Below are 144,179 nucleotides of genomic sequence, written 5' to 3' on the forward strand. Positions count from 1 at the left end.
AAGCTGTTGTCCAAGCAATATATACAGATGCAAGTATTTTGTTGCATGATCAATAAGGCAATTTGTTTCACCACTTAAAATTCATCCAGCGTGCTCTTTTTAATAGCCAGAACCACCCCTGGCAAAAGCCTTTCTGAACGTACCTATAAGGACTATGCTCTACGTTCAGAGCATTGTGGCTTTTTGGTTTTGCTTTGTTTTCAAAAAAGGGTTGACGAAAACCATTTTCATAAACTGACAGCAACAACCGTAACGCACATACAAAAACAAGAGAGCAGGCTCATACGGGAAATATTTCTGCTTTTGTTTTTATTTTATGAATACATATACAAGAGATGCATAATCTTCCCTTATCCAGGCTTAAAAGTAACAGGTTGTTTTTGGTTTTTTTTTTCCAAAATAGCTTGAAGAGGAAAATAAAGATAAGGATGAAGGAGGTGCAACATATCCAAACAATACAGTTGAAAACCTTGCTAAAACTACTGCTGAAATGTGAACATGTGGAGGGTGTGTCTGTGTGCATGTGTGAATTGTCCTGTATTGTAAAAGCCTCACTCAAGGTGTTTATGCGTATGAATAAAAAAATGCTTTGGCATAAACAGAGATTCCTCCACGTGCACTTTGTTGACATTTCTGAAACACTGAGAGACTAAAGTCTGAAAATGGTATCATATATCATTTTCTCTCCTTGGCAGCAACATCTTTAAACGCAGGGAAATGATGAAGAGTCTGGTGACAAGAGACATTACTTCCATACTAAGATGGTTATACTAGCAGAATGCAGCAGGATGCAAAGAGCTTCAAATAGAAGAGACGGAGATATATATTTATTGACATATATAAAATGTAAAAATGCTTATTTTATATGAGGAAGGAAGATTTGTCAACATAACATAAAATGAACCACTCTAAGACTAGCTTCCAGCAAAACATTTTGCTTTATTGGATCTCTTTTCTAGCTACAAGTCAAGCTGACATCTGTCGAGCTTTTTAACTTCTCATATGGCAGTCTATAAGAAATGCTTCATGCAACGTCTACAGTGCTAAATACAGGGTAAATAACTGGGATTAAACAGGTGAGGAATAACAGATTATTATAATGACCAATAACAGCATATTATGTACATGTAGCCATATTATATTCTCATGTCTTCACAGTAATGTGCAAATGTGACAAATATGGCTTTCATTTTTATTCTAAAGAAAGTAAGACATAATTATACAGAATAATGTTTTAAAACGCTTAGGAGGATTTCACCTTTTTGTGAAACCTGTTCAATCTTCATTGCATTAGGGTTAAGGAGCCACCCCAGCACGGAGGTGTAGTTCAGGTGGATTTCCAGAAGGGGGCACAGATTCCTAAGGCACAATATTAATGTTAAACTTTTTTAATTTAAGTCATGCTATTTTATTTTAGGTTTTTTTTTTTTTTTGGTTATATGAAATAATAGGTTGTTGCTAGTTATATAATAAGCGGTTGATTGTAAAAAATACAATGTTAAAGGCTACACTACATGCCTACCTGTAGCTCCAGAAACATCAGCTAATCTGAAAACACACTATACAGCGCTGCATATTAAACCTTTGTGGGTTTTTTGGTAATATTCTTTTTCATACATGTAGCAGAGAGTTATAAGGCTTCTGCGGAATAATAACATTATAACTGAACAAATATTTTACACTCTTCCGTAATTGTATTTACAGTTACTATAACTCATATTTTTGTCATTTGGTAAATAACATGTATCTTGTATGCATCCTTCTTGCCTATCTAAAGTGCTTGCTTAACTGCATGAGGAAAGAAAATGCATACCTGCCTTAGGTGCAACAAACCCTCAAAAGAAGTAGCTGAAATATCTGTTGTGGATTTGAAATGCATTCTCAGAAGTTGAAATTATTGCTAAATTCAGTGCCCTCACTAGGCAATCATCTATATTATTTGTCATATATAAATATATGCATATATACTAGTATGTATGTACATGCATACACATTCATCTATCATGTAATAGATAGATTTCAATTTTTTGTCCATCAACCTTTTTTATTTTGTGCTATTCAACTCACTTGTGCTATGACTGAAGCCAGATTAAAATCAAAATCTTAACATGCTACCACTAACCCTATGATTCATTAGCACATAATAAAGACAATATGCAAAAGAAAGCTGAGATGATGACAAATCAGGAGGCTTTTGAAATGCACTGAGAATAAGGCAATAGGCTGTACATTACAGCAGAGGAAAAGCTGAAGAAATTCTGGAATTCATAAACGCATCTTGCTGGAGCAGTGACTGCGTTCCCTACTTCGCTGCAGCGTCCTACGCTTTTTTCCCAATATCACTCTCCAGAACACAAGCTCTATAGTTTCTGCACCTACCAACACTTTTAATAGTAGCAAATTCAAAGCTTATTAAAAATGCCCTGATGCCACAACCTGGTAAAATAAGGCACTTCCAGGGCTGTATTCCAGCGGTGCCATGCCAAAAACATCAGCACGGGGAAGAAGCACTCAAGATTTTGCTGAGTTTTCTAGTTTTGTCCCATGAAACGTGCTGTCTCGGAGTGTACTCCCTCCTCTTTCTTTTGAGATGATTTTCTTTAAAGAAGCTGTTTCATCAGTTGAAGTTGAGGAGCTACTTCTTTGTAAGGAAGAGGTAAATCTTCAGTTCCTGACATTCAGTAAGGTGGAAGATCAGAGCGGTACCAGGCAACATCTTCAGTTTATTCGGTATCTCTCTACTCGAGCTGACACGCCAGCTAAGTCAAAAGTGTGTGTGGATTTCATACTAGGCCCGTATTGAAAGCTATGAATGGACATTGGTGCTGGAAAGGTCATTCCTTATAATTTCATTTACTGCAAAGGAAGAAGACAAGAGAAAAGGAATTGATTAGCATCCCACTGCTGCTGGTGGGTCTCTTCAGTACACAGCCCCCCCCAGACTTGTGTCTGTTCCTTGATGGCTGCAGCACAGCTCCGAACAAGAAGCGTAACATCACAAGTTAGCTAGTACAGGCTAATCACAGTGCAAAACAGCAGGATTAACCAAGGTTATTAACATGCTAAATACTGTGTAAAACCAGACATCACATGAACAGCAGCATTCTGGATCCTTGATTGCATCAAACATATTTAACATTTCAAATCAGTTACAGATAAAACATTTCATTTGCTCTAGAACTGGCCTGGAAACATAAAGCAAAGAGAACCATAGGAAATCTTAGAATAATCTACTCCTTCTGTAAAAAGAGCTGTTTGGAAAGTATGTTAGCCATGGTAGGTGCTGATGGCAGAAAGCTGCAAGCCACTGAACCTGGGTACGTGCAGCTGCAATGCCTAGATAAAATATGACTTCATGTGCTGATTTTTTTCCACTGTGGGATGTTATTAGGAAAAAAAATAGAAGAAGAAAAGAAACTGCTGCAGGCTTGACCATTCCCTGGAGCTGGTAACACATTTAAATATATACCCTCCTTTTGTGGTGACCTTTCACTGGGCACACAGTCTTCGCTCCTAACTGCCCAGACACATGGGAGGGATGAGCAAGGTAAAACCCTTGGTAAGAGTCAGAGAAAAGAATAAACAAGGTCTGCTATCTCAGCATCAGCCAGTCAGGCTGCATCTCTACTGATAAAATGTTGTTTTCTTTATCCACGAGTCTTCTTTCATTCTTTTCCCCCTCCCCTGCAGTTCATCAAGCAATACAGTTTCCCACACTCCAATTATGTCCATTTATCAGCTTGTGATTTTTGGCAGATGGACAGGAAATGACCGAACCTGGCAAAGGCCATCTACAGTGGACTACACAACATCCCTTTTATTTCCACCCCACCTCCCTGCAGTGACTGCTGCTACCTGATTTACATGAAGATAGGCAATATGCCATCAGTAAGGCTATCACCGCTTCTGAGTTTCCCTAACATTGCTAGGAGTGGGAAACACATGCCCACGTCATGGAAGAACCACGGAAAATCCCGCGATTTCCTTTCCTTGTGGGCTGCTGTTCACAGCCATCCAGATAACTTCACGTGTTTTCTGGAAAAGACCAAGCCTGTCTAAAACCAACTTCCTGAAGCAATTAGTTGGGGGGGGTTTTGTTAGGTTTTGCTGGTTTTGGTGGGTTTTTTTGGTTTTGGTTTGGTTTTTTTTTTTCCCTGCAGACCTATTGCCCATTTAGTAATTTGCAGCACATGAATCAGCCAGGATTTGTGTCACAGGTCCTGGCCACTGAAACCAGTTCTACCAATGGATAGGCACACCATACTTCAGAAAGGAAATATCAGTTGTATTTGTAACTATCTATTTATGGCAGCAAACTAAGAGCGGTATGGAAATGAGATGTGAAGACAAAGCAGTTCTTTCTCTTGAGAGTGCCGTGGAGTTCATCTTTAATATTACCAAACAGCGGAAACAAATTCAAGCAGCAAGCCCTGCTCTGCAACAAAGACTGCCCTGCATGCATCTGAACGCAGCAAGAAGTGTTGCCCCATTTACATGCTGCAAGACTCCGGACAGCTTTCGCGACTGAGTCTCTGCCTTGAATGCAAACAGCACACTTCTTCTGTGGGATGAGTTTTCCATGATGCTTTTGTAAAGATATTTTCTTTGATAAACTTCTCAGAGGAACATTGGGTATGCAGCAAAAGCACACAGTGATATCTTGGTGCTGAGTGTGACAATAAAAATAAATTCTCATACGGGCCAGACAGTGTCACTTTCCCTCAAAGTTTTTGTAACACCAAATAAAATTAAGATACTGCTCAAGGCAATCCTCAGTCTTTGTAGAGGTAGTGCTTAGAAACATTAAATAACTAATCTTCACAGTGCTTCTGTAAAATCTGAATATAAGTATCACTGGTATTTCACAGATGGGGACAGGAGGATAGAAAAGCTGAGGAGCTCCCCATCTAAGTCAGGATTAGCACTCAGGTATCTCAAATCTCAGACTAATGCTATAGCACACGCCAAGGCACTCTCGCTTGATTCATTCAGTAAAACTTTCAAAAGTAACATTCCCCAGCTACACTTTCCCCTACTGAAGCATTTAGTAAAAGTATTTTGGAAGCAACTTGATGGCCTGAGGGTCTAAGAGCCAAAGGTCCATCTCCAAAATCGGCTTAGGCACTCAGAGGCTGTCCTTTCCAGCCATGCTACGCACCCTCAGCTGAATCCTCTGTCACTCAAGTGCTGTGGGAGACATGGCTTACCCTACCGATGAGATGACTTTCCCTTTCAGGTGGGAGACCACCTGCCCTTGGCTCAGCCCATGAGACCACTGCAGTCCTTTGGTCATGCTCTCTCTAGCTCTCAGCAGCCAAACCCATCTGTTCCCAGCCAAAATCACTCATAATTTGCTTGTTGATTTCAACAGGATACAAATTAGACCTTTGGCTTTATTGTTCATTTTTGTACATATGTTATTTTCTTAATAGAGGTGGACTCCTGATACCTTGATGACTTGCAGTCAAGCCTGGTGTCCTCATATAACAACATCTGAGAGCTGTTCAGCAACAGTCACTACACAATGTCAGCATGGACTCACTAACTGAACCTCAACCGAAGTGCACCCACTGCCACCAGATCTCACAATCAAATGGGGCCAAAACCACCAAGAGGACATTCAACATCTCTGTCATCCATGGTGGCCCACAGACAGCATGGCTCGGACACGGGTCTCTTTATTTCACTGTTGCTTGTTCCCCTTTACCCACCGCAGCGCTGAAAATGCAAAAATTCCCAATAACGCAGTGGAAAAAACCTACAAAGAGGGACGAGGGTGCAAGCACAAGGCCCAGGTGGAGCAATACGTGATCTGGCAAAGCAGCTGATCTTGTAGAGGCAGACTGCTAGCAGAGAGCACTAAACATGAGAGCTGAAAGGGGAAGTGTGCTGAGAGCGGGCTTTCCCGTGCTGCCCACTGAGGCACCTGAGGCTGGAAGGAAAACCCTCTGGTGGGTGGGAACAGGGGGAAACCAGGCGGCAAGCACATGTGAAGTGTGCTGGGTGATGCGCTCTGGCTTCAGCTAGAAGGATGCTCCCTGCCACTTCCAGCTGCATGGTCTAGCACTCCTGTGAAGACACTCCTCTCTCCCTCCAGGTCTGAGAAACAGATGTTGAGGGAAAACTTGCTCTGGGAAAATTCAGTTTTGCATCAGTCAAAACTACATGAAAATAAGGATTACATTTCTCAAATAGTTTTAAATGTCTTTAGCATCAGCATTCTTTATTTCAAATTTCTGGAATATTTGCCTCTTTTAATACTCCAAACCATATTAACATTTTTGTTGCATGTCAGGAAATGTTTTATTTTGGATCTAGAGGAGTGTTTTGGAATGGTTTTTTTGACCCCAAACTGACACTTTTTCTTTTGGTGAGAAAACATCAAATATTCTTGTTGTAGGTTGACCCAAGATTGTCCCTCTCAACAGCTACTCAAAAATTCTGTTACTGAAGTATGGCTCTGCTGAAGTGTCCTGCACGTCTGTCTGTACCAGTGTTGCATCTACCACAATGGCAAGTAGCCAATTCCTTGGGAAAGAGCATAGGAACCAGGCACACCTCCAGTGATGCTTTCTCAGTACACCTTTACTCTGCTGGAGGGCTGTGTGAGCAAGAGGAGGTCTGCACCCTTGTTTCTAGTGAACTTTGATGAACCTTATTCCATGAAGTTTTCTAATAACCTTCTGAACCTGTTTTGGCCTTCAGAGTTTCCTGCAGCAACAGGTTCCACAGTTTAAGGATGCGCTGGTGGAAAAAGTACTTTTTAAAAATAAATTTATTTCTTGATAATTTCATTCATGTGTTGTGTGAATGAGTTGATCGTTCCCTCTTCATCATCTCCCTTGCCATCCATCACACACCTTCCCCCTGGTTTCCTCAGGGCTCTACTTGATCCCGTAGGACCACTGCAGAACTCCCCAGAGAGGTAAGATATACTGCTCATGCAGAGAAAATAATTCATATTTTTCTCTTAGTTCCCACCTTTCTAACAAAATATTTATTATATAATTGAGAAGAGTCAGCTGGTTGTTGTCTTGAATGCTCAAGTTCTGGCTTACAAACCTCTAACTACAAGAGGATTGTGTGTGCTCCACGGAACAGGAGTATTCAGTACAAGCAGCATTTTGGCCTGGGTTTGAGTTTCATTCCTAAACCAAATGCTGGTCTCTGATTCCGCTGCTGCTTGGATACGCATCCCTTCACGTCTGTAGTGCCATTCCAGAAGTAGTTGTGTTTTGAATGAGGGCAACATTTTTCAAAGAAAGGTTGCAAAGGCTTTACACTCATTTTTAAAACAACATAACCCAAGTACTCAAAAAGCCCCATTATATAGACAGCACAGATGAGACCCAGAGAATTACCTGGCTTGCTGGAGCTCCTACATACAGCTTAGCAGCAGATCTGGAATGGCATGCAAGATGTTTAATTCTCAATGCCTAGATTAGCACAACACTTCCCTTAAAGCAACAGATCAAACAGCTGAGTACAATGATTTACAGCACCTTCGTCATCAGATTTTTTTCACTGTTTTTCTGCTGGCTTTGGGTAGGGGGGCCACTGTCGCTTTTATAGCTAACACCTACAGTTCCCCACAATGCCTTCCCTCAACTGATATTTTCCATTGTCACGTTCAGCTTTTCCACTGACAAAGAGTCAAAAAAATAATAGTGCTGAGAAATGCAGGTAACACGTGACCTCTCTACCTGTCATGGAGTCTGAAAGAGGAACCTGTCCTTTGCTAAACAGCAGATGCCACAGTAGCAGGATGTGGTGAGCTGTTATACCACATTTTAGTTTAATAAGGAGTTTTTTTTTTTTCTTCTTGTATTTAATTTTGCTTTAAAATGGCCTTGCAATGGAAATTTTTGCTTTACTAATTAGCAAAATCAGTGTCTTACCGATGCAACAGTTTGGGTTCCTGCACAGAACAGGACAACCAGATATATCTGAGCAAATGTGGGTTCCATATATAGATGTGAACTTCATAGGAAATGGAATATTTTTAACATTTGGTGGCTATACATGGATCCCATCAACTGGCGAAACTTTTAAATTTCTGCAGTCTTCCGTTTTCCTTGTATCTGACTACTAATACGGATAACATTGTGGACTTTTGTTTTAATAAAATACCTCCTCTTCTGAGACAAAGTTCTGCCTTCCAGCTCAGATATCAATCCCATTCAGATCAAAGAAGTTGCAAGGTCAGTGGTGCAGGGAGTGGGGAGAAGGCATATGTGGGGGTTTCCACAACTGGGAAGCTCTTTGGGCCTACAAACATGACAGCTTGGAAGGCTTCATATTCCTAAAGGCGAATGCTCCCAAGGGTCTGAAAAAATGGAAGGTGGGCTGAGAGCCATGGTCGGAGCTGAGTCTACAGTTTTGAGAGGGAACATTGGCACTTTGAAAACACATCCCATCTCTGTTCACTTTGTTAGCACTAGCATTAAGGCTCCAGTTTCTGTCCGGGTTAAGCCACTGTCTCGCAGTCTCTCTCACATAGCGCACCAAAGGCTGCGGAAGTCAACGACTGTCTTTCCATTGACTTCAATCCACTTCAGCAGTGGCCCGGAGAGGTTTCTACAAGAAGACTGAGTAACAGAGCTGTGAGGTGTATCTTGTTGCTCCCCTTTCTAACTGCATGCTTCTCTTTCACGAGCAAGCTTCGTAGCTCTCTGCTCCACTCCTTTTTAAGGGGCATGACAGAGTTGAAGCAAAAGGGGACTGAGAGGTTTTGCGCAGAGCTGACACCTTGTGACTCACTGGACGTGTACATGTGTCCCTGTCACTGCATAAATAGTGACAGCATCAGCTCGGTTCTTTCAGGATGCTTTTTGGTTTCCTTATCAATAGGACGAGCCACATGGCATGTCCCAAAATATCTTGGCCTTCAGGGTCACATCAAGCTTTTTTTCCACAGCTGACCAACCAACCTTTGCTTGGTTGCTTTGCTTTGCTTGGTAGAGGCCATCATCTCTACCATGGAGCAGAACCGAAGCAGGAGGCTCAGATGCTGTAATGCTCTCTTGCCAAAAAGGAACAAAAGCTACCTGCTCTGACTGTGCACGTGTCATGGAAAATACAAGTAATACCAGCTGCATCTTTCAAGCTACGTGTGTGAAAAGCCTATGAGAAATTATGCCTAGATTCTGCTGTGTCTGGACAATAATGCTTCATCTTTTAGACGGATGTAACTGCCCAAGCAATGTGGTGCCATGTTTGGATACCACATTTGGATACCACGTTTGGACCATGTTTGACATGGGTGAAACTGCACGGCTAGGTGTCACATTTGAGCAATCTTCAAAAAAGAATAGCAGTCCTGAAAGCAAAACTGCCTCAATTTGGCTCATCATTTTTGCCTTCCAGCAGAATTCACTAGCCCAGGTCAAGCCTTACTAGGTCGGTACAGCTACAGCATCTCCCAGAACAGGGATCGCTCCACAGACCTCATTACACAGCACAGACATACCCCTAAGTGCTCTGAATTTCCACTGTTGGCAACAGCTCACTGCTTGCAAGCATCGTGGACCGGGGACTGTGTTTTCCTCTCCACTGGGTACAGCTGTGACCACGCTGTCACTACTCAGCATATGAAAAGGGACAGGGAAACATAACTCTGGAGTGAGTCTATGAGCTTGATGCTGACACCACGCTACTTGTAGTAATGCTTCGTAGTATGACGTTCACTTTGCTGTCTATAATTACTGCCCTCGGATTTTTCCACCAGTGATGCCACATCGTGCTCCATCAGGCTCCTGTGCCCTTCATTTCAGATGAAATGTCACATACTAGCATCACTGAAGAGGAATTCAAAGTTGCAAATGGCTGCAGAGGAAGTAGAAACACAGGAGGAAAAACGTTTTCCCTTATCTCCGTGTACAGATTTTACTTGAAGAGGAAAATGGCTAAATATAGACAAATATACAGCAAGTGAAGAAACGAAGCTCCTGGTATAAACTGCATCACACGAGTAAAATCCTACAGTTTTTATCAGGATACCTAATTCCTCACTCCTGATAAGCAGCACTCCTTTCTGCCATATGAAAGCTGCAAAAAACAACATAGAATTATTAAGAATCACTGAAAAAAGTAGGGCTTAGAAAAATTCTTTCTTCAAAGCTAGTAAGTATTGTCCTGTGAATAAGAGAAAAATTCAGAAAATAGTGATACAAATTCCTGAGGTGCCAGCCTGTAATGTGAAACTATAGATCACATTAAAGCTTACTGAATTAAAAACCAAACAAAACAAGTCTTGTGAAGCAATGGAAAATATAACTTCACACGTTCCATAAAGAAGTCAGATCTTGTATTACCTCAGGTGTCCTGGATGTGTTTAAACCTTAAACTTATTTTTATCTGTTTAATCATAATAAGACACCACCACAGGGCATGCTATTTTTGGAGACAGCGAATAGGACAGTGGAGCAAGTGAGTGACAACAAGTAGCAGGTTTTAATAAAACATGATCCTCCCATACAAACATCAGCTTGGCACGATGGATGGTATTGTTTTGCACGACAGCCATTAACATGGAGTCATTTTCCTACCTGCTCTACCTTCTGCCTTATTTAGCTGAACAACTCCAAATAATGCAAAATCTCCCACAGTGGCTGCGCTGCGGAGGGCTAATGGGAAAGGTTCCTCGCTGCAGTGCGATGACAGCACTGTGTGGCAGTAATTTAACTGGGGCTCTTGACTAGGTGCCCAGACTAAATGAGTCCCATCCTATCACACCAAAACTCCTGGGTTTGGATTTTTTTCATCCCTCCCATATGCAACCCTGGGAACGCCCTGCGTCTCTTGCTCTGCAAACACTTAGGGATAAATTCCCCAGCTGCTGGGAATTAGCACAGGAATCAGCCGAGCTGCAGTGATTCCCAACACACTGGGGCCTAAACTTTAGCTCATTTTTATACTCAGTCTGAGTGTGGCTGCACTCAACCTGGCTTAGCTTTTATACCAAAGAGTCAGAGAGTCAACAGGAATTTTCAGTAGCCCTCATTTGAGGTCAGCCTTGCCTGGAGCGGCTCGGGTTTGGGCTGGCTGTGCAGAGGCTGCAGGATCTGCCCCGGTATGATGCAAGCCACGTTTGACACACACATACACACGCGTGTGAGGGTAGGGCTGGGCAATGGACAAATAAACCACATTTTAACCAAAATTATGTGTTTACGTTCCTAAGAGCATCTGTAAGGGAAACAAAACAGACATATTTTACGTTTTACACAAAATTTCCACTTGACAGAAGAACTACGCAAATGCTACTACCTAAGGCAGCCAAAACCTGAGGTCGGTACTGCTGGAAGCTTTGTGGGTACCAGTCAGGAAGGAATAAGGAAGAGCACGCACTGCTTTGCTAGAGACAACAGAAATTTGCCCCCACATTAAGAAATACAGTAATACAAACTAATCCTGGTGATCATTTTTACTTTCCAGTTTAGTGCCCAACAGTAAAAGAGTGCTGTCAGACCCCCGGTGTTCAAAACTCATGAATCATGCCTTGAAGCATGAGGATAGTGGATTCAAAATCTAAACAAATCTAAAGCAATTCTGCATTTGCCTGTTTTTTAGCCTCCAGACATCACTGGCAGTATTTATTAAACCCTGAATGTAACAGAAATGAAACTCCCTTTTTTCCTTTTTACTCTCATATTTCTGATCCCATCCCACAAGGTTTGCAGCACCTCACAACTAGCAGTCAACCGCAGTGTGGGCAACACTTGAGACACGAGGGTCTCCAAGTATCCTGTGGCTAGAGGTGCAAGGTTAAAGCCCACCTGATGGTCCCAAGGGCTGGCAGCACCCGAAGCTTACAAGCAGTGAATGGGAGAGGGGGAATGGGTCTGGACCATGCTGCAAAGCCCTCAGCCTAATGCTGGAGGCTGCTACTTGGGGACCTCCTGCCCTGCCCAAGGAGCCTCCCATGTGCACACATCCAGCCCAGCACCAGTGATTTCTGCTGGCAGCCTTTGGACCCCACATGGCAATCCTGTACCAGGCCAGGCCTTTCCACATAACGCAAGAAGGGGTTTCTCCATATGCTGGAAAAGTGACAGATTAGCTTTAGAAAAAGAAAATTCTGGGGGTACAGGAGGAAAAAGGGAGCAAGAGAAGATCCATAATCTCTATGACTTACTGTTTTCAGAGTTTTAAAAAAGCCAAATAAGACTGAATTTCTCTATTGATTATACAATTATTAATCTTTTTAGAAGCTTTTCCAACATTGCACATAATGAGCAATTCATCAAAGCATATTAGGTGCCACAGAAGTTGCATTCAATATAAAGGGGTCATTAAGTTTCTTGTAATTGCACATTACTGAAGCTTTTGTTAGTTCTAAATCAAATCAATGGGATGTGCACGTATGCTCTTTAATTGACTTTATGTAATAATAGTGTGGCCCCTAGTGATCATCTGGAATCCTCCAAAATGAGCCACCTTGCACTGCTGTTTGTAAAAAAACAGCTCATGTGCAGCTGGGCATATCAAATTAAGCAAAGAAATAATGAATGGGAGAAAGCAAGCAGCACGTTGGGTCACACAGGATTATTTGCTGAGTGCCCTTTTCTTTCCCTGGCAGAGAACGGCCAAGAGACTCAGATCTTCTTCCACTCCACCAGCCTTAAAGTCTGACCAACATCAGTAAGAGTAACATTGAGTTTCAACACTAAAAGTATCTTGAGGATAGGTTAAAACAGGGTCCATCTGATCTTTTTTTGAGCAAGGAGAGGTTTGGGGTTTTTTTATGTGGATCCTACTTGCCCTATTATCATCACCATCATCAACACCTCTTTCCTTTATGGCCCTTTTCATCAGCAAACCTTAAAGCACTTGCTAAATAGAGATCAATGCTATTATTCACATCATCTAGCAAAGAGGGCACCAAGGCATGGACAACACTAGGATGCTGCTGCGTATACAATACACAATGTGCCTATGTGCTTCTTTGCAGGGCAGCCACTGTTGGGCCACTTTCCCATGTCGGCTGTGGTGAGGCCTGCGTTTTGTTTGCTAACCCCTAATTCACAGCATTTTTGCTCAGACATATAAAATTATGTCCATGAGATGACTCAGTGAGCAGCCACACTGCTGCTCCATGGAAGCAAAAGGCTGGGTGGGGCTAATAAAGTTTTTAATGTGTTTGATAAGGGAAGAGAAATCCACCTATGAGCCTCCTGGGGGGCTAGGCTGGGAAAAGATGTGCTAGATGGGGGAAATCCTTCTGTGATGGAACACGGCTGCTAACCTTCAGCAGTGGGCACAGAAGCAGGGCTAGCTCTGGGAATCTGCACTAGTGGCTGCAAACAGCCTGCCAAAAAATGATGAAGGCAAATTGTCATGTGATAAATTTGCTTGTGGCATGATGACCTGGCCACCACCATAATGCGACCTGTATGTAATGCCACAGGATTTTATTTTAACCACGGCGGCATCTGTTGCTGAAGAATGCTAGAGTTCAGGGAGGAATGCACGTCATCTCTGTTGTGGCTCTTTGGAGAATAGCACTGGTAGTGGTTAATGATACTCTTGTGTTGGTTCTGCACCTCACAAACTATACTAGATAAAGACCTTGTGATGACAAAACTCCCATCCAGTTTGGCTGGGAAGATTTGATCCAAAGGCTGATTTAATGGAGGCACACTGGAGACATATCAATGCAAGCTGGGCCATCGTGGGGAAACCACGCACTGGGAGTTGGAGTTAGTAGGTGCTCTCCCCAGAAAACCACCACGTCTGGACAGTTGCTGGACTCCAACAATCCTTGGATGCTAAAACCGCCTATAGCAAGCGTCTCAAATCAGAGCAGCTGGAAGAATACTCTTATTTGTACATGGTCCCAGTGTGACAGAGCTGCAAACATGGCAAAATGTCTTTTCCTCTTTTCTCCTTTCCCACATGCTGTGTTAAGCTGCAGAACGGCTCCTTAGGCTGGACTGACTGAGCAATGTGAACAGAAAAAACACCAGATACGGCTGCAGAAATTCAGTAAGGATCACAGCCGGGCTCCCAGGGAAGAAGAAACCCCTTGCAGCTCAGTGCTTGACACAAGAACCATGCTGAAGCTCAGTGCTCTCCACTAGAGAGGAAATTTATTCTGCCCCAAGAACGAAGCACAGCAACCTGCGGCCAACAGTAGACAACTAGGAAAAAGGCACTTGAGAAACACAGGCGTACAACACTCATCTCTCAAGCACACTTGAGGACCTGAAATTCTATTCAAAATGTTTGCATTATGCTTTCCAAACAACCTCTCACAGTGTGCAACAGACTTCTTTTCTGCCTCTTTTTGAGTACTTGGACTCCAAACCCCTCACTTCTCAACAGCTGAGAAATGACAGGGTGCTTCCATGGCCCGGGCCGTGATCTGGCAGCTCATCCAAACTCCAGTAGGTATTTGGCCTGCACTTCGAGAGGTGCTCAAGGCAACAGAGTGGGAAGAGCTTTAACAGTAATTCAAGAGTAGCTTTAAAAATTTTGTTAATGATACAGTGAAGAAAACTGGCTGCTTATGTGAGATTCAGTTGGGTCAAGTCAGCCAATTCAGATCAGGAAGCAAATACATGGAGCCTACCACAGCAGCTCTGGAAAACGCACACAACCACACATTGCTCGGAGGGACAGGTGGCTCCCCACTCCCCGGGGAGTTCAGCTGAAGCATGCAGACCCTGAGACCTAGCTGTGGGCATGCAGATGCACAACATCTGGCTCAATCTTCAGAAGCATCCTTGTGACAGGAGGTATCAACACGACCCAGCAAGCGTTCTCAGCTCTCACTGAAGACACTGGGAACACAACACTTTTCAGGCTGGGGCCTTAGGGACAGTAAAGGACATTTCACTGATGTGATGAAAGAAAAAAAGTGAAGTGCAACAAAGGCTTTGGTGAAAGGCTGTGTAAGCTAATTGTTGTTTGCTCCACGCAACAGCTTTTCTCATGCACCACACCTTTAGTAAAACACGGTTACATGAAACAAATTATTATCTCCAGTAGCTTCCGTCTACACACATTTCTGAAATACTTTCATTCCAAACTGTTTTGAGAGGAAACATTATAAAGAATGGAAACCTGGCAATTAATTGGATGGAAACCTCTGTTTCCATTTTACAGAATAGGAAACAAAAAAAACATAAAAAGAATACCCAACATGAACTGCTAAGTAGGGAGATTAAAGATAAGCAGAGGCCAGCGACTGGAAGCACTCGTGTGCTGCATGCATTTACCTGCATTTGGACATGGTTCTGAAGGGTGGGTCGGACCCGTATTTGCCGTTCTCGTTCAAAACCACAAAAACACCTAGGTAGGAACTGGGTTTTGACAGATGAAAATTCTATTTTCTTAAAAACTCACAAAATAAATACCTTGATTTTTTTTCAAAGTTCGGACGAAAGGCTCTTCTGGTCAAGACACAGAGCAAATATTTACAGGTGCTGGGGAGACACCATTTCCTCCCTTTAGGCTTCAACCTAGTGTCTGCCACATAATTTTATCCATTCAATGATATTTTTTTTTTCCAGACATCTGCCAAGAGGAAATAACTTTGCTGTATTGGGAGTCTGGGAATCCTAGAAAACAATCTTAAATCCATAAAATAATTGAAGTGCAGTTTTACTGAGCTGTTCAGTTCGATTCTGATTTTTATTACAATGTCAACAAGAGTTTAATTTGTTTTAAAGTTTAGGTTCTTAAATCTGAGTGATATACGGTAGTTTACAGCTTGCTGGCAACAGCTACTGTGGAAAAAAAAATGGAAAGTGCATATAAAGGCGGTTCTAAGTTTGACATTGTGAAAGCAGGGAGCAGTGCCAAGAGCAGCAAACAGCATGGCTTTCCCAATCCTGGCTGGCTTTAGGGACTGCTTGCTATTGACATCAGTCGCTATGGGATACATTTCCCTGCTCTAACAAATCTCATCTGGAGCCTGTAATTACAAAAGAAATGTCTCAAAGTGTAATTTCTTCCCCTAAAACATTTACAGATGTTAACTAGATTGCTAATGGTGTGAGATGTCTGTGGGCGGACATCTTCCTCCTTATCTGCTGTGTCAAAGAGGAAGATTTCTTTATTAAAACCAGTTCTAAAGGTAGTATCTTTTCCGTGTATGTCTTTGTATATGGGGGTGGTGGTGTCTCTTTTCTAAACCGCTTGCTGAACTGAAAGCTTTGGAGGTGTTTTTCTTTATCATTTCTTCTTTTTTTCTTTTCTTTCAGAAGTAACCTCCAGAGTGAGCCTTATTTAAAAGGTATTCAAAGAGGCTAAAAACATATTTGCTTAGCAGATTAAGAAGTATCCCATCTGAGCTGTAAAATGATAACAATAAGAATAATAGCGGTAGTAATAATAATAATACTAGTAGTAGTGATGCAAGTTTCTTGCTCTAGTGACTTTCCACCAGTACCTTTGGCTGGCACCCTTTGCTAAGTGCTGCTAAAAGCATTTATGGGAGCCTGCCGGTCGACTGGGTAAGCTGATCTGCTTTAGGCGCACATCGTACACAAGAAGGGAGAGTGTAAAAAAGTGATGAGCTTTTAGAAACGCATGTCCCTAGGGAGGTGAGAGGGGGTTTTCTTGGCTGGCGGGGGAGGGTGCTGGCAGCAGCGCCTGCTGGCGAGGGGCTGCCCACCTGCCAGTCCAAGCTCTGCCACGCTGGGCAGCACGGAACGCCGTTCCCAGCCAAGCGCTCCCTGGCTCGCACGGCCATGGGGAGCATCCCCCTGGTTCCGTGCAGAAGGGGATGGCTAAAACCGGCCAGAGACAGTTGTCAGCTTGGGCCTTCCCCCCGCTGACACACGCCTGCCTCCTTTTTTTTTTTTTTGCAACTGGCTTTGATTGGAGCCAGAGCCTGGGGTAAATCAGAGGAATTTCTAGATTTTTCTGAGTGCTATGAGCTCTCGCTGTTTTCCGGTACCTACTTCCTGCCATATCTAAAATAACAGCAGCTGCAGGGGCCTGATAGAGAAGAGCTCCAGGGGACAAATTCTCACAAATGGGGTGGGAAAAAAAAAAAAAAAAAAGACAGTTATTAGGGAGCCGATAACACACAGAGTCGGCATCAGATTCATTGTTGGAGTTGATAGCACTGTAGGCTGTGGATGTTGTTGTCAGAAGAAAACAAATCCTGTAGAATGGCCATGGGAATGATAAGTCTCCATGTTCGCTGGGATAACAGAGGTAGCTTTACAGCACTTGTCCTATTGTATGGAGTATCGTGCCTCGATTAGCTAATGTCTCCAAGGGCCAGATAAGCGAGGATGAATGTTCTGCCTTGGAAGCTTTCATGCTTTCTCTTGGTCATGGCTATCTATGAAGAGCTGCAAAAGAAAGCTCTGTACACATAAAGAAGGTCCCCCACTTCAGAGAAAAACATTACAGAAAATGGAAAATTGTTGAAATTATCCCATTTTCTATGGAGAATGCATGGTACAGCATTGCCATTGTCTCATTACAGACCTCATGAAAGAGTACAGCAACTCAAGAGACCTCCAAAATGGCACAAAGGGACCTTACATACCTGTACGACAACTACTCCAGGAGAGAAATTTCTCTTTCCTTCTGGCATAAAGGGGGACAGAAACAGGCATGCAGCATTCACACGAAATATACTTACCCACTACTTAATGTGCAAGAATGACAGGCTCCTTAAGAATCCTTTGGCCAAGGCCTTGTAACCAACACAAATATTGCTTTAAATATCAGCACACCCAAACAACAAAAATGAGGGTTCTTAAAACCCTGCAACAAGTCCGTCAACACTACAATACAGACAGTATTTCAGATTATTGTATGTGCCGTTAACCTTTACATATTAATGTAATATAATCTTCTACAGTTACTTTGGGAACTATAACTTATGTCTACACCAACTTTTGGGCCCTTAAATTTTCTCCCAGTATCAGAGATTTTCATGTTTTGTTTTGTTGTTTGTTTTTTTTTTTAACATAGGACTTTTTTTAAGAGCATCAAGTGGTAGGTTCTCATGATTGCAAGTTGGAGCACAGAAGACAACAGAAGAATTCCTATTCATTTTAAGGGGCTTTGCATCAAGTCCTTATTAAACACAGGCAGGTATGTAAAGGTGGTCTACAAATGCACAAGGTACAGGTCTGATGGCTTGGCAGGAAAGAATGAGTCGCTGCATTGTAAACACCCTACTTTGCTCATTATTCCCTAAAGATTATTTGGCATGTTTAAATGTTGATATGCAAAAAAGGCAAGTAGATCTGTTCTTTGATTTTGCCTGAATGTTGAAGCATACACAACTTCTCTGATGGCAACAGACCTGCTTCTAACTCCTACCACTCAAAGAGAACAACCACATTTCTGTGTTTACTTCAGTGCGTTGCTTTTAATGCGCATGCGCAAAGGTACAGTTTGATCCTAGAGCCCTACCTGCTTTCCAGGGAATAATGGAAAACCATACACAGGGTTTTAGTAGCATGTGGTTTTTCTTTTCTAGATTCTAAACCATTTCTCTAGGCCTAAAAATCCTTGCTTTGCTTGAGTACACAGCTCAGCTGACAATTTTTAATTGTTAAAACAAGATGACAGTGAGCTACTTGGCTCTCCCCATCCCCAAAAGAGGCTCCTTAAAACACAAAGCATCTTTGGTTCATGGTCAGCTAGTAACAACTAGAATTACACAAAGTGGCCAAGTTTAGACAGACTAGAGAATATTCTAGCCTAAACTCATAAACCCTAAACTAGTTAAAATAACTTTTTCTTTTTTTTTAACAAAAAAGTCACCCTTGACAATATAAAGAAAGTGAATTTGTATTTCTGCAAAAGTAGTAGTAGTTAGCAAATATGAGGTACTGCTTAATTCTGTTTTAAGCACTGTTATGGCTGTGCTGTATTACATACACTTATAGAGTAACACATTTATGGTAAACAGGTTAAGGAATTTGGGAGTAGGATTAATGAACTTTCCTTTCACACTAGACTGGATCAGATCACAGAAGGAGATCAATCTGTCATGATTCTCAGCTTTTGTTCAAGAAAGGCAAGCATAGCGAAGGTCAGAGACAGACTAAAGAGCAGCACTGCAATTATTTACTGACATGAGACTGGAAAGAATATCACATAGCTACATGGAGCACAACTTGGACTTTAGACACATAGGAAAGAATGGTTCATTTTATGCCACTAATCATAGCCAAGGATTAAGATATTTTGGAAAAGCCCTATTATTTCTCATTCTGCAAACCAGGATTTCATTACTGGTAAATCATGAAATTTATGAAGTCCATTCATACAAATTAATTTCCTTTCCTGATTTCCATTGGCATGTGAGATACAGAAACATAATATAAATAAAAGTCTGTGAAGGAAAAGAAAAAGATACACAGAAACGTCTGCTTGTACTTAAAAGTGGGGTAATCTCACGTAAGGATGTAGCTAGAAGAATCATCCCTGCAGCTAGTACACTTATTCTTAAGTAAACAGGTATAGAGTCTGAACAGATAGAAATCAGTGCAGCTGCACTACATCTAGATGGATCTATGCTGACTTACTCTAGCTGTCTCTATCAAGAAAAACCAAAGGTAAGCTCTCCCACTCCAAGATTTTCATTTTGCAGCAGCAATGTAAAATCTAGATGTCTTTTCTATGTTATGAGAAATATTCCTACTTGGACAGTCTAAAGAAGTCTTGCAATCATTTTAGTGTGTCAAGGTGTGGGGTTTTCCCCCTGCAGCGGTGCTTCCCCCCAATGAAAGTTTTTCACATGAAATTTAAATCTGTCTTCAGACAACTTTCTGAACACCGACATTCATCAGAAAATAAGCACAGGAAGGTGGTGGCCCGCGTTGCTCAGGGGACCATGCACAACAGAAAGCATGATACAGCCTCGTTTGGTGTCACAAACATCTGCCAGCTCCTCCCTGAAACAAGGTCTTAACAGATAGCACAGAAATTACATTGGTCGATGCAGAAATCTAGACTTCATCATCAGAGGAACCATAAATATAGCCATTGAAACATCAGGTATACAGCTGGTTGACTCTAGCTGGCTAGAGTTAATCTCTAGCTGGCTGACAAAACGTTTTTAGGGTCACAACTCACACGATCAGACACAGGCAGTCCTGTCTCCTACCACCTTCCTGACTAAAGTAGAAAAAGACAGTAAGTTTGCTTCAAATTTCAAAAGCAGGTTGTTTTTTTTTTTTTTTCCTGAATATTCACCTAACAACCAAAGAAATTGTCCACCCATCTATAGATTTCTCAGGAGGAAATATGGCGTCTCTACCAGAAGTTTGCTCACTTTCCATACTATCCTCTGTGCTGAGTGCTTGAATCCAAAATATTCTTTATAATAATAAAGCCTACCCCGCTGTTAGCTAGTTGTACTTTTATACAAGGGCAGGCCCTGTTCCAGGAAACCAGTTCACTGGGGCAGAAGGTGCAGCTAGTGTGCAGCAGCCAGCAGGGCAGACACTCTGGTACCACATCCTAACAATGAACAAAAAACTGGATCATACAGAAACATTTGCATTTTGTTGCTTCTCTGGTTTAAGATGGTGATATTCTCCACAACAAAATTCAGCAGTAGGGAAGGGTTTAGAGAGGAGTTTTCTCTTTTAGTTGAGCAGAAGATTTTTTTTTTTAAAAAAAAAGTATCCAAGTGATTTTGGTCTGGAAACACTTACAAATTTTTGATGAGACACCATTCAGTCCAGGTGCTTTTCCCAAGTTAATATTAAATATAGCTTTGGAAACTTCAGCAGATGTTCTAATTTTTTCTAGTTCAAATTTTTTTTTTGCTACTACTCTGCCTTTATTTAAATAGCTGGCTCTAATTGATTCTTTAATACAGTGATTCATAATGTGTTGTGAATCTGCTGTTAATTGACTTGCGACTCTGTTATTATTTCCCCTGATTTAACACATCCTGTTTTAGAACATCCATCGAAGTTGATGGAAAAATTCTTCATGGCATTTGGATCATGTCCTAAATGTAATTTGAATGCCATCTTTTGAAAGTTGCAACGTAACGGGATTTCCTGTTTTATTCTTCAATCATATAACCTTGAAAACAAGCTTTTACAACTCTTCCTCGGCCTTGTCAAAGGCTGATCACTTCTACTCCTTCTAAGCAGTACTTTTTCTGGGTCATTTCTAACTGGGGAAGAGCCAATGGATAACATTTTCTGATTTTTCTTGAATGTCCTGTTATACTGCAAAAGAAATCTTAAAACTGATACAAAAATTTCTCACTAAGTTTAGGTGACGTGACTGTATTTACTTAAAGAGCACTTCCCGCTCCCTTCTCTTCTACCGTATTTCTGCAAGCTTTTTGGGCTCCCTACAGGAGCTCTCTCCACCCAGTGGTAGCACTGATGCTCTCTCCTTGTTCCTTAGAAAACCTGGCAATAGGGCATGGAAATAACTCCCAGGGTTATTTGAGGGTCCTGCCCCAGTGGAGCCAGGCCACCAAAACCTCCTACCTCTGCACAGCGCAGCCACCTCACTGCAAATCAATACAGACACACAGATGGGCTCTTCTGACTTGAGCTTACTGCTCAGATACACTCTCTTCTCAGACATATGTAAGTTTAAGGAGCACATTGCTCATTTCATCATCTCCTCTCATTTTTCTCTAGACTTAAATTATTTCAGGGCAAAGTGAGGTATTCTTTAGATACACTTTTCCATGGCAGTCAAATCCTGGGCTTTCACTACTCATTTGTACCATTTCGGTTTTAGAGAAACTCCTCTCTCTCACACCCACACTCACCTTTTCCCCTCTTCTTCCAAAATTCATCTTTGCTCATCTTTTTTTTTTTTTTAATGGGGATGTTATATTTAACCTTCCTCTCATTTCTCTTTTTCTCAAGCCTTCTTTCACTCTAATTATACCACCAGGTAGTTTCACAGCCATACTCTAAGACTGAAACTTTAAAATGCTTGCTAACTGTGCTACAGCATCATGAGAAAGCTGCTATTTTTTTTTAGTACATTCTCCAAACAGAATAAATGTATATACACACAAGCACTGGCTTGCACTTGTCACAGAGGGCTCCGATCCCCCGGCTGTGCTGAATCCTTGCCAGGGTGCAGCCCCATGCAGAGTCCCCACTTTGACTGGGGGTCCTGGAGTCCTGTCACACAGATCTGACTCTGCCATCAAGTATGCACCAACTCAGCTGAAGGCTGCAGCTCTCTCTCGACTTGTAAACTAGCCGCTAAAATAGTGCAAGAAGATGCTTTCACGTTAGCATCTCCTTCCAGCAAACCCTTCCTTGACTTCAGCACTGCTGGTTCCTCTTTAGGACTTTAGTTTACCATTGAAATAGTGTGAAATATGTGGGATACTGGGTTACAAAAATGTAAGTCTAAGCTCTCTGCAAAGGAGATAGTCACCTCTATCTCTACAATTCTGGCTATATGCCAAATAGGGAAAACCAGCAGTTTGTCTGGCAACAATGGAGGTTTGCAGGTGTCAGGTGACCTGACACAGTATGCCCAATTGTGAGTCTATGGTTTAAACAGACTGTAGTGGTGCTTGTCTGGCCTGTAAAGGTCCAGCCTGACTTTCTGGAAACAGTGGTAGAATTCCTGGAAAGTCCTCTGAAGCAGCCACTGCTGCCATGTTTGTCCACTCATGCAAAAAGCATGGTCTTCCTGTGGTTGATGGCACTTTCTGCCCTGGAATCAGTTTTGCTTCTTTTTCTTTTGCAATGAGGTCTTTCCTCATGCTAACGTACCGTTTATGTGAAAGGAAAAATAACCAGAACTCCCTGAGAACTCTTCCAAAGTTACCTAGGAACTCAGGGCCTGGAGTAGAGTGGCCACCTCCATCACTGGTGGCCCTTCCAGGGACCCCTTTCAAAGAGACCTCATGCAGTGCCCAGGTGAGGTACATCTAGCCAGCGCTTGCACTCCTTATATCTTTCTGCAAAACCTGAATTTGCATTGCATCAGTTCTAGCAACTTCAGGAAGTTCTAGCCTTTGACTGCTAGGGCCCAAAGGACAGCTCTGTATTGTCTCGTGCAACCGTTAACAGCTAATGAGTCAAGGAAATTTCTCAGAAGAAAGAAAACAAACAAGAGTATGCGTAATCGAAAAAAAATCAGGACCAGTTTCTTTGCTAATCTCTTTCTGTATGACAATTTCACACATAGTCCTTTTAGACTGAGAAGTACATTTGAACCTCCCAGTACTACCGACCCAGAGACATATTGCTATAAGGAGAAGATGCCTGGAGAAGTTGTTAACAGCTCATGCAGATGCTCTGAGGTGAAAGCCCTAGAGTGAATAACTGAGTCCAAGCACAGCCTGGAGTATGGTGGAACACAGTTACCACAGGGGAAAAAAAGCCAACTAATAGCAAAGAGACCATCTTTACCAGTTGCTTCAGTCTTCCAAAAGAATAGCTGTATAGCAACAGTTCAGATGCCTGAGAAACGTTCAGCAGCAGTGACAACTGCGGCTCAGAGGCATGCAGCAGCATGGAGCCAGATTTCAGAGCGCAGCGGGCATTTAGTTCAGAAACTGTGCACAACAGAAGGTCCACAGGATGGGCTTCTCCACCTGACCTCATGTTTCTAAAAGGTTTTACTCAACAAGTACCTGCCGGATTTTCAGAGAAGTCATTTATGAGTAGAAGAGACTTACATCACTCTCGCCCACCACAACTTCAAAGAAGCGAAAGAATTAGTATACTAAGTCTTACAGCTCATTACATATATGTCTGTGTATGTGCGCACACATTTATATGCACACACATACTTTATGTATGCATGGATTTGCATATACTGGATAGAAATAAAAGTTAAAATAAATATTCTTCAGTTTTTGTATTTTTGAAGGCTTCTCTTGTGACCCAAAATCATGTTTTTTCTACTCCCTAAGTAATTTGCAGAAGATTTTGCTTATGAGGTGACAATGAAACACGTATTTTCACATAGAAGCACTAGAAAAAGAACTGACTGCTGCTCCCAGGGTATCAAAATTGATTCACAATATCTACTGCAATACCTGTTCTGCAACCTCAAAAATATCACAAGAGTTATGAAGTGGAACAAATCTTTAGCCCTGGCTCTCACAGAAATCTAACATCAAGAGCAATCTGGACACCACAGACATGAAGAGTCAACTCTTGTCTTCTGCACTCCCATACAGCTGCAGAAGTGCCAAAATTAAATAGAAAAATCATGCTTTGGTTGTGCAAAGGCAAGGCAAGGGAGGAATGTTCTTGTGCATGGATGCTTGGATAACATGCGCTATAACTATGTAAGGACCAAAAGAATTTAATCCACTGATTATGGACTCTGATAGCTTGTAGCATTGCCTTTCAAGACTGTTCAAGTGCTCATATTGCAATTCATGTGCTCAGGGACAATACAGTTTGGGAATTCTGACACACTGGCAGCACCATCTCACTTCACTTTCTGATATTTGTCTTGCAGTAGGCTTCAAGGTGTGCAAAATATAGAAGACCCACCGACGAAGCGAAGCCTATAAAGCAGGCAGAGGGCTGGTCCAGCTCCTTGGTTTGCAGACAAACCCAGCCAGGCTGGCCAACAAGGGACAGGACCATAGTTTTCCTACTGTATTTCTTACTTGCCAACTGTTTCCAGGTATTTTCAATGTCCAGACTTTGCAGGCTTCCTCAGTGACAGAGAAGGAGGGGAACGTTTCGAGGGTCTGCTTTTTTTCATAAGCTTCCTTCTAGCCTGGAGATAACCTTGGTGTGGAAAGCTTGTGCTCCCTTTGGTTGCAATCAGCATTAGCCCCTCGGAGAGAAGGGAAGACCAGGAGCCAGGTTATCAAGCAGCCTGCTCTTGACAGCGATGGTCAAGCCGCTATCAGGCCCATGACCAAGCCCCCAAGTTGTTCAGCAGACGCAGTTGAAACAATCAATTGTGCCACGCTAGAAAATCTGCTAGAAAGGACTCTCTCTCTGCCTGTCTATCAGTGACCAGATTTCAGTGAATGCAGCTATTATGCGTTTTAACTACCAGCCGTACGCCTGGTCTGGTTCCCAACAAACCCAAAGGGAATGGTGTTATTGACTTAAGTGGGAGCAGAGGCAGGCCCTTTGCTGCTCTGTGATCTAGCAGCACTGCAGCTCGCTAGCGCTTAGCCAAGAGCTCCGTACGTGAAGGCAGGGAGTTTACTCATGAGAGCGCTTCCTCTGACACGTATGTGTTTGCTGGACTGAGCCGGCGGCTTGCTTCAGCCCAGCTCTGCTGAGATGCAGCAGGAGTCTGTGTGATACTCTGCTCCCTGGAGAAGAGGGGTTTTCTAAAACAGCTTCCCCAGAAGTGTTTTGCCAGGATGGGTTCAGGACACAAGAGCACGGAGGCCGTACACGAGCCACGTGGCCACACCTGACCAGCTAACACTGCACAGCTCAGCAGAAATGTTTCAAACAAACAACATATTCCTAAAATGAATCGCATCGGAACAAAGATTTCTCATGAAGCTTGTGCTTCTGCAAGCCACATATTTTCCTTGGCACCCCTCCAGGCTTAAAAGCAGATGTAAATGTTACCAAAGCTCAGATACAGCAACTTCTTCTCCCCCAATGGCCAAGGAAAACTTACAGAAAATAACCCACAAAACCTTTACCATTTGAAACAGCAATGCCAGCAGCCATTACTATGGAAATAGGAGAATGAATCAGGCATGGGAGTGAGAAGTGACTTCTTCCCCAGCCCACTGCACAGCCACTAGCAGGGCTGCAGCACGAAGCCAGCTCTTCGCTGAAAAGAGGGGCTGCAACACGGCTTCAGCTGAACCCTTAATGACTCAAAATGTTTAATGTGAAGGTGTGTGTGCAGATGCACATCAAGCAAATGTTGGGTTGGGTTGGCTAAAAATATTCTCGAGTATCAAAATATTGCAAAGCACTGCTGGCTCATTTCTGCAGCTTTCCCATCACCTGGCCAGGCTCCTGCTCCCTCTGCCAGTGTCTGCCATCACTTAGTGAGGGTGGAGGCACTCAGGATTTCTCTGAAGGGACCGGACACTTCTTGAAAGCCTAAGACTCAAGGACCTCCCTGGAAATCTAAGTGGTGATGTTATAAGAAAGCAAAGTTTGCTGCTAGATTTCAGCATACTGCAGCTAAGAAATAGGCAGGTCCGCTCTGTAAGCAACCACACACCTGGGAATGGAGAAAACCAGGAGTGACACCTAGTCTGGTCCGCTGCTCTTCTGGGGGCTTTCTTCTGGTGGGCCTCCAGGGACACCCAATTCAGCAAACCTGCTAGAAACAGCAAAACCTGATCCTGTGGGTGTGCGGTTTCGTGTAACAGGATACCCCTCAAACCCAGACATGCAAGTCCACCAAAGGTCTGACTCGAACGCATTACTTCAGTCCTCCCTTACTCATCGTGTACAACCCAAGCCCCAAATGTTAACGACTCAGCATGTTTTATCACAGTAGCATGTACACTTTCAATCATCATTAGAGACGAGGAGGGTCTAGGCTCAGGCACCACGCCAGATGAAGTAAAACTTTCCATGAGGAAAGCTATTTGTTTTCTCCCAGAGCTGCGAGGTTTGGCCAAGAGGGAGGGAGGGAAAAGCTTGCCCAAGCCAGACCGAAGTGTAGACAGTGTTACTGGACTTTGCAGACTACCTGCGTGTTGTTCTAATGACATCTGGACTACTAGAAATCACCGAGTGCACTCAGGAGTTTTCAAAGGCATAATTGTGGCAGCAGCAGACTAAACTTAATGCCTCGAGAGCCAATCGCTTTAATCATGAAGCTGAGGTGTATGAAAAAGGATACATTTCAGCAAAAGAATAATTCTGTCTGCTATGGTTCCTGTTCAAATAAACTATATCACCAAACCACGTGCATTTGAAGAATATAGAGGAGTGAAAAAAAGAACATATGGTTTAGAGGCAAAAAAACTTTCATATATACCGTATAGGAGATATATGGACTTGTCAGACATCTAACAGTTCAACACTGTAAGCAATTCATGGGAATGACATTAGCAATAGCTCATATTACATCCAGGAGTTACAGCTTTTACTGCAAAAGTTATTTTTAAAAGAGCCATGTTTAAAATGAAATGGCTGGCAGGGCTGCAGCTTTCAGTAACACTTTACCTGTGGTTTTGCCACTTTTACATACTTATTGGGGGCTTAATGCTCCCAATTTACCTTTTCAGAGTAAAATAAAAGTTGCAATGAGTGCATTCATTGGCACGGTGCTATAAAACTCACAGCTGTGCAAAGACAATCACAAGAACAAAAGCCTCCTTGTTTTAAAAAAGATGATGATGTGGTTCTGATACTTTCTGTTAGCCACGTATCTAAACATCAGATGCTTTCCTTTATGGCCTATGTATTTTCATCTTACTACACAAAGATTTAAGATCCCATCAAGTCAAGATCAGGATAGAGACCTTTATGAAAGCATCCGTGTGGAGAGGAGGAGGCTGAATTAATATACAAAGCTTCAGACAAGAGATCTGTCTTTCAGATATTGTTATTCCAGTTCTGGCTCCTGTACAGGACTCGGGGCATTCTGCAAAACAGTTTTTTCAATGGCGGGTGGAAACCTGGCCCTACCACCAGCAACAGGAGCATGCCACCGATTTCAACATGGCTGGGACTGCATCTCAAAAGTTGAGATTAGAACCCAGGCAAAGCTTGAAGAAGCTGAGATCTTCTTCAGCTTCAGTACTCAAGCATACCTTGATTAAAGAATCCTCCAGGATGCTGCTTTGCTTTCAATTAGAAACTGCTTTTGCAAAGTTCTGTGCACTAATATAACAAATGGGATCACAGCGTGTACAATATACTTCGCAATCTGCTGAGAACATAAGTCATGCATTTTTCCTGTTGGTACCAATGTGTTTCCCCCTTGCTTTTTCGAAACAGCTTCATTTTCGTCTGTACTGAAAACTACTTTCTTTGATGTTTCTAACGGCAGGAAATAATTTCACAACTGAGTGTCATTCTGCTGCAGGTAAAAAATGTAATAGCTTGTGGGAGTGCCAGTTACAACCTGAAAAATGTTTCTTGGCATTAGCATGCCTAATTGAACTCTCTCCATCCTGGTGAAAGAAAAGATTTGGAGCTCAGGTCTCTGTTCCACCCAGGCTACACTAGGTCCAGGAAAGGGAAATGGGGATAAGAAAGGTGATTTCAAGTCACCTTTAGCACCTCCTGTTGTGAGCCTGGCCAGTTCCCAACTGCCTGAACATCCTGAAAGCTGTGTGAACTTACACTCCACCACCACTGGCTTGGGGTTTCTTTTACCACTAAGAAAAGCAGTTAAAATTTGGAAAAGTTATCTGAGCTTCCCTGGTCAACAGAAAAGAAGCAGGATTAGTTCAAGAGCAGAAAGCAGAAAATGTTGAAAGCAGTTGTGCTTTCAACAAAAGCACAGCTTTTGACCCAAGTCCTAGTTAGAGGGCCAGAGAGGGGAGCACGTTCAAAAGTGAGATTTAAATTAGGAAAATTCTCACATTCCCTTGAGAGAATGACTGGTTCAAGGGACCAGGAAGAGCTCTCATTAGTTTGCAGTTTCCCCAAACTGGCCATCTATTTGGGCAATGCTAATTCCACTTCATGCCTCAAAGGGCTGTACAGCACATTAGACTCATTGATCCCCAAATAAAATGTTTTCTCTTAAAAGAAGTTACTGCATGAACTTGTAGTGAAGAGGTCCCTCAAGCCTGCCTAAGGATCCTCTGTGAGATCCACCAGCCTAGCACCCCACACTGCTCCCAGGTTAGATCTGAAAGGGGAACGTCATGTAACCTTCACTGTCTAGGGCACGGGTAGCACATGCACACGGAGCCAGCGTTAGCCCTGGCATGGTCTGCCAGGGTGCCCCAGCACCCTGCAGGCTGCTGCAAGAGCTTCTGGCAGGAAGGACAGGAGACACCCCCTCTCCCACTGCAAAGGAGCATGGGCTCCCACAGAGGACCAAAACCAGGCATAAATGCCACATTTCAACCGCTTTTAATCAAAATTCGCTGTGAAAGCAGAAAAGGGAGTCAGACATAATCTTTGTTAGGAGGTTGAACTCAGAATTATTTGAAACGAGTGCTGGTATACAATCCAGATACCTTTCAATATCAAGAGCATAGCCATTAATATATCAGGTATCACTTTACGGGGTGAGTTTTAAGTACGTGCTAAATGTTGAATCATATATTCATATACTGAAATAGACAGCACATTTAATGAGTAGCCCAGGTGGCTACTGTAGATTTTGATTTAAAACAAGATTGCCAAGACTGAAACTTATTTGCCAAAATGGAACTCTCTTTGGGTGCTCCCTTGATATCACTTCAGCTGCCCACCATTACCAAAGCAGAAAAATGTCATATACAGGATATATATTTATATAAACTCACTGACTGTTTTTTTCCATCTATACTCTGCAGTATAGATGGTCTATATTTGGAGATACTCCAGACCAAAAGGAATGAATATTGCTTTGATCCCATAAGCTGAAACCAAAAAATTTCTGTTTATACCTGTTCCAAGATTGCAATACATGCATTAGATACATAAATCAAACCTCCCCAAAGTGATAAACAAGCAACGAAAATTTTGCCAAATATAATCTGGCACAGCCAGTTAGATATTTTATTTGTCTGGTAGTTCCATAAGTATGTTAGATGTCTATACCTCACACTTTATAAGTTCTTGCAGGTAGAACTGGAGGTATTAAATAGCTATAAGACACTGTGAAGATACACTTTTTTAATGGAGTGATGCTTTGAGAATTTAATTTTTTATGTCATTAAAATACTTCATTACTTTTACACTACTTTAGGGATAAGGGAAAGAGTTGGTAGAGGGATAGAGTAGCAGGCAAGGAAAGCAGTCAAGTACATCTGCCTTCTCTCTGGCTTTCATATTGATCACAGGTGCAATGACTGAAAAAATACTGAAAAAAATTGAAATCATGCTGTATGAAGGGATCTGAACTAAATCGGTAAGACAACAAATTATAAAGAGGTAGAGCAACAATCTATTAAAAAAAAAAAGAGTAACTGCCCTTACTCATGGGTATGATTTGATATTCTGGTTTTCAGAATATTGTCATAAAGCACAGATATGCCACCCACTCCTTGAACAAGGAAAACACTTAAAGATGGATATGATACTAGCAAGAAACAATGGGGATGGCTTAAAAGCTCCTATTCAAAAAAAAATCAAGCACATGAAATATGAGTTGTTCCTATTCCATATGAGCCACTCTGCAAAACCCGTTCTCCCTTATTCCACAGTTATGGCCAGAGGTCTGAATGAAATGGCACCAGGTACAAAGGCACTGCATATGTGGAGTGCTTTGCCTTTTCAGCGCAGATCTCAGTGAACAACACCCACCAGGACACCAGGAGGAATTACTGGTGGTTTCCAGGCAGTCACTGTAGTGGCCAAAATGCTCTTTGAGACTGTGCAAGGCAGCCCAGACATCATCCTTTCATAACTAACAGGTGAGCATGAGAAGGGGATTTTTTACCGAGATGGGCTGAGTTGAACAGATAGTTGCTGGGGAGGATTAGATGACATCAGGTGTGGCTTCAAGTCACACTTACTCTGGCCTACGGGTGGGCTGCTGCCACCCAGAGCGGTCCCGCTGCACTCCCTGACCCGCAGCAACAGGCTTCCTGCCCCTCTTGTGGGCTGGATCCAGCTATTGGACCCAGGGGATGTGGTTCCATGAGCTGACCCAGCGGAAAACTACGTGGGTTTTGCTGTTTTTGGCACATTAATTTTCCATTAGCCTGCTCTGCTGCTCCATAATCAATTGATATGACTCAAAGAAAGCAGCAAGAACATGTGGCTAAGAGCAAGATGGACTGAGGCCACCCTCTCCATGGGAGCCTGCAGTTAAATCAGATGAAATGTGATGTGAAACCGGTGTCTGCACTGGTGGTGGTAAGGTTGCTTCCATGAAATGCATATAGCATAGACCTAAAAGGGCTTCCAGTCTGACTCACAGCTTTGTGCTCCTGTGCTGTGTGTCTGAGGCATGCCGGGGCTCTGCATCGTTTGAACAGAGGGTCTTGGCTAGCACAAGTCCCAGAAGACATGCTTCCTGCCTTTAGCCCCTCTGCTGCTTACTTTCTTTCTCAACTGCCCAAATACTGGGACAAATCAGGGGACAGTAGTAGTCCACTTCTAATTTCTACAAGGGCTTCATTTTGTCAACACAAAGCATAGAGCGGATTACCTTTTCTTCAGGCAGTGAGACAAGGCACAGATAGGAAAGGGCAGCTCACATGGATTATGCTCTGTCAGTGTGTCCTCTGAGACAAACCTAAATATCAGCTGAGACATAGAAAAGGGACTTCCTCTGGTTACCATTTCTGATTACCACCCTTAGAGGGAACTGGTGGTGTTTAATTTTTTGGAACTATGTAAGTTCTTTTTTTTTTGTATTATATGTTGTTACCATGACTGTTATGTCTATGAATTCTTTTTTGGTCTATAGCTCTTGTGGTCAGCCACAGAATGATTTTGATAGCCTGCTGGATGCCAAAGGGAAGTATATCTGGATTTGGCTAGCTGAAGAGATCTTCAAAATCAACTTTAAGTATCAGTGCAGAGGTACATGGTGGCTTCTACAATTACTTTTGATTATCTCTCAGAGGGCTGGTGTGTGTGTGTGTGTCCAGAAGAGGGGATGGAAGAGAGATGGGGGTAAAGACTAAACCATTTATGTTTTGTCAGATTTGTCAGAACGAGCATTGCTGAAAAAACCCAAACCTCTCTCTCAGACCACATGGTACCAAAGTTCCTCTGTTCCTCCAGGAGAAACCTCAAGTAGGCATGGCTGAGGAGCTTCACCCTTCACCCCTGAGCTGCAGTCCCATCTCTCCAGCAGAGACCAGCCAAAGGCAGCTTTCATGGTGTTGTCAGAGAAGCGGTTGCTAGATTTTGGAGAGGTAAGGCAGAAGGACTGCCTATTTCTTGCCCTTTTCTAGAATGACAGCTACAGACTAGGTTTAGATTTTATCTGTATTCTCTTCCTTCCATAGATAACTTCTGGTTTCTCTCAGAATCAGAATTTGGGCATGGCTTTTTGTTTTGGTTTGTGTCCATTTCTTGTTTGGTTTGTTGAAATCTTGCTCCTTACAGCATAAATATGTGGTAAAAATGCACGCTACATGAAGAAAAACTTGTCACGGAAGATGTGTTGTGCAAAACTTGAGTGAACTGAACTTCTAATTAGGAAAAATTCCTCAGACCTGTCTATCATGCAACCAGTAATAACTTCTGTTAAGAAAAACCATTCTCCTAGAGTAGAAAAGCAAAAGGCTGCTACTCAAGCTCCAAAACATTCATTTGTAATCCTAGTTCAGTGACTATCATGCTGTTTAAAATAGAATGACTAAATGCCCTTTTTTTAAAAACAGTGCAATGAATTGTCTTTAAATTCTCCCTGAAAGACAATCACATTCAGATGTTCCTTGGCACCAATTAGTTTCAACACAGCCATTTCAAAGGCATTTCTTCTTCAAATAGCATGGTATGTTATATAAAGTTATGTGGCTATTGGAAGGGAACTCACGCACTGCATTAATGTGAGGGTCCAGAATACTACTGGGATACTTAGCAGCAAGTGCTAAATCACAGTTCAGTGAGGTCACATAATCAAATTCCAGATTATCCCTTTTATTACATTTGACTAATAAATCTTTGGAAACTAGAGTCTGACAAGTTCATCACAGGATTTTAACTTTTCAGTGGTGCATGTAGAATACATATACATATAGAATCTTACAAAAGCTAAAAAAAAAAAAAAAAAAAAGCAGCAGCAAGTCCACAATAAGAATGGAAGAAAAAGTAGTCTTAATGTCAGATGCCACCCAACTGAGAAGTTACACTGAAAGATGTGCCTCCGTTTTTAATTTGAAACTTCTCAACTGAAGTAGAGCAGTTTAACATTTAGTACCAGTGAAGAGATTTACATATCAGATGTTTCACTGCATTATGGATGGGACAATGTTAAATATGTTTTCACTGCAGTTCCACAGGTCACTGGCATGGGCATAAGCCAAGACCATACGGTTAAGATTATTGCAACATAGCTATCACTCATGCAGCTAGCTCTACGGTAACTGGCAGCATTTACCGCTTAGATAATACAGCTTTATTATCACAAACAAAATTAAAGAGCCCTTTCCCATATAGACACAATCCAAGCAAAAGTCCGCACCATTCCACCAGGCTGTTAATTGAACTTTTTTCCACCAGGATTCAAAAGGAGAAGGGGGTTAAGGGAACTCACTGATATAGCAACATGGCTGAATGTAAACCTGTGCTGCGGAAGACTTACCATCATCCAGGTACATCTGGTCCAATTCCTCAGGTTCTCTCTTGATCGTTACAGGAATAGGGGCCAAATTATGATTACTTTCCTCATGCAACTCTGGTAATGACAGTGGTTGGGTTGTTGGAGACTCATTTCTGTGAACCTTCGGCAGTTGCTGCTGCTGTTGACCCATTATGGATGAGTGAGTTGGACTGCAGGACTGCAAATAGGTTGGCTCTTGGGTAACAGATGGAACTGGAGAAGAGGGACTGTTGGGATAGAGTGTTTGTTGATAACCAAGGGGACAGCTACTGCTCAGATGTTGACTCACCTGCGGCTGCAGCATGATGTGAGATGATTGCTCGGGGGAGCTTGGGTGCACAACTATAGACCTTGGCACTTCCTGTATGGTGGGGACACCTCCAGCGGGCTGCTGAAGTCCGAGGTGACTGTGGCCTGGGTTGGGGATGCACTTGTAAGGAGAGGACGAAAGGTCGTGCAGCTTGGGGCTTGCGTTGGGAGAGGGTGACATCACGGCGTTTCTCTGCTGACAGGAGGCAAAGCCAGCCACGAGGCACGAACCAGGATCAGGGGGCATCATGATCTGCTGGCTGTAGTATGGTTTAGAGAGAGGGCTTAAGCCTTGGTTCATTGGTCCACAGGTTTGAGCAGGCTCATAGTCATCTGTGGGTTCTGTTTTTATAATTGGAACTGTTAAAAGAAAAAAGTTTTAAATAAACATGAGTTGCGTATTGGTATGATCAAGTTGGCTTGTGGCTAGGATACCCTTTGCAAAACAAACATCGTCTTGAATAAGACTCTGTGTGTCTTTTGCCTAGTTCTCCCACCCTATAAAAAAAAATGAATGAGTCATCAGCACAAGAAAGTCACAGCTGGTTCTAATATTGAAAAGGACTATTTTCTTTGGACTCTCCTCCAGCACTAATGTGCTATAAAAATCTATTTGCAAATAGCTGTGCTTCAGTGGAAGCTTTGGACCCAAGGGCTCCATGGATTTGTAGTAATCAAAGCAAGAATTTTAACTTGGATATACTACTGCATTTCTACGGCTACTGATGGCCCATTTGATAAATGTCTGCACATTCGGTAAACCGGAGCATGATAAGGTAGAGATGGGGCTTTCAGAGTGCAGTGAAAGTAAATTTGCAAAGATACATGACAAACTACTGTGTACAAGAAGTTTTCAATTATGAGGGCATTTTTGAAAGAGTAGGCTTTGGTTTATTTCGTTTTTACATGATTGTGTTTAAACTTACTAACCAGCCAATGGGTGTAAAATAGTCAGTAAGTTGCATCCAACTCTCACTGATTCTAAGTTGGATCCAAACTGCTAATGCCAGCTCCTAACAAAGGTTAACTCAGTCTCTGACTACCAAGAAAAACTGACCCCTATTCTAGACCTCTGCTTGCTCTACCCGTTGTCCCAAGAGGCTCTAATTGAGATGTCAAGCCATGTCTCTAGATACCACCAGTACATGGACAGAATGACTGTCTATGAGCACCAACTCAGTCATGACAAATGCAGAGCTGCTTTCTCAAATTAGAGAAGAGGTCTGTCCTCAAATCAGAGTGTCTTTTTCACATTGACTTTCTCTCTCGAATCAGAGAGGGGTGCCTTTGCTGCTTCTTCTACAGTAGGTGCAGTGCATAGGTAGATGATACCCACTTTCTCTATCAGGAAAATTATAAATAACAGGGCCAAGCTAATCTGTAGATGTCTTTTTTTCTAGCCAGATGCAACTCTAATGAATACAACAGTTGAGTATGGATCCACAGTGATATTTATCTTCTTTCCCCAAAAGAGATTCACAGGAACAGCCATTGCTTGAAGGTGCTGTTGGAAATTTACAGTGATGCCAGAGAATATCTTTCAGAATATTGGAATAACTGACCTGTTCTGGCAAAAAGTTATTAATGAAACATCTCTGCACAACTCAGCTCAGAGCACGTGCATGTTGGGTTAGTGTCTCTGACTATTTTTATTTGCATGTGTTTTACAAACACCCTTATACATTCTCCAGCCACTTACTATGTTTGTGTATGAGTCTTTTGAAGCCCTAAAAATGCACGTGTGTGCATGTGTACATATAAAACCTCTTTTAACACTCACAAATTTTGCTGCTGGTGAAGGCACTTCACTACCCTTGTTTTACAGTCCCCTAGCCTCTTGTTAACTTTGCTCCTTTTATGTTCTTTTACATACAGATGCTTGCAACACTTGTTTCAAGATTTCTAGTACCCCTAGTAAAAACATGTCTATATGTGTAACAGATGCACAGGTGCTGCTCAAGACGAATGTGCTAAGGATAACGGACTGTCATTGGATTCCTCATAATCTTATTTTCACCTGCTCGTTACTGTGCACTGGCTAGCAGGGCTACTAATGCACTTGGTTGCAGAGAAGCAGATTCCAGGTTCAATGACAGCTTTATAAAACCAATATCACACCCTTTATGAAAATGCAAGACCAAAGAAACGCACCTAGATAAACATAGCAGCTCAGATATTGTAAGAAAATACCTTTAACAAGTTCCTGAGCTAGCAAATATTCTCACATGTTTTATATTAGGTTCACTGTACTAGCACTAACCACAGCACAGCTGGAAATATGATGGTTGTTGAACACTGAATTTTCCCAATATATCACTGTTATAGAAACACCTGTGCTAAATAATTCCAAGCTCAACCACTGGCAATTCAACTCCAATAAACCCTGGAGTTGTCTGACTTGTTATAACCTAGGGAAGGGTTATAGCCCTGGTGGCAGGCAGGCTGGAGGCTTTAAAGAAGGCAGCCTCCTGATCTGAGGCTGATTTTTCATTGTAGCTCTATGCCACATCTTTGCTACTTGGTTTACCAGGCACTTTTTTGTCACTTCACTTTGAATTTTTTCTTTATAAAAGCAATTCCATGGGGTCTATTTGGAGGCCTGATTAGTGGGCATGAACAATGGGAATCTGTTTTCATATGTTGCTACACTGAAACACACCTGCCGCAACAAACACAGGATAACCAGTAAGTCCTACTCTGCACTGGGCAAAGGACTAATGGGCAGAAGGGATTCTATTCCAGACCTGTTAGTCCAAAAACTCTCCTGGAGATTGTGACAGCAACCAAGGACACTCTTGGCTGCCCATAAATTCAGAGTTCAGAGGGAAAATAGAGAATGGTGTTAATTACAGGACCAGTCAGGGTAAGTCACAATAGCTTGTTTGCTGATAGCAGGTTAGTAGCCATAAAGGGAAACAAGGAGGAGGACCTCCATTTATTTGACGTCTGTTTACATTGTCCCCTTGTATTGCTCTGAACTGATACTCCTGAGCATCAGTTCTTTCATGTAATGGGAAACAAATTGTCTTTAAATGGACAGGTTCTACCTGCACTTAGGCTTAGAGGTGTCTGAACTTATTCAACTGAATTGTCTCCATTACGTTTCTTAATGTGTTTCTTCAACACAGTACAAAAGTCTCTCCTTGCTAAGTATCATATATTTTGTATGCTAATCTCATCCCTACAGTAGGTATCACATTGAAAGACAGAAAAAATATTAATGCTGACATGGTGAAATGATTTGTATCTGACTTTTCAGTGCTTTGCCATTTGTATAGCCATTTAACACTGTGCAGAGTGAGCGTATGGATCTTACCAGGCTGGGATGGCAGGCACTCACTCCCCTTTAAAAAAGTGTAAATGTCTTCATAGGGTACCTGTTTGGAGAAGGAAGTGCTGTAGGATTTTTTTTTTTTTCCCCTGAAGAGACCATTACTACTGACCCAGATCATCTGGAATCAGACCTGGAAAGCTGAGCATGTCAGCAGAAATGTAAGACCTTAACACTTCCCTTTCTGGCTAACCTCAACTTTTGTATTTTACATGAATAACTATATTACTTGACTTGTGGAGGACAGATGTAACACAAATTGCTACACTGCACCAGTTAACAGCTTATTTATGACACTCTATCCTGTATCTGCTTCTCCCCAGCCTATATAACTTCACCAAATGGAGTAACAAAGGCCAAAAATCTTTGCCAATATCTGTATTTCCAAACTCAACTCAAATGAGCTGTGGGTCTGACCTCCTGGTCATTCTGCAAATACTCTGTGTCAAAAGTCAGTGTACATCACCTTACATCCTTTCTTTAAAAGGGCAACTGTGTACTTCCACTTTGCAAACGACTGCAGAGAGCCCAAGGCAGGAGCTGTGGGTATTTCAAGGCACACCTTCCAAAACCAATGCAGAAACAGCCTGTACCTGTTACTCACTGGCTACCCACTTACCATCACAGTATGTATTGTGTTACTCAGAAACATTAAAAAAATACTTGCATGTAATAAGGCTATCAGTTCCTTACACACCCTACCCACTGTCTCGCTGACTTTTGAGGGGCTGAGACCCTCAGCTGGGGCAAGCAGCTGCAGCTGACTTAGAGCAGCTGAGGACACAAATCTTACATGCCCACCTTCACCATTCGCTCCTAGGCAAGAACCCAGTGGTTCCTCCAGAGCAGCCAGGGCTGATCAATAGCCAGCCGTGGACTAGCGTTACAGCTTACCTGTTGATTCATGCTTGATTAACTGCAAATCTTTGCAGACCTGAGCTAGAAAATGGAGTTTAATTCCCAGATACATCCCTGTGGAGGCACAGTAAGCTACGTGCCGTAACACATACCCATTTCCACCATCACTCACTTGCACAAGTGAGTATTTCACGCAGAGAGATGCAACGTGACGCAGAGAGGACAGTTAATTTTCTCAGGATTAACATTTAACAGAGAACAGTATTAGCCTGACTAACTTCTACCTCAAATATTTCAAATCTTAAATGACTTGGTAAAAACCTGCCAGCTGAAAGAGACACTCCTAGTCACACAGCAGACCTGGACTGGCAATTAACTGGAAAGCCCTACAGCTGTTCAGAATCTGCAAGGACTTTTAGCAGAAAACCAACTATTTCTTAAATTCAGCAGAGCCATATCAAATGGCAACAAGCATCCTGCCTCAAAGCTGCTCCTTGGTGCTGAGAAAACACCCAGTCTCGCAGACTCTCAGCTGGCTAGAATGAAAAATTGTCACTGAATTTGCCATACACTGAGATTTGCCAACAATAAATTGCAGCAGTGGAGCCAGAATTTGTGAAATTTAAACAGAAAAGATGAGGCAATTTTTACATACACTCAGACTCAAAAGTATTGTTACTTCTTTACGAGACCCTACTCTGCAGAAGGATCGGACCCTTGCCATAAAACAGGAAAAAATGAATGCAAGTTTGATTCGTATGGTGAATTTTTAAACGCTTGTTACTTCACAATGCATTAGGTCGGTTGACAGATGATTTTAAATAGTCCTCAGTTTTGAATATTAAAATATGACAGAGCTCACAGTTCTAAATTAGTCTGATAAGCAACTTAATCTGTGCTAATTGGTTTTCAGTGGTTCAACGATGCCTTCTTACACTCCGGACTCATGTCATTATGTCACCTAATTTAATACAAAGTTCTGAGAACTGCTCATTGGCAGCAGCCCTGGCTATAAATCAAAGCTTCTTACTCAGAGAGACCAGGGTTATGACATCATACTGAGGCACTGGGTGGAAGACAATGGTCCTTCTGTATGGGTCTGAATCTGGGAGAAATATTTCAGCCAGTTCTGCAAGCCCATGTTTAAATGAAAGGCCTTTCTAGCAGGTAAAAAGTTAATATATCAAACCTTGAAGAAAAATAATAAATCATGCACATTCAGTAAAGGGAGTCAGAAAGTGCTTAAATATAAATTATATGTATTTTTTGACAATTCTAACAAGTCTGTTTGCTTTTACACTTTAGCAATCCATATGGATTTTTAAACTTTTTTTTGGGTGCTATTAAAATATGTGAACTGAGAAAATATAATCATATAAATTAAACAGATGTTTATCCTGATTAACATTAAACTAACAAATTTTCATTTCCATGTAGTATTATCAATGCAGACATTTACGGCACTAGAATATATTTATTTTACCCTTAAATTTGATTGAACCTATCAAACAAAATAGCCACCTTTCACGGTGCAGACTATGATGTAGCTCCCTGGCACTGGCACACAGATTTTGGTTAGCATATGAAAATCAAAACACTACTTTTTTTCATCTTGTGCACACACTCATTTCTTCAACTTCTAGACTAAATGTCGTGTAATTGGTAAGAATTTGGGATGAGACTTTCAAAGAGAGTTGAGGAGTTAGGTGGTTAAATCTTCATTACCGAGCTGAGCTCTGAAATGCCTCTTGTGCCTTCAAAATCCTCCCATCAGTCAGTTTTGAGTCAGGTAGCACACCTTCTTCACCACGAACCAGACATTCTTTCAGAATACGCTGTGCAGGTCATCCCAGCTCCTGCCACTGCTCTGCAGCTGGCTGACTGGACACACGGTTAGGGATGTGGACACACCTCCATATACAGCTTAGCCACTCTGGATTCACGCAAAGACAAAATCCTGGCCGCTGCAGCAGCATCGGCTGGATCCAGCAGGCTTGAGTGGAGTGAGGACCTCACCCCTCGTTCTGACTCTGGAGCAGCCTGGTGTTGGGAACAGGCAATGGGCTGGCTGCCCGCAGAAACTATAATCCCCCTGTCTTTTAACGCCAGAGCAGCAGTGGCCGAGCAAAACTTTCTGAAATGCCCTGCCAACCTACCTGCAGTGGTGGCAATCTCAGTGACAACGGATGGGCACTCAGCCCCAGGGATCTCCTCAGACAGTCACTACAGGGGACTTTGCAGATGCTGTCCATGAACTGGATATTTTTCCCTAGGCACCAATTCAACCAAAACATTTTTTAAAGGTCAAGCTACTATCAAGCCTTTGCTTTTTAGTTAATAAAACCAGAGCACAGTGACTCAGAAACAAAGGGAGCCTCCCGCTATCAAGAAGCTGTAGGCAGCACACATGTGCCATTGCAGCTTTTATCTACACAAGTGTCTGAACTCACTCACCCTCTCTGGCTTGTACACTGCTACTGGTACTGCTTGTCGGGAGGGCTACCTCTAACACATGCCTGCCTGCCCTCTTTGGGTTTATGTGTATATATTTTTATGGGATCAGATGAATATGTACAGTTTTATACAAGAATAGCCTCCAGGTAGATAGAAGCCTTGCGCATACATCTCAGCCTATAATCTCGGACAGTGCCATTATCTGATTAGAAAGTGCTTTCCAGCTAACTCATTTACTAAATGCTTTTCAACAGCTGTTAAACTATTAGGTTATTCAACGCATATTTATGAGACAGAAGATTATATATGGTAGCTTGGTGCATACACCATTAAATCGGGTGGGGAGGTGTGGAAGGTAGGTGGAGGGCATTTGGGCTGTGTTAGTACAGAAGATAAGCATTAGCTTGCTTTCAAAAGAAAAGGGGAAAATTCTCAAAAGGCACAATTAATTTTCTATCATAACACCTTATTATACCCTACAATGTTGAAAAGGATAAATCAAGTCCTGTGGTATGCCTGCTTGGGCTGCTCTACTGCTGCTCCCATGGTGTAGCACCCAGCTCCACCACTGCCTTGAGCTGGAGGTGTAACTGTGCACAACACCCAGGCTGCACTGGCCGAGGCCTTCTATGCCATTTCTGTCAGATGTGAAAATTCACTGGGGTGAGGTCTTTTTTGACGATGTGGCACAACATTACACCTCCAATGGTGACATTACTCCTGCTCTCCCAACAAGGGAAGGAGAATAGGAAAGCAGGGGCTGTGGGCAGGGGTCCTGGAAGGCAGCAGCATGGGGGCAGCCCGACGCTCCTCATCCCTGGCAGTCCTACGGGAAGCTCTGAAGGGATAGGCTGGCAGGAGGGCATCCTCACTGCGCCAGTCTACCCCCAGATCTGCCCTTTCTGGAGAGGGGTTTGGACCTGGCTGACCTCAGCCATCTTGGCTCTGACATGGTCTTTTTTCTTCAGAGATGGATGCAGTCCCTTGCACAGCCAGCAAAACACATCCTTGCCCATGCATTTCACCTCCAGCAGCCACGACCACCACATCCTCTTTAGGATCATTCACTGGGCTAGATTAATTATGGTGATCAGCCACTTGAGGAGAACAAAAATAAGCATCTCCTGTAATCCAGCCCATGTAATTCTAAACCCCGTTCTCCCTCACACGAGTTTTACCTTTTGGCTTTTAAGCTAATTGGAAGATCCTAAAGCCCCACGCTTGCTAACATATGCATATGAAATCACTGGGAAGTAAGGGAGGGAGTCCTCGAAATGCTTATGCAGAGAGGTTTGGTGACCCAAACTACTGTCTGGTTTTTGTCATCTGAAGGGCAATATTTGAAAAGGAAGGTACTGCCAAAGCCAACTTTATGCACTGGAAGTTAACTATTGTGGGTGATCACTGCTGCTGCAATGGAGCCTGCTGCTCAGACGCAGCCAGTGGCTTCTATATAGCGCTCGTCCACCCAGTGTGTCGCAGGGACATCACACAGGTAATGCTCCTCCTTGGCCTTCCAGATGAAGATGGAGTATGGCACAGTGAGGCAGGGTTTTGCCTCTAAAGATCAAGATGACTGCATCTGCAGGTCAGATGTGGCTGGCTAGGCTCTGGCCAACATGGGATGTCACCTGGAGGAAGTGTGGGCAGCTCTGCTGGGGACCCAGCAACTGGCAGCAAAAGCCCCTGAGGGCATAATGTTGATGAGTGCAATGCATATCTCCTCTGCTCAGTCGCAGACCTCACGCGGCTGCTGAAAGGGAGCCAAGGGGCTGATGTGCCCAGCAATGATGGATTTTGTGATCCTTTGAGGGGATCCTTTAAGAGTCCTGGAGACAGGACTCCGACAAAATCTCGCCTGCTTTTTGGTACTCTTTTAAATGTCAAAAGTAACAATCAGCCACCTAGCAGCCAAAATGAAATAAATTCTAACAGCCCATGGTGTAAAAATGAGCAACTGTGATTCATATTTTCACCTACAATAAAAAAATCACCCAGGGGCCAACCCTCCCCCCATCCTCCCTGTTGACCTGCCCTGATCTGCGCAGGCTTTGCGGCAGCCTGGCTGCTCCTTGGGCTGGATGGAAACACTTCCAGTGGGTCCAAGGCTTCAGGCCTGGCTCAGCCACGCTCAGTCCCCTCGCACACGGCCCTTGGAGCATGGCACTGAGCTAATGTAGTCCTGGGTGTAACACACTCCTATTGACTTCCATGCCCCTTCCTCCGGCTCCCCAGTCTGGCTGCAAGGCACCACCGAGGCGCCTGCCGTGGCACTGTCACAGTCATACTGCACATGCCGCTGGTTAGGATCCTTTCACAACCCAGGCACTGAATTTGGCCCTGCTTCCTCAACCGCCCCCACCATTTTGCAGACATGGCTAGGCTAATAATTTTGCCAGCCTCGAGCATGAAAATTCAACAAATACCCAAGAGGTGAGAGGTATCGGGAGATGATCAGCAAAAGCTGTGTTCTGTGTCACATTAAAGCAGCAATGCTTTGCATCCTCATTTTATTGTTTCCTGCTAAGGCGGCTGATGTCGCCTTTTTACTTAGAAAGTGAGCTGTGGGTGGAAGAGCCGAGGTGAAACAGAGGCACGGCTGCTCAATGCAATCACTAGAAAACTGCTGATTGTACTCATCTGTAGGGCAGGCAGGAGATAAGTTTAGAGCAGAGGCAGGAAGTTAGGAGGCTGCTGACAGAAATGCGCAGTGGGCACCGCTAACCCTTTTAAGTAGCACACCAAGAGCTTCACTTTCATAGAAACAGAATCACAGAATGGTTTGGGTTGGAAGGGGCCTTAAAGATCATCTAGTTCCAACCCCCCCACCATGGGCAGGGACACCTTCCACTAGACCAGGCTGCACAAAGCCCCATCCAACCTGGCCTTGAACACTTCCAGGGATGGGGCAGCCATAGCTTCTCTGGGTAACCTGTGCCAGTGCCTCACCACCCTCACAGTGAAGAATCTCTTCCTTATATCTAATCTAAATCTACCCTCTTTCAGTTTAAAGCCATTACCCCTTGTCCTATCACTACACGCCCTTGTAAAAGGTCCCCAGTTCAGGTACTGGGAAGCTGCTATAAGTTCTCCCTGGAGCCTTCTCTTCTCCAGGCTGAACAACCCCAACACTCAAGCCTGTCTTCATAGGAGAGGTGCTCCAGCCCTCAGATCATCTTCATACCCTGGACTTGCTCTGGACTTGCTCCAACAGGTCCATGTCCTTCTTACGTTGGGGGCCTCAGAGTTGGACACAGTATGCCAGGTGGGGGCTCAGGAGAGCAGAGCAGAAGGGGAGAATCACCTCCCTCAACCTTCTGGCCAGGCTTCTTTTGTTGCAGTCCAGGATACCGTTGGCTTTCTGGGCTGCAAGCACACGTTGCTGGGTCATGTTAGGCTTCTCGTCAACCAGCACCCCCAAGTCTCTCTCCTCAGGGCTGTTCTCAATCCATTCTCTGCCCAGCCTATATCTGTGTTTGGGACTGGCCCGACCCATGTGCAGGACCTTGCACTTGGTCTTGTTGAACTTCATGAGGTTCGCACAGGACCACCTTTTGCGCTGCCAGGCTGTAAACAATACTAAGGCACATCTAGTCACCACAGGCAGGCTCTTAGCACAGCTCTGTAACCTCAGGTTCAAAGGACCTCCATCCTCACCAAGTCACTTGTCTACATGGCCAGGTTTTCAGAGGAGCTCAGCACTCTGGGGGCTTGTGCAGGTGCCCGCAGGGAGGCAAAGAAACTGCAGAAAAGCTGGCTCTACAAATGAAGGCTGTGCACTTGGAAATATGGCCATATGGGTGGCGAAAGGTGTCTCAAAATAAAAGTTGCCCAGCATATCAACAGCATTTTAATAAATACTAGTAGTAGTGAAACGATTTTTTAATAATGCTTTGACAATTAAGAAGCCTGACAGAAACAGAAACCGGAAATATTTTATCATCAACTCTTTGCAAAAGCATACTTTTCATTCCAGTAAACGAAACACATCAACTTTCCTTTTTCCATCTTATTAAATATTTCCTAGACAAACTAGCCTGTCTTTGCTTAGTCAAATATCACTACTTCTCTAAATAAAATTCAAAGAAAAACTCTTCTATGTTCACCATTCTTGATATCAATATTCAGTAGATAACAAAATCATAGACAGCATTTGCTCCTATCTGCAAAAAATAAGTTCTTGAACACGTTTCCTCTATTTTGATGTACCTACTTAAAAGAAATCTGAATAAACAGAGATCTAACCCTTATCATCCAGTGTGTTGTGTAAAGTCTTCTGAGCTGGAGAACTTCAGCTTTCTTAGCAGATGAAAGCACAGGATTTGGAACCACAGCATACATGTCTGATTGCCTGTGTGCTTCTTCAGCCTCTCCAGATTAGTTTATATCTTATATGCTACTGCTTATGTCTAGTGATTTCAGAAGACTATTCCTCCTGTTTGAAATGTATATATGGGCCAATGGTATAATAAATTCATAGAAGCAAAATGATACGCAGATATAAACAGAAATGAAACCCAAGCGTTTTTCTAGGGGGTAGGGTTCACAAATGCAGGGTTCACCAATGGTTTTCCAAAATGTACTGCTGCACATAACGGCGCTGCAGAGCACACCTGCACAGAGATGCTGCGGTGGAGGGTCTTTAGAAGCTGAATATCCAAGCGTCTGCTCATTGTGCTTTGCTCCGAGTCCTGACTGCAGTGTTCGGACCTGCGCCTTCCTCCCCACATTCTGATGGGATGTGGAAATGCAAAATGTACTTACCACATGCGCTGCGCGAATTCACCTGTGCCAGAATGGTACAGAAACTACTTATATTCTGTGCCAGGCATGTCTGGGGAGGAGTCTCAAGAGCCTACAGCCGCCTGCAAGCTCCAGGACAATTGCAATTGCTCAGCGATGCATAATATTGAAGCAATACTAAAAAAAATGACATTACAGTCATTTCTGTACAATATAGGCTAATACAGGATTCAGGGATTGCTCAAATTCAGCAGAACAGTAAATCAAAATTTCAATTAAAAGTGGATTACGAGTACTTAGGTTTACAGTCTGTCCCCAGCCGAAGACTTAAGCAAGCCTGGTTTCCAGATCTTGGCTGTCATTTGTGAAGCCTTTACTTTCTGTTTTGCTTTGTTATTTAAACTTTTCACTTACAGAGCAGTTAAGATTTTCATTTTTCAGCACTTTTTTTTCTTTCTGAGGCAGGAACTTGTCTTCATCAGGTAAGTCCCTGCTCTGCAAAACACTTGAGCTAACACAGAGGAAAAGTACAATCCTGCCATATCTCCGCAGCACGGGAGAAGCCTTATGGTGGCGAAACCGTAACACTCTGCTGGAGAGGGCAGCTTGTGCTGGCTGCATGTCACAGAGCTGTACTCCATGGAGATGCTATAGGACCATCCACTGGAGATGGGATGAGTGAGGCCACGTGTCCCTGGATCCACTGGCTGTTTTCCCCTAGGGAATGAGGACAAACAGGAGCTACAGGAAAAAAAAAAACCTATTGCTCTGCGGTCAGGGGGTGGGAACTGCACAGCGAGCCTATGGCTCTCCTGCTGGTTGCACCATCTGTGCGTGCCCACACCCACCCCAAGAGCATGGCTGGCAGGCTCACACAATATTTAGGCTTTAGTACATACATAGTATTTTGTTTTGGCACAGTCCTGCTGAGCTGTAATATACCTGTCTAATGTGTGTCACGCTGCTTTTAAAGGATCCCTCATGCAGAAATACCTGCAAAACTATGGTAGGCACTGAGGTGATAGCATTTTGACTAGTCCTAAAACACAGAAGCAGCAGCTTACAGGATACCATCTGATTTGTGTAAAACCACATCTTACACTGATGACCACTCTAATATTTGTTTGTCAAAACCCTACACCTTCTATATTTGTGGGATTTGTGTAAACAAGAGACAAACTGTTACCTGGACCGAAACAGTGCTATCTCCTTTACATTTTTTTTTTTATACTGATCACACAGTGGTTGTTGACTCAACCGTTTTTTAATTCATGAGCTAAACTTTGGTACTCCACAATATCTTGAAACATTAAAAGAATGTTGTGACTGATATGAAATAAAGAACATCCTAAAATGACTCCTAGAAATACAGCAGCATACATGACTGATTCAGTCATTGTGCATAGTCTCTGAATGCGTAGTCAAGGTGATCATGTCCATTTCTGACAGGCACAATGGAAACAACCACCAGCAACGTAAGGGCAAAACCTTACAGCTACAACACAGGCATAATAAAAACATACTTTACTACTAATTCTGATGATTGCAGAAGCACATTTGGTCTTACTACTGTTATGAGAGAGTTTGCAAAGAACATAAGACGTTTTTCAATTACCTATATGCACATATACATGTATATTAAGAGAACGTGAGTGGAGAACCAAACAGGAATGGGGGAAGGCATATTCCCTATTCAATACTTGCTTCCCTTTCCCCTCCTCTGGTGTTACATTTTTAATTTCAGGCTTCCCTACATTGAAACAATAAGATTTCACAGGAATTTAAAACAGTACAGCAGACTAAACAAGATTCCCAATGTTTTCAACAATTACCATAATTAAAGATGTCTTTGCAGAATAAAGCCTAGGCTGGTTCTGTTGCTTGTCACAAGGTAGCTATTCCCATCACTTCACTTCAAATGAAACATCAAATTTTCAAACTCAGAATGGTCATAGCATAAACCATTTGCAGCAGTGAATACTATTCCCATGGTTAAATATAAAATGGTAAAAAATGGCCTGTATAAAGCCTGGAGAGGAAAGATGCTGCTTAATAAATAGCAGTTAACAACAGGCATGTATTTGAAATAATTACAAGGGTAACTTGCGTGGCAAGGCAATATCTGTTGCCCTCTACAACATATTTTCATTGCTGAAAAGTGTTGTGCAAAAGAATAACAACTCTTTTTCTTTCCAATTTGAGAGATGAACAGTCTTTAAATATACACAGACATACCCACTGGGGATGAAGTTTGCATAAGTAGGCTGATTCAGTGAAGCATAGCTACACAGCACATATGCAATAAGCAGTCAGTTGCCCATGTCAGGTTTCCTGTACTTTTATTTTAAATTAAAGTCCTGATAAAAGTCTGGAGTGCATGCAAGCTAACTAGATGAAATTCCAAATGTGTATTTTATGGGATTTCACCTGCAAAAAATTGGCAGGTCTCTTCAAGTCATGTGACATGACTCAAGTATTGCTTTGTGGGAATTTCCCTCAGAAGGACTATTTTCACTCGGGAAGTCTACAAAAAAGCATGAACCTAATAATTTTTCTAATTCCCCTTCCTTCCAAGACAATAACAACAAAACAACTACCCTTTTTTCCTACTTTCCCCAAAAAAGTGTTCTCAGAAAAAGAGCCATTTCAAATAAAAACCAAAAATAAATCCAAATTTACTTGCTAATAAAATCTTCATACAAGCCTGTTTGGAATTCAGCTAGCATGAGTACTTTATTGTCACTTCACAGCCACCAATATAAGCTTCCAAAATAAATTGCACACCTGTTTCTGAACAATTCCTATCCATGAAGCATTTTGTATGGAGCACTCTGATCTCCACCCACACTGTGCTTTTCATTGCTACCCACGAGTGGCATCAGCCTGGAGTGCTATTTTCACCCCGTGCGAGACAACGAGGTGCAGGATGACTGGAAGGAGAATCCCCATGCTATCTCCAGCTCAGAGCCCAGCACACTTACAATGCTGTGGTGCGGGTTCAGAAGTATTATTCAAATGCAGTGTACCCTCTGGGGCCACAAAGTCAAACCGAGGGTTGACAGCAACTTAGCAGACAGCTCAGCGCATTCACAATTTGTGCTACACAAGTGAGTTTCTGCTGGGGATCTTCAGCTCCCAAAAGCAGAAAAAAGTCCTTGTTCCAATAGGTCTCTGACACCAATACAAAAGCAAATAATCTGCAGAGACGGCCTCTTGTGTGGGCAGCAGAGAGAAAGGCAGCTCTCATGGTTTGATTCTCACTCTCATTTTATGGTACCAGGTATGCCTCCAAATTATTCGGGTTACTAAAGAATTATCAGAGCGATGTATCTTTCTAAGTGATCATCATTATCTTTCATTTTCACTAGTAGAGATAAGGAAATATTTTGTTACCATTGGCAGGAAGATAGGTGAAAAGCTGGTACTGGCTTCTCTTTCTCTTTCCGTTGCAGACATAGAAGTTGACCTGAACAGGGCTGGTAATTCTCTGATTGCGGAAAGGTGGTATCTCAACGACCAACGAATTCTGCAAAAGCAACAGATCAGAAAGTCAAGGCATGATTAAGGCAGTTGAGCTGCACAATAGCATTCAAATGTTAACCCCGAGAAGGAGGTGCCTGGGCTCACAAGGAGGAGCGCATTCTCTACAGGGGAACTGCTGGGCTTCATGGGCAGGGATGGCCTCCCACCACCCTCAGTGTCCTCTGTGCCAAGGACTCCAGAAGTAGGGAAATAAGATTTTAGCATGGCTCAGGTCTTTACAAAATCACTAGCCTTCACCTCCTCCCTTTGGCTAGCAAATATGATACCGCATATGGACAAGGCTCTATCCCTCCTACCTCTGACACGAATCTGGGACCACAATCAAATCGTGGTCTCTAACTCGGTGGGAGAAAGCACAACCGCTCGGCTGGTAGGCCATCCCCAGTATATCTCACCCTAACACAACTTCCTTTGAAAGAATTAGGACAGGCATATGATTATTCAAATATTTCCGTTTTCCACAGGGAAATGCTTTTTCATATAACAACTCAGGAAGTTTTACGCATGGTAGTTTCTGTGAATGGGAGATCTTGCAAGAGCATCTAGTGCTGCAGGAAGAAGGGCTGAAGAGTGTGCAGATGATCTTCCACTGTCAGAAACCAAATCCTCCAGCATGGGGCTAAGGAATGACTTAGCTGCTAGGGCATCAGCTTACACAAATGCACACTGAAATCTGCTATGAACATCAAAACCTCCCTTGGCACTTTTTGAAAGAATAAAAAGGAATGCTCATCTTAGCATTTGGCCTGCATTCAGCTGAGGTCTTTAAATTGTTTGCCTGCATGTCTCCAGCAAGTTTGCAGCTAACAAACTGTTGCATGCTCCTGCAGAGGTGGAACAGTGGCCGTATTTCCCACTTATAGTCATGGCTGAGGGACCCACACTTCTCCAACCATGGGGCTGATCTCCTGTTAGGGGACTCACATTTCTTCTGCCACGGCAGACGAAAGCCAAGGAAAATTATCAGAAATTGCTTTGGGAGCAGAGGGAAGAACTGACCCAGCAAGACAGAAGATGAGCAGACGGGGCTGGCCCATCCCGGACAATGAAAAAATATTTTCCAAATGGTCTCTCCTACTTTTGGGATAGCTTCCAATGAAGGCTTTTTACCCCATGCTCCCATTAAAGAAAGATTTCCAGGAGGGGAAGCCTAAGTACTTGTTCTGTTTCAGTGGGGAGACACAGTGCCAAAGCCTTGGAAATCCCTCTTTAGTAACAGTGCTGGAGAAGGCAATATATATTTTTCATCTTGATGTTAAAATATTTAAGGCAGACTTACTGGCTTGCACATTTCTTTGTCGGTTTTGGCTTCCATTTCCCACACATGGTGACCATCTAAAAGACAAAAGAAAAAGATATCTAGTTCCATCCTTTTTTCCTCTCCCAAGCCTACAAAAGAATGACTTTTGCAAGAAAATCTCTTTGAAGGGGCACTGCATATATGAAAACCAGCTCTGAAAATGCATTGGCCAAGCATTGCCCAACCAAGAGGCCGTCTGGGTAACCCGTGACAGAGTCCACTTAGCTTTTTTGAAGGGGGGAACCACAATCCAGAGTGCATGATACTGTGATGGGGGAAAGCCACCGGGAGTTTATTCTGCCACTAGTTTGGACAAAACATGCATCTGTTTTGCACCTTAGTTTCCCAAACTTTCAGACAAAAATACGGCTACCTATGAGGCCTTTGATCATCACCTATGCAGTAAGTCATATTCAACATTAATATTAAACAAAACAAAAGGAAAAAAGTAGTATGAAGGAAGCTTCTCAGCCATGCAGTATTTCATTTTAATATACTCCTAGTCTGGCTTGCCATAATTCCGCTGCTTGGATCAAAAGGCAAGGCCATAGGCTGGGAAACATAGCTTTCGACTCCATTTTAAAGTTGGTATAGCTCAACTACAGTGGTCCCACCTACAGTTTTCTGGAGCTGCTTCTAGTGGTGTGTTAGGTCCTCCTAATTTACTGTATTTCTGTTTTCAAGCAAACACAGATTTAAGCCACAGCTATCACTTTTTCTGGGGACCCACATTTGGAAGAAATTGGTCTTGTCTGGTCATTTTTCCTGCGCCTCACTGATACAGAAGTGACTGGTCAATAACATGTTTTGTTGGGTTTTTTTTTTCCTTCCTTGTGGCTTCAAAACTCAACAGCAAAGAAATCAGAAAAATAATACAAAATGTAAGGTTTCCATTCTGCAGGCCTAGAAAAACACAAGTGTGTATGAAAGGCTGCAGGTAGACTGCTGTCCAAGTTGGGCAGTGGGGACACATGCAGCTTCATGAGCCCCACTGTTGTCAGATGTCACCGGAATGAAAGGGAAAATGAGACTTTATGTCATCTCTTTTGTATATTTATTGCAGCATCGGGACATGCAAATGCAAATATTAGCTATTTTGAACTTCATCACATAGACGTGGGCCTGCCTTAGAAAAACAGCTCTCGGCGAGGTAGAAGAGTGAATGCACTTTTTCTTCTCTCTTCGCCTCCATGGCCAGGATGGAGTTGACACATTTAGAACTGCCTGATTTATTACAAATGCCTGTAAATAATATTTTTGTGTACAGCTGTCCTACTGTGAAAGGAATGCTGCTGAGGGACTAGCCCTGGCAATTGTTTTAACGTCCAAAACCCCTTTCTTTTTAATGTATGGAAAGAAGTGCAATGTGAAAGCTGCAGCACAAATAGCACAGTGGATTTGGCAGGTCTGTAGGAAACAATTAGCAGATCTACCCTTAGTTTCTTCCTACATTTTAAATTGTGACGCTGGAAAAGGAATCCCTTTAATTGGTACTGCCACGTTCGGCTGCGGGGAGAGGAGCAGCCAGACAGTGCTCAAGTCTCCTTAGCGATGCCTTTTGAGAGCGCCAGAATTGAAGCAGACTTCTCGGGAAGACTGGCAATCACTTCACAATTTATCCAACAGATGCTTCCACTGAGCTGTCAGTAGAAAAAAACCTGACCGATCAGCAAGCCAGGACACATCCCTTGTCTGGGAGCAGCCTCCTTTATCTGCTGCCCCCTCCCTACAGAGCGCCCCGCAGTTCGCTTTCCCCATGCCCCCAACTCCACCCAATTAATTCAATGAGTTGTAAAAGTAACACAACACCAACACTATCACACATTTTGCAAAGTCTAGGAAGTTCTGCTTTGCAAGGGGTTTGTTGGTGTTTTTTTTTTTAAAAATCTACAGTTGTCCAGACTAGTAGTTAATGTGTTCAATTTGCCTTTGTAAACGGATTACCAGAAGTTCAGGTTTTTTGCTATGTTTAATTTCTGCTTTGCAAGACGAATGATCTGATTCAGGTTTCTGTTTTTTATTTCCTGCCGATACTTCAGTAAAATTCAAAACGACTCCATCTCTAGCTAATCTTTCAATTACTTCACGCAGCACTGCCTTTACGCGCTTTTGAAATTTTTATGATGACAAAGAGGGTTTGTTCAGGAATATTTTAAATGCTGTAATCTAAACTATTAGGAAAATAAAAATCCAGAGCCATGGCTCGTCTTTGGAAGCTAATAAGAACAATACGGGTTTCGCTCCAAGAAATTCCCTTGAGACTGTTCAGACCATCGCAGCTCAGCGACTGAGGGGAACGGGAAGAGAGGAAAGAAGTAGGGAATAGACAACTCATTAACAGCTAGTGACATTTCATTTAACAAAAACACATGGAGGAAAAGTTGTTATGAAGCAGAGAGAAAAAAAAAAAAAAAAAAGGAAAAAAAAGACAATTCCTCATATTACGTCTGGTGAACCAAGAGGGAAATCTCAACGCCCACGGACTGGGACCAGCTCCAGGAGGGAAACCTTAGACCACTACGTCAACCTCTTACAGTAAACATGTTTTGCAGGTTTATACAGTTCAGCTGAAATTTAAATTAAAAAAAAAAGAAAAAACAAAAACCAGGGAGAAAGGAATAATGGCTCCAGAATGGTTTGTGGGAGCCCAAAGAAGCATCGAGACGATCTGCCAGCACCAGAGAAAATGGTTTTGCCCCCATTGCCGATACGCCGGGGACCCTGGCGAGCAGGCGGGATGCCGCCTCCCATCAGTGTGTGCTGGAGGAGCGAGGGCTGCTCGACCACAAAAGTTTCCATTGTACGCCTGCCACATCTGCAGCAGCCCGCCTGGTTTGGGCCCGAGGCAACTCCCTCCTGGCCGCCAGCCAACCAAAGTACACCAGAGCAATTTATACCTTTCCAAAATGCAAATAATTCAAATTACAGACATAACACAAAGCTGAAGCAGACACATTTCAGGCATTCCCGTTAAAGTTTACTCTCTGGAATTACCGTACCCAAATGGGCAGTTGTTATACGGGGAGGGGGGGGAGACGGAGGAAGGAGAGGAAGGAGAGGAGGAGGCAGGGAGGAAAAGGGAGAAGGGAGAAAACGGCTTTTCCAAAGGTCTCATTTAATTCCCTTTCATTTTGCTATTTACTTTTACCAAGTAATAAGAAGTGTCTTCTCCAAACCAAATGCCTGGCTTTGTTTTGGTGTTTTTAAGATTTATAGTGCAGTATTTTGAACAGAAAGGCATCTCTTTACATAGCTAAAAAGTTGTGTCAAGGTATTATACTGGGTTTGTTTTATTTTGTGTTTTTTTTTACAAAAGGGAAATAAAAACAACACTTCCGCGCACAGAACCGCAGGGCAAAAGCTCTGCAGTCCCCGGCGGGGTGCCCTGCTCCCCCAGTGCCCGCAGCAGCACCAGTTGACCTGACAAAGCCAAGGCTTCACCCAGGGACCCGTGCCAAGGGTGGGAAGAAGGACCCCCGAATTCCTCCTCCTCCTCCAAAGAGGCAGTGTGACAGTGCGGCGGTGCTGGGGGAGCGAGAAACCCCCCATTTCGCAGAGGTTCTCCGACTGTGCTCGGCTCAGCACTGCGCTGACAGGTGGCCTTCAGTGCTGCTGCCAGCTGAAGACACCAGGTTTTGTCAGGAAACCTGACATTTAGAGACCGATCGCTGTTATTTATAGCCATCCCTGCTTTGGGTGCACTTCATCACCAGCCACTTCAGCTTTTTTTTTTTTTTTCAGCACTGTGACACTCGGAGCACCTGGGATTGCTAATGACAAAAATACCGCGAACCTACTGCGTTATGTGGGGTGGATTTTCAGCTTTGCAAAGCATAAACACCCCGTTTTAACATGCGGCAGCTGAATGGTGAATGCGCCTTTGTAGTTTGCTCTTATCAGCCGCTTGCTCCAGCGTGAAAGGAAACTGCGCACAAGCCCAGAAGTAAAAATACTCTAATTCATCAGGGAATTCCCTGCAGTATGAGTCACTGAACGGCTTCCCCACCACACCCAGCTACAAGATTTCCACATAAAAAGGCACTGTGGAGGCCTGTTTTAATACAGAAGCAGCGCTAAAAAGTAGTTGTGTAAATCTAGCAGCATCAGTTATTTACACATAAAGCCTAGCAGGCCAAGACATATGAATTTTCTTCATGGAAGAGCAACACAAAGAGCTGTAAAGATTTTTTTTTTTACTGTCTTCCCCTCCTGGCTGCCCATCAGGACAGATCCCGTAGGGTTTCCAGGGCTGGGTTTACCTTCGTACCCCAGGGAACTGCAAGCGTAGTGCCCAGGATTCGCAAGCTCACAACTGGCAAACCACCAGTGTAGCTTTCATTACAGACCGATGGATGGCAGAAAGGAGAAAGAATATACAGTACCAAAAAAAACCCCAAGTCTGGAAACTCAGGAGGGTATAACATCTGGCAACCACTTAAACCTTTCCTCTATGAAACGGGCATAATGGGAGCGTTCAGATACATTTAAGTGATTTCACTTTACTACAGGAGGTTAAAACAGTCTGTATTCTTTAGTAGTCCTGTGTTCACTTGAGATACGAGAAGAATAGACATTATCTGGGATTTCACTGCCTGTACACAGTGTACATTTTATACTCTTCCAGCCTGCAGCTCAACAGTTTGACTGCACTGGCTGGACCTGGATCTGTATTTACATTCATATATTGCAAATAAGATGGTGAAACTAGCTCTACCCTCCCAAAGGAACCCACTACTTGATTAATGTGTTGTGAGATTACCCTAAACAATAACGCCTATATTACATCCCAGATTACTTTAACATGTCCACAGCAGGAAGGGCACAGATGCAACGCAGAATGATTATACAGTGTAATTTTGCGGTGCTCTGCAAAGGTTGTCTACCTTCCTATTCGGCCCTGTTAATGCATACTCAAATCCCCTAGGAGTGAAGGATTTGCAAGTTTTCAATTTGCACCCCAACCCCTTTTCCCTGGGAAGTATACTCATGGCACTGAGATGATTGATCTGTGAACAAGTCCGGAAGGAAAGGATGTGTTTCCAGACAGAGAAGAGGATGAAAACTTAGGCAAAGGCTTGTCATTCAGACTCAAGAGTCATCCAGTCTTGTGCAGAGATGCTATCAGCTTCCAGGCGTGGCGCAGGTTGGCCCAAGTCTGCTCCTGGGCTGGCAATGAGAGGCGAAGAGGCGGCTCCGTTGCTTGGAGGAGAGCACTCCCCATGCCAGTCCTGAGCATGACCCATTGGCGCTGTCTCACCTGCCGGTGGATATACATTGGCACGGGTGTACTAGTGCCAGATTTTGCTCCAGAGGCAGCAGCCTTTCAGATCTGGGGATGCCACAAGGAGCTGGGGCGCTTTTCCAGGCTGGTCTTGCAGGCATCTTGCTGTGAACATTTCCCCAGCTGGACATCAGCAAGCCCAATAATCTGTGGGTGGGAGTCTATGCCTGCATTTACACACTGGTGTACATTTTAAAGACATTTACAAGGGACAGGCTATAAGGATGAACCAACACCAGCCAAGCAGTCTGCCATGGGAAGATGGGGCAAGAAGAGAGCAAGAAAACATTCAGAAATGTAGAGGGAGGGGAGTGTAAGTATCCACAACCTAAGCAGACCTTTCTTCAACTGCCTCAACAGCACTTCACCCACCTGAGATGCACTGTCTGTTAGTGCTCTGTGAGGAGGGAGATGCCTCCCAGTTTTGTGTGTGCTCAGAGCCCCCTGGTACCATGGCCTGCCTGCTGCCCAGCACCTTGTCCCCATCTGACTCTCCAGTCACCCTGATCTCCCATTTGTTCTTCCACTACTGCTATGACACCACACAGCTTGTCTGATTTTTGCCTACTTTATTTCCCTCTTCCATGCCAAGATGACCCCAGCTGTTCTTCTCTGTCCTCCTCACAGCCTACTGTCCTGCTACAGAGACTGCCCCATAGCTTTGTTTCCTGTCCCTGGCATGTCTTATGGCATGCATCAGTCCGTGAGTAGCAGGCTTCATGCATAACTGACCTATTTGTATTTCCACATCAAAGCTGCTATATTTGTTTGTGTCTCCTCATAAGCATTTTTGCAGCATATGGATTTTGTCCATTCCTTCAGCTATACATTTTTGCAGTATTGAGCTGAATAGTACATACACTTAGCTGTGTCTGTCATGCATGTGATGCTCTCAAGTTACTTTTTCTCTCTTTTTTACCTTAAATCAATGATAAAAAAGCCAGGCAGCAACCCGGGGATAAAAATCCAGTACAAACTCTATCTTACAGTACGTTGGCATCTGTGCCAGACATGCGCTTCCCCTCTGATTGCTCAGCTGGGCAAGTCAAAAGCTGAGGGACCCAATTTGCCTGAACGGTGAGCCTTTTTAGCTGCTTTTACCACAGTATGTCTAACAGACTTAATTATTCTGAGTTCAAGTGTTTGCAAATGAACTGTAATTTCAGTCCAGGTAATTAAAAGGAGGCACTATGCTGACAACTGACTGATTTGGGTTCATTTTGAGCCAAAACCATTGGAATGACCTGCCAGATCCTATTTCCAGCAGAATGGAAGCTGGTTATGCAATTTGTGCTCTGTGGCACCTCCCCCTATTCAAAGTACCACTGGTCTGAGGGTTTTATTTAATAACTCTCAGTGATTCCAGGTCTAAGACACTCAACTTCACAGTAAAACTGCAGCTTGACATCTCTGCAAGATCTCTCTAGAGCAGGCAGGTTGAACCACGCACACCCAGCACAGCCACCCACCAGTAGTCATGGCAACACTTCACTCTGTCTTTGGTTACGTTTGTGTCATGTCCTTGCCTTCACAATTTTAATTCCCTCTGGAAACCTGTAGTAGGCTGAACCTGTGACTTTGCAGCTGAAACTGAGTAAAAAATTCCTGGTCCATCCTCTTCAGTCTAATCTGCCTTGTATTTTCTCAGAGACTATTGGAGTAACAAATCTCACAGACAGTTTAAACCAAGTTCCAGATTTTCCTTCCATGAACAATTCTTTTCCTCTACTTCTTCTGTGCTTGATGGCAACACCACCACCTGTACTATAGCTACTCCTACTTCTACTTCGTTCTCATCTTAAAATGTAAGTTTGATCCAAATGCTTTCATTTTTCCTTCTTGATTGTTTTTTAAGACACAAACTCTTCATTTTATCTATGTGGCCACAAATTCTCATCTTCCAGAGACATCCCATTATGGCAATCTCTCATTACTTTTTAGCAGAGTCTAAACAGCTTTTGAATGGCATTTTTATTTTTCCATCTCGTTGTCCTCCTCACATCCATTTCCTTGCTTCTCTTGTCCAAGAAGGTTGGGCTCAATCTTAGAGGTCCCTCCTCTTCTCCTCTGATAATCTGCCTTGACATCAGCTTCCCTGCAACAAGGCACACTTTGGAAATGTCTTATCTCTCTATTCCTCTCTTAAATATTCCTCTCTCAAATTCCTCTCTTAAATTTCTCTCTTCCACATTGCTCTTGAAGGTGTAATCTTACTCCCTCAACAGACCTAAAAAGCACATGCTCTTCTTCCCTCAGCTCTCCCCACTTTTCCTGTGATGCCCACCTGAGACATGAACCAACTCTTAATGATGTCATGGAAGTAATAGCAGACAAGGAGTTGTGCTTTCCCAAAAGATGTAGATGATCCCTCCAAAAACTAAGTACTTCAGCGGTATCCCCTTGTGTTGGTTATGTGGCAAGGCTTTGATAGCAGTGGAGCTGCACGGGTGGCCTCTGTGAGAAGATGCCAGGACAGAACCAGCCGCTGGCCGAAGCTGTGCCCACCAGCAAAGCTGCTGGCGCCTTTCTGACAATGTATTTAAGAAGGGGTAAAAAACACTGCACAGCAGCTGTGAGGGAGAGGAGTGAGAATATGTGAAAGAAACAACCCTGCAGACCAAGGTCAGTGAAGGAAGGGAAGGAGGTACTCCAGGCACCAGAGCAGAGATTCCCCTGCAGCCCATGGTGAAGACCATGGTGAGGCAGGCTGTCCCCCTGCAGCCCGTGGAGCAGATACCCACCCTGCAGCCCATGCAGAGCCCATGCTCCTGGAGGAGGTTCCTGGCAGGAGCTGCAGCCTGTGAATTGGAGCCCACACAGAAGTAGGTTTTTTGGCAGGAACTGCAGCTGTGGGGGACCCACACTGGAGCAGTTTGTTCCTGAAGAACTGAACCTCATGGAGAGGACTCACACTGCAACAGCTCATGAAGGACTGCCTCCCATGGGAGGGACCCACTCTGGAGCAGGGGAACAGCATGGGCAGGAAGGAGAGGCAGAGAGGAGCTTTTATGGAGTGACGGCAGCCCCCACTCCCCATCCCCTGCCCCACTTCAGGGGAGGAGGTAGAAGCTGGGAATGAAGGAGTGAAGTTGAGCTTGGGAAGGGAGGAGGGTGTAAAGGTGGTTTTTAGTCTTGCTTTTGTTTCTCACTATCCTACTCTATTTTTAATTGGCAGTAAATTATTTTCCCCAAGCGGAGTCTGTTTTGCCTGCAACGGTAACTGGTGAGCAATCTCCCTGTCTTTATCTTGACCCATGAGTTTTTTCATCTTATTTTCTGCCCCCGTCCCATTGGAGAGGGGGAGTGAGACAGCAGCTTGGTGGGTACCTGGCAAACAGCCAAAGTCAACCCATCACACTCCTTTCCTTTACTGTCTTTAGGCACTGATTGCTTCATTAGAGTTTCAGCATTCTGGTAAGGGCTGTGAATTCCTGTGTGTTTGGACAGAGGGTCCTACTAGAACAGTAACAGTAAAAACCATCTGAAATCTTGTGCTAGTTATAAAAGTTCAGAGACAAAGCTTTGATTGCACAGATACAGCTGCTTGAAGCCACTTAGTCTGGCAAAGACATGAAAGAATAAACTTCAAGCATCCAGTCACAGTTTCAATAATAATTAAAAATTTACAGGATTACTCAGACAAGTGACTTTTAACTAGAGACCATATGGTTATTCCTTATTTCTCTGTTGTCCACAGTAAGTATCTGTGATTGACTGATCTCGTTCTTCAGTGTGAGAGCAACACCCTGGATGAGCCTTGTTGCTGCTGATACCATCGCATGCGTATGGCTGCTGTCCCGCTCTGTCTTTGCCATTCCCTAGACTAAACAGCCAGGAAAAACTGAAACGTGCTGACATTTCCTACAAGCTACATCACTGCTCCTGCGTGCGCGTGAAAGGGTTCCACCAGCAAATGACTCCACCATTTGATGACACTATTTGCCCAAGGATATCTCTTTCTGGGCAGTGGCCAGAAACCCCTTCAGCTATCAATACATCTCTAGGAAATAGGTTCAAATGACCTTTACGTGAACTCTGTGCTCCTAACTTGTATGCCTTTGAAGTTTCCAGTTTATCTAGTTTCCAGAATTTTTAACCTCACTGCACATGAGTCAGCGTGCAACCGCTCACTGCCAATTGGAACGTGTGTCCTGAACTTGGATAAACAGAAAGATAAAGACAAAATTACGTAGTATCTGTCCATCTGACTAGAGGGGGAACGGGAGTTTTGCCACTTGCTTATTTATTATGTGAGCTACAGTATGATTACCAGTGTGAAACATGACCCCTTTTTGGCCGGTTGCCCCCCAAACTGTGACTGCTACTGGCAATGGAAAGAGCAATGGAAAGATCTCTGAGAATGCAAGATCTTTTACCAAATGGAGCTCTGCCAAGACTCAGGTCACCCGTCTCCCCATCACATCACATCACGTCAAAACAGACTCCAAACCCTGAGCTCCAAATTGTAGCTGAGTCAAACCAAAAAGCCCACATGCTTCCCCAACACATCCGTTCCATCCACATGCCACTCAAATGTTTCATCAACGTGTCATTTTCCAGAACTTTTTATAAGTTCTCCTGAAGTTAAAATACTGCACTTGAGTAACCTGTCATACAACAAGGTAACTTTTGCTCACACAACATACGGGAAACAGAACTGAATTTCTCAGACTGACATTTGTACCTCAAAGCAGCAACTGATTGATTCTGATCTTTGCCAGAGACAGTGAAATTTGAGAGGAACTAAAAAACCTGTGAAATGCTTGAGTGGACACTTAAGTTCACCCAGCTTCCTTCTTTTCCATATCACATTTACTTTGTGCAAACATTCAGCTGACCAAGCTTGACCACACGTCTAACGGGAGGCAAACTCTAACTTCTCCCGTCTGAAAAACTTACAGAAAAGCGTGATTTCCTTTGGCATACACACCAAAAAAGTTGGTGATTTCACCCAGATATCTTTCATCTGCTCTAGTATAACTATTACCATGCCACATCAGCGCCTTCATGTTCTAAGAAAAAAACCTGTTCCAGCAGGGAAGAGCAACAGTTTTGATAGAAAAATCCATTAAACAAAATAGAAACAGCAGCAGAATGAAAAGTTTGAAGCAATAACTGAATATGAAAAATTCTTTAATTGTTTGAAAATATTCAAAAAGAGAAAAATCCCTGGAGGGATTTTTGCTGAGGTGCTGCTTGCTTCTCTGTCTTTCAGGAACTTGAGTTTCAAAGGCTTTGGACACAATAGCTGAGGATATTATGCAATTAGGTTACAGAGCATGTAGGTGCTAGAATCACTGTCGATTTGAAGGCTAAGTAATTAAAAACATGTTCAAAACCATTGAAGTCCGTAAGCCTGGAATTACTGAGAGATACAGTGTTACAAACTGTGAACTCTAATAATGTCCATCAAAGAAAGTGATGCATCTTCAGGGAGGGGCATTTATCACAAGGAAGCTCAGATGCGGGCCTTCAACCAGGACAAAAAGGCCCTCAACATTAAGAGCCCAGAATCAGGATTTCAAAGTCAGTGTTATTTGAGAAACTAATCCTGTAGTGAAGTTAGGTGTTACATTTCTACCTTTTTGCTCTTTAAAACTCTTGCCTTGAGCTCTGGTGACTAAGCACAAAACCAGAGAAATGGGTTTGGAGCTTTAACTTAACTAGTGGAAACTCAGCTAAATGATAATTAATAATAATACACCAAATATCCATTTCTTCCCATAGATCACAACTTGCTAATAATGAAGATTTCAGTCAGTTTAACCTTATCTTTTAGGTATGTCTAGACTCGGCCAAATCCATGAAGTCCAGAAATACTTGAGCTAGTTCCAGTGCCAAAACCATTCTAGCTACAGAAGCAAGGAGCAAGGAGCAATTTTGGGGGTAGATTAACTCTTCCAGATCTTAGTGCGAGAGTCTCTTTAAATCCCAAAATATCCCAGGCAACTCTACAACATCCTACAGCATGCCAGAAAGACATACCCATAACTTTCCTGTGCTTTACTGCTTGGGATATTGGCTTGGTATCTCATCAGTGAGCTTTCACTCATCAGTTACAGGAAACGTGTTGTGAACTGAGTGAAGAGAAACTAGGGTTTTTCCACCACACTCTGTTTTATAGATCACTAATCATAATCTGATATACTAGGAGCCAGCAGTCTGGCCATTTCTGTTAGGCTTTTGTGCTGCTTTGTCTTCAGTAACTCACATTACCTTCAAAAAACTAGCTTTGAAAACAAATACACAGTGTTTGCAGAAGTTGTTACCAAAAAAAGGTAGCTGACATATATAGTCCTTAAAACATACTCTCCAAACACCTCTGAATTTTCTAAACTTCCCTCAAGATTTTTGTTGGCTGGTACATTTATAATCTAGAAATGAAATAAAAAGTTTTAAAAAGATAAGTAAATAAATCAGTGCCTTTTATTATAATTCCAGATCACGATCTGTGCTCTTGCAGATGTGCATGTTAGACAGGAAACATTTTGTCCCTCCTAGCCAAACACCTCCTCCCATAGCTAACAAACACCAACTTCATTTCATCCACTTTTGTAACTAAAACACACACCTTGCCTCCACAGTCAATACCAGCACACAGACATCAAGGGCCCTTGCCAGTAAGAAGTTGCAAACTTTTTTATGTTTTAGAAAGTACTAATTCTTCTCATGAAAAACAGATTGGTACTGGACATCTTAAACGTAGCACCCAAGAACCATGACATGCAAACTCACAAGACCCTTCTGAAACTCAGGAAGAGAGAAGCATGACTACAAAGAGAGACAGAAAGTGAAAGAAGGTAAGAAAAGCAATTATTAGTGTAACCTGTAAGAGACAAAGTCATCGTGGGACTTCCCAGTCTAACCAAATTGTGAATTTAAGAGAGTGAACCTCTCAAAGCACATTCAGCATTCACATTCTTACTACCTCCAGGTTTCTTGGACAGTCGTTTTATACCATTGTTCATCACCGGAAAATATGGTCTGATGTGCAAGCAATAAAACATTGACCAAAATCCCATAAAATAAGGACTCATTTCAACACGAGAACTTTTTTACAGTACTATAAAAGGCTTGAGCAAATTTTAGTCCACCTCTGAGCAGACTCATTATTTATCCAAAGGGGTGCCTTCTGCCTGAGCTGGAGCACACTGTGAGGGGTTCTCCTTTCAGAGGAGGTCCTCACAGCACTCCTCCCACGGTCCTTTCAGCACGCCTTGCCTTCATCCCTCACATGCCTCATTCCTCCTCTGTGAAACGCAGAGTCGCAGGGCTGCAAAGTGTTTTGCTCTGTTTCACGTGCTTCTTGGCTGAAAAGCAGCCAGTAAGGGGTTAAGCTGAAAGCACCAGGCTGCTGCCTCCCCCGGCTGAAGGATTGATTTGATCATTCTTCAGGGATTCCCTCTTGTATGAGTCACTGCTCAGACAGACTCCCCACGCAAGGAGGCCAGGATAATGCCATTCCTCCAGAGACTACAACAGCTGAGGGCTAGCCCTGAAGACGAGAGCTTGGGACTCATGCTTGGAAAAACATTCAGCGGACCACAATGCATTACGCAGACTTAAAGAAATTATTCAGACAGAAGGGGGGCGGGGGGGAAAGGCAAACAAAAAGTGTTCTCAAACTCTTTGCGTTAACCAATTAAGTATGCAGACTAGCATGAATTAGATGAGTCCCTGGAGACTGCCTCCCGGCCTGAGGACTCTGCCGGAATGAGGACTGAAGACATGAGCCCGTGTAGTATAATATTTAAATTGTATATACAAGACACATTCTCTTCATGAGTGCAAAGATTCCTGTGATCTATTACTTTGTAATAGCTCTGTTTGGCTGCTACCCACTAGGAACGTGATTAACATTTCGAATTCAAAAACAAAAGAGGTAACAGCAGCAAACCTAATGAATGCCTCCAGCTAATCAGAAAAGTTCATAACCAGCTTTCTAGGAGAAAGAGAAACTATGCTGGTATTCCGTCTCTTGACCTGCTTTCATAGATGTGCAAGAGCTGAGAGGGAAAAGAAACACCGCGTGCTGATTTTCAAAAGTGAAGGCTGGTGATGCTTGTTCATCTGACATTAAATACAGAGACTGCTCAAAAATTGAGCCGAAGCAGGTTGCCACTAAGACAAAGATGCACCGTGCTTGTTCGTTTCCAATGCATCGAGCTGTTAGGTAACATAGCACACAACTCACCACAGAAGCCCTGGAAATTGCTCAGCCCAGACCAGCTGGCAACTTTGCTTCTTGTGTGCCATTCCTAGTAACACGACTGCAGCTCCCGGAGATGCTGAACACTCTCGACTTTAAAGGCTCGGGCCCTGCAGTATACCTCCACGAGGCAGTACTGCCCTGCAACTGCAACCAGTCTACCGTGAGACTACTAAAAGCAGGCAGGACAGCTTCAGATCAGATCTTCCAATACTGACTTAATGATCTTAATTACTCTTCAGTGATAGCAGCTCACTGACTGACTCCTGCAGAGTTGCCCCCCACTCCACGCCAGGGCGAAGAGTGCGGGGGTTCTCCAGTGGTGATTTCATGCAGAAGATACTCCTGCACTGGTCCGTCCTGCCAACTCATTCACCCAAGAAGTTCACCCCAGGAGTTTTTCAGGGTGACAGGCAAGTCCTTTTGATCATTTTCTCCCTCATAAGCACACCTAGTGTGCACCAGTATACTCTTTCATCTCTCACACTGTTTAAAAAATGTCGCTCGTATAAATTATTTTCTAGCTGTATGCTGTCTGTGCAGCCTCAAATTCCTTTTGCTCGAGGGAGGTATCTGTCTGGTTAAGAAGTACAAGGCTGGCCCCATCCTGCATTTTTGTAATTTAAGGCTATATAGCAAACATCCTGCTGTTGGTGTACTTAATGCTAAGAGAGACAGTGTCCAAATCCACACTGTGGTACCTGCTGGTGGGTGAGTAGTGTCACCATCATAAGCCTTTGGGATGCAATAGGTCAAAATTTTTCCAACTCCGTAAAGGAAGAGGAGAGAAAATAAGTATGAAGGAAAGCATCTTTTAATGTGGTTTCCTTCCTGTAATGAGACAGATCAAGGACTTCGCTCCTGACATGTCACACTAACCCACTTCTGCACTGCGAAGGAAGTTTACATATGAAGTAGACAGTCACGTTCTTCATTACACTCATGCTACGCAAAGAGGAGAGCTGTTTTGGTTTTTTTTAAATTGAAAGACCTTTTTCCCTTTCTTTTTCCCTTTCTTTAGAAACAAGAAGGGAGTTTTGCTCATCTCACAGCCACAGCCTGACCACGTGTGGCACTTGGGGTCACAGGAATGGCACTGACTGGCTCTCACTGAGGAACTGGGGTGTTACCTCTGTCCCATGTGCACTTCCAGTGACTTAAACCTCACCAACCCAAGACTCCGTCAGGGAACTTCAGGGAAGTCTACTGCTCTTCCCCTGATCCCACAGGGCTTGCCTCTAGAGCCCCCCCTGCTTGCCCCACCATCCCTTCCTGTGGCCCGGCTTCCTGCATTGCCAGCAGCGGCTGCGGGCAGGGGAACGGCGCGGGAACCTCATGGACATGGAGGGTTAAACAGCCGCAGCGTCAAAGCCAGCTCTGGCGGCCTGAGGAGCGCCCAAGACGGTTTAAAGTTCAGGGGGGGTTTCAGCCAGCAGCTGAGGAATCCATAGCTTGTGCCAGCGCCACGGAAACCCTTTCCAAAACAAGACTCAAAACTACCCTTAACGATCTCATTTCAGAGCCTGACTTTGACTCACAGCTCTGCTCCCACTGCCTTTTCCCGTGAGGGCATTCACGCATGTTACGCATTGTCACCCTGTGACCCACCACTCCTGCGGACACCCCACCTCTCCTCCAGACACCTCCCGCTCCAGCCCCAGCTCCCACCCTATGCCGCTAACCCTGCCCCAGCCCGGCTCGGCACCTTTCCCTGGGAGGACCAGACCCACCACCAATGCACTGCAGGAGCAGCGCTGTGCAAGGGGGGAGCCGGCAGCAGTCCTTCCCCAGTCCTCAGAGTGAACCAGAAATATCTCCTTTGAATGAACGCGAGTGCGCTGCAAGACCTCCTCAGCCAGTGGGCTGTAAATGCCACCGGTCTTGACTGCCACAGAAGGAGACACACGTGCACATACACATCACCAGCAACTCCCTCTTCCACAAATTACAGAAAGGCTTAACAAGATGTACTACCTTGCAGGTTTTACAGTGACATGCCACCTGAGGTTTCAAACACCTTTCACAGGTCTTACACCCAGTACAGCCATGGTTTGCTACAAAAACAAATGCCCAACTTCGACTTTCAATGTTGCCATTGTCTACCTGTAACTACACCTGCCATAGTGTGAAACCTCAGCATTAGGCACGGCTCAGATCGCTTTCACAGCTTTGCCTAGTGACATGGAAAACATATTACATGCAGAAGAAAATGTCATTACCGCACTTATGCTTTCATCATTTGGCAGGGATTTTAAAACAGGGGGAAAAAGGCAGACCGGCGTCTAGATTGGAAAGACATACCTGGAGCTTTCTCCACAAAGATGACTTTGGAGTCTTGCAGAAAGTTATGGCCAGTCAGTATCATTTTTTTCCCTCCAATAACAGGAAAGCTGTCGGTACTTTGCTTCTCCACCAGAGGCAGTTCTTGGGCAGATCTCTGAGCTGGAGAGTTATAAAGAAGATTAAAAAAACCAAAACAAAACCAAAAACAACCCCAAAACAATCACACACAAGAATAAGTAAGACTACATTAGTAAGCAACTTAATGCTTACTCTCATAAGCTAAGCTGAGTTTGATACAGAAACAAAGAAAGGTCAGAAGGTTTGCAGGAAGCATGGTTGGTTTTCAGGCGCCTTGATTGTAAACAATAGGTTTATCAAACATAGCAGTACAGATTCAAAAGACTCACAAAGAACAAGCTGTTTTAAAACTTAGCTTGATCTGTACTGTATCAAAAAGTACTTTTTTATTGAAATTTGTTTATTAGTAATAATCTTGTCTTATGTTACCTATAATGTATATGCCATGTGTTTACAAGGCACATATGACAAGATGACCGGCCATGGCCAAAATGTGTTTCAGTCACTAAACATTGTATTGTCAATTCTGTAAACTGTCTTGCAGCAGCCATGGGACTCGCGAACCAGCAGAAGTTCACAGTTTAGAGAGCATACTTCCACCAGCACCTGTGTGCCAAAGCAGGCATGAATCCATGCAAACAGAATCTGGTGTTCTCATGGCACATGTTTCACCTGCCCCCCCCACCCCCCCCAGCTGGGACATGGAGTGAGCGTGGCTGCGCTTCAAGGGATGACATGACATTTTATCCAGATTACATGGTTCTTCCTGGTGTCACATGCCCTAAGAGATGCATGAAGTTTTTGGCACCAGCTTATTCCACATTCTGCACTGGAAATAACACTAGCACTTATTTTTTTCTCCTGTTTTCCGCTCCTTTCAGGAGACACATACCACGCTTTTGCTCATTACACAACCCTCAAAACTGCAGTTCACTGATACAAATCCGATCGGCTTTACATTTAGTGGCTTCCTGAGCTTGGCCCCTTTGCACAGACCGGTTCAGGATGTATTCAAATTGGGCCTTATGCTGCTATATAGCAATTGAAAAGCTCTCATCACCTTCAACAGGAGCAGGATGAAACCATGACTCCTCACATTTTTTGCTTTGCCTGTTAGCCTAGAATTTGCCCTTGAATAAGAAAAAAGGGGAAATTGTTCATCTCATACCTATCCTGGACAGAAGACAGGGCTTTTTATGCCAGTCTACCTGCTATAGGTAAGGAGGCTCTGCTATTCTTCAACAATAACATAGACTTATCTTAATGTAACTCCCTTCCCACTGCCAATGCTCATTTGTTTATTTAAATGAATGACTGTGAAGGAGAGAAGCTGTCATTGTTGGTCCAACATCACTACCCTCTCCTACAACTTCCGCTTCTCTTGCAGACTCAGACTACCAGAGCAGCAACAGTGCTACCCTAGGTGAAAGGATGGAGCACTGTCACTGGTCTGAAAAGTCTGTAACCAATGCCACTGCTTTTACAAGAGGAATGCAGGCATGCTCTTTCCTGCAGCCTCTCGATTAACGACCCCTGAAACAGCACCATGCCTCCAAGAGATCAAATGTTGACACACTCCAGGACCTGCCAGACATGTTGTGTGGGACTCCAGCCTGGCAATGACACAGGGACGAGCACAGACATGATCCTCCAGCATGCACGGGGCTAGGGATGGTGAAGCCTTCTGCCCCATCCCCTCAGTTCCCTACCCCCAGAGCTCACTCCCACACATACCCACCAGATGTTAAATTACTCCCTACCCTGTCAGCATCAGAAAGATCCACTTTGTGGAATCCAACAAAACCTTAAAAAACTGTTTCAGTCCATCCAGCTGACCAGATGAGCAATGGGAGTGAAGTTCAATTTTCACTACTTATGCTGGAGTGTCAAAGCTACACGAAGCAAATACGTTTTGTGTGTGGGAGGCTGACAAGGCTTACAGAGCAAGAGTGATACAGGTGTCTTTGGAGGGTGCTCCAGGGTATCTGATAGAAAGCAACGTCTTCAATCAAAGAGACCCCAGTGCGGAAACCTAGTTTCTGAAGGTTTTCTGAAGCCGCAGGCAGCTTGTGCCAGCGTGTCAGCTCTAGTATACTGCTAGCTCCGCATCAAAGGGGTTGGGGTTTTGTTTGCTGGTTTTTGCTTTATGGTGGGAAGACAGAGAGAGAACAGGACATCATAGTTGTTCTCCAAAACTCCTATAGCAGTTACGTGTACGATAGGCAGTCACAAAAAAAAAAAAAGCGCCTTGTCACTACCAGGTCTACTACTAGTTTAAGTGCACTCCACTTTTGTTTTAAGTGTGTTCTTTCCTACAGAAATCAATGCACAAAGCCACATGTTTTTTTCTAAGACATGGGTATTTTGTCTTCAGTATAAACCACATGCTTTTGGAAAGCAGATTAAGGTTCACTGACTAGACAGGTAAAACAAAACCAATGTACACCATGTTGCTGGACAAAGACTACATGTGGGGTGGCACAATACCCAGGAAGAGAAGGATGTTCCTTGCTACTTACAGCACTCAATGGGGTTGGAGGCTACTTGCAAGGAGAGGGTCCTGCCATTGGCCTGTGGGATATGAACCCTGAAGACCAGCCGTACACGCGTGTTCTTCCGACCGATGTCTGTCTCTCCCTTGCGCAGCTCGATGTCAGAGTTTCGGAGCTTTAATATCCCAGCACAGTCGATGCTATTCAAAAGCAAACATAGAGCAACTCAATTAATTTTAAGCAAAATTCAGGAAGACACAAGTGTGCACTGTCTTCCTTCTCTCCTGTACATCCTTCTTAAAAATCTGAGTCAGACATGACCCAATGACGGGGCTGAACACAGCAGACTTTTTAACACCTGGTACTTGCATCCACAAGTAACTAAGTTGGGGCTATCTGTAGTAACAGGTAGTAGCTGCTGTTGAGCACACAAATTTAGGATGTTACTTCAGTTCGCAGAGGAGGAAAATCTAAAAGATCCTTCCTCCCCAACACATCCTGTAAGAATGGTGCTTACAGATCAGTCAAAGCCCAAAGAAATAGCGAGACTAGAAAAGTCAATGGGATGAGACGGTAGTGCACAAATTGTTACTAACCTAGAACGTAGGGTTACCTACAATTTCACTTGTTACAGATAATTTGGAGAAAAATCTGACATGATTTTTATTCTAGGGCAAAGTCCTGAAAATGCTTATTAATGAGCACATCTCTCCCTGAGGTCAGTTCTACTGTCAATGTGTTTGTATTTGAATGAGTTGGAAACACTCCCAAGCTGGTCACTGAGCTGAAGCTCTGCATGAAAAAAACCTAAACTCAGAGTCCTCCCTCTACATTAGTGAAAAATGTGCTTTTCATCAAATAGAACTGACCTCTCTCAATTTTTTTAAACTTTGGTTTTCTCCTGGATGAGTTTACAAGTGAGGATTTTTGTCAAAGCAAATTCCAATAGAGGAAATTCTCAGAACAAAAGATACATAAACATACGCACTCAAAAACCCACTGCAAAAATACCTCTGCTTTGGCCATGACTACAAAGCCTACATGGCAATTTCTTCTGAGTACTGGTCTCTGGCATGCATTTTATTACACTGAATCTGCATAGTTTAATTTTATTTTGCATTCAAGGAGTTTAATTCTCCTCCAGACCTTTGAAGCTCTGTTCTGAAGCAAACTGCAAACAAGAACTATGGCAGCATGGTTTTGATCTGCATTTTTTCTTAAGCATGGATTTCAGAATAACGAAAAGGCCCTTGCTGATACGATCAAAGAAACTAATGAAAGTATTAAAGCTTCTCAACAATGTGTATTAGCAGGTGAAGCCATAAGAATTATGAAATATTTGTACTCATGTCAAAATTCTATCCAAAGATCCATACGATTTGGAAGAAACAGTGGACTTCTCAATACTGTCTCTCCTATAGCAACACTTGGAAAATAAATAAGAAGCACTTAACGACAATTAGTTCAGAGCCAATAAAGTTCAGAGGAGAAAAAGCATTTAAATTCAGGCTTGTAAAGTCAGGGACATTAAAATCTGAAGTCAACAGGAGTAGCTAAATGTGCAAAAGTTTAAATGTGCAGGCGAGCTTCAGTGTTTCACTGAATCAAGGCCTGAATACACAAAGTATGTGTAAGAAAAGTCCTTGGCTCCAAATTTCACTTCATTGTTAGTGCTACATGAGGTTTTAGACTACTGACGTGTAAGGATTATATATGCCAAAGCATTGTTTGTGGTTCTTGAGAGAGCTCTACTACGACCTGGCATGCACGTCACGAAAATATTCAGCTTGGCTCCTGAACTGTGTAACTACCTTTATTCTAGGGAGAAAGATGATTGAAACAGTAAAAATGTTCCCAGATGGCCAAAACTGTGATTCGAACTGGATAAATAAAGGGCCAAATAAATACGGCATGGGTACAAATTGGTGAAATTTCAATAACCTAAATGGAGTCGTGCCAGCTTACGATGACAGCAAATGGGGCCAATAATGTTGCAGGCTTGTCATGACTTTTTAACACAATGCACTGACAGAGGTCCTCAGGTCTTGAGTGATCACCCTACGGCCAGCTGGCAATGCAGCTAAACACATTCTAGCTCTTCTATTTACATGAGGCACTCTGGGGCATGTTGTACATGACACTGCGAACCAGCTTCTAGTAACCACTACACGCGGAAAGACTTCAGGTGGCTGATACCATTTTTCACTTCATTAAGGCGTGGAAAACTGTATGAATGACAAGGAGTGAAATTGTGATTTTTAGTAAGCTCTCTCGAATTCTCCCATGGTATTTGGTTTGGTGGGGCCAGGATTTCTTGCTTGCTTTCTGCCTACTTCTCTCTCTATCTTCCTACACATACACACAAAAGGTGAATGCATCTATATATAAATATGAATACATTCACACTTATACGCACACCAAGAGCTGGACATGTACGCAAGCACACACAGATTCTTCTCAAGGCAGGCACCCCAGATAAGGGTTAGGATCATTTGAACGAGGGGGGACGCAACTCAGATAAGGGCTAGAATCATTTGAATGAGGCGGGCAGAGAGGACGGGATTGAATAATGAGGAGGGTCTTATGTATGTCACATACACAGAGGAATATTCGAACCTTTATATACAATCCTGTAATGAAACTTACCTGTGTGTAACGGACCTACAGGGCTCTTAATTATCACCCAGACTCCTACTAATTAAGAGATCCTAAGACACGCATGCCTGCTTTTCTGCACAGGACTAAACTTAGCCCAGTTTAATAACTCCAACCTGTAAGCTGTATCACCTTTACTCCTCTTCTTAGTTCTAGAAGCCTTGCTTCTAAACAAATGCCATGAAAAACGCTGATTTTTATTATGTAAGAAGTAAGAGTGGTTTTATTAGTCTCAAAATCCCACTAGGGTACTTGGAAATGCTCTCTAAGAGTTTCCTTTGACATCCAAAGATAAATTTTAATAGGCCCTGTTCCTTGTGCTAGTGCGTATAGGAGCAAGAGGTGTCATATTTAGAAACTAAATGCAGGAGCTGAGGTAGGAGATATTTACAGCTTGGTAACTGAGATAGTTATTTTAAATGGCAAATAAGCACATTGGCTGAAACTCTAGAATGAAAGCAATCAGCTGTCATAAATATTTGCGAAGTTCATTTTGTTGTTAAGCTGATTAGGGGCAATTTGTCCTGGCAAAGTTGTGAAAATCTACTACTGAAAGAAAGAACTTTGTTTTTTTTTTAAAAAAAACAAGATAGGAAAAGGAAAACTGTGTGAAAAAAAATACCAACACAGAAGAAATCAAGTGAGGTGGCCAAGAGGAAACTGCTAGGAGTCAGATACAGTGACTGGGTCTTACATTGCTCTCATGTTGTTCTCTGGAAGAAGTGGAATTTCCAAGACTTTGGTGTTGGAAAGTATTGTTTCGTGGCTGGTGGTGGAAACAGTCTTCCCAGTGATTCGATGAACCTGGTAGAAAGCATGGGGTCGCAGCAGGCGGTCGTCTGCAGTCCCAATGAACAGCTGTAGCGTGAGCGGCTCGCTTTCTAAGTAACCATGTAGCTGGCAAGAGAACAGAAAACGCCCACTGAGCACCACGCACATAAACTGCTAGGAATCAATTAAATTTTTATAAGCAGGAGAGCCTAATTCAAGGAGAGAACTTGTGACAGGTGCTATGTGTTAAGTTCCCCCCTTCCATTTTTCCTGTAACGTAATATTGGTACAATAAAAAGGTGCACTCAGAAAATGTCTCATTATCCTAAAGGACCTCAGGCGTTTTAGATGGGTGAGCTTTTGAGCGCTCGCGCTATGTCCACAGAAAACTTTGCATAAATTCTACCGTGGTGTTCAGCAAAAAAAACCACAAAGAAGTCAATGTTCCCTCCCAGTACTGAGGGTGGCAAAACTGACAGAGTTTACAAGTGGAAAGGACACAGCTCATCCATCCCTGAGCTTCCCGGGTCATCCCTCGTGCAGCAGCAGGCTGCTGCTCGGGACACATCCCCTCATTGATTTTTATGCTGGGAAATACCTCTTGGGACAGTGTGGAGACAGATCACATATACATGACTAGTAGCTCACCATGTGTGTCAAATTCTTGTTATAATCGCACAAAAATCTCATTGAAGCTACTGGGCCTGACTTGAACCTCATCCATGTTACAGTGACTGCTCTGATGACAACAAGAGTTATTTCTGCCACAGGCTGGGGACGGAGCAGGAGCAGAGTCTGACCTCATCCCCACCATCTCCTGAAGAAGCTACTCTGGGTTCACACTGGTGCGAAGGAGACCACAGGTGGAGCTGTCTGGGGACAGCTCCAACCTCCGCTTAACACTGCCGCCCGATGCTGGGAAATGAGTCTCACAAAAATAATTATCTTGCAGTAGTTAGCTGCGAAGCCCTGTCCCAGGGGAAGGCAACTACAGGAGAGACGCGCGCGGGCAAGGTGGGCTGTCCCAGGAGATGTGCCATCGCAGCGCAAACCTGCTCGTTCTGTTGCAGGTTTAGTTTCCTCTGCAAATGGTTCAGGTGGGTTTGGGCACGAGTTATCCACCATCACTGCACCGTCACTAAATCTGATAGATCAAAATTAGACCACTGATCATAAATTGGTGAGGAGCAACATTTTTTATTTACGGTGCATGCAAGTCCAAAGCTAAATAAAGCTGAAAGCAAGTGGTGAAACCCATATTAAGTATTGTTGATATTTGTATTTTGCTTGCTTTCACTCTCCTTAAATGTTAAAAAGTAATTTGTGCCTTCACAATAACCTGCGATATCTCTCTCCGGGTATTTTACCATCTGACAGTGGGAATGCTATTAAGAACAAAGATCTTGAGTCACTTTTGCTCCTTGAGCACTGCAAAATTCTGGTGAGTGCAAACACAGGCACAAAGCCTTCCCACTGCTACCAAACACGCTGATGGTAACAGGAATGCAGAACAGCAACGTTTCAGGTACCACGGTGTCCAATGCATGAGCAAAGAAGGACGTTGTGCCTAGACAACATCTTCTGTCACTAACTGGGTGTACTGCAGATCTTTCATCCCACGCTTTGGTCAGAAGGGCCAAGAGGAAAACAGAAGTGCTTGAATTTGTTTGATCTGGTTTAGCAATTTTTACATCCTTACCTAAAGTGCGTGGATGCTGTGAGGGCGCAGGGACAGGAGAAGGAGGCTCATTTCCAGCACTCCAGTATTTTATCAGCTCTGCATTGCTGAGACACCACACAAAGGCAGCTCGGAGCCAGGGGGTTGTGATATGATATGGGAAGTTTCCATATCAGCATTGTCAAATTGAAAACAGATTAGCGGCAGTTTGAGAATTTACGGTATCGGCAAAATGATGGAGAGGGAAAAGCAGAGCCAAGCATGCACATTGCCTTCAGCAGGGTGCTGTGGGCTGCACGTCTAAGGTCAGCCCCACACAGAACACCCGCCTCCTACAACCCCTGACGCCAACATTAGTGCTACGCTGCGAAAAGAGTGCTTTCTGGCTTTAACCCTCATAGGTAGAGGTGCAGCCCGAGCTGCCAGCCAGCGATCGCAGGCGTGCTCCTGGCACAGCTGGCAGCCATGGGGAAGGCACCGTCCTACTCAACACTGCCCCGTGTCCCCTGCCTCGCATGTTCACTACTGCCAACGGCACGCACGAGCGGGGCTGCCAGATTGACCTGGATTCAGCCCGGGCTTATCTCACTCCGCCTCGGCATCCCCAGAGCCTCAGCAGCAAAGTCGAGGTGATGCAGGAGACACAGGGTATCGTGGGGTATTTTTGATCGCAAGCGGCATGCGGGTTTGCAGGAGGGAAAGTAAGACAGTGTGACACACCAGCCGATTAAATTTCTGTGCATTACCAGCAGTCACTTCTCCAACTCGTCATGGATGGTGCTTTTTATGGAGAGTGTAAAATTAAAACAAACACATATTGAATTACAAGGCTGCTTAAAAAGTAAAAATAGACTAGCAAGTAACTCAAACCTCAATTCAGCAAAAGCAAAATCTCACACAGAGGTACCCATATGTTTTACTGAATCCAGGCAAAGGGGTCAAAAAATGTTGGTCTTGCACTGGGTTCTGCTATTTCAGGCTTTATCTTTAAATCTGAACTCGGCTGCTGCCATATCTCATAACCTACTGCTAAGTCTCAGCTTGCGCTTTTCCCGCAGGTTTCCTACTAGGAGACAACTGAACACCTTAAGTCCTCAACTTTGCAGACCTGCCCACCCCTGAGAAGGGTTCACATGCTGGAAAACAAATATTAAGATCTCAGATGCATGTTTTCTATTGTTTTTTAAGGCTTGTGATCTTTAAACTAAATTTATGTTTGTTTTTTTTAAAAGGCCCTGTTCTACAGCCCTGCGGGGCTTTGCTCTGGATCCATTACGCACAGTTACTTACTCCCTGGCAGCTACTTCTGCACCTGAAGACAAGTAGTGCCTACAAGTGCTGAATGGACATGAGTTTTCAAGAGCTGGGAAGTGCCAAAAACATCCAGAAAGACTAATGTAATCACTATACAGTTGATTTTGCTGCGCTCAAAACAGGCAAAATCCTCACTCTCAGTTCACTTTAAGTTTTGTTTCCTATTCTGCGGTAGGAGGCATCTATCTGATCGCTGATATGTATTTCCCTTTGAGTTTTACCCATTGCATCACATTATTTACTTTTATATTATGTCACATAATGGTGTATGCCAACAGAAGCAATAAAACAAAACGATGCAAGGATTAACATTTAAAGGGGCAGATCCTGTGTATGACTAATTTTAGATTATGCACCCAGCGCACACTTTCTGTGACCGACAGCTTTGAGCTTTGGGCGTTTTCGGCAAGCTGCAGATGTCTGGAGAAATGGCAAGATTTCGCTTACTTTCTGCTGGGCACAGCGAGAATATTCTGCGGCTCCCTCAAAATATAGGAGAGCGTTATTCCTGTCACATTGTTCAGCAGGACGACGAGGGGAGCGGTGGCACTAAAGGCAGAGCTGCGGTACTCCAGTCTGTTAGATTTGTCAATAGGTAAAGGGAATAGAGAACAAGACAGATGTAAAATGGGAAGGGGGAAAAAGGGGACTGATATTTTTCTTGGTTAGGAAAGATCTCGCGCGTTCACGTCCATGCATATTTTCCACGCATGCTCTGGAGTACTGTACTTGGTGGTATAACGATTCTGTTTCCTGGCGTGCGACATGGGATGCATGCGTCAGACACCCTATTTTTATCTTTTTCTCTGTGTAACACAGTCCGAAGCTCTTCTCTTAATAACTCAGCGGCTGAATACGGGTGACAAAGGCTGCTCTCAGCTACCGCATTCATAATAAAGGATGTGTCTTTCCTACCATGCATGCTTTGCTTGGCAATACATAGATCCAAGTGGAATGAGCTGTACTTTCCCCTGCTGTGAAAGTGTAAAAGGACTTAGCTGCAAATAAGGATCAGGTGCACAATGTTTTGGAATGAATCTTCCTTCCCAAATAAAGGTGAGGATACAGCAGTTGCCTGGTTTAGTACAAAGGAAAAATGCAGGCAAAACTTAGGCCTGCAGATAAGACCTCTGTGATCAGTGTTTTTGGTTTTGACATGAAAGTAGGTCATATTCTCTTGTTCTGACTGACCACTGACTACTCTGCTCTTTTCCTTTTTGAGCAACACTGTTAAAAATATTTGAACTGGTCTCAAATTATATTTGCATTTATATTGTCTGGAGCTGCTAAGATCAAAATCAGACTTAATTGTGGGCCTGTTTTACACTCCTCTAATTCTACCAAAAACAATGCAGTCACTGGTAATTAACACCGGAACAGGACCGATCACAGTTAAGCCCTTTGTCACCTTACGTCATCTTATGCAAGAGTGAGGGAAAGGCTGCACCGGCTGGGCAACTGCTCCACCACACCAAGCTTTCCCTGGGATTCCTACACCTCTCCGTCACCGCTTTCACAACGCCCTCTCCCACCAACACATCTCCAACCTCGGCAGTAGGTTGCTGCTCACCTTGGTGCAGGGTGCCAAAGCAAATCCCAGCCTTTCTCCAGGCAGATGCGCTGTGCACTGTGCATTGGGGCTGAACTCTTCTGCACATCCAGGCGCCACAGCGCTGAATGCCAGCCGCCTTCCTCCGGTGGCGAGCAAAGCGCGAGGGAAGGAGTGCTCTTTCACCCCTTGCAGCCAACTTCTGACTGCAAGGTACTATCTGATTCAGTCCTACAGTGATGATAACCTGAGGTTTATCACAGACGTGAGCATACACAGCCTGCCTGGATTCCAACTGTGCGCCTGGTACATATCTATGTTTAATTCTGGCAGTCAGAATTAAACAGACTTGAAAAACAATGAGCAGATGGAGCTGAGGTGCTTTTGACAGGAGTGTTAGAAAAAAAACCACAAACTTCCCCAAACCTTGCTATAGTTACCAAATTTTGAAGAATTTTTGCAAACATTGTGTCCAATAACTCAAATATTATTTCGGCATCGGTGGTTACTCTAGAGTCTGCGAGGAAAACTTCTATCATTTAAGCCACGACATTTATTTTAAGAAACGCGGCTGAAATATTCTGCATGCTCCCTTCCAAGTGCTTTATGCTTTTGGCATGCTGAAGCATCTGCTGAAATGCTCAGAAAGCTACCTGTCATAACAAGGAGCCCTCTGTTCCTGGAGAGGCTCCTGGAGGCCACCGAAAGAATGGTCCTGTTCTGACGGGACACGCCAGCCAGGCACACCCTCTGCACCCACTCACGCCGTCAGGAAAAAAGGGAGCTACGCTACACAATAGCTTTTAAGCGCACTTATTGGGAGCTCTGGGAAAAGACTGCAAACACCCTACAGTGGTGCATTCCTCCAGACTCTCACTCTGTAAATATGTTAAATGACCATAGTGCCTGGTTTAGGGCTTAGGCTGTCCCAATGCATTCACGGCAGAGCTCCCGCTAATAACAAAGTACAGCATGACCAGGGACCCTCTAAACTAGTCAGCAGCTTGTGCTTGAGACTCTGCAGGATACCCAGGGCGGCATCCTTAATGATACAATGTGCCAAAAAAATCCGTATCAGCAATCAAATGCCCATATCAGCAATGCACCTACAAATGTGTGTACCTGTTCTTTGTACATGTGGTACGTAATAAAGACACTGAATAAATACATCCATTTATGCCTCTAGAAAGAGTAAGAACAATATCTACATTTTCTTATCCTACCATGTAACTGATGGCCATGCTGCTTGCAGCAGGTACTGCAGTGCTTACTCTCAGCATGTCTGTCTGTCCCACTTGCATTTCTAGAACTGTTCAAGGAATACCTTGAGTCAGTCTGGAGAGATTCATTAGTGAGACCAAACACCCAGTCTGCGGAAAAGGGGCTTCTTTCCTTTTTTTTTTTTCCCCATCAATGTTTTGGAATGTAATTCCCATGCTTTCAAAAATGTCAAACAGGATAAAATCTATAAAATAGTGAAACTTTTAAAGTAATTGCTGCTTGTCTCTCTAAGCCAGAGCTTTGGGAGCTACACACCAAATAGCTTTATTGCTAACTTTCTCAAGCAGTAGGTCTTTTTTTTTGTTACAGTGACTGCACATGATGAATGATAAAATGAAACAAATTGTCACGTTTTGAAAATGTACCTAACACACAGCCTGAAAAAAAACCATCAGCGAATGCTCAGTGTCCTGATTTTTTCAAACCAAATTGAAGATCAAACTGTTTAAACTACAAAGAAAGTGCACAACCATTCTGAGTATTGATTTTAGCTGTGAGCACCAAGCATGCATAAAAATAGGGTAATCAATCTAATTTTTAAGAAAAATAATTTACTTCTAGCTACCACATAGAAGCCCTAAGAGACATAACCTGTTGCATCACAGGTTTAAACGGGAAGAGGGAAAAGTTGGTCTTGTGGGCAGTGACTGTCATGTGAAGCGAAGGTACCAAGGGCAAGGTCAGGAGACCCGGGTATCTATTCTCATGTGCACTGCAGAGATTCTGACCGACCCTCACCTGGGCAGCCACTGAACTGCCCTGCCTCTGCACCCCTGGGGTGAAAGCACCCAGGGACCTGCTGCTGAAGGCTCAGGGAGTCAGCAACCTATGGCTCTGAGACAAAAAAGACACGAAAAGACTGCCCTCATAGCAAAGTCCCCTCCTATTCCAGCCTGACTCTGAATTCCTTTGCTAACGGAGGCTTGTGGAAAAATCACACTTCAGGTGCCCAGAACTAGGGGATGGTAGAGGCTCTCCAAGTCAGTCTTCCCTCCCAAACCACAGGTCTTAATACCAAGTGCCTGGGCGAAACCAGGCAGCCCTCAGGGGATGCACCATGCTCCCCAGGGCAGCGGCGGGGAACCAGCAAGGCGCCTGTACACTGCCCTACAGAGCAGGCTACAGGCAAGGGCCAGCAGCCCCCAGCTGAGAGATGCAGGACCCCGCGGGGTGAGGAGCAGCCCTGGCAGTGTCGACTTGGCCAGATGTGCAGCATCCGCAGGGCACCAACAAACCACTGCGGCACCTGCCTCGCTGCAGGCTCTTGCAGCATCCCTGCCCCTTTCCAGCTGTTTCTCTCCACCTTCAGGATCACACTCCGCTGCTGTGCCACCCATGTGCCCTTCATGCCTTTTAGGCCTCTGGTGCAGAAGGACATAGGCTGCTGCAGCCCAACAGCATACCCAGGACTGAGAGAGGCATATCATCCTGACCAGGTGCCTCTTCCCTTTGCCAACAAGCAGGCATGCAACAGCGGGTGCCAGTTTTTTGGATGAGGTGCAAAGCTCAGCTCCAGACCACTTGTCAGTGTGGATTCAAAATGGAGGTGCTAAACTTGGGCCACGCGAATGCTCCTGTACGCTGTTCTCTGATGAGAGCACAAGCCAAAAAAACAGGAGCGTCTTATTCAAAACAGCAGAGCAGACAGACTTCAGAATAAAAAAAAAATACAACCCGGAAAATAAAACAGCTCCTTTGGAGCTGAGGTGACCCTCTGACTGTGATAGATTCTGCTGAATTTTATCTGACACAGTTAACCAAAAAAAGTATATAGTTTACGCGCTGTGTGACTTAACATACATGCTACTACACCTTCACTTACTTCAAATAAAAACGTAACAGGAATTCCTACAGTTTTTTGTGCTGCTTTCAAGATTTATTTTTCCTTTCTAAAACTAATTTTCCTTGGATTCATTCAAACTCTGTTTTAAGATCCAAATGTAGTCAGAGCTGGTCCACAAATAAAAATAAAATGGCTTGCTCCTGCAAAGGCCTTAAGCCTGGGCAGAGGGCGAGAGCTGGACTGGAGAAGGAGTGAATGGAAAACAGCAGGACTGTGTTTTATGTGGCACTTTCTAGTGCTGCCACTTGGACTTTAACTCAACAGTGCTGCAAAAGAGCAGCTGTCCACATCATGATGAATAAAGACCTATATAAAACTTCCAGCTGCAAATACGCTGTAAGGAATTATTAATCTTAATGTAATAGAGATGCTGTACACTCAGCCACTGGCTCACAAGTCCTTTCGGTCTCTATCCAGGGAAAAACAGCCTTCGTGGCTGCTGGCTCTCAGCACAGCCATGAAATCTCCTTGTCTAAACAGCTGCAAGCTGCTACTCCCTATTTCTAGGAAGGATTTTCCTCCTCAAAAATAGACGTACCTAGAAACTAACCTAACTCACAGTCCTCCTAAAATTGTTAGACTTACAAGAGAGACGCCCATCAGAAAAGGAGTTACCAACAGAATATGTAGGTCCTGACCACCTTATTCACTGGGACACTAGGAAATCATTACTGTTCTCTTGTCATTTTCTACCACAAGACTGGAGAGATGTCCTTCCCATAATCCTAGCTGCCCCTTCATGAACCCCAGCCCCACTGGCAGGTGACTGGAGGCAGCGAGCCCTCTCTGCACCACGGCCCATCTCTAAGAGGGTATCACCTAACTGTGCAGCCATGGGAGCTTCCAAAACCTCCTTGCAGGACAGGCCTGGGGAGAGTCATTCCCCAGAGGAATGACAGAGGGATGGGGGTGGCACCCACGCCAGGCAGTCCACTTAAATGAAGACATTTACCTCTTCGTGAACAGCCCCACGCTTCCCCAAGGTGGGCTGTTGCTGGCCCTCATGTGGGACAATCACCTTTCCCCTGGATAGCTCATCCTGCAGCATGGCCACCACGTGTGACCCTTTGGGGCTCTTTATCCTAGCAGCCTGCATGTATTTGTGTTTGCACAGGATCCATAGCAATATGAAGCTGAAGCATGAGAGGCTTTCAAATTGAATTTGAGTAAATGTACACTGACAACAGAAACGGGCTCTGGAAACTGCAGATTAAAAACCCAGGCCTGGGAGGAAGTTCAACGCAGTAGTGCTCCCCTTGAAACTACCCAAGCCCTCAGTTTACTCAGCTTCCACTCAACCATTTGCCCTCAGAACCCATAAGAGCTTTCAGTTTGGACAGTCATACCCATGGTCATGTAAGAGTTAAAAAATCACAGGAGCACTGCAACAGGAATTCATTACATATCCTTAGGCAGATAGCCTGGGCAAGCATATACTTGTGAACCTGCCTTTCGTCATGCTGCTGACGCATTGCTTGCATTCAGCAAGCTCCCATCTGCGGGTGAGCACAGGCTGGCCTGGGATCCTCGGGTGTGTGTCCGGTGCTGTCAGTGCAAGCAGGACAGGCATGATGCCCTCACCAATGCCCATCCCAGCCCTGACACAGTGTCACTGGAGAAGACGACAACTTCTGCAAACCCGAGACACGCCACGTGCCCTGAATGCCACATTATCAGTTGGTGGCTCACTAGCGTAACTGCATGACTTTGAATTCCCACTTCTGCAAATTCGAGGGCAACAGGGTGCCCAGCTACCCCCAGGGGTTATCTGCTTAAGGGTTCAGTGCTTTTGAGGTGCTTTTCCTGCAGGTCAAGGTGAACACTGGCTCACCTGGGACAGAGGCAACACAGTTCCAGGCAAAATACCTTTGGGGTTCATAGACACCAGTGAAACAGTGTTAGACCAGAAATGGTTGCTTTGCCCCTAAATTTTAACTCCTATCCCAATGACATTTATTTAAACTGCTACTGAAGACAGAAAGCTGGGGCTATGTTTAAAGGCTTTATCTCTGTAAATATTTGGAGAGCTATAAATACTGAGCCATATTCATAATATGAATACTGGACTTACTGTTCTGTTGCCATGAAAATTACTATAAATACACTTCCAATTCTTAATTTCTCTGATTTGCCAAGAACTCCTTTAAAAAGACAAAAAAAATCTTATGTAAGACATCTTGCCATTTAATTATCCATCGGAGTCAAAGGCCACGGCACAGAGCAGGAACTGAAAACTCAATGATAGAGGCAGACAAAGTACGTAGTGCACCAGCATGCTGTATAGCTATATGTCCCAAATGGGTCTTATTATAATCAGATAGTCCACGAGTCAAGCCCTGACTACTTTCTGTGTTTGGGGAAAGGAGGGAGCAGGAAGGGAGACTGTCTGAAGGTCTGAAATAAACCTCCTTTCTTCTTCTGCAAGTCACATGAATACTGGCGGCTTCCAAATTTCACAGTACCTCTGTCCATTTTTTTTAATGTAGAAATGAATTAAAAGAAGGAAAGCATTTCAAGGCTTTTTATAAAAGCGCAGAGTGAGGACAGCTTTGCAGCTGAAGGAGTAGCGAGCTGGGCACAGAGGGATTGAGTTCCCGTCTCCAGCTCTGTCAGATAGTTTTTGCTTCATCACAGATACATGACTCGATTAGAGCAGAGAAAATTTCGTAACAAGTTTTTGCGTATTTCCAGCCTGTTCTATGTGTAATCAATTTGTGCTTCAGTCTTCTTATAAAATAAAAGCCAGTAACCGTGCCACGTGGCTGGGTAGCCCTTGCTTCACTACAGAAAACACAGTGCTTCCTCTGGTTCCAATCCTCACGCAATTTACACCCGCATTCCTTGGGGAATAAAGCAGATGAATGTAACCCCCTTGCTCTCTGGAGTCAGAAAAGTGCTGTCTGGGTGCATACGTTCCTCAAGACAGGTTCTGCTTCCATTGTTTCAGCCTCCAAAAAGTATTGTCATCACATGCACGAGATTCATAAACATGCCATTTGTGACTCCTCTCTTAGGGCAGAAAAGGGCAGTGTGTTTTGCCAGGTCACTACACACTTCTGGTCCTACTCTCCTTCCACAAGCCACCTTTGATCCACCTGGTCATACAGCTCTGATTACGCTGCAGTTTTATCTGAAAACATGCCTTCCACGGAAAGCATCTTAATGCAGCAATAAAAATAGGTCAGGTATATTTTATAGCTCGGCTTCAAGGTTTTGACCTCCAAGACAGTCTGATTAAACTGTGAAAAATGCAGAGAGATTGTATTCCACATGGTGAGTTGTTTGAGAGCAACGGTGATGCCACTAATAGATGTCACTTACCAAAAAAAATAATGGGTGCAACAGACCAGATTCTCTGACCAACAAGCATAACATGAGCAGCTCTGCCCAACAGGCCACACGGGTTAAAATGAGCTGAAAGGCCTGTCATCTCCAACAGCAAGTAAATAAAATAAGCATGAAAGACACTTAGAGTCAACATATAGGGACTATTTTCAATCGATCATTCTAAATATTGTCACTTTGAGTAACATTATTTAGCAACAGCTGTTGCACTGGAATTTCATCCAAATAGTAACGAACTAATACCACAACCCTGTTTAAAGCTAGTAAGATGGCCAAACGAAATGTTGCAAGTATTAATGGCAGAACTTGCCAATAAAAGCTTTACAGAGTAGCTTATCTGCTGCTGCAAATGGGTGATACCTCGCTGCAGTTGGTGTAGCAGCATGTCAGTGCATGACTGGGATTTGAGGATGACACTGAGGGTAACTTTCTCCTTTGAAGGGATATACGATGAGTTCTGGTGGCCAGGACCTGTGTTTTTACACCCAAACCAAGACAGCATCTGTATCGACCTGCTGATTTCAAACATGAGGCTCTGGCACGGGTCAAGTCCCAAGACAGAGACAGGAATGCTAAAGTCTCAAAAGGCACCACTCCTCCCCATCATGCTCAAGCCTTACTTGGGTATCTAACCTAAGAAGTAAACCTCGATCCTGGTGAACTGGTAAGATCTTAAAGCCTACTGGGCCCAGCTACACATAATTATACACAACACATCAAGTCAAAAAGAGACAGGGAAAAGCCAGGTGATTCACACCACCTAACTTTAACAAATACAGGCTGGACAACAACAGGGTCTAGTCACCTTGGCTGCCTTCACAGCCAGCAAAATGAGACATGCACTCTGAAGGTGTGACTTACCTGAGCTGCTTCAGATGTTCACATCAGAATAAAATTAATAGCTCCCTAAAGTCTATACCGACAAGCCTTCCCCTGATTACAGAGAGAAACTAAGGCAATTAGCTCAGCAGCAGACATCCATGGTTAGCCAAATAAACCCAAAACATAGACTTGCCCCTGTAACCAGCCCAGGCCACAGTTCAAAGCATGAGTGTTCCACAAACCCAGGGCAGTGCTGCAAGAAAGGCACACTGCACTTAGCCCAATGAGACACGGGGCAGAGCTTCTGTGAGGAGCCCCCTGCCCCCCGAGACAGGGCCTGCTACAGACACAACACTTTGCACTCCACCACCACGCATTTTGGGCAGTCGCCCACAGCTCTTCACAGCAGGGGTACAAGACAATCAGTTTGAACAGTGGTACCCTGGAGCCCTTTTCTCTCCCAGAGGGGAAGATCAAAGTCAGCTCCACCACAGCTTAACTTCAGCGCTTTGGCCTCTCCACCTGGATTTGGGGGGCCTGCTGTACCCTGGACCCAGAGCCAGCCACAACACAGGGTGGGAAGTGGGTGGTCATGGCCGGGAGATAGACACTTAACCTGCTCCACCTGCAGCCTCCCTCCTGTGCCTGAGATGGGACTAACAACCCTTCCCTCGCTCAGAGGAGAGGTGCTGCAAGGATCAACTCATTTGCATGCAAAGACTGCAGCAACGCCTCCCCCCACACACACCCGCTGACCCCGGTCCCAGCAGCGCTCCCCATCTCAGCTCTGGAGTACATGGGAAATTCTGGAGCAGCATCAGATACATTCTGGGTAACCTTGCTGTTGCTGCAAAACTGGAGTGCACATTGAAGTCATAATAAGCACTCCTGCTAATGTACATTTTTATACTAAATTCAAACTTACTTATATTTCATACCTTTCTAATTCAAAAAGAGAAAAGAGCATTCACTAATGACTGGAGAGTTGAGAGGCTGGAGGCCAAATCTGACCATATTTTTCTTGATTTTTTTTTTACATTATTTTACTCAAGACCAGAGGAACAGGAGAATGCTCTTACTCATTAGATGATTTTCCTAAAAACATCTGCTCTTACAGCTAGACTTCTAGGTTAACACTGCCCTGTGATTAGAGCAACCACCCATGTAAAATCTACTCAGGCTGAGAGTTTCAGCGGCTTCAGTTACGCTAGCAAAACTGCAGAGCCATAGCCCAGCACCAGCATCGCCACTGCACTGTCTTGGTCTTTGTAAACCCTTTCCAACCTGCCTCCATTTCAAGTAGGGCTCTTGTAGCCAGCAGTGGGGCTATGTCAGTTCACATATTTTAAGGTTTTCCTCACAACCGGGAGGGATTAGAAAATGAGGCTTTGATGCATTCAGGACATGTGCTTGAGATTACTTGTGTACCTAGATGCTAGCACATGTGCCTGCAAGTTGTGGTCTAAATTTGTTTGTCCCTGGCAGCTCATGTTTGCAGCTATGGGTGGAGATTGTGTAAAATTCTATTATCGTATGCCATTTTGTAGCCTATAATACTCTATAACCCACATTCAGTAACAATATTTGAGTCTATATTGATGAATATTATATTATTGCAAAATAAGAGCTACGACACATAAGGCCCACATAATGAAAACAACCTCATTGTGAGACAAGAGGTTGTAAATTAATTTGAAAGCCATTTGGAAAATTATTGCAGATTATTATGGATTATTGAAGAATAAATGCCATCTACAAATTTTTTTAAATAAACTGCACATTCCCAGCCATTTTATGAATTCCTGCATACATGGAGAAAGATTTACACATTTTATGGAGCTTTTTTTTATTCTGAGATGGCAGGCACTATCTGAATATTGTTATACATGTAAACATGACAGCTCTATGCTGTATTGTGTCTCAACTAGACCAAATACCCTCTGTAGCACAGGAGGTGTTACAAGATCCTAATACATAGCTCTGAAAAGAGCAGCAGGATTTTTTTAGGTTTTGCCTTTTTTTTCAACAGGCGTTATCTTCTGTGGACTTCTCCAAGGCAAAAAACCAAACCCATACCAGTTACACTCTTCAGCACTTCACAACTTTCAGACATACTATTCCTGTTCAAGTCAATGAGAGTTTTACAGCTAAATCTAACCCTGCATGCTTTGCCAATTTTCTCTGGTGTTTTTCTCCTAGAAATGTAGGCACTTGGTACATATATAGCAGTAAGACTGTATTAAAAGCCACAGCAGGTGGAAACTAATACCGCCCAGGGAAGTTTTTGTTTTTGACTCTCCTCACAATCAAAGCTATGCACAAAGCACAATGAGGCACAGTAAATAAAGACATTTCACACAGACAAGCACGAAAATCTTCCAAAACAAAGAAAATTAAATTATCTTTCAACTAAAGAACACACTGCAGTGAAGGACTAAATGAGCAATTCTAATTAAAAACATGCTGAGAATCTTCTACTTTCCACCACGAAAAAAATCAGCTAGTGTTTGTGCATGTACAGCCACCCTCTAGAACCAGTCAAGCAGCTTTCCAGCCAAACAGCGCAAGACACAGCATCTCAGAACTACAAAACATATTGAAATTATTTCCATAGCAATCATAACAACAACATGCCAGGCGAAGATGTGCAGGGAGTGGGGGGGTGGCAGGGGCTCGGCCCCCCGCTGGCCCCGGTGCTGCCGGCAGCACCCATGCAGCACCCATCCCCTTGCCCCACAGCCACATCCAGCGCTCCGCCGGTGCGTGCCACCCCACTCGCCGGTGCTTGTTTTGGCAATGGTTGGTCTCATCTAAAACAGTCACTGGCATCCCACGCTCACAAGCAACGTGTGACGTCCCCGCGTGCACACGCAGGATAGCCACAGCGCTGGTAGTCCTGGCCCCAGGCAAGCACAGGCAACGCTGTGCAAGCCCTGCTTAAGCTTCTTAATCCCGACATGTCACAACCATCTCCGGCTCAGGTCTCTCTCCTTGCAGTGCTAAACCGAGCGGCAGCCTCAGGTGAAGACGCTAAGAGGAGGATGAAAACTCAGGACTAACCCTTTGTGCCTGAGCTGTGCCCAGGCTTCACACATGGCTCAGCTCTGAGCAGCTCTCCAGAAACGAAACGCGATCTCTCTTCTGACCCACTGCCTTCTAGCTATTTATCTACTTGCACAGCCACGATATGCTGCGGGCTTCCTGAACACTAGCCACTGTCCTTTCACAGGCAGAGAGCCGAGGGGATAGGAACATGCGGCTTATTAAGTACAGCGAATATGGGCATCCCTGTCCAGTGCAGAACACGCATATACTGCTGTCTCGATGCAGGCATAGGGAGAGGCATCAGCTAAATATAGCAGACTTCAGTGACCGGTCTAAATTACAGACTTAAATGTCACGAATAAAAGTACAGTTTGCCCAAAAACAGAGGAATGTAATGGGAAGATTTTGGACAGTGATGGGAAGCTGGGCTCTAGCATCATTATGCCTGACTTGCTATCAAGACATCCAGTAAAAGCTTCAGAGACACAGGGACTTCATGCCCATTAGATGTGGGAAGGCGTAATGGTGTTGGAACAAAAAGAAGATGCAATCATCGTAAGAGACCCCAAAATCAAAGGGACTGAAGGCAGAGGAAAAGGAGGATCCAGTTTATAGCGTTCACCTGAAACCCATCAGAAGGAAGCAGCAACACATAGGGAACCTGCAACCAGTGCCCAGAGTGCATCACATTTTTAAGAGGGAAAACGTAATGGATCTCCTGAAAAGCATCAAAGAGGTCTGCAAGAACAGAGCGCAGATTCTGCAACATGCTCCCCTTTTTCATGCTATTTTTGGGCAGTTGGCAGCCTCATGTGCTCACGTGTGACACCCAATCTCTTGTAACACCTGCGCAAGGCAGTGAAAGTATCTTAATCCGGATTTTGCAGCTGAGTAACCTGAGTGACAGTAAGTGACGCAACTAGTTGCCAGTTGATCAATTTTCCTTGCTTGGTAGAAAACTTAAGCACATGTTCAACATTTAGTCCCACTTTGTAAGAATTTAAGGATGTACTTAAGTGCTCTGTTGCACTGTAATAGATCACTTCGGTCAATCTCTTTTTCATTTTTTCCATTACATTACATAGAGTTGGAGCAGCAATATTTTGCTGGTAGGATTGCAAGTGGCAAGAGAGGAGCTCCCTTTCTGGCGAGGGTTTTCACCAGGATTCATATTTGGCAGTAACAATGTGTTATCAATGCCCCAAAGAGCAAAACTCATTGTGGGAGACTTCAGTGCCTATAACTGAATTGCCAAGGAACTCCCAAAAACGTACCCATGCTGTGCCTGCAAGTGTTGCTAACTGCTTTGAACAGGGCTGCATTTGAAACCTAGGCAGTAGACTTTTAAATCCCAGTGTACATAATGTCTGCATGCAAACCAAAAGCAGGAGTTCCTCTGCTTTATTGGGTACTGAAACATTAAAAACAGGTGTTTAAAAACCTTATTACAAATCTGTCTGCAACCTGTATTATTTTTACCATGTGCAAGTAAATTGATCACTAGTGTGTTTCAACTGTTTCAGTGAAAATACGCAACTCCTGCTAAATTATTTCTTAAACATGTGGAGGGAGGAGAAAGTTTATTTGATTTTGCTGCACTGACAGCATGCAACATATTTTACTTATGTGTATGTATATAGCAGATGCTGTAAGGGATCATCTCCCTTTCATGGCATGTATCAAAGAAGATCTTGAGCTATTCTTCACCAGGGAAGAAATGATAAACCCCTGCTCATAATGAAAGCTGCAACGTACTTTGAGAGAGCAACCCAGTAACTTGACACCACATTTTCCACTGATTCAGCCTGTTAGTTGGAACAATGACTGATTAAAATGGAAAATATATATTATAACTATATACTGACATTCCAGATTACAAGGTATGTTACGGATGTGATTTTTTTTACTCTTCTAACATACTAAAATTAAAAAGTATAAAACCAGAAATTATTCCAATGGACTTACATTGGTGTGAAAGTGATCTGAAATATGAACTAGCCCCCAGTATATCTTCATACAGAATTCACACAATATAGTTTTCATTATATGCATGTTTTATGTAATTTGGATACCAAGAAGAAAAAAAATCATTTGCCCTGAGATATTACTTTTAGCAATAGAGGACAGGTGTCTAGTTGCCAAAGCAGACTTGTAAAAAATTAATCACCTGCCTCATGAAGGTTAGCGGTATTTGGCAGGTAGGTTAGCTCAGCTTATAATGAAGCATCTGGCTTTTGGTAAAGCTGCATTTTAATTTTAACTGTGTTTCATTTCAGCTTTTGGGTGCATGTCAACGTGCAATAATCTGACAAGTCTGGGGCAGATTTGCTGATTGGTAACTTTGGTGTAGGGCTTCTCACTGCAACCAAAACTAAGTCAAGTCAACAACTGCGGTTCGCGCCCAGACCACAGCCTCACGTATCACCTGAGCCTCCCTGTAAAGCCATTTTAAACCCAGCCCTCAACGTTTTACCCATCCACAGTTTTATTTTCTTAAAAATTTGCTGACTCCTAGTCAGCAAACTCCTAAGCAAGTGCTTGAATTAAGCAGGATAAGCTGACTGACTTTTGCAGTGCCCCAATACTGCTTTGAATGTGGTTTGGGTTCAGGTTTTGCCTTTTTTTTTTTTTAATATATATATAACTGAGGTGTGGTAATTTGAGGCTAGCAAAAGGTCTACCTGTGTTGTATTTTTCCTTAGAAAAGTGGGTACCCATTTGTAGCACTACTGGTCACCTCTTTTGGCTAAGCAGAAGCGTCTGCAGCTCCTTCTCGGATACTGGGAGGGAAGAGGAGCTGCTGAAGCTCAGAGAGGTCTGTAGAACTGTGGCCTTATGATTCTGTGACTCTGACCACTTCTCGGTGTTCCCCCTGATGCATGCGTTTTCAGCGAGAGGGTGCTTCTACCACAAATTTACTAGGAAAAAAACTCATCACCCCCACCAATTGTCATTGTGAGAGAGCAATCACTATGAAGATGCAGTGGACGTTTTTTAACATGAACAGCTCATGCATTCGAATAATGCTCCCAAAAGCGAAAGATCTATTAGAGCATGAATTAAGCAATTGCCAATTTTTGGTTTTACATTATGACCACTTTTTAAGCTTTCATATGTGCCAAAACCCTCAGGAATCTCACTGACTATTGTTTTTCTCTTCTCATATCACTTAAACTGGACTGGTTCTCTCTAATACTTTTTAAAAAAAGCAATGTAAGAGAGAACAGATCACACTACAGGTTCCTGAGCTCTAGCAGAACTTGACAGAGAGTACAAAGGAAGGAACTGGGAACATTTAGCTCTGTAAGCACATTTGCAGCAGTCTCACTAGCAGTACTACAAACGCTTTTGCTGGGCTGCTGTGGCTTGTGCAGGTATTTTACTAGCACACCACTGCAAAGAAATCGCCTACTTCAACTACTGATTATATTAATTTTTTGTTTCCATCTTCACTGAACACCACATGCTGATAGATAGATACTGCCCAGGCCTACAGATACATTTGCATTTTATTTAGTTATGTAGAAAATCAAGGCAGGGCGCATTTTTCTTATCTTGCTTGGGACCTAATCACTTGCGGGAAAGGGGAATGGCAACTTCTAGAAAGAAAATTTGGAGACAGAGGAAGAGATAAGGCGCCTGCAACTTTTAGCAGGAGTGATGTGATATTAAGCAGGGGGCAAAAGGGATGGAAAGGACAAAAAAAGCGTATCACTCAAACAGTCAAGGATGAGCCCTGATTCCTCCCTTGAGAACAGTGATACACATTTTGATAATATGTGTATATTGATAATATTGATAATAAATAATAATGAATCACCCTTTCCAACAATGTGCAGAAGAAACTCTGTCCACAGTACAAACAATTTACCAAGTGAAAGGATGCAACATGTGTCCTGAGGACAAAGTAAATTATGACTAAGAGAAGAAAGACTACTACATTTATTTTCTCTCTCTCTTGGTCTTGCAGACACTTCCATTACGTTGTTTCTAACACTCAGGGTGCGTGTGCTGCTGGTTACCAAAACGACCCTGACATGGGAAGCAGAAAGGATGGCTCTGTGAGCAGTGGTGGTGATAAATGTGGCTCCTCTGCTTCCTTCCTAGGTCTAGCCTAGGTCTTTGCCTTATCAAACACCACCAGAGGATAGCTAGAAGTTATCTCACAGTGAGAGCAATGCCACCAACTCCGTTGTTGCAAAGGATGAGGCAGAAAGGAAGCCGGGAGAGGCCAAGGAAGAGGAAAGTTGGGAGCTGATATCATCATCCCCTTTCAGAGGGAATGGAAACAGTGGAGGAGTGGGAACACCTTCCAACCCCTCCTCCCTCAAGACCAACACTAACTTCTGCTTTGCCAGTGGCCAGCGAGTCCAAACTGAAGGCAAACCTAGGATGTTGGGCTAAATCCTTCAGGCTGGAAAGCCAGATTGAATATCTCAGTGTCCCAACAGCCAGGATATGTACTGCAGTGTCTGTCAGGCCAAGTGTGGGCGAGGTATCATTTTTAAAGGAGAGCAGAGTGCATCCTCCAAGCGCTGGCTGGTGGAAATTTCTTTTTCAATTGGAATGGGCTGTTGCGCCAAACAGCAGAGGCCTGTCCCCAGGACTACTCATAAATCAGAGCTGAAGTTGCATTTTCAGGGTCATGAAGTCTTCACCAGCGGACAGCAGCACACCTTCCAGAACAGCTCCCTCCTGCACTTGTCCCTCTGCAGGGAGGCCATAAGCTACCTATATGCCTGGGCTTGTGGAGCTACCCTGCGGGACCAACTTCATGTGAAGTATGGAAAAAGAGGAACTCCCCCCTTCCCAAAATGTGTTCTTCTAACAATGAAAAACCATGATAAAAAGCTTTCAATGGGCTTTCTTCCATTTGTTGGCTTTAGAGCAGCCTTAAAACATCTGCCAAGTCATTCTACTTTTCAGTTCTGATTATCTGTTTGCTGGTTTGAGGTTAGCTTTAACTACACAGATGCAAGAAGTGAGAAAGCCATTCAGCTTAGAGTTATTCTTAAGAAGTAGCGGCTGTCTAAAACAAAGCTATAAAATGTAGGCTCCCTGTCTGGTTTATTGTATGGTTGCATGGCTTAGTGTTATTAATTGCAACCTGGCTAACAGGCGCTTGCCAATGTCTTTATATCCTCACTATAAGAAAGGATTGTATTTCCATCTGGATAAAAGGGTGACGCTGTCTCCTAAAAAGAAGTTAAGAGCAGCATAGAGAGGAAGTCCACTGTGGCATGACAAGTTGAATCACTGCTTACTAACGAGAATATGCCCCCTTCTTTGCTCTGATAGACCCAGAGAGGAAAGGGGAAAGCAGCTAACATGGTTTTTTCCACATCCACTCCTCTTGGTAAGGTGTCAGATGGCCATGAGCTGGACCCACCAGGGACTGGTTTCCTTCCAGTTCCCTTGACTCATCCAGAAATGGTGGCAGCCCTGTTGTTTCAAACAAACTCACAGTGCTGGGGGACCCCTACCAAGAAAAGCACTTACACATGCACTGCAGATATACAAGAAGTCCCACACTATCCTATGATCCTACTTAAAACTTAACCACGGGCTCACTCTTGCTGTGCAACATCAGAGCATTGCTGCAAAGCACTTTCCCTACTCTGGCTGGAAGAGCCTTCCTCCAAGCTTCATTATCCCTTCATCTCCTTCCTGTCATCAGTGGTGAACACCTCTTTCCAGCCTTGTCCTTTAGCTCTTCCTTTCTCTCTTCTTCCCATCTTGCCTTCTGTGTAGCTGCACAACCCTATTACCTCACGCTCTTAACTATTTGTGAAGCCAGGTGCATGAGAAGTGCTATACAAGACTGTGATGTTAGAACATAAAGCCCCAACCTGAATGCATGTGCAGCTCGCTGGACTGACTGCTGCCCCCTGAAGTCACAATGGTTTGATGGACAAGGCTTTCTATTCCCTGGGGGGTTTGCAAATGTATTCATAGCTCTTGGGTCCAGATGAAAGGACTCTGACAGACACCTGTGGTGGACAGCACCTGGACCTGGACTACTTGAGCTCGTTATGCAAAAGTAACAAAACCAACTGATCCATGGGAAGCAAATGATAACACCCTCCATGTGTTACTGGGGGGCACAAATAGCTCAGAGGCATGTTGGTGCCTGAGTATGGTGATGTGGAGATGTACAAAAATATTGAGACAGCAGTTGCTTTAAAGAAGAGTTTGACACTTGTTTAATAAGGGGATTTAAAAATCCCAACATATGCCTCAAGGCCTTTGAAAATCGGACCTAAAGTGCCTACTTGAGATCTTGTCAAGGAACGACACAAGCCAACTCTTGTGAGCAAATCTCTTGGCACAGACAACATTTTGACTATGTAAATCGGCAGACAAATCATTGTGTTTTGCCTGTAAAATGAGGGAGTTCAGACTATTCATCTGTGCACAGGCTCAGATCAAGTTCTGTATTGGGGTAACAAGACATACACAACCTCTACCATCTTATTGCAATGTGATACAGTGAAAGGCAAGGCAGCAATCACTGTATCTTCAATATTCACATATTTTTCCAAGAGGAAAACATTCTGGCTAGTACGGGTTACCTAGATAAAAAAAAACAAAAAACAAAAACAAAAAAACCCCAACAACAAACAAACAAAAAAAAAACCCCAACAAAGTAAAAACCCTACAGCTCCTTTTCTTCCCTTTTTCTAACTGATTCATCTACCTCACATCAAGAGTGATCTTGAAAAAAATTCCTGGCATATTTTGTGTCAAAAAACTGAAAAATAATCATGACTTTTGAAAGTGCTTACCAGACTATTCTGTGCATTTGAATATTTTTCTTTCACCCTTTAGTCTATGGGAGTAAATCATACCTTTTAATTAAACATTCTTGAGTATTTGGATTTTATCTCACGGATACACCACACCCTGCTTGTAAAAATTCCGTCTCAGGCAGCCAAAGAGCTTGACTTATTCCAAAGATGAGTTATTAATTAGAATATGTATAGATCATATATTTATAATCTGGTGCCATCCCTCCTTGGGGATCCCAAACTTTTATCTGCCAGGTTACTCACCTGCAGCTGAAACAGAGCCATCGCTGGCTGGAATGTAACCCCCATCTTGTGCAACTCCTCACCACCACTTTTAAAATGAAGAATGGGAGATAAGTCTAAATGGAGGACGTTTTTAAGATATTCTGGATGTAAACTCCTTGAATTAAATTCACCTCACTTAAAATATGGCTGTAGCTATCTAACTCTGTGTGCTTCCTGAAGTCCCCGTTCACTTCATCTTGCTCCACTCAGAGACATGCTCACCCTAGTCATGAACTCCTGCAAATGCGGAGGTGCCAGCAGGATGCTAACAGGCGTGATTTTGCTCCCCGGAGTGGTCCCAGGTTTCACCCTCACCTGGCATGGAGTGCAGCTTCGTAAAACCCAACGCCAGCTGGGGCGCAGGCCCTGTTCTGACTCAGAGGGGGGAGTACCTCAGTCTGTAATCACCGAAGGCAACAACAACTCACAAAATACTTCCCCGAGCCAAGGGGTAAAAGCTGGTGCCAGCCGTGAGCTCATCAGCACCACTCCCCGGCACTGCTCACTTGCCAATCTTCTGCAGCATTTTTAGCTCGCTAGGTGCGCCGCCTCATCCCACTCTCAAAACGTTTAGCAATCGAGAACGGCAATAGCTTGGGGCTGCCATGGCAGCCAAACACCCAAACAGGCAAAGGTATGTGAGAGAGAGGAATATTGCGTTACCGGGCTCATTAGACCTCACAGGCAACTTGAAGCGCTCAGAACCATACTGTTTGTAAGTACAGAAGGGAGGGTACAGTCCCTCCACAGAAGAAAATTCATAGGAAATCCTGCTGGCATGAAATACGCCTGGGAGACAGCCCGCCGGAGTCTCCAGTGAGCAAGCCCCACACAGAAGATGGAGAGATGATAACGAACGAGTGGCGCCTTCCAGCACCAGGTCGGGGCAAGACTCTGCTGCTGCGGGCAGCCGCCAGCACCCACCAGGCTTGCCCCTTTCACGGGTCAGCATAAACCCCCACAGCAGCCTGCCATGCTCAGTACTGCCTGCCCTTTCCCAGGCTCAGGTTTGGGAGAGTAACCTCATACACCAGTGGGCGTTTGGCATGCTGCTGTGTCCCAGTACAAAGCTCTTCAGCTTTATTTGCAGCCCTCTCCAGCTCCAGAGAAAAGTCAACAGCCTGGAGGGGCCACCAGAGCCAAGGAAAAAAATGGTCTCCAACCCTGGACTTGATGTCACACCCATGAGAGACTCCTGCCCTCCTGCACCACTGCTCTCCTCGTCCAGGACGCTTGGCTTGGAAACCTTTGATTCTCGGACCCTTCCACCTCCTACAACAGACAGAGCAGCAGCAAGGAAGCTAATGTTGCCTGGAAAAAAAAAAAAACACACTCTGGCTGCAGCGAAAGCAACCTCCTGGCAATTTTACGGGGGAACCGCGCCATCAGCAGTGGATGCTTTTTGGATCTACTTCTCCTCTGCCTTAGCATGCCCTATAGATATGTGGAGGTATTAGTGTCAGAACATCTCCTGGTTTGGGAAGCAGGATGTTAGTGAGAGGGGGTTTAAAATGGAAGGGAGAGGAAGAGACCTCTTCCACATTCTCCTCTTGTAGAAGGTAAAGGGGAATAGCTTTAACAAAAGCACAATTTAAGCAAACACCCCCAAAGCAGCCACATAAGAAAGACCTGGCTGCCCACACGGGGCATAAAACTAACACCGAAGGGTAGTGCAAGAGGCCAGAGCAGTTTTATGAGGGGTTTCTCTGAGCCAAAACAATTGAAAACACTGGGAAATGTTAAGAGGGAAAAGTTGATCCAGAATCTCTCACCTGAAGACCCTTAGGTACTGTTTGAGCTTACACTGTGGTATGAACTTTGAAGCTTGGGTTCCTTTCTGTATAACATAGTGGACTGAATCAAACTCAACCCGAACACCTGCAACATCTGGAAATACGTTGATTCAGAGATCCATTTTACAGCTTTTGTCAGTCACCGATTTATCAGAAGTTAATCCCTAGATTTCTTCCTCCTCCTTTCATTTATTGATTTATACTTTTGTTTTTAAAGTACTTCTTTATTTATAATTGCTTACTATTTCGCTTATAAAAAGCATTTATAAGTATTTTCTTTCTTTTTTTGGAAGTACTTTTCATCCATCCATCCAACTCTGGTCTAAGTCAGAAGCTTTTAATTATTTCCTCAAACAGATACTCTGGATGGGATGGCAATGTCAACATGGAGAAGCTTTTTCTGGCCCTCTCTCTGTTTCTGTTCTTTTTGGAGAAAAGGATGTTCAGGTTGTAATAAAAGGACTGAAAAATACATTAGTCTTTATTAAACCGGTAGAGCCAATTGACAGGGCTAGGACTGGCTGCTTCCTCCCCTCTCTCTTCATGCCCTTCCGCAGCTTCCTCTCCTCTCCTCTCTTCTGACACTTGTTTTTGTTTGGAAGTAGCACGCTCACTCCCAACAGACCGGGACAGGGGATGAGAGGGGAAATGTCTGGATGCATTTAGTCCAATTAAATGTTGGCATCACATTCAGTCTTTCCAAAAAGCACGTAGGAAACTTTAAACGCCAGGCTGGCCGCTGCGAATTGATGCCTCCCCATTTACATTTCCTTGCATCAAGCCACAAACAGAGTAGGTATTAATTGTCATCATGTATGTCTGCCACAAACCCCTCCTTTATATCATCCACAAATGTTCAGCTAAAACCTTTTGTCTTTCAGCAGATCACTTCCATAATCCCATGTCACTGATGGGTTTTGGCAGAGCTAAAGAGCGAACTGTGTTTGCTGCTCACAACTCCCCTCACTTTCCTTTTTCAGCTGCCGCAGCAGTGCACAAATTCTGTAGTGGCACTCCCTGCCTGATGTCATCTCAAACTCGCATCGTTCCTTCCAACGACGTGTTTGCTAACACAGTTTTACAGCAAATAAACAAACGCGCACAAGCCCTGCATGTGTGGTCTATACATCATCTCGAGCTATCCAGTCTTTCGACAAGCCACTGCTTCAGGAAGAGCTGTGGCACAAACCCAAGCAGCGTGAGCAGGGCGGCAGCGCCTGCCTCCCTCCCACAGACAGTGCCCTGACTCCCGTGGGTCCCACAGTGTCTGGGCAGCGATAGAACCTGGGCTCCGTGGCAGAGGGGGGTCACAACCCCAACAGAAAGCACTGAAAGTTTAACTTCTGTGTGAGAAAGAAGCAGCTGAGGAGGGACAGGCACAGTTGCCTTTCCCCCACTAATTTTTCTTTTTTTTTTTTTTTTGCTTTAAACAACTAAATCTTGTTCTTCCCACTCCTGAGAAGAGTCCTTTAAAAATGAATGAGACTAGTCATATAAATGAATTAAGGGTCAGTTTACAGAGTTATTAAATTAAATGCTTTATATACAGTAACTGAGGAGTCTGGTAGAATTCATGAAACTGGATTCAGACCTCAGATGTTTTCCAGAGTGGCTGGAAGGGTTTAAAGAACTAAACAGAAGAAACTCAAAAAGCCTCGTTTTGCTCAGCATTCACTGCAACATCCAAACGAGCAACATACTTCCACATTACTGCTATGGGTCTGACCTCCGAGATACGTTCACAGCTCTGATTAACCCAATCACAAGTTAAAGACTAAGTGTACTGAGGCACATCCCCAGCTGACCTGAGTATAAACTGTATGTCTGGAATCTGACTGCACAGATAGGTCCACAGTCACCACTTGCCAGCTGGACACTTGCTCGGTCGTACATGGACAGAGCAGCAATCCACTTGGGCCATATTCACATTGCTAAGAGCAAGTGGATGCTCTTGCCTTGTTTTTAGAAAAGGCTTTGTCCATCCAGTTTAAAGAACGCTCTAAGGCACACTCATGCGCAGTAATCTTTGAGGACAGGAAAAAATCTCCTGTCACTTTTCGGTTTTGGAGAAGAAAGGCTGCTAACCACAGAGCGCCGAGATGAACAATCTGTGCTCCTTGTTACATGTTTTGGTACCTGCACAACAGGATGGCCTCCCGCAGATGCCTTCACAGCCCCTCGACTGCCTTCCGTCTCGTAATGAGCTCGGTGGTGGGATTTCGGCTGCACTTCAATACGCAGTTCATAAGGTCCTGAGTGAGATGGCAGCTGCCAATCAAGAGCAGGCAGGGACGGGCTATAATGGAAAGGAAAACGTATTAAAAATTAACATCAAGTACACTATCACAAACCACAAGCATCCAGCACTATTACTTTAGAGACCGTGTTTCGCAGTTCATCCTTCACCATCTTACATTTAAAATTTCATCAATATGGATAATGCCATGACATAAGTAATTTAGAAGGGAATGGTTATTTTATGAAGATTTATGGGTCGAGCATATCTGATGGCTCAGATGCTATCCCGTTTGTAAACAAAATGGAAAAATGTTACGACACAGCTTACAAATATCTTAATATATTGATTCTTGAACCAAAAGGAGAAAGGCAGGCAGGAAGATGCAGAGCAACTTAAGGAAGAGGATTTCTGCTTTGGAAGTGAATGCCAAACCAGCCCCGGAGGAGTTCTGCATTTAATGAATCTAATGGATTTCAACAAATCTGCTCAGTTTACAGGGGGCAGAAGGAAGAAAAAAAGCCACTTCCCAGCTTCCTTCCCAACACAAAACATGTCAGAGAGTCTCAAAGCGAAGCTGGTCTCTTTCTGGTTCATGCACTGCAAAGGATCAAGTTCTGAAGTCAGAACTTGCTTACAGATCCTCCTAATGATGATGCACAAGCCAGAAGAAAATCCAGCTCGCTCTTCCTGCCCTGTATTGACTCTGCAATTAACTAAAATATTAAGGACTCATTACCATCACACAAGCAAGCAGGCCCAACAGCATGCGATGGTGGGGAAGTGTCATTCTTAGAAACATACTTCCAGCGTAAAACCACACTTGAAAATAGTGAGGAGAGCTCGGCTGTAAGAAATGCCAATTTGACACTGAGATAAAAAATAAAAGAAAAAGAAACAAACAAGTGCTGTTGAAATGGTGTTAGGTATGAGACAAATGATTTCATCTTAAAATTGAAGCAAAAAGCTTCATGATGAAAACACTGATTTTATGTCTAGTGTATATTCTCTTCTTTGGTGAATTCTCCTCACCAGATCTTCTTCAAAAGCCTTTATAAGTAGTTACACAGCACAACTGCAGCATACTACCCTGTCCTCTTACATCAAACTTCAGTATTTCTCCCATCAGCATTGAGAAGATGACCAGCAAGCAGAAAACCATGGTCCTTGACCCTTTCGTGGTTGCCACGGACTGGGGCTACGTGCCATGGTGAGAGGGCTCGTCCCGCCGCAGCGTGCAGACGAGGAAGCTGAAGGGCTCATTAGTTCTCACCCTAGCCTGTGAGGAGGCTGGCCGCTGGGGATTTACCGGTTCCCCGCCTCGCTGCTATAGCCCTGGTGCAAGGAGAGTCTGAGCAGCATGAATCACGGCTGAAATGAGCTGGCTGGGAGGGAAAGGATGCGAAAGAGCTTCTGCACTGGATGCGTCTATTACAAGCACATATTCAGCTGGAGACCGAATAGTCCATTTTACTGTCCCTGCGATCCACACGCTATCCACATGCTATCCCAGGACGCTTTCGCACCACAGGCATTACAGCTTTTACACCCCCTGAAGCATCCCTGCTGTTTCCCACTGTGGACCAGAGACTTTAACCACTCGCACTCAGGGTTTTATTTTGCCTTGCCTTTTTTTTTAAAGTGCTTATCCAGACCTTTATCACTAGCCTATTTAACCCCTACCTGCTAGTGCACATATGCAGATACACTGATGGGTCTTCAGGTGGTGCTAAGTCTCTCTACATTACCATTCTTCACTGCTTATAAATATGCCAATTTGAGCCATGTGATTTGAATGCCTATAGACATGCACTACATGCATTACTGGTATCAGCTGGAGCCAGTACGTCCCAGCCCTGGGTGAGGACCAGGACCACCCTCACTCCCTGGGCACCCCGTGCTACCACAGCACGGCTTGCTGGCGAGTCACAGGCTCCAAACTTCCAGCTGCTCTGCTCTCCAGCCCTTAGGACACAGAGCATCCTCAAAAATAACAGAGGGGGAGAGAAGACAATAGCCATACAGGTCCCAGCTCAGCCCAAAGGGGAGTTAATCCAGAAGAATGATGTTGCCTCTGTGAGGGCTTCCAGTTCCCATGAACATCTGGATTTAGCAGGAGCCAGCAGGGCGCTCTCTGCAGAGGTAAGACTCTGCCAGGGACAAATGCTGAATCTGGCTACCGTCCCCCCAAGCACGGGAGCCCCAGCCTTGGCTGGAGTCAGGATGCTACATCTTCTGAGCTCCTGTGCAAGCCTTTTCCCCAAAAATGGCCAAGGCCCACCTTGGGGGTGAGAAGCTCTTCCGCTTCTAGACACTCATACAAAGAGTGAAGAGATGGCAAAAAATTACAGGCAATTGGCCACTGTACATAGCCACTACTCTTTGCCTAGCATGTTAGGTACACATATTTTAGTCTGAAAAAGTCTCAAAAAAAAATAATTCTGGATAAACCATATTTGACTAATGATAAATTACAAAGAGAGAGCAGAACAGCTGTGTCTCTCCTGGTGATGATCAGCACACATTTTTAAACAGATGTTTCTGGTTTTAAGTAAATTCTCACTTGATGGATCTTTTTTTTTTTCTGAGGACACAACATCGATCAGATTAGAAATTTTAAACACTTAATTAAAAAGGACAACTCTGGAACCAGCAGCATGTAGCCCTCAAGTGAAGAGGGACTTTTTTTAAAGATACACGTAAGTAAGTAATAGTTCTGTAACTAATTACATCTCTCTGAAAAACAAAGAAAAAACCCGCAAAAAACCCCTTTCAAATCAGCACCTGAAAATGTCAGCATAATTAAGTTGTAAAATTCATGTTCTAAAATAAGGCCTGAAAATAAAAATACAGTTTGGTGTCAGCCTGTAACCTATCATTGAAATTCCAAAATACCACCTGCCCAATTATAAATTGACAATTAATGGCAGTTTTCCTGATAAAGGAAGCAGAGTGATGCATTTAACAGTGTCATGGGCTGAGGCTGTCAGAGCTATTTCCTATGTTAGGTTATCTTCATCATGCACTTAACTTCCTGCAGCTAAACGTGGTTAAAGGAAAAAGTCACCAAGCAAATGGTGTAGTCGTAAAATCAAATCTGGTTGCTGCGAATAAACCTTATCAATTTGGAAAGGGTCAAACTACCTCACCTAGCCAGCATCACGCAGAGGGGAGAAGAGCCCCTCCACAGGGGTCACAAAGAGAAATAAAAGGTCTCCACGCAGTCTTCCTATCAAATATGCATCAGTGTATTTCCCTCAGATTGAACTTTCCACCAACTGAAAACCTATCCCATTCCTTTCTGTGTGTCCTGCTGTAATGAGGGATGGTTGTTTCAAGGCGGGTTCATAAAACCTGGTGTTAGGCTGCAGAAAACTCGCTCAATGTAACTCCGTCCTACCATAAATCAGATTACAAAACAGATGAATAGTGATTTATTTTGCATTATACCAGATACGCAATATGATTAAATCAAAAACAGATTATCCAGTCTGGCTGACTTCTGCCTTTAACAGAAAGATTTATCAAGTCCCCCCAAAAAAAAAAAAAATAGAAAAGAAAGATACTAAGCAGCATGGTGCAATAATACAGACAGGGAGGAAACAAAGCCAAAAACTTCCACTAAGCTTTGCAAAGGTGTTTAAGCCCCATTTTCACATGACTGCTATGCATTTGGGCATTAAATTACCATTGCACTTTCTAAGCTACTAGATGCCCAAGGCCACCTGAAAAAAAGATTTGCAAACATTTTTGTCCTTAACTAGGCTGCCGTGCAAAAAGTGTCAGAACAACCGCTGGTCTCGCACAGGGACTAACCCTGCTTGTTGGCCAAGTACCACAGCATGGAGTCATCTACCCCACAGAGCTGCCTGACAGCGGCATAAGCCACTGCCTGGAAGAGCACGGTGGTAAGTGTGTTTCAGTGCCTCAAGTGAAGCAAGTGACTTAGAAGGAGTGTGGCTGAGACTGGGTGCCCTGCACTAAACTTATTTTTTCTAACAGGGAGTGTTCCTTTAGAAACAAAAGCATAAACTAGAGAAACCACAGGGCTGCTAAAACTTTTACCAGGCTTCTAGCTTGCCCCCGCTCCAACTGTGCACCAAATGCAAATATGGTTACAATTTATTATTTATTACCCGTGTCTCACATCGAAGCAGATGCTTGTTAAAGATCCTTGTGTGTTTTTTTCAAAGACAAAGAAAACAACAATGATGCCTACGTGTCTACCAACTTGGTTATGGTCAGAAAAATAAACCTGCTTTATACTTCACCTATGAGTTAACGTGGGTAGATTTTCTCTCTTTTTTTTTTTTTTAATTTCCTGTCTGACAATTGAGCAACCTGGCTGCGAGCTGTTAAAATAGATGCTGCATCCCACCCCAGACTTGGCTGGATTTTGCTGGCATGTGGAGCAAGTTGCTCCTCCATGGAGTGCATGTGGCCTGCTGGAATTCCTCACGCTGAAGTCTGAAAACGAGTCATCGTCATACTCCCAGGTAATACTTAACAATACCATCCTGAAATTTCATATTCCAAGATCGATCAGCATGGGAAATTTTGCATTTGTTGGCTTAGAGAAAGAATAAGAAACTATTGCTGCAGGAATTGAGATAACTAGTGGCTGGCATCGCACCCCTGCTCCTTCTGAATTTAGAATAACACGGTGCTAAAACGAGCTGGTGAAGGAAGGCCATTAATAAGCCGCTCACAGGGGCGTTTGAATGAACTGAAAAACAGTCAGGAGAAAGTGTGGGGAGGATTAAATCAAACAAACAAACAAAAAAATATCAGTTTACTGAGACAGGCTTCCAAGCAGTCTTCAGCCTTATGGTACAGCAACCTAATGTAATCAAAAGCCGCCACTACGTGGTGGCAAACCAAACTTGTTGAAGCATCTAAAGATCCCCATCCAGTATGAAGATAGCAGGAGAGAGAAAAAAGTTTGAAGCATTGTGGGTTCTTCCCCATCTACTCCCCCTGCACCCGAATTAACACTAACGAGTCCCAGGAGATGGTCACCGACACACAGCCACAAGCCCCCCATTTCACTGGGTCTTACTCAGACAGCCCTGCCTTTGCTTTCTCTGAGGAGCTTCCTCTCACTCGCCAAAACAACACAAGTTTGCCATGAACACACAGGTCAGCAAATCCGGTACTACTGCACCCGTGACTCTCTCATCTTAAGACAGCTGGTGCCCTTTTCCCCCCTCAGAAAACCCCAATTTCTTGAGAAATTCAACTTCTCCCAAATAAGGTTGTCCTCTACCTCATGATCTAGAACAAACCACCTATTTAAAGAAAAAAAGAAAAGCATCAAGAGCATCTGAAATGTCCACAAATCAAAAGAAAGAGGAAAAAATATGCAACATTTTAAAATCATTATTTTTAAGGAAATCATACGGTTTGGGGCCTCAGTGAATTACATTTGCATGCTTGAGTTTAATGCTGTCACAGTCACAAAAGTGGAATTTAAAAAAATAATCCACAAAACAGAAGCAAGCCCATCAACGCAGACTTTTGGCTTCTACCGAATGCGCTTTTGCAACTGGTATTCAGGTATGCAGCCATATATTCTCTGGGTGCAAACTACAGCCTCCGTATGTAAAACTACGTGACCCTGTGTCTGTGAGGTCAAGAACATACATGTATATTTCTGAGGCTGAAAAAGAGACTGCAGCTAAAGAAAATGTGGCTTTCAATGGTTAAAAAAATAAACTGTACAAGAGGGAGCTTTTATAAGCCACCTGGAACTGGGTGTCTATTCCTGGAAGCTCCTTTTGGTGTGGTAGACCTCATACATGCCATACGCCCAACCAACAAGCGCAACCATTTCTCTTCTCCCCTCCCCCCAAAAAACACTACATTTAATGAAAACTGAAGTGTTACAAGCCAACACGCTCCTTGGATTAAACTGATGACACTTGAAATAGCTATAATGCACTACTTTTCAAGGAGTAAGAAACTGTCTCCAGCAAATTTCAGGTTGTGTTTAGTCATATACAGCGGCTAAAGAGGAAGTCATAAAAAATGTGTAAGATACTCAGAAATCTGGCACTTTCAAGAGTGCTTATACTTCTTGTTGTCATATAAGATGATGTGGGACATGCTAATGAGTGGGTGAAAAATAAAAATAGGATTTTAGTTTTGGAAACAGTCACTAACACTGCCCCCATACCCAAGGGTAGAAGCCCAGTCCTGTACTTCCATTTTGGCTTTGACATTTTTCTCCGTGAGAGATTCTGCATTACACAGCACCGAGGAGCGATGGAGAAATGTCGCAGAAAGGAACACAACTGAGACACCAAGGGCTTGAGAATCACAGAGCATCACCTGCTCATGCAACAGCTGCCTGGTAGGGTGCTTCTTTTGAAACTATTTACTGCATTAACTATAAAAGAGGGACTACAGACAGAAATTTCTTGCATTTGAATGAGACAGCACAATGCACAATTTATACTGAAATAAAAAAAAAAGTCCTTGGAGCTAAAAGCTAAAGCGGAACTTCACAAAGACCATCTCTGCATAATAATTTACCTCTATTAGTTTCTGAGGCAGATCGGTACGTTTAGGTAACCCATTTTGATCTGGAAAAGGTACAATTCCTATTGCTACTCAGGGTTTGTTCCAAAGTTTCCCCTGAAAATCTCTGCTCAGTCTCTAAATATTTTCTATGTCCAAAGATTTGGCACAAGGCCCTGGGCTGCAACTGAAGCGCTGCAAACAAATCCCCAGCAGGCCTGAGTTACCCGGTGCAGCTTCAGCCTTGGCTGCAGGGTTGGGCTCTGCCCTCCCACCCTGTCTTGCGATCCTCAGCACCCACGTTCCGAGCCCCATGCAGGAATAGAGTCACACATTCATAGCCCCTGAGGACGTTGTGTGAGCCCAAACCTGCTCCAAAGAGCCCACCGCCTGGGGACCGGGCCGAGCCTCCGAGCTCACGGTCCTCATAAGCAACCAAGAGAAGCATGAGGCACAGGAAGACTGTGTTTCTGTTAAGGCAGGCATTATTACACTCTTACAATATACTCTTCTTATTCCCTTGCCGTGGGACTTGAAAAGCCTAAAGCAGACTGAGCTTTAATTAGGACAAATGAAAAGCATCATCAATTTTAGAAACAATACAAAAAAGCAGTTTCCCTTTTAGACTGATGCCCGCTATAAAACCCCAGGAAAGGAGGCAGCACCTGGCTGACGGCCTGCCTGAGCCCGCTCCCTCCTGCCCCCAAAGAGATGGGAATGCAAGAGAGGGAGGGGAAGGCGTCAGTGATTTTCCAAGGCATCCTGGCTTTTGATGAAAATTGTACCGCGTATTCAGAAAGAGACAGAGGAGGTAATCAAATCTGGTTATCTCGAAATCATTATGACCGGGTAGATTTTGGAGCCCGAATTGTTTGTTGGAACCCACCCCTCCAGCCCTCACGTTTGAAATAGAACAGATGTGTAACATAACAGGAAAAAAATCCAGCTCTGTTGTGACAAATTCTTAACCAATTTTTTTGGAAAGATTTAAAATAACATAGTTTCTGTTGCGTAGGCTGTGATCCTGTTGACGTCCGTGCTCAGTTGCCCAGCATTATCATATACATAAAACGAGAGGTATTTTTGGTGGAAGGAAGCACGGTCAGTGTATCTGATTGGTAAAACAACTTAAAATCACATTTTGACAGTAACTTCCAACTGCCCTAGAGCACGAGTTAATGAGATCACATGGAAACATATTGCGAACCAGGAAACATATTTTATACAAGACCAAAACAGTGGAAAAAAAATGTTAAATACACAACGTAGTGGGGCTCCGTTTTGTACACTTCACCTTTCTTGTTTGTGTTAGCACACAGGCACGCCGGGTGCCTCCTGACAGACTGCAGCAAAGTGCCTACGGGCCGCTCGCTGCAACGGAAAGATAAAAGCCTGTTTGGTCAAACTGTCCCATTATTGCCCTTGAAGTCTTTGGCAAAAAGCAGGCCCCCGATGCAAAAGCCTGTGGCCGGCCTCTCTGATGAATGCGGGCTACTTGGCACTTCAGCGGGAGAATGTAAAAGGCTTTTTTTAAGTACACGTGAAAGCTCTGAAGGATTTGCCCCATGTCAAAATTCTCTATCCCAGCTCCAAAAGGCAGCAAGTGCCTACCTCTGGATGGCTCGGCCAGACCCAAAGGAGTTGCTGCATTTCCCAGCGCTGAATTGAGCCAGGGTCCTGCAAGGAGCTTGGGCAACGCAGAGACAATGAGGAGGAGGAGAACAATGAGGAAGGGGACCACAGCACTAAATGCTGTAACGCAAAGGGCCATGGACCGCTCAACCTCATTTTTGGGAGACAGCACAGGGCAGAGAGAGCATGGCTGGAGAAAAGTGAGACTGGCAAGGTTGAGAGCCAGGGAATGTATCGCAAATTAAAACATTTCAGCTGCATGCCCACTTATTTTGTTTTGAGAGACAGCTTTTCTGTCAAAAGCAAGAAGCCAGGTGTGTTTGGGGAGGAGGAGGAGAGGGGTGGCCATCACAACCAGGGACTGGGAAGAGCCTGCAAACTTTTGGAAAGCCAAACTCTTCCTGCACCACGTGTTTCTGCGTATACAGCCTTCAGAAGACTTCAAAATAAAGGCCAAAACTGAGACCAAAAAAGAAAGCAATGGATGTAACACTAATTCTGGCTATTCTGTGGTGTTTCCTACCCAGAGTTTTCTTGTGATAAATAAATGTGACCAGAATATTATCAGCTGACAAATAAAGTTTTCATCCTTAAACGTAAAAATGGTGGGGAAGGGGGAAAAAAAGACAAACACTGTCCAAGGCAGATAGGAAAAGAAGACTGATAAGCAGCTGTCAGGTGAAGTAAAAGCATAAATAATGCACAGAAGAACCATATTCCTATTCTGTTTGTATTCACTGTCTATAATGTGTAAATGGATAAGGCCCTGTAATAGCCAGAGTAATGAGACTGTCTTCCCGTCCCGCAGTAACAACATACTAAGACATGATAAACTATTTAAGTAAAGCCACAGGTCTGATGGCACCAAATTTTCCTGCTGCCTGAGGAGCTTCTGAATACTCCATTTCCAGACTCCCTGGGCTGGGGTTTGTCCCCTGGGAAGCAGATAACCAGTTACAACCCATGCATGGCCAGCTCCTAGAACAGCCTGTTCAGCCCTTCAGGGCTTTACTCATGGTCACGCCACACCGATGACAAGAGGCATCGTCACAAGATACGGCTAAGTGGAACGAGTGGATGGGCAGACTTGGCAGGAAGCAGAGGCAGGAAGGGGAAGGAGCAAAAAAGAGCATCCAATAAAGATATTATCAGGATTGCCTTCTAAGTCGGGGTTCCTTACCTCATGTAGGATGTTGGAGACAGAGACTTTGGTTTGGCCCACTGGTAGGGATGCTGTGGCACGGACAGGTACTGCTCACAAAAGTTTCCTTTCCTGATGTGCTGAAAGCTTGAGAAGTCTTCTGGTGACAAATCGGCAGTTGGCGATATGGTCCCGTGATCCTCGCCAGCTGGTTCAGTTTTGAGAGTCATGGACGGGGTGTGGTCGATGGCAGTCTTCCTCGACTTGATGGGAATCCCGTCATTCATATCTATGGTGCTGTCGGTGGTGAGGGCATTGATGGCGGCAACGATGGCAGAGCTGGTGTACTGGTTGGTGTTCCCCAGCCACGTCTCATCTGTGACGCTCACACGGGGCGAGTTTTGCGGAGAAGGCGTGGGGGAGTGGTGCGGGGAGTAGGAGGTCTGCCGGCCATTGAGGCTGTACTTTCTCTTGTTGCAAGGAGAAGGAGGCCTCGAGTTGCGAGCCCCCAGCCAGTTCTCCTCCGTGATGCTTGTCCTGGGAGATGTCGACGGAGAGTGCCTTGGGGAACTGAGCAAGGGGCAGGCCACCATGCTGCGCTGGTAGCCCTCCTCTGTGTCAGTGGTCTTCGGAGAGACACACGGGGACTGCCACGGAGAGGTCTGCGGTGAAGTGTACGGATACGAGTAGTTGGACTCATAGGAAGACGCTTCAGAGTTGCAGCTTCTGGAAGACAAGCTACTTGCTGGACTCAGGCAGGACGGGTCTCTGTATGCCTCAATGTTCGGTAAGTTCAAAGTGGCAGTGGAAGGCGACCGCTTGGCATTTGGGATGGCCTCCTCAACCTCATCATGGAAAAACTGGTTGTTGTTATGATGAAGTCCCATGTAAGACGTGATCTCGATTCTAGGGCTCTCTAGTGCTGGAGCTCCATTAGGTCTGATGTTTGGCGGCAGGTAATACTCAGAGGCCCCACTGTCTATGTGCCCTCCGTATCCAGAAGGATGGTTTGTCGATGGGACAACTGAAATGACGGGATTTGATGTCTGAAGGCCATGACATGGAGCTGACAATGAGGAATGCGTCACATTTAGAGGCAAGCCAGCATTTACGTTTGAAGATGTATAATTATAGTGTTCTGGAAAAAAACAAACAAACAAAAAAGAATGATATGAGGTGCTGCACAAGTATACCCACTTAGTAACATACCCAGCTGGAGTGGAGGTACATGGCACAACACACAAAAGCACAGCTCTCCTTAACAACCCGGCCCGCAGGCGTGCCATGCTAGGGGAGAAGCTGCAGGCTAGCATCCTTGAAAATGCCACTAACTGAACAGCGCACAAGCTATCATGGGAGGGGGATGTACATGGACTGAGTCTGACTCGAGGACACTCTTCTTATGTGAACCTTCAGAGCAAAAAATTGAGTCTTCAGACAATGTTGCTTCAGCAGAGACTGCAGCGCTGCTCAAGAGAGCAGTGCTGCTTTTATGTAAGTGAGCCTAATTTCCTCCCTGAAAAGTTGGAATACACAGAAAACACAGGACAAAAAAAAAAAACAAAAGTGGAGGCAGACTAAAGCGAAGAACATGATCAACTGCATTCTGCTAAAAAAATTATACGCAACCGAAATTTCCATTACAGCAAGTTTCCAACTGGTTCCAGTTAACTAGGATTTTTGAACAAGACAGATCTATTGACCTGCTCTGGTTTCTGGGACCACTTATCCTCCAGCCCAACTGGCAGAGGCCAGGTGAAGGGTAAACATGGATGTCTCACTACTCCGCGACAGCTGAAATTCCACTGAAATTGCTGATTATTGCGCGCGGCACAATAAACTGCCAGCAGTGCGATCTCGGCCAACGGTCTATTTAACAGCTCCGGGTGCACAAAAGCAATAGCAGAGTTGCACAGTCGGTGTGGAAAGCCTGGAAGGTGACAGATCACATCACAGGCTTGTGCTGATGGGCTCCCTGACCCAGCACAGGGGAACAACCCACCCTTCATGTGCCTCCATCCCCGCTGCGCTATGGGGACCAGCATCTCAAAGCTGGTCCACAGGACACCATCCCAGCCTGGCCTCACTGTCGGCCTGCTGAAGGGACTCCTTCAGCTCTGCTCCCCCGTCCCAGGGCTGCAAACATGTCTCTCTCTGCCACCCAGAGATACCGGTGGGCTGTGTGTGGGGAGACGGGCAGTGCTCACCCAAGGGCAATGTGCCCCTGGTGCTCTGAGCAGTGGCAGGATCAGGAACCATCTGCCCTGTGCTTTCTGATATAGGGAGGCTCTGCGTAACCAGCACACATGGGCCAGGGCCCCTAATGCCAGCACCTCTTGCCTTACTGGGAAAAGACAGCAAAACCTTTCTATCAGGGATAACAGCCACTGAACTTTTGAGTCGGGGTAATGCTGTTCCGCAGGTTCCTCTCAGCAGGCTGAAAACACACCCAGCTCCAGCTCCATCCCCAAGCTGTACTTGCAGCACATCAGCCTTCCCTGAGGTTTATTACAGCAGCGGCACTTTCCTGCAGGACGGAAGGAAACTCTGCATCCCACCCTGGCCACAGCCGGTCCCCACGGGGAGCTTGTCCCCCTCCCTCCCAGCAGGCAAGCTCCCTTGGCAGTCACCCTTGCCCACTTTCCCTAGGGAGATACTGAAAAGCTGTGTTAATTACTGCAGCTGTTATTCCCAATGCGACCCGCTCCCCAGGAGCGCTGCAGATGCAAATGAGCCTCCAAGCTGGTAACGCCAGCGCAGGCGGTTATTCTCTTTCTTTTGTTTACCAGCTCAGCCCTCTCTGGTGTCATCCTCCGGCGATCCCGCACTCGCCTTTCTTGCTGGCAACGACTCCAAGGCAAACCATACTTAGGAAAAATTAACGTGCTGTCGCAGTTTCACAGCAACTCTGCGATGTTCTGGCTGACGTGTGTCACATCAGGTAACAGTCAGGAACCATGAGCAGCAACACCTTTTGAACTCCCTCTCTAGTCTGCCTTCAGAGACCGGCCATTTACTGAGGAAGGGACATTAAATTACACCAGAGCATGCCACAAATAAAACTGGATTATTCAAAACATGCTACAGCTTCACACCCTACTCAAACAACAAGGCAGGCAGGAACTATGAAGAAAGAGGTGCTACTCTGACAAGGGTAATCTGACTGCAGTGGTCACAGCGAGGCACGGATCTGCCTGGGGGATCAGAGTCCCCGCATTCCAAAATTAGTCCGCTTTTACTGCTGCCCTGCCACATGGCTGTGCTGCTCAGTGTCACCACAACCACCACCACTTCCCTCTCACCCTTCATGGAAAAAAAGAACCCTGAAGTGGTACAACAGTGGTAAGACCTTTTCCGTTTCAGAAACTATCTCAGAGAAAGGGTCTAAGTGGCGCCTTCAAGGCAGATTCAGCCCCTTCACTGCTGCCTCCAGCTCCAGAGGAAGGGGATGTCCTTGGCACCGCACTGCTGCCAGGATGCTGGCTAGGCTCTTCTCCGTACGCCCCACAGGCCCTTCCACAGCCTCCCAGCCCGGCCTGTACGTGGATGGTGCTGGCGACACGGCACAGGCCTCCAGCCGGTCCCCACGGCACAGCTGGACTCCCCTGGCAGAGGACGGCCAGTTCTGCCAGCTGCCCCGGCTCCGCGCCCACCAGGTGGGCTTCGCAGGCGGGATGCAACAGCAGCATCTGCTGACTGCAGAATCAGTGCCTTTAGATCTTTTATTAAAAATAAAAAGGTAAACCAACAAAACAGCGGAGAAAATTATTACCTGTGTGAAAAGAACTGTGAAACAGGCAGTTCTCTTAAAATCTAATGCATGACTAGGGTAAAATTCAAACAGCAAAGTCTGCTGGAGATCTGCAGCCCAGGCCAAACAGGCAATACAGAGGCTCAGACTGGCCTTTGGCATCCAGTTTTTTTTTAAAAAAATTAAAAGACAGCCTCAAGTGCTCCCAAGCAACAAGTTCCCCTAATGCGCATGGCAAGGAGTAGCCTCTTTTAGAACTACTATGCATATTTTTAAAAAGCCAGCTTTTAAAGTGCCAAGAAAAATAATGTGTCATACAACTTCTCACACAATAGTACTCAAAATTGACAGAAGCAAGATCAAAGCCTTCCAAATATATTTAAGTATCTTAAATTTTGAGGCAGTGTGTAGAAAGTATGACCACCAAATATAAAAGCCTCAAAGCCAGAACTAGGAACAGGACTGAGTCCTTGGTTTGTGAGCTAAAAAAACCACCAGCTCCAATTTCTGAAAAAGCACATTCTTCTCCACAACTTCCCTATTTACAAAATTCATCAAATGCACATACATAGTCAGCACTGGTAACATGCTGACATTTCCCTCACCAGGGTGAATTAGACATGTAGAAATAAAATGCCAGACTTGAGGGACGGGAGGCGGAGGTGGCTACAAAGGCATGAAACTGCATCACGTAGTGCAGCTGCGTAGGGTATTTTGACAGCGCTGATAGGGACGAAAGGAAGGTACCACTTTAACATGGAGTCGCTGTCACGACCGTGATCCACAGAGGCCCCAGCACCACTGCACTTACTACCAAGACGCTTTCAGTAGTGTATTTTAATATCTTGAGCCAAACCCCACTATCAGATAGACCAGGTCCGCAATGGTTCTGTTCCAACAAATCCACACTTACATTAAGTGTAACTACGACAAGAAATTGGACCCCTTGAGTTGTGGGCACATCTTCACATACTACGTTTCACTTTGTGACAACGTAAAAAAATTCATATTTATTTTTCTCTAGTTAATTTCACAGACCAAAGGTTTTATTCCTTTCTCTCTTTAATGGGCTGATCCTGCAAGGCACTGACCACCATCAGTTTTACTTACGTTCTTTAACTAGGAATGCTGAACACCTGCAGCTCATAGGGACTTCAGAGAAGGTGAGGGTTATTTTACATTTCTAAAGATTAAGCCACGTCTAGGCCTGTGTTTAAATTCATGCTTACAAAATTGCCTAATGGAGTCAGGTACTTTTCTCTCACTAGGACTTCGACACTTAACTTGCTCAGGCCCCTCCACTTTCCAGGTGTCCAATTACTAGGTGTGAAACTCTTAAAACTGCAGTTTTCTAAAAACTGAGAAGCTCCTAACAACTGTTTGGACACTGACAACCTGCCGGAGAGCTGGGCGGTTGGGGAGCATTAGGGAGGGGAGTGCTGCGCCTCCACCTGCACCCTGGCAGGCTGTGATACGCGGGCAAGGACTGGGGAACCTGCTTCAATTTAAAGGCAAAAGATGAAGCACAGACAGAGCTGCGTTAAATCATCTACTTGTACGAGAGCTTTTTACGGTGACCAGCTAGCACTGATGCCGCAACAGTCAACCTCATACCAGGAAACGGCAACTTTCTCTGTCTCGATTCCAGACCTGTTCACCTCATTTCCACCTCCAGTATTGTTAAAAATCATTAAAAAAAAAAAAAAAAGACAGCCGGACCGAGACACTAGAGTTGGGAACGGTGTGACCCGTGATGAATTCAGGCCCGTTATTTTTATTTACGGATGACCTTCAAGCTAAACCCTGAGCCTAACTAGCTCCAGCTCATGGGGGAAGGGAGGGGGGCAGAAGCGGTTTCTGAACTGTCCCATCTCTGCAAGGTGGAAGACCCCGATCCCCCCGGCACCCCCGGGGGGGCTGTGGGAGCGGTGAGGGCTGTGCGAGGGGGGCCCCCCTCCAGCGCCGGGCAGCCTGCGAGGGCAGCCCGGGATGACAGGCTGCTGGCAGAGGGGGGCAGCCGCGCCAGCGGGCAACGCGGGGGTGCGAAGAGCTCAAAACAATCCCCACGTTTCAAAAACTAGGCACCGTTTGCCTCCCGAGCTGTCTCCCCTCGCAGCCTCCTCCGGGTGCTGCAAGGGCACGGCGAGGGAAAGAACCGGGGCGGCATTTCCCTCCCGGCCGCCGCGGCCCCGCTCGCCGCTTCCCGAAGCGGCGGAGACGAGAAGTGCCACCCGGGACCGGGCCGGCACCCCCGGGGGGGGCGGAGGGGATAACCTCCCCCCGCCCCGAACCGGGTTGCGCAGAGGAGGGCTCACCGGGGCCAGCATCTCTCCGCCAGCGCCCCCGGAGGTGCCCCGGCCGCGCCGCCGCGACCCACCTCCGCCGCCGCCCTCATCGCTGTGCTTGAACTCGAAGAGGAAATCGAAGTCAAACTCCTGCTCGGCCTCCACGCCCGTCATGGCTCCCGGCGCGACCCCCGCCACACTCCGGCACCCAGGCGGCGGCGGCGCAGGCAGTGGCGGTGCTGCCCCCGGCCCGCCCCGTCGGGCCCGCCCCGTCGCCCCCGGACACCTGCTGCCGGCGGGCCGGGCCGGGCCGCGCTCCCCCGCGGCGGCGGCGGCGGCGGCGCCGGGCTGCGCACAAGCCCCGGCACGGCGCAGGACGGCGGCCGCTGCGGGCGGTAACGTGACCCCGGCCCCGACGGGCGGCCTATCTCGCTGCCGCTGCCGCCGCCGCCGATCCGCCCTCCCTCCCGCTGTTGATGTTTCCGGGTCGTTGCAAACAACCGCCGTGCCCGGCCCCCCCCCTCCCCCCCCCCGCCCTGCGGGGGCTCTGCCTCTGCAGCGCCGCGGGGAGCCCCTCCGAGGGGACGGGTGCGCCCCCCGCCCGCGGGCCCGGCGCCGGCGGGGAGGGACGCCGGACCCCCAGAGGGGGGGTGGCCGGGCAGCGGGGCTTCACCTGCTCCCGCCCGGCGATGACTAAAGACGCAGGTGCCGGGCTCCCGCCAAACGGAGCGGGGCAGCAACGGCACTCCCCGCCCCCCCACCCCGCCGGGCGGCTTCGGCGGAGGGGGCGGGGGCTCTGCCGCCCGGGACACCGGCGTGCCCCCCTCTTCGACGAGGGCTGCGAAGCCTTCCTCCTCCGGGGGTCCCCACCGCGCCGCGCCTGCGAGCCAGGAGGCTCCGCTGTCATTTATTTATTATTTATTTCACTTAGTTGCAGCACCCACTAGTGCCAACTGCTATAAAAAGCGCATTAAAGCGGGACTCGTAACGTTACCGGCTGCCTCCGTGCGCCGGGGAGGGAAAAGGTCCCCGGGTCGAGGCCGCGCACCGAGGGGCGCTTGCAAAGGGCGCCGGAGAGGGGCAGGCAGCGGGGCAGGCACGGTGCTCCCCGGCCTGCGCCCTTCCCCCCCGCACGGGTTAAAAACCGGTTAGGAAGATAAACTAGCCTTTTTTTTTTTTTTTCTGTTTAGAAATGCACTTCTGTCAGGTTCCACCGACCCGTTTTAAAGCCTCCACCAGGCCAAGGAGCTCCCCGCCCCCGCAGCTCGGCTCGCCCCGACGCCCAGCTTCCAGGGCCGCAGGCCGGATCTCAAAAGGAAAAGTTTTTTAAAGCGGTTATGGAAACGGTATTCCCTTATAAACTCAGGGAATACCATTTTCCAGGCTTACGGCTGAAATCTCCGTTACAAAGTGCCAGGAAAACACAAATTTTTTTTCCATCGGAGCCCGCTACGTTTTTTTCCCCTCCTCGCCGGGGCGAGCCGCGCTGCAGCCTCCTCTCCCGCCGGGGCCGGGCCGGCTGGCACCGACGGTCCCCGGGGCGGACGGGGGCAGCCCCCGGGCACTCCGGGCCCGCCGCGGGGCCGGGCTTTGCTCCGGAGGGGACCGGGCCCTCTTTGGGGCGGAGGTGAGGCGGAGGGCCGCCGGGGGGATGCCCTCGGTCCCCTCCTCGCTGCCGCCTCCCCGAAGCGCCGGGGCTGAGTCACCCCAGTGTGCAAAAGGGCCTTGGCAGCAGCGGAACCCGCGGCTGCCCGGACCGTGCTCTCCCCAGCCCGGGACAGGGGCCGCGCCGCCGGGACGAGCGTCCCGCCTTACCGGCGCACATCCCGCAGCCTCTGCCCCGATGGCGGGAACTGCCGCGCCTCCCGCCCCTGCCCAGGGCCCGCAGGCAGGGCAGCCGTCTCGCCCCGGCCCCCAGCCCCCCGGTTTCACCGGACTCCCCGCGCCGGGCTGCTGCCTGCTCCCCAAACCCTGCCAGGGCGCCCCGGGGGTGGGGGGTGGCTAAGTGGGGGAGGCAAGGAGGAGCTCCCAAGGACCCGCTGCTCTCGCCCCTTTGCCTCTCCCACTGCTGGTACCTGCGAGGTAGGCGAATTGTCCCAAATTCTTTCCGGACGGTTCCATTTGCCAGTGCCATAAATATTGGGGCTGTCACTGAAATATTTCGATTGGCACCCTTCCCTTGGAGAAAGAGCAAAGATGTACTACGGGAAGGTAAAACCGAAGCGATGCCACATGCGGCGGCGGAATTAACAGCGTCTTGCCAGTTAACAATCCAGTTTAAGGCAGTGCCATTAAACTGGTGAGAGAGAAACGAGCTGGTGGGGGGTGGGGGGAACGACGATGACACACACGAAACGATGTGTCTCGGCCGAGGCCATCCGTGTGCCGCTCGGCCCCTCTCCCGTACCCACCACACGACCCTCCGGGCCGACCGCAGCCGCCCCAGCCTCTCTCTGCCCCTAACCCGGGTCCTCCCGACTTCCCTGGTCGCAAGGCAGGTCGCAGGACCCAGGACCCGGCAGCCGTGCCGCTCAGCCCGCAGCCCCGCAGCCCGAGGGAGAATCTAAGCGGTGCGTGGCGTTCCCCCACGTGTTCTCTGAGGAGCGGGACTCCGCACCTCGCTCCGAGCCAAAGGAAAAAAGCGGGGTCCCCCGACCGGGACGCTTTGCCAGAGTGTCTTTCCAGGCTAAGCAAGAAATAGAAGGTTTTCTTTGATTGTCGTAGCTCGGCAGGCAAGGGGCACCTTCACTCGCGGGCAGGGATCCTGACTTGCAGGGCTCCCCTGCGTGTTTCCTGCGTTGGGTCACGCTTTCTGGCTGGCCTCATTTTCTTAGTCCCTCACAAAATACATCAACAGGGAAGAGAACTATCGACGAGGGCTGGTGACATTTTAACACAGGCATCAAAAATACCACAGAAATAAAGAGGAGGGATTTTTTTTTTTTTACAAGAGACTCCAGTACTCTTTTTATGTCAGCTGCCTCTGGGTGTAATTTTTACAAGTTAGTGCATTCAGAGCCCTTGAAGCCCAGAGCGCTGGAAACGCCGTGCGTGCGGCCCTCGGAGGTCCGAGCGTGCGAAAGGCACGCAAGGCAATGCTATTAAATAAAACGTAATTAACTTTCATCCAAAACGGCGCTCGCCTGCTTCAAAAGCGGAGCCGCACTCACAGCCGCGCTTGGAGCTTTTGCATTGGCAGGATCCTGTCAACTGAAACGAACCCCCGGAGTGAAAACATCTGTGTTAAAAAAGAAGAAAAAAGAAAAAAAAAGATGGGTCCCGAGCGCCCGTCCGGCTTTCCGGGGTCCGACCCGGGGAAGGGAGCCCCGCTGTCCCACGCTGCAGAATAAACACGGCGGACGTGGACGCGACCACCACCACACACACCCCCCCGCCCCTTCGCAACTTTCTATGCGCACAACGTGCGGGCTCGCTGCGCCCTGCCCGAGCCCGCCAGGCCATTCCAGCCCCAGCACCGGCAGCACCACCGCATCGGGAGGAAACTCGGGAGCCCGGGAGCAGCCGCGACAGGGGAAGGGGGGGGGGGAGGGGGGTCACGGCAGCGGGCCGCCCCCGGGCCCGCGGCGGGGAGGCGGGAGCTGCCCCGCACCTGCTGCGGCGCGGAGGCGATGCCCGGCCGCCGCCTGCGGGGTCGGTCCCGCTCCTGGGACGGGGCGGCGCGGCGGGGCCGAAAGCGACGAGGTGCGAAAGTTTGGCCAGGGGGCAAGAGCCGTGCTGGGTAACGATGCTCCGCGGGGGGAGAAAAATGTCCCGAGTGGCACAGGAGAGGCTGCAGCCGGTCCCGGCTCCGGCCAGACGCCGCCCCCGGCAGGACCAGGCTCAGTCCGGCCCAGCAGCGACCGGCAAAGCGCTTCCCAAGCCCCGCGCCCACGGTCTGTCTCTTCGGAAACTTTGCCGCCGCTCTTCCAGCGCACTTTTGGCAGCAGGGTTACTAGGGGGCATCGAAAGCAGTCGCGATAGAGAGGCGGGGTCGAGGGGCAAGCGCTCTCCCGCGACCGGGCCGCCGGCGGCGGGGAGCCCCCATCGGGGAACCCCCACCTGCGGGGGCGCGGGGGGCCCGGGGCGGCGCAGCCCCGCAGCCAGCCGTGGCCTGCCCGCCTGTTTCGGTGCTCCGGGCAGGGCTGGCCGCGGGTACGGTGCCCGGCACTGCCCGGGACCCGCTTTTTGAGGAGGCTCCCTCATTTTCCCAAGGGCGAGGGATGGCTGCAATCACAGCGCGCCGTCTGACCTCCCCCAAAACCCAGCCCGGGGCCGGGGGAGCAGCGGGGGGCAGTCCCCGAGCCGCTCCGCACCGTGATCCCTCGCCCGGGCCCCGGGCGCCCTCGGCAGCCCCACGCTGGCGGCGGCGAGGAGCGATGGGGCACCGCCGCCGCGCTGCCCCGCCGGGCCGGCACCGGGAGCGGCACCGGGAGCGGGCCCGGGCCCGGCGGGAGGCGGCCGGGAGCGTCGGTGGCGCCGTGCGAGAGGCGAAGGAGACACCTATTGGCAAGCGGCCGCCGGCAAACCTCCGGGCCGCCGCGGGGAAACACCGGGGGACACCGCCGCCCTCCCTCCCTCCCTCCCGCCCGCCCGCTCGCAGCGCCGCCCGTTACCTTCCTCCGCCGCCTTCATGGTGCTGGCGAGCGGGCGGGCGCCGCGCTGCGGGGCCGCCGCCGGCCCCTCTCTCCCGCTGGCTGGGTCCCGCGACGGCGGCGCGGCGGCGGCCGGCGGGGCAGCGCTTGGCATCCACCCGGCGGGGCGGCGGAGCCCCGGCGCCGCGACCCGGGCCGCTGCCGGCCCCTCGCCCCCTGCCCCGCGCCCCCCGCCCGCCTTCACGCCCCGGGGGCCGGGACCGCGCCGCCCCCGGCGTGGTAGCCGCGCCCGCGGAGGCAGAGGAGCTCGCCGCCGCCGCTGCCGCCGCCGCCGCCCCCCCGGGGCCGGGGCATGGAGAGGAGGGCGGGTGTGCGTGGGGACTTCGGAGGCACTGCCCGCGCCGCGGCGGCGGGACGGGGCGGCGGGCGCTGCCCGCCCGCCGGGTGCCGCAGGCGGGGGACGGGGGGCGAGTGGGTGTGCGGAGCGGGGAAGTCTCGCTCTGACGCAGGGCTGCGCGCCCGGCGCCGCCTTTTTAAAGCTGGAAAACACCCCCCCCACCTCCTTTCCCCTCCCGGCCCCTCTCCCCGCCCCGGCCCCGTGATGTCAGGCGGGCCCCGGCCCCACCGCCGGCGGGCGGCCAGCGGGAGGCGGGCACCGGCGGGCACCGACGGGCCCCGGCCGCCCTCCCCGCCCGCCCCTCCGCGGGGCACGGCGGCCGCCCGGCCCCCGGCCCGCCCAGCCCCGGCCTCCCCCGCCGCTGCCGCCGCCGCTGCCGCCGCCGCCTGCGGGGTCCCCGCAGCCCGCGGGAGCAGAGTGCCCTCCCCGGGGGAGCGGGCGGCGCGGCGGGGCCGCGAAGTGAAGGAGGGGAGCGAGGGGAGGCGGGGGAGAGAGAGAGACAGGGAGGGAAAAAAAAAAGCGCGAGGCAGCCTCGCATGCTGAAATCATTATGTAAAAAATCGCAGGCTTCCCCCGCTGTGGAAATTTGGAAAAGAGCATCAACTGGCAGGCGAGAGAAAGGAAAATCCCATTCTGCTCAATTACTAACAGACCCGGTGGACTCGGTTTCAGTCGCTCCAGATTTATTATTATTATTTTATTTATTATTATTCTGTAAATATCTCAGCAACACAGTTGTAGCTCATCACTTCGTAGCGGGGGGAAGGAGAGGTTTCCAACCCCACCGCGACTCCTCCTCCCACCTCCGGGATGCCCCGGCCCAGCCCCCGAAGCGGACCCGTGACACCCCGGCACCGGCAGGACCCCCGCGGGCGTGGGGTGCCGAGGGAGGCAGCACCCACACACACACACCCCCCGCCCGCCGCTCCGGGCCCCGTTCCCCTCGCCGCGCGCTTCCCCGCGTCCTCCCTCTGCCCCCACGGCTGGCGGGAGGGGACCGCACTTTCCTGTTGGAATTGGACGGCGGCGTGAGGAGAGTTGGGGTGGGTTTGAGCGTATCTGGTGGTGTATGAAATAAAAAAAAAAAAATCATAAATCTAGTGCGTGACACCCATATGCGGTTGAAAATAAACCCAATATAAACGAAACCCTGTCTGCTCTTGGGGAACTGGAGGCCGCCGCCGCGGCTGATCCTTCGGGGCGAGCTCCTCCACTAAATCATGGTGGAAGACGGTCCCCACTGAGGAGCGCGCTGTGTGTGTCCCCCCCTCCCACGCGGGCCCAGCCGTCCCCTCAGGTGGGGAAAAACCATAAGCCAAAACCAAAAGGGCGACGTTTTTCTTTCAAGGAAAACTGAGCGGGGAAAAAAAGAGGGAAAACCCCTCACACACACCCCGCAGCGGCACCCTCCCCGACCGTGACGCCTCCCCTCAGGCACCGGAGGGGGTCGCCAGGGCGCGGGGAATGCGGGTCCCCCCCCAAGAGGTGCGGGGCGGGATGCGGGGCCGAGCCCCCGGGGCGCCGCCGGAGGGCGCTGCGGGGCGGGGCGGGCGCAGCGGGGCGGCGCCGCAGCGCCCCCTCGTGGCGGTGCTGGACGCCACCGGCGGGGGCGGGGGTCCCGTTTCCCGTCGGTCCCGCCAGTCCCGGCGGGGGTGGGGGGCGGAGGGGGGGTATCCCGGCGCCTTCCCGGGAGGCCGGAGCGGGGGTGCGGCGCGGGGCGGGCGGCAGCCGCGCTCCCCTCGGCGGGGCTCTCCTTTCCTGCCCGCCCCCCTCCGCTCCCCGCTGAAATGACGGAATCCCCTGTCTGTTTCCTCCTGTTTAATGCCGTTGCCCGGACCACCGTGGCTCCGCTCCAAAGGCCCCGCCAGCCGGCGCAGGCAGCCGGCGGCGGCGGCGGGGCCCGCGGCCGCCCCCCGGCCCCGCCGCCCCCGGCCCGGTCCCGGCCCCGCCGCCCCGCCTCCCCCCGCCGCCGCCCCGGGGCCGCCGCCGCCGCCGCCCCGCCTCCGCCCGCCGCTCCTCTTCCCTTTCCCCTGCGCCTCCCTCCCGCCTCCCCAAGTTTGTTTACAGCCGCTACTAGGAGAGACTGTTACACGGTGCTTATTTTGGGAGCTGGTGATGACTAACGGAGTTAAAAGGAGCTTAGTACAGAAAACAACCTTATTTTTAGACGGCTGTTGTTTCAGTGGATTATTGTAGCAAATGCACCCTGGCCGTTTTAAAAAGCCACTTCCCAGATGCCAAGTCCTTTCTTCTGCACTGCCGCAGAGGCGCGCACGCCTGGCCGGCCTCGGCATTGTTTGCTTCGCTTTCCTACATCTACTGGCTAAACCCTACCCATAATTGCTATGGCTGCAATTGGTCCTAATTAATTTGGACTTTCCGACACACAAACCTACAACTCTTTCCACAGAAGGAACAAGGTGAAAAAAAAAAAAAAGCCTTGGAGCATTTGGAGCAATTTACGGTGACCTCCAGCACTGGGTCAGCCCGGACCTGAAACGGGATCCCCCTTGCCTTTTGAGGCAGGGCCAGCTCCTCTGTAGGACTTCTTTGCCTCCCAGGTGCAAGATGAAAGAGGCAGGTCTCTGCATTTAGCTTCATCCCAAGCAGCCCCCTGGGCCGCGGGGTGACGGCGCTGCCCACTGCAGCCGCTGTGCACAGACAGGTCGGCAGTGTGGAACGGGGAGATGCGGCTGCTCCGGCTGCCGCGCTCCCCATTGCCCCTCTTCTCCCCGTGTGGGAGCCATGTGGGAATCGCTGCATGGCAGCTTGGGCGCTACAACCAGACACAGCACTCCCCAAGTCCAAGGCCGGTCCCTCGCTGACCAGCCCTAATCCCTTGTGGGTTTAGGCACAGCAGAGCCGGTAAGACCTCAGCAGGCTCTGCTCCGCTGGATACAGAGGACTGAGCAGAGTGTACCCTGGCAAGAAACCTTCCCTTGGCACTGGTGCTGTGCCAGGCTGTGTGTCACCCCCCCTTCACCGCCGTGCAGCCAGCCTCCTCCAGCTTTCCACGCGAGCGCTTCCGCTGGCCCTTCTTTCATCACAGTCCGTCTCCGCCACAGAGAGTTGTACGGGCTCCCCGGGCAGTCCCTCTCCATCCACGCGTCCCACCGCAAGGAGGAGGGGGCGAGCCAGCGCTCCCCTTCCCTCGTGCTGCGGCAGAGGCAGCTGTGCTTGAAAACAAAGCACTTGCTGCTTTTAGCCAGTAATTAGGTTAATTGCCAGGGAGAGTTGGTCTGCCCCGCTCTACCTTTCCGCGTTGGCTGAGCCTGAGCGCGCGGTGGCTCGTGTGGCCTGGGTCAGGCTGAGAAACTTGTCCGTGTGGCTGCGTGAAGAGGAGATGCTCGTGGGAGGTGGTGCGGCACGGCTCTCCCTCACAAAAAGCGGCTGGGGTGGGGCAAAAGTTTGGGAAGAAGGGGATGTAGCGCAGCAGGGAACAGAGCAGGCCACAGAGCCTCTGTCTTAGGACCATAGCCTTTTTGGGTTCCCACCGATTTTCTGCTGCTCTGACAGCAATCAATTTGTACTGGAGAAATCACAAGAAGAAAAAAAAAAATCTGTATATCGTAGAAGGAGGGAGGGTAGGAGTAGGAAAGGAGCCTTCTCTCCCTCTTCCCACCCAGCCGCAGGGAGGGTGAGGAGCGCTGCCACAGCACCGCAGTACTTCCCACCGCCCGGCAATGCCGGCAGTTGCTGGGCTGCGCCCCTCCGATGCTGGAGCTGCCTGCGGCCCCTGGAGCCCGTGCTGGCTTTCCCTGCGCAGCTTGGCCGTCCAACACACGCTCCCTCCAAACCGCACACACCGCTTCTTTGCTGCAGGAAGGAGCTAAATGCCACAGGCTTGAATGGGCAGTTTTTGATTGCTTTTTACCCCTTCTGTTTATCTTTGCAAGCAAAGCTATAAATTTGCCCTCTGTCCACAGCTCTTGCATGTAAATGCAGTGCTATCCTTTTTAAAAAAAACACCCCGAAATCTGCAGAGTGTTTATACAGGATGTTTTAATCACCAAAGAGTCTGATTCATGCTCACCGGATTAGTTTCACGTTATATTAAGTCGCGTGTGTGTATTCCCTCCTGCATCTTGCTTTTCTCTCCTTTTCTTTGGGCCTCAGTGGACTGGGAGGGGTGGTTTGCATGTAGCTTTGTACACAGTAGCTACAGTATTTCTCAGGGAACCTGTAATTCAAACAAAATATCTTAGTTACCGCCACACCAGAGGATATAGGTTAGTAGCACGGCACAACAGACAGGCAGGGCTGCTGTTCCTGACTTGCACCCTGACCTGCTTGCAAGACTTGGGACAAAATGTTTCTCCACATGGCGTCCGGTAAAATGAGAATCTTTCAGCGGGGGGCACCCCCTCCCCAGTGTTTACCAGTGTCAATTTTTTTCTCACAATAAATGCACAGAGCCCCATAATCTAAGATACAGATCAGAAAAAGCCACCCAAGCTCTGCACAGAAATTGTGTTCTGTTTTGGGTTTCTTGCTCTTATATCCTTATAGCCTTTTATAACTAACATACATAATAATGGCCATCTCCTTAGGGTCTGCGCGCCCATCTTTTGGGTCTTGGCAGCTTCAAAAGCATCAGCATCTGTTCAGAATTTCATTCATTGTAACAAAGGGTTTATAAGTCTCAAGCCTCCCTAACCGAGTCCCTAATTAAAGTCTTTCTAATCCCCTGCTTTGAAAATTGTAACAAGATTTGCTGGAAAGTGAGGGAGGACATGGCCAGCGTTTGTGGCCAGTGCAGCAACATTTTGAATACACATCCCTGAACCTTTCAAACAAGGCACAGAGCACACCTGAGCAGTGGCCAGCTGCTGCCCAAAGGCCCGCCGAAGCTAGAAGCTGATGCAAAGGCAGAGGCTGGGCTCAGCCTCCCAGCCCCCAGACACAGCCTCTCTCACTGGCTGCCAGAAATCATTTCACCACTTTTAAGGTGCATTGCACTTAGCAGGACAAATGCCAGAGGAGGAATTTTGTGTGCTTGAATAATGTTGTAATTTACCTTATAACCGGTCTCATTACGACGTTGAGTGCTCTGTTGATTTACCTGGCTTTTGATTTAGTGGACTCCTTTTAAACGACTCTTTAGGAACGCAGCCAGAGACTGCAGGCAAAGGACCTTAAACCTTTTTGGAGCTACAGTCACCATTCAGACACCGACTCTTTAAAATCAAGACAGACATCAGACAGCCACACCAGACCCATATACAGAAAGCTGCGACTGAATTAAACCGAGACGTTAGTTCAGAGAAATAATTTCATAATGATACACGCTGCGTCAGTGCCGCTTTGTTTCCTTCTGGCTTTGCCCCTTCTGCAAACCCGAATCGTGGGCAAGTATGCACCCTGTGCTCTGGGCGGACCCCTCGCTGCTGGCTGGGGTCAATGTGCAGCATCGCCTCTCCGCGGCTGGTCCGGACTGAGGTGGGTGCCAGCAGTGGGCTGAATCCCGGCTCTGTTGCGTGACCCTGAGGTCCCACCACGGCAATTCAGGTGCTTCCTTCCCACAACAAAACAACCATCAAAAGTGAAAATACTGATACTCTGCATTTCTTCCTGGACGCTACCAATGAAAAGTGCAATACAGTGGGTGGTTAAAAAATAAGAGCATGTGTAAAACAGTGCTAAAGAATTGGAACATTTTTATACTTGTGCAGTATAGACAGACTCGCAAAGGGGCAGTGACGAAGTTTTCTACCAGACAACGTATTTTAGCTCCGGAAATACTTCATGTGTTTCAGACTTCCCCAGTTGCTGGTACGGAGGGTGGTAACAAGATTTCTGCCTCACTCAAAAGTAGTTAATGAAGGAAAAGATGGTTGGGTACACAGGGACTCAAGTTGGCAGCACAGCAGGGCCTCCCTCGGAGGAAAGGGGAAGGGAAACGTCGGATTTACGATGTCTGCGGGAGACTGGGACCATGGTAGGTATCGGTTCCTACATACTGCGGGGATGGCGGCTTTCACCTCATCCATCCTCCGAGGCGCGGGGTCGCACCTTCATTTTCAGGCAGTGCAAAGCAGTTTTTTCCAGATGTCTACATTTCATCTGTAGGAGTGCGGCTGCTTGCCCGAGGCTTTGTGGAAGCGGTGACCCAGGATGATGGAGGCGAGGCCCGTGCTGGCTGCATGTGCAGCAGTGCTGCTTCACCTGGCAGCCCAGGGGCCAGCGTTGAGCCTGTGATGGTCAGGAGTTAGGAAAGGCTGCGCATGGCTCTTCCACTGCAAAAGGGGCTCCTTTCCCTCTTGACAAGCCCGTAAGCTCTACATCCCCTAGAAATTCGCTTTTAGTGGCAGGCCCCTGTAACTCCTTCTCAGCCTCTCCCCTCTGCTGTCAGTTGGTCCCCGAGGGCATCTCCCCCTGCAGCCAGAGGACACCTAGACTGATCTGACTTACGCCAAAGGCAGCACGTGTTGTTGAGCTGTGGTCACAACCAAGTGCCCTGGGGGCCCAAACATGTCCTTAGCTGTCTCTGCCAAGACACATGCTATGGTAGCATCTCCTCTTGGATCCAAGGCTCCATGTCCTGACACACAGAACAGGCCTGGCAGCGGTGAGGTACCCTTTGCAGCCTCCCTCTCTGTGATCAGGGACTGGCCTGTTTTGGACTCCCGGTTCAATGTTGAGAGCACCCTGGTTGCCACAGGGAATGTGCCACCAGATGTGAAGTCCTGGACTCCCCGGCTGCAGTGTGAGCCCTCTGTTCCAAAATTTCACCTGTGCTGTTATTCACTTGTCAGGCTGCTGCTATCCCTACTGCTCCTCAGCACCAAACCGAGTCTTTTCCTTCATTAGTTTCTTCCTGCTGTAGTTCATTAAACTTGCATTTAAATGTGCCATTGGTTCTCCCTCAACAAATAACCTTCCATTGTGTAATACTGAATTCCTTTGTATTAGCCTGTTCCCCCAGCGTCTCCAAATCCTCCTGTAGCCTGGTGCATTCCTGAAATTTATCAGCAATCTCCCCTCCTATCATGATGTCATCTGCATCTGGACACCCAGCATATCGCGCCAACCTCAGGCTCATTTGAACAACACTCTTAAACAGAACAAGTCCCGGCACTGAGCCCCAGGGAGGTCTGGCCTGTTAGCTCTCCTCGTGTGCACGGTCCTATTTATTGCACTTCCCTCTTCTCTAACCCAAGTTTATCCTTCTAATATCGATAGTCAAATACTTGTATACTTTTTACTGACCTCATTTTCTGATGCAGAGTCAGTAACCTTATTAAACACAACTTTTCTGGGCTCAACTTCACAAACTTTATGAATAGGATTTGGACTACTCTAGCAGCAATTTTGACTATGGCCCCTTGTGCCAGATGCTCGCAAACACCGGTCCCTGCTCCCCCTTCCCCAATACTTTCAGCATGACAGGGCAACCTAGGGGATAAGAGGTACTGAGGGAGAAAGGAGACATTTTCCAGGTGATGAAACGAGGTGCCAAGGTTTTATTCACCCACTTGGGTCTATGTGCTATTGAGGAGCACCCTTTACATTTTGTCTAAAGTAGGTAATGATGAACGACAGCCCAATGGTGTAAAGCAATTACTCTCCTCCCCTACTAATTTCACCAAATGTTGAGCTGCTCAGTCTTTCCAAAGACAGTGGCCTCAGACAGGGATGAAACTTGGAGCTTTTCAGCCTAAGAGATGAAATGGTGGGAAACTGCGTGCTCTTGGAAATTAAGAGTTATGATGGAGTGCTGACTGCAGGTGTCTCCAGCTGCCTGCAGTGTACTACTTCAACAGCAATGGCAAGTTTCACATATGGTATTTAGTGGTACCTAGGTCATGGCTGAACTGCACCAGCTGTGGGGTTGGGGGCACCTTAGCGGTGGACTGGCTTTGACCCTAACTCCCAGTCCAATTTGTGTTTTTGTGTAACCCTGCCTATTCTGGCTGTCTAGGGGTGCCACAGACCTCAGCTAAATCCTGTTTCTCACATAAATGCCCCATAGATGAGGGGTTTCTAAGAAGCCCTTTGATCAGCTTGGCAGAGCCAGAAGCTTTTCTTAACCAGAAGGATCATGAAAGGCCGGCAAGAGATTGGGCTGAGAGGATGCGCATCCCGAAATGGATTGTCATACTCCTATAGTTTGGTCATGGATGCAAGTTTGGTTCTTCATGTAACAAAATGACATCCGAGCCCAATGCCTTTGTTCCATTAGCTAATGGCAGCGTTCCGTTTTGTGACAACCCTGCATGCTGAAGTAGGTATCTTGAAGAACGAATGCTGAAAATTAAAATCTTCTTGAGTCAAGCTTCCTCATTAGCAGCCTGCCTGGCTAGACTCTACCTTATTATTTTTTGCTGGTGTGTAGCTGTAAAGAGAAAATCAAGGAGAAAAATAGGCAATTAAAATGCATTAAACTGATTTCCAAATGAGTATGCAGAACCAGAAAGTCTCAGGAAGAACCCCATCTCTTCCCTTACAGCTGTTGCTGTATGTGAGAGTGCAAATTCACTAGCAACTAGAACAAGACACATTTGCAAACATTAGTAGGGTCAAATGTCTATATAGGATCCCTCGGTCAAGCTTCTGAAAACCAAATGTGTTAGGTCATTGCAGTTCCTTGGTGTGCATTGCAAAGCAGGACTTTTCAAAGGCCATGCAAGAGTTTTTCAGGATGAACTCCTCAGCCCCAGCAGTTCAAACATGAGACTCTCAGCTCTGCAAAGCCAGGGAATCATTTTCCTCATCATTAAGAAAAATGCCAGAAAACACCTCATGATTCTCCTGCTCCTAACCATGTTTCAGCACAACAGTGAAACTACAAGCGTTATGAAACCACACAATGACCTGACACCAGTCACTGGGTCTGCTCTGTGGCTCAGGTCTCATCAACAGACTGTTCCACCTCAAGTTAATGCAGATACATCAAATGCAAGCCTGGAACAGTTAAAGAAAACCATGAAGATGATACAAATTAACGTCTTCCTCTTCTTTGCTTCCAGGACTTTCCTCTCCCTACTCCCTTCCTCCCAAGAGTCCAACTAAATTTATTTTCAGGTTGCTTTTTAAGCACACTAAGTAAATTACAAAATTAAAGAAGCCTCTCAACTGTGGTGTGTGAGACACCCACAGACATGTGTGTGGTGCAAGGGAAAACAAACCGCGTAGACAGATACACACAGACAGTAATGCCTTTGTAAAGCTAAGAGGTAAAGCAATGGTGGAACAACCTCCCTAACCTACTGATGCAGGCTGGATCTATCCACTAAGCTTATTCTGGGGAAGGCAGATGTGAAAAGACAGACCAAAGACTGAGGCTGAAAACCAGTTCATGGGGTGCTTTGGGACTTCTGCTGAAGAATCCATTGCTAGAGGTGAGTCTTTGAGATTAAAGCTACTTCCATTTCCTGCTGAAGGGCCGCTGGCTGCTTGGTGCCCGGCACCGATGCACTGAGCAGTCCATAAGAGCTGTGCCACAGTGAAATACTTTTCTTGGTGTTTCTCAAGTTACATGAGTCAAAGCTGTCAAGTCTGGAAGTCTGCGATTTGGCTCCAAGATTTGCTGGCTGCACTCCAATAAGTGGACACAGACCAATTTTACAGAAGCAGCCAGCAACCTCTAGCAGGACAAAGAAAGGCCATTCCCACCCACACATAGCCTCTGCCCCCACCCCTGGAAAGCTCCTCTACTTGTTGCTGGGCTACAGAGGTCCAGTGCTGTACAGAGCTCTAGAGCACCATGTCTGGACGCTGCTGTCTCTGGTCACCGCTCTCTGAATGCCAAGAGGTACAGGGGTTGGACAGAAAGAGGCCCCAGAAATTGTGCATGCACGGGCACATACACACACACACACACAACTATTTCCTCCATCTGGAGTTCATGGCTGGCTAGACTTGGTGATATCAGTGTGAAAATTTGTCTTGAGAAGGGATTGGAAGGTGGTTCGGCGTGACTGCTGTATGGGTACAAAGCACAGTAAACCACACCACTTATAACCTGGGATTGGCTTGGATGAACAGCCAAGTTAGGGTTTAAGGCTGGCATCAGTGGTAGATCAGAGGAAGGTAAAGGCACGGTAGTAAGAGATCAGCTTGGGATAAGTATGGAGCAGACAAAGCATGAGCTTCAAGTTCAGGGATGGGGGTCTTTCAGGAACATTGGTGGAAGATCTGGACTGCAGTGGGAGTAGACCGGGAAAGGGCTGCGAGGACATTTAGTTCGTGGACCCAGTCACAACGCTGGGTCTGGCACAGCAGTCCCGTGGACTTTGATGATTCAGATGCAGCGAAGAGGGGAACGTCTTGCTGAGATGAAACATCCTGGCCTGCATGGGAACGTGTTGCCTCTGATGGTCGGCGCTACTGGCTGGTAAATCTGGCAAAAAGTGGTTAATGAGGGCCTTGTCATGAAGTCTGTCCTGACCCAGCTATCTCCATGGCTACTGAAACTGTCCATAGGTTATCACAGTACAAGCTACATGGGGTAGTTTTCTCTTAACGGCTTCTTCTCGTCCCTTCACCCAATTAAAAGTTCAATAGAAACCACAAACTCGCTTCAGAGTGTGAAGGCTCCAATTGCCAAGACTTTTGTTTGAAGCCAGCCTAGATGGACTGCTGTCAGAAACCCCTCCACCTTTCAACACCCGCACTTGATAAATTAGCACTGTCAGGTGGAGACTGCATCCCCAGTGGCAGACGTTGGGATGATGGTGTCTGACAATGATTGCACTGGAAATAAATCCTTTCCATGACAGTAGTTTCTTTCCCGTCTGGAAGATTTAAGACTAAACCTTTAAGGAAACTTGTCTTTCCCATACTAGTGAAACACAGTTTTAGAAAACGGGCACTGTGTACATTGGAAGAGGGTTTTTTTTTCTGTTGATTATTAGAACAGTAGGTGCAGGATTTTACTTATTTGTTAGCTTCCACCGCCCCCTTCTGGCTAGTATAAAAATACCAGCTTTCACAAGAAACTTCCTCCAATTCCCTTAGAAATAAAATAGTAAGGCAAATCTCCCGTATTTACTGATGTTGACTATGACCTACTTAAACGCATCAGCCATTCAAACAGAACCCGAGATCATCTTTGGAAAGCGCGGATGCTGAGTTAGAAGGGAGAGGATGCAGGTGCTGCTTCTGGCTGTGTTAAAAGGGCAGGTGGTGTGTGAAACCGTGCTGGCATGGAGAGCTGTGCAGTCGTTCTCTCTCTCTGCCTTTGACTCCCCAGCACTAGTTTAGAGCTATTTCAATCATAATGCTGTGCTAAGAAACTTCAGTTCTATCGATTAAGTTCCGCGCTAATCATCTCTGACAGCGTGAGTCTGCTTTCCACCCACAGGATTAACAAGCAGCATTCAAGCAGTTCAGGAGCTGGAAAAAAGGCAAAGCAAAGAACTGATAGCCAGGCTATGGCAGGGGCACTCATGGAGCAACGTAAGGGGACAGAGCAGGAGGTGGGACCCGTTCGAACTACTACCAAGCCAGAGGTTTGAGCAGGACAGAAGCCACTCAGAAATGCACATATTTGCATAAGATTGCAGTAATCAGGAGGATGAGAAGAAAATTGAGTGACAGGTATGGAATTACACTGAAGTTAACCAGCTCACTTCTAGAGTGACCACCCCTGAATATAGCAAAAATTCACGCTGTTTACTAATGAAAAAAAAAAAATTTAAACACAAGTGAAGCAACCCCTAAGGTGAAGTACCACTCAAACAAAAGTGGGATGATCACGTCTCAGGTTAAAAGTGAAGCCCTTCCTTCACGCTTTATGTAAACGACACCATCAAGCCTCCATATACCCAAGATTTTAAGTTAGCGGGTTTACCACCTTGATGGGAGTTCTGCTTCCTTCTAAGAAAAAGGTACCATTTCTTCCCTCCCAAGTCTCTTAGGGGAGGTCCTAGGACCTTCTTCCTTACACACTGGCTCTAGCCCCATCTCACTATTGTCATCTCTTGCCATCTTCCCTCACTTCCATCCATTCTCAGTAATGGCATAACCTTCTCCCTTATCAAGCTCTTAATGAATGGGTAAAGGGCCTCTTTCCTTCTCTCTGAATAACCTGTACCATCATCTCCAGCATCCTGCTCGGGGTCCATAATGTGATACCAGTAATGATTATCCTATTATGTTGCTTCTACACTCTTCCTTTTATCCCCTTCTGACCAATCATTTTGGTTGCCCAGCTTGAGATCTATCAAGAAACTAAAGGCTTGCACAGTGAGTATTTAACATTTTTTTTTGGAAACCAGGCTCCTACTCACAAAGCAAACATCTTAAAAATAGTAGCATTTAAAAATCATCGGTCACTTCTGGTGGAGACCCCCTCCTGCTGGGAATAGAAATTGTTGTACGGGCAAAAACATGGAAATTATGAGTCTTCCCCCTTCACCGGCCTCACGTCTCTTAAGTTCCAAGCTCCTGCCTTGAGTTTTGATATTCTTATTGAAATTTGCATAATATGAAGCTGATTAATTCTGCTGTATTCCAGACTCGTAAGCAGCTCCCATTTTTTACTTTCTCTTAAGAAGAGATAAAGTTCCCACATTTTTTATGCCTTGGAAACGTATCAAACCAGAAAAGGAGGGATGCAAAGTACAAGAGCTGGGAGATGTCTGGGACTGAAACAGGATTGGCAGGTAACAAGAGAGACTATAGAAACCCCTTTGTTTTTCATGTTTTCCTTAAGTTGCTGGAGGGCTCTTTACCTGGTGTCTTCCCTCCAAAATTTTTCCCTTAGCTGAACTGCAGCACATGTGCTGAATTCAGCTTGTGTGAAAGAAGCTCAGCCATGAGCAGCTGCTCAGTCACCCGCTTCACATGATCACCAGATGAGTCTGTCTCTCATGGAATTTGTGTCCCATCTTTAAAAATAAATGCAACACAAATAAATGAAGCCTTGACTATAGTCACCAACCCTGACCCACACGCAGATGTGGCTATGCTTGAGTCAACAGCTACGAGATCAGCAGGCTGTGATTTCAAAGAGGCCCTAGACACCCAGCTGACTCAGACGAGGAGAGCACAAGCATGAATGGTAGGAAGGTGCCGAGGAAGGCTAGGGCAATGAAAGGATCTGTAAGACGGCTTGCAGGAAGACCAGCTCGTGAGGAAGACCTGCTGACATCCCCAAGGTGGCTCCAAGCAGCTTGTGCAGGGTCTGGCTTCAACCTACATCAAAGCAGCATGTTGTGCTTAGAGGATGTACCTCCATGCCAAGCACTGGGTAGCACAGGGCCAGACAGACAAGCCCCACAGACTTGGCTTTAGGGCTCCTTCAAGATAACTGCAGGCAGCCTTCTGATTTTACCCCGATGGACTGAGAGTCACTAGCTCCCTCCGCTAACCATGGTAGGCAGCAAAGGAGCCCAGTACAGGGTAAAACAAAAAGAACAGGAATTCAACACCTTCAAACAGTAAACCCTTTCCTGTGACAGAGGTGGAAGCTGCAGAGGGCTGCCCTGACCCTGCAGCATGGCACAGCCTGGATTTTCCACCCCACTGGGCAGTGCATGATGGGCTGGGGGGAAGGGGAGGGGGGCAAGGAGAGAATGGGTGTTTTTGGTGGGTCTCGGGCAAAAATAAGTTTCCCCACATGCTTTAGTTTTCTCCCCCAGCCTTCTGCCTCTGAAGGCATTTCCCAGGGCTGACCAGAACGTGCAAAGTTCTGCAGTTTTGGTCCTCTTCACTGCCGTGCCCTGAGGTAGCTGCCTCTAGGGCAGGCTTTGCTCTGAGAAGCCTTTCCCTGGTTCTCCAGCAGTGAACTCCATCGCTCACCGTGCTGGTACGTCTGAAGTGGCACAGTGAGTTACCTGTGTGTCAACAAGAGACACTCTCACACTGCCGAGCACTAGATCAGTGACTCAGGCTGGCTCTGCGCTACAGCTGAGCTATAACCTCATTCTCCTGCCTCACCTGCCATTTCCAAGTAATTGCTTTTGGACAGATGGTAAGCTAGTAGTGTGGTTATGTGACTAGCAGCTTGTCTTTCTTCCCACTCCCCCCAAAAGAAACCTGTTTCAGGTTATACAGAGATAGCTTATTTTTCTCTGTCCTGCTTCCCTTCCAGCATTATGAACCAGTTTACACAGCAGCTGATTGCTTCAATAACTGGAGAACTGCTCTGGCTGGGGACTGCTTACACCTGTGTCTCTTGACATGCAAGTGGGCACAGCTGGACCAAAGCACAGAGGCACCTTTGTATGATCACAGTTCTCAAGGTAACACAACGCATGTGCAATGTGACAACAGGCACACATGCAGGGATCCTGCTTGATGTTACTGGCAAAGGCCATCCCCGTCAGGCAAAATCTCTCTTAACGCGAGCAGTGCCAGACTCCATAGCAGCGATAAGCAGAAATGCATGGCATTTTCAGCGCCTGAAGTTGTTTCTTTTAGGCTTGTGTTCCTGAGATGGGTTGTTAAAAATGTGATTTCCCTCAATAGGTCCAGGCCTTCAGGTGTGGGTCATCTTAAAAGGCTTATAAAAATGTTACTGATTTTTTTTTAAAATAAGATTTCCATGTGGGTTTTTTTCTCTGAAGTCTGCACACCTAAGTTACTTTGAGCAGCAGATTTCCTTCCCCCCTCCTTTATTTCTAAGCTCATACAATATACCTAAGTTTAAAACACTTCAGAATATACTTCTTAAATTTTGGCATCCTTCACTGTAACATCCGATTCCTAACAAATGCATAAGATATCCTCATAATCACTTTCAACTCTCAACCCTCCATCTAATACCAAAAATAATGTAAAAAGACCTAGCAGAATTATAACTAGCCACACAGGTAGGAGGGTAATGTGAAGGCCTCCAGCTAGGATATTTTTAAAAATTAGATTTTTTTTTTAATAACTTGAAATATTTTACTGTTTTCTCACAGCAAAGAAGTTCATGCCAAAAATTGAAAGGCACCTATCAGCAAGGCAAAACCACTACAGCCACAGGGTAGAAGTCTCAAAGCCGATAAATCTTGTTTTCCTTCATCTCTTTCCTAGAATTTGATAGAATTATACGATTTTCTGTTTGTTTGTTTTTTAAATTGCAGATTGCCTACAATTGCTTTAGTTGCATTTGGATAGGGATAAATATGTACTAGACCACGTCTGTGTCATCTATCTTACTCATAGCACTCAGATGGAAAAATTACCTCCTACAGCTACAATAAACTCCGTTCAGCTGGGACCAAGATAAGCAACAGACTTAAATTCAAAGGACTGTTGTGGAAGAGTCAGTACCCCAATAAAGGGAGAAGGTACTCTGGGAACCACAGGCTGTGTGAGGATCTGCATACGTAGCTGTGTTCCTGCAGATGAGTTTGGAATTCAATGGCAAGAGAAGGCAGTGACCAGCGATTACAACGCAGGGGAGACAGCAGCTCATCTTCCTCTGCTGAGCACATGTGGCACAGAAGTTTTCCCCAAGGGAGCATCTTGACTGAGAATTCCCAGATCTGTCCCTTCAAATAGGCAATAGATGATTGTAATAAATACAAAACATATGTACACGCACTTACCCCTTACAGGTCTGCTCATCCATTAACATCCCCCAGCCTCCCAGCCCAAATGGCCAGGAATTCATTTTCAACAGACTTTTGAAGTAGTTATCTATAATTTGCTTCCACGCAACATGTGTTTACTCTGCAAAAATCAAATTCATGCTTAGAACCCGGAGCAAACCGCAGAGGGCCCATGGGAAAAAACTAGTTGTGTACATTATAGAGAAACAATGGAAAGTAGTTCTACAAGTAGAAGTTAAAATAGTCTATTTTGTGTACTGCTTGCTTAAAGCTACATGAACATTATAACCAAAGCCCTTTTTATTCTTACTCCTTCTGTCAAGAGAAGAGGAAATAAACCTCATTTACTGCTAGAGGAATAAAGGCAGGGCCATAAATACTTACCATGCATCATAGTTATAGAAAAGAATATCTCCTCCTCCTAGAGCAGATGATGATCTTATAGCTCAGTCATGCAAAAAGGCTAAGTATTCCTCAAACCTAAATTGCTCAGAAAAAAAGCAGAGGTTTACCATTGCTGATTATGATCTTAAGTTGAAAGCATGCTGGAGGACAGGAGGACACTACAATAAGGAGAAATCTTGGCTACAGTCTTGTTAAAACCTAGTCAGGAATGGGAGAATAAGGCAGAATTTGTCAACTCAACTGCAGAGTGCTCTCATTATTCTGTTCAAGGCATCCGGTTTTCACCACCTCTGCTGTAAAACATTTTGATCAAAACTATGTTTTTGGTCGATGAAGTAGCAAATAGGTCTTTCAGTGCAATTCCCTATTTGAGAGGATTTTGTTAGCAACTGGCTGAGCAAATTCCCACTTACAATAACAGCTGTGAACCCTGCTGAGGGCATCTGTTGGGTAGTTAATACTTGTTGGAAAGTATCTTGCTTTAAGTGTGTTTTGTTTACAAAAGGAATTCCTATGCTTTTTAACACAGTGTTAAAGATATTGCACCTCCTGTTTGTTTACATATAATGTTTGATCCATGTTGCCTTTGTTCACTCGTACTGATTTTCCTCCCTACAGGGGGCTAACATATCGAAGGGTTTTTTTGATTGCCTTCAAGTTTCAATTGAGTTATAATAAGAACAACCCAGATACAGAAAGGTTATTAAATGAAGTGTTATAAGAGACTGCCGGCCCAATTCTTTCCTTTTTAACCAGCAAAAATAAGGAGGAACTCCATGGAAGCTAAAATTCAAATGGATGCCAGAGTAAGCAGGACCTACAAGAATAGCTTCTACACCGTGAGAGCAGAACAGCCACCTCTCCTCCTGTGGCTATCGCTTTTTAAGGGGCACTGTCCGCCCAGACTCTACTGGCCCTTTGCACATACTCTGCACTAAATTCCTTTGCCCTGCAGGGGCTGTTGGAACCACATTAATACTTCAGGACATGTGAAGTGATGCAAGTGTGAAATGGATGCAAGCCTCTTTCAGGTTCTCTTGCCAATATAAAACTCAGGGATACAAAGCTCTGCAGAAGTGGGAAAAGAGGTCATGTCAAAGTACCTTTGTTAACAGTGCACCTCCAAAGCCTCTAAGGAAGCCTATACTGTCATTTAAAGAGTAAGCCCTTCCCCAGGCCTGACTCACCATCATGCGTGAGGTAAATATGCAAACAAAGGTGGTTCAGGCATGAACAGTCCCAACTTCTTGTGATGAAGGAGCCCTCCAGTGTACCCTATACAAGCAAGGCAGAGGTGCAATCAGTGTACGGATGGAGCATGATCCCATGAACACACTGCCTAGCTCACTTGCAGAAGATCTGAGGCTAGTTCTTCCTCAGAGTCATCTGAATGCTTGAGATTGCGGTAAGGTTGCAGAGGAGTATGGGGTCTATACTGCTTAGGCCTACCCTCTAACATGTACAAATGGGCATAAGTAAGAGCAGTATGTAGGGAAATCATCTCCTTTTTGTCTACAGAAGCCGACCGGCATGACTAACATCTGTTTAACTACCCAAGTGCATATTAAAATTCTTGCTTAAATACCTACAGAACTGGTGTCCAGTCTGAAAAGGTTTCCAACTGCAGAGTTCCCTCTTGCAGGCATGTTTTAAAAGGAGACTGAAAAATGTTTAGGCTCACACTCTCTTGTGGACGCAGGGTAGGAAGACATTAATAATACAGGTTGGCTCAAGTGGATGCTGCTCATCAAGATAATACACACTTCCTATGTACGTACAAAAGCAATGGCATGTTTTTGGACAACCACTCATCTTTTAGGAAGAAAACAGGAGATAGCACACAGCTGAATTCTGATGGTATGTGTCAGCAAGCTCAGTCTGAACATAAAAATCCTGTTGTAAATACTCGCATTCATGGAAGAGTGCTACAGATTTAATGTTAAGTATGCAAGGATTTAATTTTGGCTTCCATTTGCAAACTAATACCTTGTGTAGTAAAATGTCTTCCCAGCAGTTACATGAACAATAAGTTTAGAATAGCAGCAGAAGAAACTAGTGTAATAATTACCAGTCCTCATTTTTTTGCAGGATCTCTCCTTTTCCCTGTGTTCTTCCATCAAACTGCATAGGAAATCCAGCAGATGTTTAGCTCACATGGTTATTAAACATGGTTCAAACAGGTCAGTATTGTTACATATGTTACCTTGGTGAAGACATATTTCCCTGTTCACATCTTGCTCCTCCATTCTATCCCAATTCTGAAATTGTTTTCCAAATACGTTTTCAAAGTGACATGATTACCATTTCAGAAATACATATCTGACATAGCAGCTCACAAAAGTAAACATTTATTTAATACCAAATAAAACTAAGCTCCCCCTGGGTGTAACTTGCAGAACCAAGGCCTAAATCTGTGTTTATGTAAGTTGATCTGGTGATCTAGGCTTGTTCCTGACATACACTGACGTGAAATGACAACAGAATGAGATTCTTACAAAATAATTTATTCACCTGCACACCAGACATGTTACCATTCTCGTCCGTTTTAAGAGCCAGGGTTTGTGATGGTACTTAGCCTACTTTGTACTAAAATACGCAACACGTTGAAGCTTTCTACTGAAAGATGACATATTACAATACGTAAATTCTTACTGATACTGTTACCTGTAAACCACTGTGATTTGGTAGCGCTACCCCTTTACAGGGCTGTGGCTGAGTGACATGAATGAACAGAAAGCAAACTTACCTGGTACACATAGTTTTGGGGTGTCTGAACCTCAAAAGCAAGGTAAGTCACCTGAATTGGACTTCTGCAGTCTTCAAAATAAAGTGCTAGCTGAAACTAGACCTTTGATATATATTAATAACACTCTAAGAAAGCAGGCACTCTAGAGAATTGACTCCACTTTTGAAAGGCTTACTATCTGTGTGAAGGATCACATTTGCTATCACACTAACCTCACAGTCTTAACGCTGATGATTAATATACGTACGCAATAAATTCTCTACAGAGATACGACTGTATCTCATACAGCTGTACGACGGTAACGCTCTCACTTTCATACTGCTAGTTTAATTTCTGATGTTTTCTCGTTTTCTGCCTAATGTCACGGATGTGATGGACAGATGAAGGATGACCAACTCTAAGCTTTTGCTGATCTACTGAATCGTATGCATCTGGTTGTGAGCTCACCATGTGTAAGAAAAACGTCTCAAGAAAACATCACCAACATTTCAGAACGAGTGCACGCTGGTGACTTCTCTTAATTGATTCAAAGTAATTACCACTTATTGGGGAAAAATAGAAAATTAAAGCAAATCAGCAACAAAAATATCAGAGGACTAAACTAAAAATAGAAACCCAGAATAGCTTGCCAAAACCGTACGAAATGAAGAAAGGCTTCTGCTACTATGCAAGAACAGTGACATCTTGTGGGGGCTTTACAGAAATGAGTTTACAGAGGGGGAGAGCAAACCAGTCTGCAGTGTTGTGTAATTAAAAGAAACACTACTTCAGTATTTCGTTTCATACATATACCATTAATAATATTTGGTAGAAATTAGGCTTTATTGCTTTTATAATGAGGAATGTAAATGAAAAATAAAAAAAGCACATAAATAGCTAGTAAGAAAAACTCTCAAAACAAAAATTAATGGAGTGGAGTCCAAATAGCTCTGCAGCAGTTTCCTCTGCTCTCCCAGGAAGTAGTTATATTTATCACTTAAGTATTACTCACCCAATATAATAATGGCGTAAGGACAAAGTTATAAGACACTAAACAAGGAATTATGTTGTAAAGGCCTACAGTCAAACATAAAAATGACATCTGTATTAAGTGTTTTTTAAAAACACACACATAAATATTCGATAAATAAAGCATGGACAATTATGCTATTCATTTCCACCGCTTAATAGACTATGCCAAATTCGTTATACTTACTTCTTGAGAAAGCAAAGTTGTAACACAATGGAAAACTAAAATAATATATCCTGCTTTCCAGTACAGTATGCAAGATTTGGGCCCTTCAGAGTGTATCAGAGTGTACGAGCTCATACTGACACTCTTCAACTGCTGTGAAGTGTTATAACTCAGCCAAGATACTCAACTGACAGTTTACAACGAGCAAAAATGTTTTGATTTTTTTTAAACAAGTTTGCACCCAAACTAAATTATAAAAACATAACATTTACAACTCAGAAGATGATAGATTTTTCTACCATAATGCTCATGTGTTCATCTTACTTTCTTTTACCTGAGTAACCTAAGTAAACAGATTACAAGGCAATTTAAACATATTAGCTAATACAAGGTTTACTGGACTTCTCATATATAGAAATGTACTTTGACACTATTTGCAGTTTTACAAATACAAAATGAATAAGAATTTTAAAACATATTTACTGAGCAGCCATGTCTTTGATATCTGTACAGACCAATAGGTGCAGTGGAATTATGTACAGAATTTATAACTTAATTTTTAAACAGCTTTTGTGCAACCTGGCTGTAATGTGCATTTAAAGAACTGTTGTCAACACCACAGATCTGTAATATTTACTGGTGCCAGAAATGGAGAGTACAGAATAGGACAACAGCTCCTAAAATAATACTGTGCTATGCAGACATCTGTACATAATTCAAATAGTGCATATTACTCAATGTCTGATGAGGAATAATAGCTGCTAATACAGACACAGGCATTTACAGGTATTAGATTTGTTATAGTAAGTATGGACAAATGAACTTTTCCATTTATAATCATTAAAGGAAAGGACTTGAATTAGGAAGTTATGTAATAATTAAGGAAGGGAAGTTATAAATAACAAAACTTTCAATTCAACTTGCAGAAGATTACGGTAGGAAAAAATCTTTTACAGTAGCCAAAAATCCTTTACGGTAGCAATGACACCATTCAGAAGCATTGTCAAATCAAAGGTAATTCAGTTTTATTTTATAATCATAGCAACTGAAAGTAAAAAAAAAAATTAACATGAAGAAAATCTAGAGTATCTGTGATAGTCTTGTTAGAGTATTTCCATGTTAGTGTACCTGTCAGATGTTTCCTCCTCTTTTTGTGCTCTATTCACTCTACCACTTTTTTTTTTTCCATTTCTTTAGTCCAACATAAATCCATAGACACTAAAGCACAGTGCATGTGCAATCTGCAGACTGGTGTAAGTGAAAAACCATAGGAATATAATTACTTTTACGAGGTAAGCTTGGAGTAACTTGGAGGAGAAAATTTGCGCTTCAAGTACTTGAGAATGTAAAGTGGAAGACAGCTTACAACAGTGATTGCTGACACTTTCCACAGGAAGGTCACAGTTGTGATAAAGGCAACATCTGCAGAAACAAAAAGGGAAAATAATTAATGGGAGCCGATAACATGGCAACTGGAACTTCCATAGTGCAAACTCAATAAAACTCTCTTAATTGTTTGCTCATGCTATTGTTCAAGACCATGCAAAATTAAGAAAAAAAAAAAAAGAGGCAACAAAACAACAGAAAAAAAGTTAGCCTCAACATTTTGATTTTGCCAACTATTTTCTTGAGACAGGAACTTCAGAGTTCCTTTATGGTCCTTACGCTGTTTTGCAGCACAAAATAACTTTAGGGGAAACAGAATCTCCAGTTTAAAAGCAAGACTTTCACAGAATAAAATATTAAGCCAGCTTATTCTTCTACTAGTAAGAACGATTTTTACCCGCTATAATACAAGTTCCCAACTAGAATTTCTGCTACCATTTTGGATCCTTTATTCCATATTCAGATCATTTTTCCCTGAAACAGTCACAACAACTAGACTGAATGATTCTTAAAACCTTAGAGATTAAATCAGAGCCCAAAAATTTAAGGGAAAACCAATGTAGTGATCCTGCCACAAGCCACAGTGAAAAGCTATTTTTTATGACAAACAGTAACAAGAAAGATTGACACCTTACACTTGCTACTGAAACTTTTTGGCCATATTTGCAAGGGTCACGTTGTACTTAATTATCATTGGAAAGATCCCAGAACCCAGCTAATCTGAAGAATTGGGTTTTTCTGCTTTTTTCCATTATTTACAAATGTGATTGTTAAATAAGTTACTATTCTTTAATGAATTCTTAAAGACTTAAAACTTCAAGAAAAGTTAAACTTCACCTACCTAAGAAAGCTCCAAAAGACACTCTGCCTATACCTGTTTCACAAAGAGGAAGAATGAAAATGAAAGGATAGATTTAAAGAAAAATATTAAAATTATGTGGGGAAAAAAATCCACACAGGTTAGCTACACAAAAAGGAAACGAAAAAGATGTTAGTAGCATTAACTGGAGTATTATTGCCTTTCACATGACAATAGAATATTTTAAACAGAAATTAAACCAAAATATTTTAAAAATATAGAGATTTTTATATTTGGTCATGTTTTAAGGTTGTAAGGAGGTAGGCAGTTTTCTTACATTTGATGTCAAGGTATAATTTCCCATATAAAAGCCAGGGTTAGAACTGTTTTAATATGAATGAAAAAGCACTTCAGAAAATGCAGTAAAGAAATGCTTTGCTGCTCCAACTTTACTTATTAAAAATACTTTGTATGTTAGATTTCAATGTATAAACTTGTCATAGAGTTTTAGCCTAAGCCTACTTAGGTATACTAAAAGCCTATGTAACTTATCCTAGAGACACGCCTAATAAGGCCATTATGTGCAATTCATTCAGAAACCTAAAAACTGATTTACTTTCCATGAGTCAGTGCTGTAGAGCAGTATCAAATACTTGTATCTTTCTAACTTGAGTGCCCTGCCATACTTACGATATCATTTCTTTGGGAGGAGATGATGCTTATAAGTAACGTTACTGAAAGAAACAGTTTATTCGCCGATGAAGTCAAGCACTGTTAGACTGGATTGCTTTCCCTGATACATGGATGTTGTCCTGACCCTTGAATTGTAAACCATAACTTAGGTTTATACTACATTACATGTACAAAAATATGTCCCCAGTTATAATGTGACAGATTCAACAAGAGTAAAGCACTAAGTAGAAGTAAGACTAACTGAAATGCATTTTCTCAGAATAACTGGTTAATAACACACAGTAAAACACATCTTTACAAAAGCCCCTGAAACTGCAGCCTTTTCAGTACCTTTCATGACGTAAAATACAGAAGCTATGTCCCCAAGAAGCCATGCAACCATTTACTTAGTTGCTTGGACTTGTCCAGCAAACACATGAGGATAGTAAAGTGCTCCCCTTCACAGAAAGGTTTGCAAGAAACAAAGTCCCTGCAGTTTTTAAACATCTGTGAACTCCCCCTAAAGGTGTTTCTCACTGAACAACACCTACAGAGGATGGGAGACTGGCTGTCACCGATACTTACAAAAGTGAAGCAGCAAGTTCTGCTTTACGAAGTTCCTGGAAGTTTGGACTAAAGCACCTGTATTTGCTCTTACTTGTTCCTTTCATTTGTAATCTGGCTGTGAAGATTCAGGAATCAACCCAATAATCTCTATTAAAGAGTCTGTACATCAGTATCAGAGAAAAGAAAAAGGTACTCTGGCAAACCTGAAATAATGTACAACACAAGTACTAAGCCCAGCAGGGTTGTCTCGTCATTAAAATTTTGACTCCTGAGAAATCTAGGAAGTAACAGAACACCTGGGACAGGTAGTGAAGCATTCATTGATGAAAAAAATAATTATATTATGTACATATACTACGCTAGTGTTGAACGCCTGGGACCCGAGAGGGTGAAAGCAGAGCTATGAGACTCCTAGAAACTACCGTGTAACATTTAATTCTGCTATGAGAAGTGACAACTGAAGAAGGGCAACTCCTTACTCAGCTCCTGGAAAACAGAGAGAGAAGGAGCTGGATTCTACTCCTTGTGGGATATAACCAAAATTGTTATATATATTTCTGTAAAAGTTACATTTGTAAAATCACACTAAGATTAAGATAGTTCTTTTTCCTGAAGGATAATTTGATATAAAAAGAAATATGTATTATTTTGATGCTTAGATCCTTGACTGCTAAGACTTGCAGTTAAAATGTGTTCTTCCATCCTGTGAACTATGAACAATCAGAACCTTACGACACAGTATGGCATAGAGCAATTAAAGCAAAGCAAGCTTAATATAAGCATAAATATAAATATAAACATAAATATAAATATAAACATAATTATGAAACAATTATTCTTATATAAAGTACCTATCCTAATAGCTTTCTGCCTTGCTCTCTAGCAATACTTTGCTCTTTTAAGGTTGTGCATTAGATCTAAGGAGGTCCACTTGGTCTGGCATACAAAATAATTCACTAACTCAGTGAAAGATCTGATTTTTAAAAATCATATCCACTTTAATAGTGCAAATCTCAAAGGCAATTTAAGGTATGCAGTTTGGACTGTCAAGATCAGATCAAGGATGGGAAAATGATGTGCGGTTTGCGTAAAGTTTGTCATCTAGAGAAATCATACTAATGGGAATAAAGATTGTCAAACTAAGAGAAAAGGGTAAGAGAATATTTTAACTCAACATTAATGAAGCCTAGCTTCAGCTCAGTCATACTTCTTACGGAGAAAGCTGTATTGGACAAAGCATAATATTAGCTATTCTTAATAATAAAAAAAAAGACAAAAAATATCAAAAATAAAAAGCGCAGTTCTTTGCTAAAATACTTTTGCTATTACTCACCAAAGTATTCATTTAGAAATGCAAGAGAGGCCACATAGCAGCCAAGACTGAGGAATTCAGCCACCACCATTAACCAGTGCCATGTTCGTATGGTCAGTGCAACCATCAAGAGCTCAGTCAAGATTAGGGCAGTGAAGGAAATGGCAACGACGTGTACAAATTCAGATTCAAAAAGCAGCAGGGCTCCGTACATCAGAATACCACCTAGAAAAGGCACACGAAGTTAATATACTGAGCAATGATATTTCAGTGTACCAGTTTTTACAAATGCACACTGAACATTTGATTGCTTATTATGAAAACTTGCCCAGTAATTTTTTTTAATGTAACAACATTGATCTTTCTGAAAGAACACAAGTGATATTTACTGTGCTTTGTGTATGTGAAATAAAGCAACTAAAGTAATGCTGTAAAGAAATAAAACTATTAGAAAATTAAACACCTTTTAGTGCAATATATCTGATGAACTGTTAATTAACCTCATTATGTCAAGTGCTACAAATGAATGAGATATTGTTGAAAGTGTAATTACTTTTAACTGACTACATAATTCAGATTTCTTCAACGGTCCTCTGTCATTCCATGAAAGAAAACTACTGTGTAAATACACACAATATGATAAGCACTCATTAAAATTTTTCTGGATTAGCATTTAATTAAAAACGTGTCCTTTTTTAGGCGACATGCATCAATAAAAATACCAGTCCACACTGTGTTTTGAATAGGCCTGGCACACTACAGGAATATCGATTTACGAGATAAACAGAAAGCAATATATATAACTGCTGATGAAATGTTAAGCTTTGGGAATTCAACCTGCAGCTGAAAAACAATATTGCTAATAGCAGACAAAAAATTCTCAGTTCAGTAAAATTAGGGCTCTTTCCTACCTTGGTAAATACTGATTAAAACCCAGATGAGGAAGGTCTTAAATGACAAAGATCTTCCCTAAGGGAAAAAGTGAGAGGACAGGTAAACACAACTTTAAAAAAAAAAAAAAGAAAATCTACTCAGTTCATAAGATTTTCAATAGTTAATCACTAGAGAGACATTTTACAAGTAAAATAAGCAGTCTTTGAAGTGACACAGGCTAAAAAGCTTCTACTTGTTTTTATGATTCTTCATTGCAAACTTGTATAGAAATTGCACAAAGTCTAAATTTTGGGGTAGGACAGTTAAGGGCTTAAGCAGCAAAGATACTTTACCTCGCAATGCTCTGGCTGGTTTTCAGAGGGGTAATTACAGTAAAATTAGTTTCATTTTTATTTAAAATGTTTTTATGTTTGCTTTGTAAAATGCAGGCTTCAAGTAAAATAGCATTGTGAACCTACTGACCTAAACCTCAAGCAAAACTGTAGTTACTAGTCACTTCTAAATGTTGGATAAACTGCCTATTTGCATTCGTAGAAAAAACATACGACTACCATAAGTTTTTAGCAAGTAACTACTACCAAATACATTTTAAATCTTGTGATTATGAATATGACTGCATGAAACATGCATAAATCGAAGAATAAAAGCTGTGCATGTACTCTTGCATTCTTGAGGGTACTGGTACGTTAGAATCGCAGAGTTGAAAGGATATGCATTTATAAGGATAAAATGGCAAAAAAAAAGCAGCCACTTTGGCACAAAAGAAGCAATCACTCTGGAAGAGGGAAGAATCAGTACTTCACAAATAAATGCGTGCTTCACTGCTGTAGGAAGTGATGAATTAATTC

General features: G+C 45.2%; 2 protein-coding genes across 9 annotated transcripts in view; both read right to left on the reverse strand.

Moving 5' to 3' along the window:
* Positions 1-283: 283 nt before the first annotated feature.
* On the reverse strand, positions 284-118,017 carry NFATC1 (nuclear factor of activated T cells 1). 6 transcript variants are annotated; one of them, XR_012659037.1, is made up of 11 exons: positions 117,513-118,017; positions 106,903-108,001; positions 97,472-97,631; positions 71,516-71,718; positions 68,194-68,366; positions 65,615-65,755; positions 49,803-49,858; positions 48,374-48,506; positions 33,575-33,954; positions 33,268-33,498; positions 284-2,856 (listed from the first exon to the last, which is right to left on the reverse strand). XR_012659037.1 is itself a non-coding variant. In XM_075083867.1 (10 exons), exons 1-10 carry the CDS (start codon positions 117,643-117,645, stop codon positions 2,807-2,809), a joined length of 2,835 nt encoding a protein of 944 aa, XP_074939968.1. In that variant the 5' UTR covers positions 117,646-118,017; the 3' UTR covers positions 284-2,806. The 6 variants fall into 6 exon arrangements, 5 of the variants coding, with proteins under 5 accessions (XP_074939968.1, XP_074939971.1, XP_074939970.1 ...); XM_075083867.1 differs by having other exon boundaries at positions 33,268-33,954; XM_075083870.1 differs by lacking the exon at positions 33,268-33,498 and having other exon boundaries at positions 117,513-118,016.
* Positions 118,018-136,269: 18,252 nt separating this feature from the next.
* The window catches only part of ATP9B (ATPase phospholipid transporting 9B (putative)), a 176,513-nt gene continuing 168,603 nt past the window's right edge, over positions 136,270-144,179 (reverse strand). For 2 of the 3 annotated variants that reach the window (XM_075083875.1, XM_075083874.1), the window contains 4 exons: positions 143,349-143,406; positions 142,459-142,662; positions 139,929-139,961; positions 137,331-139,123 (listed from right to left, as the gene is read on the reverse strand). In XM_075083875.1, the coding sequence (XP_074939976.1) occupies positions 138,987-139,123; positions 139,929-139,961; positions 142,459-142,662; positions 143,349-143,406 (432 nt within the window). In that variant the 3' untranslated portion in view covers positions 137,331-138,986. Of the gene's footprint in view, positions 139,124-139,928; positions 139,962-142,458; positions 142,663-143,348; positions 143,407-144,179 lie in introns of all 3 variants that reach the window. The other variant, XM_075083873.1, reaches the window with a different exon arrangement.

The sequence above is a fragment of the Phalacrocorax aristotelis genome, chromosome 2 (assembly GCF_949628215.1).
Source record: "Phalacrocorax aristotelis chromosome 2, bGulAri2.1, whole genome shotgun sequence".
In the NCBI taxonomy this organism is placed as follows: domain Eukaryota; kingdom Metazoa; phylum Chordata; class Aves; order Suliformes; family Phalacrocoracidae; genus Phalacrocorax; species Phalacrocorax aristotelis.

Excerpts from the sequence above, each read along its gene's own strand:
- NFATC1 (XM_075083867.1), bottom strand. The coding sequence starts at position 117,645 with ATGCCAAGCGCTGCCCCGCCGGCCGCCGCCGCGCCGCCGTCGCGGGAC. Across the intron at positions 48,507-49,802 it reads ACAAAGAAATGTGCAAGCCA|AATTCGTTGGTCGTTGAGAT; the intron begins GTAAGTCTGCCT and ends TTGCTTTTGCAG. Across the intron at positions 33,955-48,373 it reads CACCTATCTTCCTGCCAATG|TTCCAATTATAAAAACAGAA; the intron begins GTAACAAAATAT and ends TTCTTTTAACAG.